We start from the raw sequence: 121,896 nt of genomic DNA, 5'->3' as shown, positions 1-121,896 counted from the left end.
AGGAGGAGCTAGATAATTGATCTCCTTCTGAGCTGTCTGCCACACTCTCCTCCTCCCTGTCACTCATGTCTTCTTGGTCAGAGGAACCTTCATCAGCAGATTCCACCGGGAGGCAAAACAGGCCTGCAGCATGTGGATGTCTCCCCCACATCCACAGTCCTTGGGGCAGGAGCTGGGCCAGAGCTAACCACAACACTTTGTTTCATAATTTTATTTTTTCTTTTTCTGCTTTCCTGCAAAGGGGAATTAGAAGAGGGGCAAATAATTCTTGCCAGAAATCTGAAATGATAGTCTGTAAAGAATTTTGGAATTAGGTTTTGAATGGGTTTACACATTATGTTGGGTTTTTACATAAGCCATGCCACCCAAGATTGGTATTTCTCCTCCCTTCCTCTTTCATGATCATTTGTGGCTTCCGTGAGATTGATAAACCAACCCAATTCATTATCACGCTACCTCTGCTCCAAAGGAAATACTGCAAGGATGGTTTTGTAGTGTGTTTCTGGAGCAGGAGGCAAATTCCGATTAGCTGGAACACCCATCTTGTTTAACCTTTTAATCTTAGGATTCCTTCCTGCACTTTTGCTACTACCCCACCAAATTTTGAGGCTTTACTAGAATACCAACTGATTGCTGTTTTAAAACTCCTTTTTATTCACCATGAAAAGAAACTTGGAAGCAACCCTGACTGGCTCAAGGAGTGAAAAGTAATCATAGCTGCCAGGTGCAGCTTAGCAGCATGAAATTATCGTTTTTAGTTGCAAGGGAGTGGGGAATAAAGGCAACAGCTATGTAGATGGGGCTTAGGTGTTATACAAAAATGGACATGTGGTTCAGGGTGGGTTCTAACTTACCTTGCTACGGTTCGCTTCCTCCCATGCCACATGGGTGCGCCTCATGGGCACGCATGTACTTTGCATGCATGCGCAGTCCCAAAAAATCTGAAAAATAATATTTTTTAAAAAACTGTATATAAGATGGCAGCAGCATACACAGTGCCAGAAACTCAGGTTCTGCACATGCTCAGAATAAAAAAAAAATCAATTAAAGAAAAAAAGATGGCAGCACCCACAGACTGGCACCAATGAACCTTGTCAGTGACGTCATTGTGACATCACCAGAGGGTCAGTAATGGCTTGGGCAAACTGATCCGAAACGAGAGGAACCCACTCCAATGTGATTCATTTAACAAACCATACCATGGCTAACCAAAATGTATTTATTTGTTTGTTTGTTTGTTTGTTTTGTCCAATACACAATAATACACAATGAGGGCTATAGAGGATATAATCAGGTAGAAGGTATTAAAGGGGGAATAGAGGAGAAAATAAAGGAATAAAATATAACTATGAGAGAATAGCAGGAAAAGATATAGGTATAGAAGAGAAGATATAGGAGATATAGGAGAGATAATAGAACAGGGGATGGTAGGCACTCTGGTGCACTTATGTACACCCCTTACTGACCTCTTAGGAACTTGGAGGGGTCAACCGTGGATAATCTAAGGGTAAAGTGTTGGGGGTTAGGGGATGATACTACAGAGTCCGGTAGTGAATTACACGCTTCGACAACTCGATTACTAAAGTCATATTTTTTACAGTCAAGTTTGGAGCGGTTAATATTAAGTTTGTATCTGTTTTGAGCTCTTGTGTTGTTGTGGTTGAAGCTGAAGTAGTCTTTGATAGGCAGGACATTGCAGCATATGATCTTGTGGGCAATGTTTAGATCATGTTTGAGGTGTCTTAGTTCTAAGCTTTCTAGACCCAAGGGCAGTAGAGAAGAAGCTGGTAACTACAGGCCAGTTAGCTTGACATCAATTGTAGTTAAAATGATGGAGACTTTACTCAAAAAGAGGATAAATCAGCACCTAAAAAACAATAACTTATTGGACCCAAATCAGCATGGCTTTACTGAAGGCAAATCATGTCAGACTAATCTCATTGATTTCTTTGACTATGTCACAAAGGTGTTGGATGAAGGTGGTGCCGTGGATATTGCCTACCTGGACTTCAGCAAAGCCTTTGATACGGTTCCACATAAAGAGCTGATAGATAAATTAGTGAAGATTGGACTTAATCCCTGGATAGTTCAATGGATTTGCAGCTGGCTTAAGCGTAGACAACAGAGAGTTATTGTTAATGGCGAGTATTCTGAACAGAGTCAGTTACAAGCGGTGTGCCACAAGGGTCTGTTCTGGATCCTATTCTTTTTAATATGTTTGTGAGTGACATAGGGGAAGGTTTGGTAGGGAAGGTTTGCCTATTTGCCGATGACTCTAAAGTGTGCAATAGGGTTGATATTCCTGGAGGGGTCTGTAATATGGTAAATGATTTAGCTTTACTAGATAAATGGTCAAAGCAATGGAAACTGCAGTTTAATGTTTCCAAATGTAAAATAATGCACTTGGGGAAAAAGAATCCTCAATCTGAGTATTGTATTGCCAGTTCTGTGTTAGCAAATACTTCAAAAGAAAAGGATTTAGGGGTAGTGATTTCTGACAGTCTCAAAATGGGTGAACAGTGCAGTCAGGCGGTAGGGAAAGCAAGTAGGATGCTTGGCTGCATAGCTAGAGGTATAACAAGCAGGAAGAGGGAGATTATGATCCCGCTATATAGAATGCTGGTGAGACCACATTTGGAATACTGTGTTCAGTTCTGGAGACCTCACCTACAAAAAGATATTGACAAAATTGAACGGGTCCAAAGACGGGCTACAAGAATGGTGGAAAGTCTTAAGCATAAAACGTATCAGGAAAGACTTAATGAACTCAATCTGTATAGTCTGGAGGACAGAAGGAAAAGGGGGGACATGATCGAAACATTTAAATATATTAAAGGGTTAAATAAGGTCCAGGAGGGAAGTGTTTTTAATAGGAAAGTGAACACAAGAACAAGGGGACACAATCTGAAGTTAGTTGGGGGTAAGATCAAAATCAACATGAGAAAATATTATTTTACTGAAAGAGTAGTAGATCCTTGGAACAAACTTCCAGCAGACGTGGTAGATAAATCCACAGTAACTGAATTTAAACATGCCTGGGATAAACATATATCCATCCTAAGATAAAATACAGAAAATAGTATAAGGGCAGACTAGATGGACCATGAGGTCTTTTTCTGCCGTCAGACTTTTAGGTTTCTATGTTTCTAGGATTGTAAGTCTAGTTTCGTAGGGTATTCTGTTACGGGTAGAGGAGTGAAGAGCTCTTCTGGTGAAGTATCTCTGGACATTTTCAAGGGTATTAATGTCAGAAATGTGGTATGGATTCCAAACAGATGAGCTATATTCTAGGATGGGTCTTGCGAAAGTTTTGTAAGCTCTGGTAAGTAGTGTGAGATTGCCAGAGCAGAAGCTACGTAGGATTAGGTTTACAACTCTTAAAGCCTTCTTGGCGATGTTGTTGAAGTGGGCTTTGGCACTTGAATCTTTTGTTATTAGTACTCCGAGGTCTTTGACCAAGTGGGGATTATCTGTGATAATTTGTTTATTCAGTTTGTATTTGGAGTTTTGATTCTTTTTGCCGATGTGAAGGACAGAAAATTTGCTGGTTGAGATTTGGAGTTGCCATGTGTATGGTCCCAACCAGGGATAGGTTCTAACTTACCTCACTGCCAGTTTGCTTCCTCCCATATTGTGTGGCTGCACGTGCATTGTGCATAAGCACACAAATGTGCGGTACTGAAAACCCAGCACAAAACCAAGCAAAAAATAGCAAAAAAATAAAACAAGATGGCAGCACATGCACAGTGCTGAAAACCCAGCAAAATACCACCACCAACCCAAAAGAAATTCCAAAAGAAAAGATGGCAGCATCCACAGACCGGTATGGACAGAACTGGCTCCGTGATATCACCACTGGTTTATTATTGGTTCTACAGAACCGGTGTGAACCAGGAGGAACCCACCTCTGGTCCCAACTGAATTCTTAAAAGATCTTTCTTTTTTTCAGGATGCAATTGGACAGCCATTTCTGAAATTGATTTTTTAGTGTAGAGGAAAGTTTTTCTGTTAAAGTTTTCCAACCTAATTAAGGTAAAATCCAACTCTAGCCCATGGGGCTCATCTCCATTTCTTAGCTGAGGAAGCCAGTGTTGCTTGAAGACATTTCCCTGGTCATGTAGTCAAAACTCCTGGAATGGTGTTATTTTCCCACCGAAGTGGTACTTATTTATGTACTCACATTTTCATGCTTTGGAGCAAGTAACAGGAGCTCATCTGGTCATGCAACACTCAGGCCTGTTAGTTTTCCAGCTGACCCACTCTGTGTCTTTAAACACCTCTTTTTTTCCCAACTGTTAATAATGTTGCTAATAATGATTTATTAAACTCACTAAACCATGCAGCTGGCAATTCTTGGAAATTTTAATGTAGCCTTGTATTTTGTGAAACTGATTTCTTCTATACTTGCATCAACTGTAGATAGAAGGTGTGGGATATTGCTTTGCAATAATAAAATTGTTTTGCTGCCTTTGAAATATAGATACTATACAGTAATTCTTCAAGGAAGTGGGTATACAGAAAAATATTTTGCATGCAAATCTTCTGTACATGTTAATTGAGGTGGTAATGACGTGTCAGCCAATAACATTTGGATAAAATGTCATGGTTGTCTACCAAAATCAATTAGATCCTTCTGAGTCTCTTAAAAACTCTTCAAGTATCTTAAATACCTAATCCCTCTTGAACATTTCTTTTTCAAATATATATTACATATTTCTAACCCTGGGAATTTAATTCTAAAGTTCTGTTTCAACATGTAGTAATCTGAGCCACAGATTGTGCAATCACATTGGCCACTTGTTTTCAAATATTTCACTTTGATGAGAGCTATTTTAACTGTGCATCCATACTTATTATTAAGTATGAACATTTTATGAGTCTCGATGGCACAGTGGTTAAAATGCAAGAATGCAGGCTACTTCTGCAGGCTGCTGGCTGCCTACAATTTGACAGTTCAAATCCCACCAGGCTCAAGGTTGACTCAGCCTTCCATTCTTCCAAGGTGAGTCCAATGGGGACCCAAATTGTTGCAAGCAATATGCTGATTCCATAAAACTGATTTTAGAGGTGGCTGTAAAGCACTGTAAAGTGGTATATAAATCTTACTGCTATTGCTATGAAAGTGAGAATTGGATAAGTCAGACAACATAAAAATGGGATTCTGTGGAAGTGGATTATGTAAGACGTATGTGTGTGATAAACTGAGAAGGAACATGAATTTGGTAAAAGATCACTTGTTATTGTAACTTTTTGCACAATTACTTGTAGAAACAGAAGATAACTATAGTCCCATGATGGCAAACCTAGGCTTCAGAGGATAATCAGAACTGCCAACCTGCCTTCCATTGAGGACCTGTATACTGCACGAGTCAAAAAGAGGGCAGGGAAAATATTTACTGACCCTTCGCATCCTGGACATAAACTGTTTCAACTCCTACCCTAAAAATGTCACTACAGAGCACTTCACACCAAGACAACTACACACAAGAACAGTTTCCCCCCCGAATGTCATCACTCTACTAAACAAATAATTCCCTCAACACTGTCAGACTTTTTACTAAATCTGCACTTCTATTCTACTAGTTTTTCTCATCATTCCTATCATCCTTTTCCTCCCACTTAGGACTGTATGACTGTAACTTCTTGCTTGTATCCTAAGATTTTTATTAATATTGATTCTTCATTGCTTATTTGACCTCTATGACAATCATTAAGTGTTTTACCACATGTTTCTTGACAAATGTATCTTATTCTTTTATGTACGCTGAGAGCATATGCACCAAGACAAATTCCTTGTGTGTCCAATCACACTTGGCCAATAAAATTCTATTCTACTCTATTCTATTCTACTCTATTCTATTCTATTCTATTCTATGGCACGCATGCCAAAGGTGGCACACAGAGCCCTCTCTGCTGAAACATATGCTGTCACCCCAAGTCAGATTCCTGTGGTGTTTCTTTTGGGAGCTTCTGTTTCCCTGAAAACAATGAAACAGAAGCTCATGAAGGAAAAGATGTTACCTCTTGCCATGCTCCCAGTGTTGGGATGCCCTGCCTCCCACCGGCCAGTTGGCCTTCAGGTCTCTGCTGCGCATACATGCATGGAGTAAAGGGCAGCCTACCGGAACGCTCTGGGAATGCGTGTGAGAATGCGCTTCACCGTTAATTCCCTGTGTGTGTGTGCATGCACACACGCACACCCCACCCTCTTTAATTTCCTGTGCATGCGCAGAATTGTGGACGGAAGCTGTCCCACTCGGGAACCACCAGTGGGAAGAAATCCACCCGGAAGGAGAGCAGCTAGTTGGGGAGACTATATTGCTCCCACTTCACCCGCCTCCCAGAGTCTCCCCAATGAGCTGCTCTCCTTCCTGGAGGATTTCTTCCCGCTTGTGGCTCCTGTGAGGGATAGACTGGGACGCCACTGATGGGGCCAACCGGCAGCTGCGGGGCTGGGTCCTGCAAGGCACAGCACTGGTGATGGCGGCAGCCATCAGTTCCAGCCCGGAGCCGCCAGCAAGAAAAAATGCTCCGGGGCAGGCCTGACGGGTAGGCGGCAGCCACTTCTCCAGGCTGCTGCTCTTGCTGGCTCAGCTAGGAAATGTGGCTGCTGCCCCACCACAGCCAGAGTGGGATCGGGGCGGCTCGAGCAGGCAGAGCACTGAGCATGTCTCCTGCTGAGCCAGAGTGAGAAGTAGCTTAGAGAGGTGGCCACCGCCCACCACGCACACCCGTCAGGCCCGCCCTGGAGCATTTTTCCTGCTGGTGGCCACCTCTCTGAGCTGCTTTTCGCGCTGGCTCAGTCAGGAGAGGACCCTGCTGCCCCACCATAGCCAAAGTGGAACCGGTGCGACTTGAGCAGGCAGAGCACCGGGCATGTCTCCTTTCTTGCAAGCTGTGAGAACTTGAGGATTCTCCAAAACCAACATCCACAGTCCTCGGATCAGGAGCTGGCTCAGAACCAACCCCAACAGAAACTAGGAGACTTTGAGTTCTAGTGCCACTTTACACCAAGGTTAACTTTGTACCAATCAGTCTCTCAATCCATGATATCAGGTTCAGAAATTAAGTAAAACGGTGGCAAGTTTCTCGGCGCGTTAAAGCCGCTGCCAAGGTGGTCCCCGCCGAGAAACTTGCCACCGTCTTACTTTCTCAACGGAGAAACGTTCCACACACACCCTGCGTGCACCCATCCTTCTTCTGACATCAAAAGGGAGGGGGGCAGTGGCAGGCAGAGGGGAATCCCCTGCCCCCACGCCCCCAGCCTCCCCACAACGGGATTCCAGGGGCAGGGCTTTGACATCACGGAGACATCACTTCCTGGCCAGCCGAGGTGACTGAACGCTGAACGCGACCCCGAACTTTGCCCGAAGTTTTTAAAAAAATTGTGTTCATGTTCGGCATGCCAAACAGTGCAAAGTCCACACAGACCCGAATTGTGCGAGTTCAGTTCACCCAACACCACTCCTAAGCCAACATCCAAATTCCCCGTTGCAGGAGCTGGCCCAGAGCCAACCACAACATTTCCCAGCAACCGATAAGGGCCTACAGGGTCAACCTTCTCCAGGTCCCCTCAGGTAAACAATGTTGGTTGGTGCACCCTCAGTGGAAGAGCCTTCTCTGTGGCTGTTCTGGCTCTTTGGAACCAGCTGCCTCCTGAGATCCAGATTGCCTCCACTCTACTGACCTTTCAAAAAGCCTTAAAGACCTGGCTTCTTCGGCAGGCCAGATGGCATACCATCAGGATCTGGTCACAAGAGACATGCACGGTTCTTTCTTAACTGTTTTAATTACTTGATTGTTGGTTTTAGATGTTATTTCCTTTTATGTACACTGAGAGCATATGCACCAAAGACAAATTCCTTGTGTGTCCAATCACACTTGGCCAATGATGAATTCCATTCCATTCCATTCTATTCTATTATCTTTTTTGGAGGTTTTATGTTATATTTTAATTGTATTTGGCTGTGAGCTGCCCAGAATCCTTCGGGAGTTGGATCGCATATAAGTCCAAATAAATAAGTAATAAATAACTAAGCATAGGAAATGGTCATCAGTCACTTTTTTCAGTGCCATTGTAACTTTGGTCACTAAATGAACTGCTGTAAATCAAGGACCACCTGCATGTTAAGGAGTGGAAAGAAAAGCAATGGCAAGCCCCACTTCCATATGCAGTTGTTTAGAAAACCTACCCAGGAATGTTTTACTTACTCCAAGCCAGAGAGGTTCATTCCACATTTCTGGGAGACATTTATAGCAGAAGGAAATTCTTGTAAAGACTCATTTATGCTGCCAAGCTTGGGGTCATTAGATTCTACCCCCTGGCCAATGAATGTATAATGGGCTTGTTTGAATGGACATGTGTGTGTGCTAGTAGACTTTTTTTAGTTTTTTAAATGTAATTCTTAATTTTAATTAATCGTATATCAATGTATACTGTTTTTATATGTTGTAAGCTGCCCCAAGTCTTCAAAGAGGGGCAGCATATAAATAATAATAATAATAATAATAATAATAATAATAATAATAATAATAATAGTAATAATAATACAGAGTTTAAGACATTAACTATAACAGAAAAGTGATCTCTGCCGAAGCTATAATTTCAAAAGAAAGGAGAATTAAACATTGGAATTGTGACAGTAAATGATTGCATTTCTAACTGAAAAAAATTAGACAGACAGACAGACAGACAGAAAGTTCTTGTGGGCGTGGCTGTGGAGTATCCAAACTTGGCAAGTCCCACCCACTTCCCAAAGTGCGGGTCCAAATTTAAAGCACCCCCACAGGTGCTAAAAATAACCAAAAACAACCCAGGGGCAAACGAACGGAACCAAAAGGAGCCTAAAACCTGAACTCCTTTAAAGGAGGCGCCTCTCAAGAACCCCAGGCAGGGCAGCGCTCCCTAGTGAAGACGGGGTGGGATTATTTGCCACTCCGTCGCCTCTTCCCCCCCTCCCAACCGTCGCCGCCGCCGCATTTCCTCCACCTCCTCCTCCCCCCCCCCCCCGAAAGTCGCCGAGCTGCTTTGCATGTCAACGAAGGACCGGGGCGGCAGAAAGCAGGAGCGGCGATGGTAGTAGCAACTCCCGCCTGACGCGCGGTGCCGCTGCTGCTGCTCCTCCTCAGGTTCCCTTTGGCGAGTGGCTCGGCTCCGTGCATGGGCACCCGAGCGCTCGGTGCCCGTCCGGATCCTTCCCCGAGCCCTTAAGACTCCGCCGACAAAGAGAAGAAGCGTCGCCGCGGCTCCTCCTGGCGCCAGCAGGTAAAGTGTCCGGGCGCCGCCCGTGTTTGTCCAGGAGATTTGCAAGCAAGGCGCAGGTCCGAGGCACGCGAGCCGTTCGGATAAAGGGACCCGCCGACGGGACGTCTGAAGGAAGGAAGGGGAGCCGGGAATGCCCGCAACAGCCAGCCAGAGGGAGAGGAGGGAGGGAAGGAGGAGGGTCGACGCTTATTCAGGGTGTGGGAAGCGAAGCGAGGGAAGGAAAGTCCGGACAGTTGGCCGAGCAAGTGTCGGGCGAGATGGGGGAGAGCTAAAGGAAGGGTCGTGTGGCGGGTACGCGGGGCAGCCGCTTCCGAGGGTGGCGGCCGGGAGAAAGACTGGAGAAGAAGGGAAAGAGTTGAGAGGCTGGAAAGAAACGCTGCAGGAACCCAAGAAGGCGGGAAAGGTTGGACTGATGGTTTCGCTTGGGGGCTCAGGTGGACGGGGGCAAGAGGGGGTCTAGAGAGGTCAAGGGCATGGTGGCAAAAGCAGGGTACCTCTGTGTGTGTGTGTGAGAGAGAGAGACAGACAGACAGACAGAGACAGACAGAGGGAGAGACAGAAAGAGAGAGGCAGAGGCAGACAGTGACAGAGACTGAGACAGAGAGAGAGGGAGAGAGAGATATATATACACAGAGAGAGAGACAGACAGACAGACAGAGATATAGAGACAGACACAGAGAGAGAGAGAGATACAGAGACATATATAAAGAGAGAGACAGAGGGAGAGAGAGATACAGAGAGACAGACAGTCAGAAATACAGAGACAGATACAGAGACAGACACACACACAGAGAGAGAGACATATACATAGAGAGAGAGAGAGACAGAGGGAGAGAGAGAGATACAGAGAGACAGAGAGTTGGAAATATAGAGACAGAGAGAGAGATACTGAGACAGAGGGGGGGGAGAAAGATACAGAGAGACAGAGAGAGTCAGAAATACAGAGACACACAGAGAGAGATACAGAGATAGGGGGAGAGAGAGATACAGAAAGACAGAGACAGACAGAGGCAGAGAGACAGAGAGAGAGATACAGAGACAGAGGGAGAGAGAGATACAGAAAGTCAGAGACAGACAGAGACAGAGACAAATAGAGAGATACAGAAACAGAGAGAGAGACAGAGGGAAAGACAGAGAGAGATACAGAGAGAGAGAGACAGAGAGAGATACAGAGACACAGAGAGGGACAGAGACAGACAAAGAGACAGAGACTGAAACAGACAGGTACAGAGACAGAGTGATAGAGAGACTCTGTGTGTGTGTGAGAGAGAGAGACAGACAGAGAGATCTTGCCTCCAAGCACTGAAGGAGGAGGCTGTCTTCATATGCAGCTGTTCCAACTCGGTAGCTAGCGGGAGACCAAAGCCTCTCCGCCCAGGCGCTTTTCCCGTATAGTTCTCTCGCCTCCTCTCTTCCCCCGAAAAGAGACAAAAGTGGGAAAGGGGACCCCGCTTGATGCAGAATTTGGGGAACTGAAGGAAAAGACAGCTGCGGGAGGACAACCTTGAAGGCAGGGAGTTCCTGCACGGAAACGTTTTCATCCAAGGAGCAACCCTGGGCATCCACAGACTGCTGGCAGAAAGGAAGGTGGGATAGTGGAGAAGGCTGGAAATTAGTGTGGAGAGGAGATGGCTTGTTTGTTGAGCCTTGGTCTACAAGCCTTGGTCTATTCAAGAGGGCAGAGACTTCCTTCCTGGTGTAGAATTAGAACTTGTAGGATCCGGTTATTTCACTTTTTCCCTTCACCCCTCTGAAATTAAAGCATCAGGTGTTTCCCTCTGGTTAAGCAAAGGGTTTTTCTAAATAGTAATAATTGATCTTATGTAATGGTGTGGAAGGGAAGGTTTAATAAAGTTAAAGTGGATGGTGAAGATGAAGGTGAGAACTGCCATTCTGCATTACATGCAGGGCAACAAGCTAAAATGTACTTAGTGTGTCAATCTTCTAATATGTATTAAATTACCCTGGGATACCATGCAGCTGAAACAAGTGAGGTAGAAGCCATTGTGGAAAAAAGAGGAAGAAAGGGGGATACCCGAAGTATATAAGTAATACATTGATCTAGCTTTTTTAAAAAAAGAAGAAGTTGTTCATATTAATATCGTTCAAATAATTGCATGTCTATACATTGCCATTGTTCATATTTCATCTACCGTGAATATAAGGGAATATTATATTGTCTTATATGACATCTGTCTTATATTTGTTTGAACCCTGAAATAAGCGCTTGGCCTTATTGCCATGCACTCAAAAGCCCAATTGTGATTATTAACAGGGGGTGTTTTATTTTTTGGGGGGAGGAGGGTATTGTATAGATGAATTACTATCATTAGCTTTCATTTCATATGCCCTAGCTCTAGAGCCCAGTCAGAAAATGTCCCCATTTCATAAAAGAGGATCAAAGGTCAAAGAAAATGATTTGTATACGAAATCCTTTCACACATTGCATAGTTGCAAACTACTAAATCTAGTAATGATTGTACACCCAAAAAACAATTGCCAGGCAGTTCTGATTAAAAATGAATAGATTTTTTTTGGGGGGGGGGGTTGGGGGGGAATTGCATACAGTATGTTTTAATGGCTGTATTCAGATGAACAAAACCTAATTTAGGAATACAAAAAAGTCCCAGTTCCTCATTTTCTTTCACCTTTGTACAAGCACAGAAAACCGCAGAAGCCACAGCTAATATAGCTTTACATTTGTATTGAGTTTATGTTTATGGATTTCCAGAACAAATAAAAAATGATATGAGCCCATGAGGAGCTGTTGACATAAAAAGCCACAAGTTAAGTATTATATTCGGTCTCAGATCCTAAATTGTTGCTTCTTTTACAAGTCAGACTCCATAACAAGTTATAAATTATTATTTCTAGAGAAGAGAGACAAACTAGAATTTTCAGCTTCCACTTTTATCAACAAATTTGCTTGCCAATAGTAACTTAGAAGTTTGCTGTGACATTCTATGCAAATGGTGTGTGTGTGTGTGTGTGTGTGTGTGTATGTTTTCGTAGATTTTCACGGGTACAGGTATGACGGTCTTGGTATACAGTATTCGGGTTTCTTCCCGTGTAGGATTTGGAAATTTCTGGCGACGTTTCGATGAGGTCCCACTCATCATCTTCAGGCTGGTGTTTCTGTCCTTGTTCTCAGGCGAACACAGCGAGACCTGAGCTGCCTTCCTTCTATAAATACTGGTGGCTGAGTGTGGTACCACACCCAGCCACCAGTATTTATAGAAGGAAGGCAGCTCAGGTCTCGCTGTGTTCGCCTGAGAACAAGGACAGAAACACCAGCCTGAAGATGATGAGTGGGACCTCATCGAAACGTCGCCAGAAATTTCCAAATCCTACACGGGAAGAAACCCGAATATACCAAGACCGTCATATATATATATATATATATATATATATATATATATATATATATATATATATATATATATATACACACACACACACACACACACACACACACACACACACATACACAATATATATATGTATCACATGTTTTTGCTGAATTTTATATATATATAATTTTTTCTGAATTTATATATATACACACACAAACATACACACAGACATACCTGCATGCATGCATACTTAAAAATATGAAATCTGATTTGACTGATCTTCATTTCATCTCTTCAGGATTTAGAGCTGCATTCTACCTACTGGAAGAGTTAGAATGGAAATTGGGAAACTAAAGGAGTTATGTACATTCTAGCTTCATCTGCTTGGAGGATTGCTTAGCACTGATATTGTAAATAGTGTATCCGCCTGTCCTTTAGCCTTGAAAAGTCAAAAAGAGTGGGCGGGCACATCTCTGTGTAACAATTGTTTGTAAAGTGTGCTTTTCTTCTGGATTTTATATTCGTAATATATGAAATAACAAAGATGCAAATTGTATTTGCCATATTCTTTAGGCTACAGAGCCAATAATAAGTAAAGGGAGTGTTACAAAAGCAAATATATATTGGCATTAACAATCCTTGGTAAAGAACAAATAATTCAGAATTTGTAGGATCTTTTAAATCGCAAGATTTAAAAAAGAGGACTTCTGAATATTTTTAAAAAGCTAGAGATTTGCAAAACCCATTTCTTCATTTTTCTTGTGTATTCTGCTTTGTCTTAGTTTACTCTCATGTAACATCCTGAGAAAGTCCATGTTGCCTTTCTGAATAGGACTCTTTTATCTGCCAGAGAGTTGAGGGAACTGCTGTCTGTTATTGAGTACCACTAGATTTGTGTTGACTAGTTTATGCACTTAAAAGTATATGACATGAAAAAACAACAGTATACACAGTAATTATGCACACAGATTATCAGAGTTGGAATGGAATTTGTAGGTCTAGTCCAACCCCCTGACCAAGCAGGAGATCCTACACCATCCCCAACAAATGGCAGTCCAATCTCTTTGTGAAAACCTCCAGTGATGAAGCTCCCACAACTTCCGAAGGCAAGCTGTTCCATTGGTTGATTGTTCTCACTGTCAGAAATTTTCTCCTTATTTCTAGGTTGAATCACTCCTTGATCAGTTTCCATCCATTATTCCTTGTCTGGCCTTCAGTGTCTTGGAAAATAGCTGATACTCTTTCTGCCAGCCCCTTAAATATTGGAACACTCTATGATGTCTCCTCTGGTCCTTCTCTTCGCTAGATTAGCCATGTTCAGTTCTGTAATCGTTCTTCATATGTTTTAGTCTCCAGTCCCCTAATCATCCTGGTTGCTCTTCTCTACACTTTTCCTAGAGTCTCAATGTGTTTTTATAGTGTGGTCACCAAAACTGGATGCAGTATTCTAAGTGTAGTCTTATTAGAGCTTTATAGAGTGGTATAGAGCACCACACACCAAGACAGCTAGATACAAGAACAGTTTTTTTCCCAAATGCCATCACTCTGCTAAACAAATAATTACCTAAACACTGTCAAACTACAAGTCTGCACTACTATTTTTTCTCATCATTCCTATCACCATCTCCTCCCACTTATGTCTGTATGACTGTAACTTGTTGCTTGCATTTTTAAGATTTTTATTAATATTGATTGTTTCCTAATTGCTTTATTTGACCCCTATGACAATCAATTAGTGCTGTACCTCATGATTCTGGACGAATGCATATTTTCTTTTATGTACACTGAGAGCATATGCACCAAAGACAAATTCCTTGTGTATCCAATCACACTTGGCCAACAAAGAATTCTATTCTATTCTATTACTACCTCACTTGATCTTGATTGTATCCCTCTGTTAATGCAATTTAGAATTCCATTGGGTTGTTTGGCTGCTGCACACTGCTTTACTTCTCCTTCGCTTCCACATGCATGTATATCAGATGGCACATCATTTTCCCACACTCAAATGATAGTTACATTGGAGATACCCTGGCATAATCAATGGTTTGAGCTAATGTTCCACACTAGAACATTGAGAGAACCTATTACCTATACCATACATAGGGGGGATTCTTTTTCCCTCTCTTCCTGTTTGCACAGATGCCACCTCAAGACAGCAACATTTTCTTTGCAATTAACTTGCTGGTGTGAAAAAGCCATGGTTGTGTTTTTTTACATTTTCCAATCAGGTTGACAATGTCACACCTACATTTACATTTATAGAAATAATTAATCCACTGTGCCCTAGAAAACTGACGACATACATATTGAATTTAAGGTGTAAATACTTTCCTGTGAAACCTTGGAGATTGATAGTCAGCAAAAGCATCATACGAATGTTCACAATGAGTATATTTTTGTATCTTCCTGTTAGGGGAACAAAAGTCAGCATTTCCCTTTGTGGTCACAAACTTAGGGTTGTGAGTTTAAAAAATAAGCCCCCCCTCCCTCTGCTGGCAGCTGGGATCTCTTTTTCTTGTTTCTTACACTGAAAGCAGCTGATTCGTTTTTCCTATAGCTGTAGGTGGTACCAGTGAGCCATGCTGCCTAAGTTATTTCTTTTTGTCCCACTGTTTTTAGATATTTGAAACAGCACACGAAAACTTCTTGTACTTTTTTTAAAAAAAAAGATAACTGAGCTTGAAATAATAAAGGTGTAATTTAAATAATAATGCCATGATTTACAGAAAATATCATACTCAGACCACATGTCTACCTTTAGTAGTTTTCCTGAACTTCAGATAAACCCTCCAAATGCAAACTCCTATCACTGAAACAGATTTGTGTATAACATATGTACTCTTTTCACTATTATCTTTCTTATCATTTTTTTATTACACTTGAGAGCTTAGAAGTCCTTACTGTAAGTCTTCATTCCTCGTGGTTCAGATGTATTCTTTTTAATTTATTTATTTATTTTTATTTATTCATTTGTCCAATACATAAATATATAGGAAGAAAATAGACATGTGATAATATAAAAGAGGGTGAAGATGAACTTAGAGGAGAGGATATATGAAAGGAAGAGAATATATAAGATAGGTGAAAGAAAGGAAAGACAATTGGACAGGGGACGAAAGGCACACCAGTGCACTTATGTACGCCCCTTACTGGCCTCTTAGGAACCTGGAGAGGTCAATCGTGGAGAGTCTAAGGGAGAAGTGTTGGGGGGTTAGGGGTTGACACAATTGAGTCCGGTAGTGAGTTCCAAGCTTCGATAACTCGAAGCCAGCATTAAAGGCAACTTATTGATAAATGAATGTTCCTATCCTAGAATGGGGGAGGAGAGAAAGGAGGCATGGGGATGTTTAAAATTAAAATTAATATTATAATTTAGAAAACTTCATTGGATTATAGGGTGGGAAGAAGTCTTCCAGTACAATCCTGTTTAGGGCATTTAGCAATAGCACTTAGATTTATATATCACTGTAGTGCTTTACAGCCTTCTCTAAGCAATTTACAGAGTCAGCATCTTTCCCCCAACAATCTGGGCCCTCATTTTACCCACATCAAAAGGAAGGCTGAGTCAAGCTGGAGCCTGGTGAGATTCGAACTGCCAAATTGCAGTCAGCTGGCAGTCAGCAGAAGTAGCCTGCAATACTGCATTCTAACCACTGCGCCACCATGACTCTTGGCACCCTCATAGCATCCCAGAAGTGCCTTAAGTAGGTTAAGCTGCCCAAGTGGAAGTCTAGATTTAGTTCTTCCAACTTCCTCCTTATACAGTATATATACAATGAGTAATTTAAAAATACATCCAATGTTTTATTTTTTAATATATAAACTTAGAAAGCTTTATCTACAGTAAATGAATTAGTCTATATCAGTGTTTCCCAACATCAGCAACTTGAAGATATCTGGACTTCAACTCCCAGAATCCCCCACCCACCGGATCCCGGAAGAGTAATGTGCACACCGGATCCCGGAAGAGCAATGGGTGACAGCTGGCATGCCCAGAGAGATGGCTCTGCATGCAGTGAAGGGCTATCCAAATTTTTACTACCACACTGTGGGCGTGGCTTATGTAGGACGCCCTGCATTTTCTTTCAACATCTTTCGGTGCAAATTGGGTGTTCTGGGGTGGAGCTCCATTTTTGCTACCCCACTGCATTCCCCCCCCTTCCGAGCAGCAGCCCACCCCTGTCGTGCCATAGGTTCACCATCACTGCACTATACCATGCTATTGCTTTTTTAAAAAAATATTTTTTATTAAAATATTCAGATTAAAAACAAAACAAAATAAACATTTAAAACAAACAATTTTACACAGACACACACAAAACAAAAACAAAAAAAGAGAGGGAAAAATCAATTCAATCAATCAATCAATCAATTTATACATATCCATTAAACACAACGCCTACTTGGTTATTTTTATGGCTATTACTTATAGCTATTAATATACCATGCTTTCATATCCATAATTTCAATGTAAGAACAATGCGGCAAGAAAACATTTTCAAATTGTTTGCACTTAGTAGGACTAAAATCACATGAATACAGCACACACACACACACCAACTTCCACGTATAAAAAGGTGCAGCTGCCTTAAGAATTATGGAGAAAGGTGAATAATTTAAAATATTTCTGAAGCCTGCACGGTCCTAGCACTCAGAATCAATCTCCCTCCATCCCTTGAAGAACAGTAATTACCTTGGATTCTGATACTTTGCATAATTTATTTTACCTTTTTACTATTTTGTATATTTCACAGCAAGGAGCTGTTCAGCACTGAGAAGTCATCTCTGATTATTAAAAAATCTTTTTTAACAAGCTGTTTAGCATCACCCAGGCATCATCCAAACACTTTTCAACCACAAGGGGTTAAAAAACATGTTTTGGATACAGGTAGTCCTCGATTTACAATAGTTCATTTAGTGACTGTTTGAAAAAAGTGACTTATGACAATTTTTCACACTTATGACCGTTTCTGCATCCCCATGGCCACTTGCTCAAAATTCCAATGCTTGGCAAATGACTTGTATTTATAACTCTTGCAGGGTCTTGAGGTCATGTGTTTGCCTTTTGTGACCTTCTGACAAGCAAAGTCAACAGGAAAGCCAAATCCGCTTAACAGCCGTGTGATTAACTTAACAACTGCAGTGATTCACTTATCAACTGGAGCAAGAAAGGTCGTAAAATGGGGCAAAATTCACTTAACGAATGTTTCACTTAACAACAGAAATTTGGGGCTCACTTGTGTTCGTAAGTCAAGGACTACCCTGTATATAGTACGTGTGCAATGGAAACTGGATTTTGTCTCCACTGAAAAGATTCTCTGTTTTTGTCAATGGACATTCTCAGTCTTCCAGGCAGAATTGTCTGGAAGTTGAGTTAAGAATCTCTTTGGATAAGTAGTGAAACATTTAAATGCAAGAAGAAAAGGCAGCCCAGTTGCCATGAATCGACTTCCAGACTTCCCTGTTTTTTGTTTTGCTATCACAAAATTATAACTTTATATTTGTAAACTGCTTAAAGTCACTTAGACAGTGAAATAAATGGTGTATAAATCTGATAAATAAATACATTACACCTTCATAGCTTTATTTATTTCAACCATTAACACCTGAGTGTTACAATTCAAACATTTTGGACCAGACCAAAGTATAGATCTTTTTGGAATCCTTTAGAATGATCAGGCTTGTTTTGTTTGTTTGTTTGTCAAAACGTGTATAAGACAATAGATAGGGTATAAACATAAACAAAAGCAAGTAGGTATAGATGAATTTGGACAATAGGACAGTAGGATAGGGATGGTAGGTACAATGGTGCGCTTATGCACGCCCCTTCAGACCTCTTAGGAATGGGATGAGGTCGACCGTAGACAGTCTAAAGTTAAAGTTTTTGGGATTTGGGGAAGAAACCAAAGAGTCATGTAGTGCATTTCATGCATTGATCACTCTGTTGCTGAAGTCGTATTTTCTGCAGTTGAGTTTCGAGCGGTTTAGACTGAGTTTGAATCTATTTTGTGCGTGTGTGTTGTTGCAGTTGAAGCTGAAGTGCTCATTGACTGGTAGAACATTGTGATAGATGATTTTATGAACTACACTACCTTAAATCAGCATTTTATCAATATAGAAAGAATACAATTTTAGGCTCAGCATTAAACAATCTTTATTATTTTTGTTAAAGATTAAAAAGTAGATGTATTTTGCAATTGGGAAGAAACATATGCTGACCTAATCACAGTGACCTAAACCCCTTCTGTAAGATCGGAATCTCATTACTGGAATATATATGCCTAATACTACTCATCACAAAATCTCCAGAACCGTAAAGCCTACAGACTTCTAGATGCTTCTAGATGCTCGCTAAGAAAGAATTTTTCAAAATGACCACCAGATCATTAGTATTTCTTATACGGTATTATGTTAACATGCTCTGATGCTAAGGAGTTAGATGTGCTACTCCTCCTCCCCACCTGAAAAGAACTCTGTGTCCAACTGCCAGCTGCTTTATATTAACATGCTCTGATATTACCCCTTCGCTAAACTGGGGGTGGGCATGGCCAGAGCATGACTCATCTGGCCTGTGGGTTGGGAGCTTAGATATTCCCCACCTGAAAAGAACTCTGTTCCAACTGCTAGTTAACACACTCTGGTGCTAAGGAGTTACATATTCTGTATAACTTTTCAAGCTTTAAGTATCAAGCCCAAATGTAACTACTCATTAATTTTTGAGCTTTAACTGCCAATTTATCAAGCCCAATCAAGCAGTTTCCTAGTGAAGCACAGGTATTTGTATTTGTATTTATTAGATTTGTATACCGCCCCTCTCTGAAGACTCGGGGCGGCTAACAACAATATAAAAAGACAATGTAAACAAATCTAATATTAAAACAGTCTAAAAAACCCAATTTAAAGAACCACTCGTACATACAAGCATACCATGTACAAATTCTATAAGCCTAGGCGGAAGGGAATATCTCAATTCCCCCATGCCTGACGACAGAGGTGGGTTTTAAGGAGCTTGCGAAAGGCAAGGAGGGTGGGGGCAACTCTGATATCTGGGGGGAGCTGGTTCCAGAGGGTTGGGGCCGCCACAGAGAAGGCTCTTCTCCTGGGTCCTGCCAAACGACAATGCTTAGTCGACGGGACCCAGAGAAGGCCAACTCTGTGGGACCTAACCGGTCACTGGGATTCGTGCGGCAGAAGGCGGTCCCGGAGATATTCTGAGTATCCAGCTACTAGTGCCTGAAGCCTCCTGAGAAGCTGCATTTGGTACCGGCCCGAGTCCTCCAAGAGAGGCAGCGTACAAATCCAATTAATAAAATAAATAAATAAAGTAAAATGCAATTACTAGGGCCTTGACTAGTGTTATCATTCTTACTCCAGCAAGATATTAATTTGATTTCTGTACAATTCAAAGTACAGATTATGATTTAAAACCTGAGATCATAATACCTATTGTACCACCTACTCAAATATGAATCTGCCTGACTCACAATAAGAGTTTCTGAGTGCCCCTCCCTCAGGACTCAAAGGGGAATCAGTTTTTTTTCTTAACCATTGATTTCCTGGCTGTTTCTAAACTCATTATTTTTAAGTGTAAAAATAATACAAAAAGCAACCTTCATAATTTTCATTCATTGGAATCTAATGGATCTGGGGTATTTTCATATATTGCAGTTAGCCAATTTACTTTAGCTGTCAAGAAGGTAGTGTGTGTGTGAGAAGAGGAAATAATTTGAGTACATCACACAAACAGTGATGCAGCCCAATGTGAATGAGTGCAATTTTGCATTTTTTTTCCTCTATAGTAGCAAAGTTGCTGTCTAAGAGATGTTAATGGTAAGATCATAAATACAAATTCAGTCTACTACACCAGGAGTTTCTTAGTTACAGATATTCTTTTGTATATTGTCTTTGACACTGAAGAATCTTTGCAAATGAAAATCCACATTAAGATTGTGCCGTAACTGTCTCTACTTTACAATTTATTTATTATACAACCTGTATATTATTATTTATTATTATTATTATTATTATTATTATTATTTATTATTATTATTATTTATTGGATTTGTATGCCGCCCCTCTCCGCAGACTCGGGGTGGCTAACAACAATGATAAAAAACAACATGTAACAATCCAATTTAATAAAACATCTAAAAACCCTTATTATAAAAACCAAACATACACACAAACATACCATACATAACTTGTAGGGGAAGGAATATCCTAACTCCCCCATGCCTGGCGACAAAGGTGGGTCTTGAGTAATTTGCGAAAGACAAGGAGGGTGGGGGCCGTTCTAATCTCTGGGGGGAGTTGATTCCAGAGGGCCGGGGCCGCCACAGAGAAGGCTCTTCCCCTGGGCCCCGCCAAACGACATTGTTTGGTCGACAGGACCTGGAGAAGGCCAACTCTGTGGGACCTTATCGGCCGCTAGGATTCGTGCGGTAGAAGGTGGTTCAGGATGTATTCTGGCCCAATGCCATGTAGGGGTTTAAGGGTCATTACCAACACTTTGAATTGTGACCGGAAACCGATCAGCAGCCCATAATCTGTCCAGTGCTTACCATATTTTTCAGAGCACAAGACACACTTTTCCCCCCGTAAAAGAAGCTGAAAATTTGATTGCATCTTATACTCCAACTGTGGCCTTTTCAAAGCTTTTTTTCCCCCAACCCTAACAAGGTGCTAACAATTTTCCTGGCTTGCAGGCTTGTTTTCATTGCTACTCCCTCCAAAGAAGGTTTTTTTCAGCCCTAACCAGGGATAAAATAGTGTGCTGAAGCTGATCAGACTAAGTATGCTAACCAGATGAATACCTAGTAGATGGATTTCCCCTCCCTATTTTCCTCCCCCAAAACAAAGGTGCATTTTATACTCCAGTGCGTCTTATACTCCAAAAATATGGTAGTTTATGTTTTTCCCTGCAGATTCGCTCTTAGGTTAAGAACCTTAGGAAATTGGCACAATGAGGTATAGAATGAGGGAAATAGAATTTAACCAGTACAACAATTTTGTATATGTATTGCTCATCAGACTTTCTCGCCTTTTGCTTCTTCCTGTTGAAAGGAAGCTTACCGTTCTAAAGTTAGCTTTGGATTGAGAATGCTGGGTCAAATCCTGCACTAGACAATTACAGATTTGCCTAAGGTCATGCAGGTGATTTTTCTGCAGCGTTTGTCCACCTTGGCAACTTGAAGATGAGTGGATTTCAACTACCAAAACTTCCCAGCCAGCTTTGCTGTTCTGAAGGCTATGAGTTTATTTATTTATAAACTTTATTTGCTGTCCATCTCATATAGAAATGACTCTGGGCAGACTACAGCATTAAAATATTGAAAAGCTAACAAATAGGTAAATTATCACCCTTTTTCCAAAAGAGACTTGCCATAGAAACCTAGGGGGATAAGTGGGACTTAGGTTTAAATAAAAGGCTATAGGACCCAATTTGTGTTAACTCCTTCTGACTTTTAAAGCTCTGCACACCTTAGGATCCATGGTGGCACAGTGGTTAGAATGCAGTATTGCAGGCTAATTCTGCTAAGTGCCGACTGCCAGAAGTTGGCAGTTTGATCCTGCGCTGCTTCAGATTGACCCACCTTTTCATTCTTCTGAGTTTGGTAAAATGAAGTTCCAGATTGTCTGGAGATATATTCAAAATATCTTCAGTCTTCTATATACAGTAACTTTACCATCATAGAAACATAGAAACATAGAAGACTGATGGCAGAAAAAGACCTCATGGTCCATCTAGTCTGCCCTTATACTATTTTCTGTATTTTATCTTAGGATGGATATATGTTTATCCCAGGCATGTTTAAATTCAGTTACTGTGGATTTACCAACCACGTCTGCTGGAAGTTTGTTCCAAGGATCTACTACTCTTTCAGTAAAATAATATTTTCTCAGCTATAGTCATCTTACTTACAAGTAGATTTTCAACCAATCCAGGTTACAAGTAGTTATTAAACCAATCCAGGTTTCTAGTAGATACTAAACCAATCCAGGTTTCTTCATATCACTATCACACTCTACTCAGTACCTAACTCACACTCAAACTGCTCCAGCCAACTAGCTAACAACCACTATCAACAGCAAACAACCACCAACGACCACACAGGAATGGTGAAGTTGATTTGCATCTTATAATGCTCTGGCCCAATCACATTGCAGTTCACACCCAATGACTCAGCATTAGTATGCTTACATTCTACCCTATACCTTATATCAGTGATTTTCAACCCTTTTTGAGCCGCGGCACATTTTTTACATTAACGAAACACTGGGGCACATTGAGCGGGGGGGGGGGCAGATAAAAAAAGTTTGGACAAAAAAAATATCTCTCTCTCTCTTCCTCCCCTTCACTCTATTTCTTTCTCCCTCCCTCTTTCTCTCCCTTCCTTCCTCTTTCTTTCTCTCTCCCTCCCTACCTCCCTCTATGTCTTTCTCTCTCTCCTTCCCTCCCTCTTTCTCTCTCTCTCTTGCTTTCTTTCTCTCTTGCTCTCTCTCTCTTGCTCTCTCTCTCTCTTTCTCTTGTTTTCTCTCTCTCTCTTGCTTTCTTTCTCTCTCTCTTGTTCTCTTTCTCTCTCTCTCGCTCTTTCTCTCTCTTTCTCTCTCTCTCTCTTGCTTTCTTTCTCTCTTGCTTTCTTTCTCTCTTGCTTTCTTTCTCTCTTGCTTTCTCTCTCTCTTGCTTTCTTTCTCTCTGAGCTTCGCGGCACACCTGACCATGTCTCGCGGCACACTAGTGTGCCACGGCACACTGGTTGAAAAACACTGCCTTATATGGTAATACATTCTACTTTTTGCCTTATAGGTGAAATATCATCTAGGATTGCTAAACCTGACACAGATTATTTGGGGCAATATGCTGACTTTGTAAACCATTTAGAGAGGGCTATGAAGCAATATATAAGTCTATTGCTATTAGGATCCACTTACCTCCAGGAGGCTTAACTGCAATTCAGTTTCTTTCATTTTAAAATCTCATGCTCACGGATATTGCATTCTTCAGCTATCTGAACCTCCATCGAGGATAAAGTGGCCTCTGTACAAAGAAGCTAAGATATTTTCAGTTTTTAAACACTGGCATATTGATTTTTTCCTATACAGATTTGACCTTGTTTCAAAACTTTAACTTTTTAGCAATTTAGATACAAGAATATTGTTGTGTTTCTTATCTAGGCAATTTGACTAAACCCTACCTTAGGATATGAAATAAGGGTCACATTTGATTTTTATCGTTTATTGGGCTGTTATCATGTTTTCCCTGTATTGTTTTACACTTTTACTTTTACCATGAATTCTGATGCTGACAATATGTAAATAGGAGGATTTTTTTAAAAAATAAATGTATACAGAATAAAGAATTTTTTAAAATATATCAAGATAAATCAACAGAAAAACCCTGTTTCTGTAATTTCAGTGGAAGATATGAGCCATTATCTCAAATGACATAAAAACTTTGTCCTGTTGCCTTAGCAACTAGTGAGGCTTCTTTGCATAGGGTTTTAGTTCTGTGTTATTCAGTAAACCTCATATTATTGGGGCTATATCTGTGCAGGCCTCTTAAGCAAACTGAGTTGAATGTGGTTTGCCAGATTTAAACATGGGTAATAACAAACATTTTAATCTGGATTAAATTTTAATATTTTAATTCATCAATATGGTAAAAATGTTGGCTTTATTGATACATCAAATCTCTTATAAATACTAATTTGACAGATTTGATAGATTAGAAAAGAACGATCAGTTCATGCTGTTAAGTATTTCTGGTTTTTATTATTTATTAAACTTATATGATGCCCATCTCACAACCAAGTGACTCTTGCAGCCAGTGTGAATGAATCATTAAATTTAGTTACATGTTTAGGTACATCATGTGTCTTTGTGGGAAGATTGCATTTCTTTATATACAGTGGTACCTCGACATACGAGTTTAATTCGTGCCAGAGCCAACCTCGTATGTCAATCAATTCGTATCTCGAACCAATGCATTTAGATTTGGCTTTTTGCGCCCAGATAACTGGAAAAAATGGAATTCTTCCGCCACCTAGTGGACGCTCGGCTCATATCCCGAATTTGAGCTCGGGTGTCAAACAGAAATTTTGCTCACGTCTCAGCCCGTAACTTGGAATACTCGCATGTGGAGTATATCTAGAGGTACTACTGTAGTAAGCTTTTGTAAACATAGTAGTAGGTTCGTCAATCAGAATAGAGCTGGAAGGAACCTTGGAGGTCTTTTATTCCCACTGTCTGCTCAAACAGGAGACCTTGTACCATTTCAGATAGGTGTTGTGGCCTGCCAGCTGCCAGCAGAGCTGGTGGCAGACTCGGACAATGAGGAGGTTGAGGAGAAACTTGGGCCAGTGCTGGAGTCCAGGAAAGGCTCTGACAGATGCTCTGTGTCAGATGTAGAAATAGTCAGGGCCATCTTACATTTACCAGCCACTGGAGAGGCAGCTGCCTTTGGAGGCTGATATAAATGAGGAGGAACAGCTGGGGCCTTTTCCAGATGCAGTTATATATAAGCAGTTAGAAGAGGTGAGCAACGGAGCACAAGGAGTTGACTCGGGAAGCAAAGCACATGTAGATGCTGAATGGCCCCTCCCTGGCTGAGGAATAAATAGAAGGAAAGGGGAGTGGCTGTCGTAGGAGACAACAGTTCGTATTTCTGAAGATTTTGCTCATTGTTTTTCATGACTCAAAAACTGCTTGCCAGATGTTAATTTGCAGCCTTTCTGCTGGGAGCTCACAGCCTTGCAATTATCACAAGGAACTGATAAGATCTGTTATTCAGTTAACTCCTTGAAGGACTATTGCCTGGACTTTTCAGTGGGTGATTAATTAATTCACAAGAGGTAAATAAAGATGGGGGTGGTGGTTTTGTGACAAGAAGTCTGTTTCTTGCTTCTGCTAAGGCTGGGTCAGAACAATAGGTGGCTGTTTAGCCCTTTCTTAAAAACCTGGAGTGAGGAAGCACCTGCTGAAAACAAGCTGTTCCACTGGTTAATTGTTCTCACTGTTAGGAAGTTTCTTAATTCCAGGTTGCTCCTTTCCTTAATTGGTTTCTATCTATTGTTTTTTTTCTTGCCTTCTGGTGCACTGGACAATAAGTTGACCCCTCTTCTTTGTGGTAGCCCCTCAAATACTGAACTACTGCTATCATGTCACTCAAGTTCTTCTTTTCTCTAGTCTGGCCATACCCAAATCCTGTAAGTGTTATTCATATGTTTTTGTCTCCAGGTCCTCAATCATCTTAGTTACTCTTAATTGCACTATTTTCCAAAGTCTCAACATCTTTTTTGTAATGTGGTGACCAAAACTGGATGTAGGGTTTTGGTTTTACTAAGGATTTATAAAGCAGCACTAATTTCCATTCTATGCTTCTATTTATACAACCAAGGATTGTATTAGCTTTTCTGGCAGCTGTTGCACACTGCTGGCTCGTGTTTAAGTGACTGTTCACCAGGACTCCAAAGTCCCTCTCACAATTACTGTTTTTGAGTCAGGTGTTGCCTGATCTGTACTTACTTATATCTTTGTTTCTTTCTGCCTAGATATAAAACTTTGCTTTTCTCCACATTAAATTTCATTTTGTTGGATACACCCATTATTCAAGTCTCTCAAGATCTTTTGGATCCTCAGCTTGTCTTCTGGGATATTGACTATTCTTGACAGCTTAATGTCATTTGCAAATTTGATAAGATCCCCTTCTATTCCTTCATGTGAGTCATTTATGAAGATAATGAAGAGTACTGGGCTTTAGACGTAGCCTTGTGGTATCCCACTACTTACTTCCCTCTATGCGATGTAGCACCATTAAGGACGCTGAGTATGGTTTGTCGCCAGTTACAAATCTATCTGGTGGTGATGCAGTCTAGCCCACATTTTTCTAGTTTATGAAGAAGTGAATTGTGGTCTTCTTTGTCAAATGCCTTGCTAAAATCTTACATTTACTAGGTTCATAGCATTTCATTGGACTACTAATATAATCACTGTCAAAGAATGAAATAAAATTGGTCTGGCATGATCTGTTTTTATCAAACCCATGCTGGCTACTAGTATTAACTTTACTTATTTCTAGATGTTCAAAAATCTGGCTTTTTATTATTTTTTCCAGTATCTTCCCAGGTATTAATATTAGGCTGATTGGTTTGTAGTTTCCTGGATTTTTTTTTTTTGGAAGATGGGAACCACATTAGTTCTTGTCTAATTCTCTAGTACCGTGATGGCGAACCTATGGCATCCGTGCCACAGGTGGCACACGGAGCCATATCGGAGGACACACGAGGTGTTACCCTGTGTCAGCTCCAGGATTTTCGGCCTTGGGGAAGCCCCGGAGGCAAAAAGAATTCACCCAATGGACAAAATGGAAGTTCGGAAAAACGCACTTCTGGTTTGCCGTTGTGTTGTTTTTTGCAGTCTGTAGGATTCAGGAAAACTTCCTGAAACCCCGAAGTGCAAAAAACAGCACAACGGGAAAATTGAAAGTACGTTTTTCTGAACTTCCGGTTTGTCCTTTGGGTGTTTTTTCCCCACTTCTGTCACTGGGGCTTCAGAAAGGCCTGTGTGCATGCATGAAGGGGCAGCGCGGTGATGGTGGGGATGGTGCACATGTGTGTGGGTGGGGAGGGAAGGGGTTTGGGCAGGTGAACAAATGCTAGCACACCCACACACTCCCTTTTGGCATGCAAACCACAAAAGGTTCGCCATCACTGCTCTTGTATTTGCCAGGAACGTAATCCATTAGTCCCCAATGATTTATATTCACCAAGGTCAGACTGATGTTCTCATACATTTTTTGCTTATTTTAATTTTTATTTCTAGTGTGGCTTTTACAGGTACTATTTCTAGTCTGTCTTTGGTAGGTTGGGCGTGCATAAGTGCACTTATGTGCCTAATGTCCCTGTCCTACTGTCTTATTATCCTTTCTATAGCGGCAGGTACAACACAACTTTAATGCTTACAATACTTAAGAACTGGTTAACAACAAAAGTGACAGGTTATTTATTATTTATTAGACTTTATACGTTATACTTTAACGACACCCAATGAGAACGTTATGTCTATGGAGAGGGGTGGCATATAAATCTAAATAATAATAATAATAATAATAATAATAATAATAATAATAATATAACAGCCGCTCCATGAGCCCCTGGAAAATTCCAGGGGCGGAACTTATTCCAAATTGCAGACGGGAGCAACGAAATGCCCCTCTGTGGGTGATAACTGTTTGTAAATCAGCTGTCTCCCCATCCATGGGCAACTGTTGGTAAGCCCTAGACAGGTCAATTTTAGCAAAAAAGACTTTCCCCCTCTAAAGAATGTGAAACCATGGGCACAGGGTAAGAATGGTATGCGAGTTCCTTGTTAACAGTGCATTTATAATCCCCACACAAACACACTGACCCACCAGGCTTTATGGCTGTAACTAAGGGAGTTTCCCACTTTGCCTGGTCCACCGGTTCCAATATACCAAAACTGATTAGCTGATCCAGTTCGGCATCAACCTTACTTTTAATGGCCAACGGCACACGCCACAGCTTCAAACGAACTGGTGGAACCTGAGGGTCAACATTTAGTGCAACTGGGGTACCAGAGTATTTTTCCCAGGGTGCCATCAAACAGCGATGGGAATTCCCGTGCCAACTGGCTAGACATGGTGACATTGCTCACAACATTAATGCCCATAATGGTGAACCCCAATGCAGAAAACCAGTCCAAACCTAACAAACTGGTAAATGGGCCATCCACAATGATAATAGGCAACCGCCCCCAAAAACTCTTATACTGCACTGGAAAATAACCCTTCCCCACAGTTGGGATTAATCGTCCCTGGTAGTCCTTCAGGAAGAGTGGACATGGTCCCAAACGGTTTTTTGATAGTCGAGGAAAAAGTTGTTTGATGGTGCTCCAGGACATGAGGGATACAGACGATCCGATATCTATTTCCATGGAGCACAATGAGCCTCCCACTCTAACGAACACTGCGATCTTGGAAGACAGCAACAGCGACCCCTGTGGTCAGATGCTGATGGCGGTGTGATGGATGACAGTGGGCGGGGCTACATATGAGCCGTAGATAGCGTTGCAGAAATCCCGGCGGCTGAACAACTCCCTTTGCCATCCTTTCGGTTGTGGAGTGGACGAATCCCTAATAGAAAGTTGCTGAAAACGGTGTTCCCCTGCAGAGCGAGGCTCTCCTTGCGGCGGTTGTCTCGGCTTTGCTGAGTTAGCCAGTCTATTTACTTCCTCTTCCTCATGTCTCAAACTCAGTTCAATATCAGCTGGCAAAATGGCTGAGACTGCTGTGCTGTGGGTGGAGGCAGAGATTGTTATATTCTTCCCGCCAAATGTCGCCCCCTGTTGTTGCTATGGACATTACAATTTCTAGTCTGTCTTTGGTAGGCTGGGTGTGCATAAGTGCACTTATGTGCCTAATGTCCCTGTCCTACTGTCTTATTATCCTTTCTATTACTACGTTCTACTTATGTTATGTTACGTTATGTTACGTTATGTTATATTAATATGTACTATAATACTATACTTGTTTGACAAGTAAATAAATAAAATAAATAAATAAATAGTTTCTTTTGGGGTGAAGACTGATTTAAAGAATGAGTTAACACAGTTCTGTTTTCCCTCTACTGCCTGTTACATCTTTGCTATTTTCTGTCTTTAGTGGACCCACTGTTTCCTTGGCTCTTTTCTTGTTATGTATATGTTGAAAGATTTTTTTTTTATTATCTTTGACTTTTGTTGCAGGTCTTTGTTCATTCTGAGCCTTTGCTTTCCTAATTTCATCTTTGCAGATTCGAGCTATCTGCTGGTATTCTTCCTCTTTCCATTGTTTGCACTTATTCTTTTTGTCTTTCAGTTCGTCAGAGAGAGAGAGCTGTGCAGCCATGCTGTTTTTTTCCCCTTAGATTTCTTGTTTTTCTTTTTCAGTGGTATTGTGTTGGACTGGGCTTTTATGATATTTGTCAGAGTTTCTCATGCTTCTTGAGTTGATTTCCCATTTAGGATTTTTAATCCATGGACTTTTTCTTAAGCTATCTCTGAGTTAGTTAAAATCAGCTCTTTTAAAGTTTAAGACACTGGTTGGATTATATTCTTTATATATATATATATATATATTTCTTTTTATTGTGTTCATAAATACATATATCACATGTTGTTTATTTAGTTTACAGATCTTGTCCAACTTCTTTACCTGTTACAATCGTTTTTAATTAAGTTAAGTCTTATATCTAATACTATCTTCATACTAGGCAATAATAAACAGAATGAAAACATTTGAACGGTATTTGTTATTTTTTGCAATTTGTACTGCTATTTTGTATCATACTATACAAATAATTTCTTTTGAATCCATCCATGCCAATTACACCATATACGTTTAGATTCATTAATTCTGTTTCCCTTAAGTAAGTTTGTCATCTCGTCCATTTCTACACATGTATATATCTTGTCTATTATTAGGTTTAGTTTGGGAGTCTGTTCTTTTTTCCATGTTTGCGCTATCGCAATTCTGGTAGCTGTGTTTATATGCGTCAATAAAAGAAGTGTTTGTTTAGAGTATGATCTTTTCCAAATTCCAAGGAGCGTGCCTTCCGGCGAATACTCTATTTCTTCCTTAGTAATTTCAGTGAGCCATTGGTGAATTGTTTACCAGATTTTTTGTATTTTAGAGCAGGACCACCACATGTGAAAAAAGGTGCCTTTTTCCTTTTTACATTTCCAGCATATGTTCTGTAGTGTTGGGTAAATCGTAGATTATATTCTATTCCTAGTGTTTGCATTATATTGAATTCCAATATGACGTGGTCACTCTCACTCAAGGTTCTGGCAAGTTCAACTCCCTATCACGTCTTCTCTATTAGTAAGAATTAGGTCCAGTATAGCTTTTTGTCTAGCCTGGGCAATTACACATAGTGTCATTGCAAAAAAACAACAACAACCCAACAACAATGAAAAATCAATAGAAATAAGAACTATTCTGATCATTATGTACAATGAAATGATACATAAATGAAGGCTTCATTATTTCCACTGATTGTCATTATGATATGATTTTTTTAAAGTGTGGGGGATGGCCCTAAGGAAGAAACAATTAAGCATCCTCTGTGATCTGTAGCCCTAATGGACATAAGCTGTTCTGTATTTCTTCTAAAGTAAAAATAAAAGACCACACATATAGTTATCAGTATTTTTCACCTTATTCCCGGATTTTTCCAGTATTTCCGATGCCAAATAAAAACCAGGATAAGTTTCAGTCTTATCATTAATACTGTGTGTCAAGCTGTAAATTCTTAATGGCAGTTTGTCCTCTCTGTCTTCGTTTCTTAAAATACAAATGTGTTTGCATATTTTCTTTCTGTAACAATTTCCTTCCCTTTCCCAGCTCTAAATGTGCTGCATTGCACTTCCTATGGTTTCAGGTTGAGGCAACTCTTAATTGGTGTAGAAATCCAGCTTACATTTCTCCTTGGTAGAGTTTTATACTTCTTCCTTTAAGACGCTAACTGTAACAGGTCACTTCCCTATACACTGTTCATGGTACTAATTCTGCAATCTGAAATACACATGCTTTGAAGTAAGCTACACAAATCAGAGAGTGAATATTAAATTTGTACCTATGGGTTGCATCCAGTAAGTCCCTCTGTTGATGAAAGGTGTCTTGATCCAGCAAGAGGTTTCCACCTGTTGAAATAGAAGGAAAGTGTATTTTGCTGATTCTCCACTCCTCTTCACATCTGCAATCTATTTATAGGAAGATAAGACAGGCTACTGCAAGAGGGAAGCAAAATGAATAAAAATAATATCCCTTCTATTGTGCTGGCAAAAGAAATCTCCTGGAACACAGTCTTTGGGGAATTTAAAGAGACCATTGGCTCTAATTTTGTGAACACAATTCACAACAAATTGCACTGTTTGAGAAATGTGCCATTCATTTCAGTGGATTGCACTGTAATCCATCTGTCTCCCTCACTACATTTTAATCCTGAATTAATGGTCCTCCTTCTATTCACTTTTCTTTTTTGTCAGTGCTAAAAGCATCACTCTGCTTTGGGCATTATTTGTCAAGTTATTCAAAATGGTTTTTTTCCCCGTATTGAATTACATTTCAAGCTACACATATACCATGATGTGAAGTAAAATAAAAATAAAAAGTGATAGCTTCTTGTGTCAGTATGGCATGATATGTACTGATTTGACCCAAATGCAGAATTACTTTTAGTAAGGAGGGCAGCCTAGTCAATGAACAGTCTTTTCAGATGGTTTTTTTTCCCCGGCCCCCAAAATTGACCTAGTTAGCCTAGTCAGGTTATGATCTTCAGAATATCAGAGGAGCTCTATTGGATCAGGTCCATCAGGCACCGCATTTTGCTACTCATGCTGCAAATGATGACATGAACATGGTGAATTTTTGCCTGCATTTCTCAACAACAGATAAAGAGAGGGCACCTACTTGTAGTGATGGGCTCCTACGGGTACAGTCAGGTATGCAGAACCGGTAGAAAATTTTTGACCCCCTCCCCTTCCCCCCCCCCTTTCTGGGCTCTGGGTATGTTTTTCCTATTGCAGTGAATGAGGTTGGATGTGTATAATTTTAGAAAAGCTATGCATGTGTGTGTGTGTATATATATACACATACAGTTTATACAATAGATAATGTATATTTTTGTGTGCCTGTGTGTAATATCTATGTACACATATGGCATATATACATAGAATTAAATAGTATATTTTGGATGTTCAGTAATAATATATAGATAGGGAAATTTTATATCTTTGAGACAAGGAGAAGCCAGGCACCCTAACCCTAACCCAAAACTTGAATTGAGTGATGCTAAGTTGGCCACCTTTAAGCCAGTCACATGATCTTTAAGCCACCCCTGGTTACATGATCATCAAACCACTCCCACCTGGTCACATGACCAGCAAGCCACACCCATAAAATAAGCCACACCCCACAGTGTGATAGTAAAAAGTTTTGCAGCCCTTCACTTCCTACTTGTGATACTGGAGGTAATCTGTAGTCAGTGCCATTATAGAAACTGAAAAGGAAGTGCAAACTCTTATATTCATGAACTGAACATGTTAGTTCAGACATTCCAAGGGAAGTTTGCCTGTTTCTGAAAATATCTGAAATATGGTATGGCATGAACAGCAGTAGACACATATGGAATACCTCAAACCACTTTCTTAAGTCTAATATCTGGAATGAGACAAAACACCCTTATATCTCAAGTATAGAAAATAGAGTTTTGAATACAAACATTCAAACTATTTATAAAGTGTATCGCATCCTTTATGGATGTTCCCAATCCCAATCAACATGGCATGAGACTTGGACCGCCTCCTCCTGGTTACATCTACCTATCCCATCATGTCAGGCAGAAGAGGCTTATTATGGGTCCCATTAATTAGGGAACACAACCAGGACTAGTAGACCCGCTGTCACTAAAAAAGGTGATTGCATGATGCTTTACTTAATGACCGCTTCACTTAGTGATGGAAATTTCAGCCATAATTAAGGTAGCTAAGTGAGAACTATCTGTATAGATTTTAATAGGTTTTAATTGGATTTTAACAATTTTGGTTTTGTTGGCTTATCTGTATTTGTATATTGGTTTTGTTGTTATTTTAATTGTGTGAGCCACCCAGCTATATAAATAGCTATATAAATTATTTAGATAAATACATATTTTAATACTTGCTTCTCTTGAATTACATATGTCTCTTTAATGCCTCTTTTCCCAGTTTAATGATCAAACTTATTAACTTTGCTGTTCTTTTTTGTCACAACAGACTTAATAATTCAGTATGTAAGAACATTAGGGCATCGTTGTGCTCACTTGTAGCTATGCTCCTTTGGGAGAGCAAACAGAATATAAATCTAACAATACTACAAGCAAACTTCCTCATCTCCTCCACTCTTATTTTGGGTGAAATATTTACAAGTTAAAGAGCACACCGTTGATTTAAAGAGTAGGGTAGTAGAGATTTACAGACTGGTAGTAGAGAATCAGGTTAATATAATGTTAAGGCACTAGATTAAAAGCCAGGAGACAATGGGTTCTAGTTCCACTTACATTGTTGTTGTTCGTCCATCATTTTTGAAGAGGACCTTGACATCTGACAGGTTGTGGGCTGTCCATGGTGTGTATGCAGGTAGCTGGTAAGACTTATATGGGCACAGAATGTTCTGCAACATGTTGGGCAGACAATGTGGGCATCATTGTGCAGCATTTGCAGCTGTGGCTTTGCAGAATGCTCACTTCTCTTGAGCTATGGTTGTTCTTCTGTCTTCAAATATCTGGCAGCCTTGGTGGATCAACGTGTGCCATGTCGATCAATCTTGTGCCAGGATTTCCAAGGAAGTGGTGTCGATATCCAGGGACTTGAGAGAGGCTTTCAGCATGTGTTTGTATCACTTATGTACCTTACATACAAAGTCACTAGAGTAACCTTGGAAGAAGACAATGGCAAACCACTTTTGAGATTATGCCATGAAAATTGCAAGACTTGTCCACACAGTCACTGGGAATCAATACTGTCTCAAAGGTCAAGGAGGAGGGGTGAGAGAATAATAATTTGCGTGTCCCAAATCATATATTTGAAATTTAATCCAAATCATTATACAGCTTTACTATTTATGTATCATACTCTCTGTTTCCTAGTTTTTATTACCAAAATGAAATATACTTTTTCTCTTATTCCACAAATGTTCTGTATTCCTAAGCATTTTCAAACAGTTACAGTGTTACTGGGCTTTGAAAGTCTCTGTAAAATTATTTCTAAAGGAAAGTGCATGTGCTTTTTTTAAAAAAAACCAAAACATGATTGGACAAAACTCAGCAGCATTTTTTTTGTGTGGCTGTTGATAAAAATAGGAACACCAACATGGTTGCCAACGTCCGATGACGGATATGGCACAAGAATAATAATAATAATACATGATTACAGAGGCAGGACTTAATTTGCAAAAGGCAACTTAATTATTCATCAGGAAAAAATTGAGAACATTTAGAAACATTTATCACCAGTTTATCTGGAACAAAAATAAAGCTAACTTACCTTTAATTTACTAAGCCTGTTTTAAGAAATTGCCATTGGCAATTTAAGTATAGATTATATTAACTCATCATTTTTGTTTAGTTTAGGAAAACATCATTGGAAATAAAATGCATCAGAAGCTTGCTACCATTTATTGGGAGATCCTGTGCTATAAGACTTTGGTTTGTAATCACAGATTCTATTATCTGAAATAAAGCTGCAATAGAAACAGCAAAGTTTACTTAATAACAGATATGTAAGATGGCCTTAGCAATCTATAGTAGCAATAGCACTTAGATTTATATACTGCTTTACAGTGCTTTACAGCCCTCTCTAAGTGATATACAAAGTCAGTATATACAAGAGCTGTGGTGGTGCACTGGTTAGAATGCAGAATTGCAGGCTAATTCTGCCAATTGCCAGCAGTTCAATCCCGACCAGCTCAAGGTTGACTCAGCCTTCCATCCTTTCAAGGTGGTAAAATGAGGACCCAAATTGTTGGGGGGGGGGGGGGGGAATTGTGGTTCTCTTACAGAAAATGTGCAAAGATGCATCTCCTTTACCAGCTCTTTTTATTGTTAGATGTTTTATGCCTATTTTAGTATTAATTTTATTCTTTAATTTTAACCTTTTAAAGGTTTTGTTTTTCAAGTTTTGTTAAGTGTCTTGAAAGGCACAGTATAAATCAGATAAATTAGTTGCACTGTAAATTATTTCTCTCACTGTACTATATGAAATTAATACTCTTTCTGGAAATTTTCCTAAGAGGGAGGGAGACAGACATGTTAGAATCTCTCACACATATTCTGTTCTCCATTCTTGATAATTGTCTGGTCTTGTTCATGTTCTGAAAGATTTGCCCACACATCCTTCTGTTAGGGGAAACCATGTACAGACATTTGGTCGTAGTTGCTCAATAAAGAACAGTTAGCATGCTTTCCTGCTTGGTGGATTGAGAACATTAAAAACTGAAGCTCTGTCTAAAAAAAGATAAGAAAATGGAGGTGCTAGGATTTGCCCTTTTATCATCTCCCATAGCACTTGATAAAAGCAGCACAAACCGAGTACAGTATAGAGAAAAAATTACGAAGAGACAAGCTAGCATAGACTTTATAATGACACTAAAGACAGTATTGCAGAATAATTCAAGACTAATTCCTCTGAAAATAAATAATATGTGGAAGAAAGATGTACAGTATAATGTTCATGGAAAACATCTAATCAGGCAGTTGGGTTCAATTATTTAGCTCTATCATGCCAAGGAAATTAGCCTCAAATTTCCGCTTTCCATAGAATGGAAAGGAATGGAATAGAATTTGTAACTGTGATTGGACACAGAAGGAATTTGTCTTGGTGCATATGCTCTAGTCCAGGGGGAGGCAAAGCTGGCTCTTCTATGACTTGTGGACTCCCAGAATTCCTGAGCCAATCATGCTAGTCTAGTCTCAGTGTACATTAAAGAAAAGATATGTTCACCAAGAATCATAAAGTACAACACTTAATGATAGTCTGGGCACAAATAAGCAATTCAATCATATTAGGAACCAGTCAATATAAATTGTAAGGAAACAAGCAACAAAGTTACAGTCATACAGTCATTGGTGGGAGGAGATGGGTGATTGGAACGATGAGAAGATTAATAATAGTACAGACTTAGTAAATAGATTGAGAGTGTTGAGGGAATTATTTGTTTAACAGAGTGATGGTGTTCAGGGGGAAATTGTCCTTGTGTCTAGTTGTTCTGGTGTGCAGTGCTCTGTAACATCGTTTTGAGGATAAGAGTTAAAACAGTTTGTGTCCAGGATGTGAGGTGTCTGTAAATATTTTCACAGCCCCCTTTTTTATTCATGCAGTATACAGGTCCTCAGTAGAAGGCAGGTTGGTAGCAATAGCTTTTTCTGTAGTTCTGATTATCTTCTGAAGTCTGTGTCTGTCTTGTTGGGTTGCAGAACCAAACCAGACAGTTATAGGGGTGCAGATGACAGACTCAATGATTCCTCTGTAGAACTGTATCAGCAACTCCTTGGGCAGTTTGAGCTTTCTGAGTTGGCGCAGAAAGAACATTCTTTGTTGTGCTTTTTTGATGTTAGGTGTCCATTTTAGATCTTGCGATATTTTCGAATCTAGAAGAGCCTTGTCGTTTTGCAGCTGACCATCCTATCATGCCCTGTTCCAAGACACTCAATTCCATTTCCCTCATGCCAACAGGTAGTAAGTTTTCTGAGCTCATCAGGTATTTTTGGTTTACATGGAGAATCTTTCCATCTTTTTGTTTCATCTTTATCCTTATTCCTTGGATATACGATATTGTACTATTTAAATTGCTGTACATAAGGACGGCATTCAATGACTGCATTCATACCACAAACACAATTAACACTAATACTGACATTGTTAGCACAACCCAGAAACGTAGCATAGCATGCTTAGTTTTCATAAAAATCTAATGCACTCTAAGCCATGCATAACATGTCCCAATTTAACCACTAAGTTGATAAAATGTAAGCATGGGCGGCACAACCAATGAATGCATTGCACTTAAAATACAGAAAATGCAATGCAACTTCATACAAATTATTTATTTTTATTTTATTTATTAGATTTGTATGCCGCCCCTCTCCGTAGACTCGGGGTGGCATACAAATTATGTCCCCCTTTCCCTTTCATATGAGAAGCTGCATTTAAACAAATCAGAATTTCAGAACATAGAAACATAGAACAAAATTCTGTTCTTGAGGCAACACAATTATGTAGGTTTATGATGGTTCAAGGAGTGTGCATATTAACCCAACCATGAGGAAGAGCCTAGAAAAGTCATGTCCAGTTATTATAACATGAGTACATTTAGCCAGGCAAACAGCAGGACAGAGGCTTATTCATTCCCAATTTGCTATGAATGCCAGTCCACTAAAAAAGATTGCAATCATAGAAACATAGAAACATAGAAGTCTGACGGCAGAAAAAGACCTCATGGTCCATCTAGTCTGCCCTTATACTATTTTCTGTATTTTATCTTAGGATGGATATATGTTTATCCCAGGCATGTTTAAATTCAGTTACTGTGGATTTATCTACCACATCTGCTGGAAGTTTGTTCCAAGGATCTACTACTCTTTCAGTAAAATAATATTTTCTCATGTTGCTTTTGATCTTTCCCCCAACCAACTTCAGACTGTGTCCCCTTGTTCTTGTGTTCACTTTCCTATTAAAAACACTTCCCTCCTGGACCTTATTTAACCCTTTAATATATTTAAATGTTTCGATCATGTCCCCCCTTTTCCTTCTGTCCTCCAGACTATACAGATTGAGTTCATTAAGTCTTTCCTGATACTTTTTATGCTTAAGACCTTCCACCATTCTTGTAGCCCGTCTTTGGACCCATTCAATTTTGTCAATATCTTTTAGTAGGTGAGGTCTCCAGAAGTGAACACAGTATTCCAAATGTGGTCTCACCAGCACTCTATATAGCGGGATCATAATCTCCCTCTTCCTGCTTGTTATACCTCTAGCTATGCAGCCAAGCATCCTACTTGCTTTCCCTACCGCCTGACTGCACTGTTCACCCATTTTGAAACTGTCAGAAATCAGTACCCCTAAATCCTTTTCTTTTGAAGTATTTGCCAACACTGAACTGCCAATACAATACTCAATCAATGCACTTCTTCTCAGTTCCTTTCACATTTTTATCCTCAACTAATATTAGACATCTTGCACCCAATTCAAATATAATATTTGTTTTGGAGGAATTCATATAACTGAGTACAGTACTTCTCAGCTTTGGGCCTTTGGCTGATTTTGGACTACAGATCCCATTAACATTAATCAACTTAACGAATGCCCTCTAGCTTGGGGCTACATGGGGCTACCATTGAAGAGTGTTTGGAGACTCCAAATGTTCCAGAACACAGCAGCGCGAGCTGTGATGGGTGTATCTCGGGTCATGGGTGTACCTATGCTCCGCGAGCTGCACTGACTTCCTGTTAGTCTCCGAGCACAATTCAAGGTGTTGATTATTACCTATAAAGCTCTATATGGCTCAGGGCCAGACTATTTATGGGACCGTCTCTTGCTGCATACCACCCAGAGACCTATAAGAGCCCACAGAGTTGACCTCCTCCAGGTCCTGTCAACTAAGCAATGCAGGTTGGAGGGACCGCAGGGGAGGGCCTTCTCTGTTGCTGCCCCGGCTCTATGGAATCAACCCCCCCCCATATCCTTATTGCTCCCACCCTACTGACCTTCCGAAAGGCCACAGAGACCTGAATTTTCCAGCAGGCCTGGCGGGGCCCTGAATTAACAACTATCATGGCCAAATTGTATGAATGATTAGTATGCATGTTGTGGTCATTGATTAATATATGAGCTTTTAATTAGGGTTTTATAGTCTTTTAGATCTTAAATTTGACTTCTTTTCATTGTTTTGTATCCACATTGTTGTTGTAAGCCATCCTGAGTCCTTTGGGATTGGGCCGCATAGAAGATAGATGGATGGATGGATGGATGGATGGATGGATGGATGGATGGATGGATGGATAGATAGATAGATAGATTAGATAGATAGATAGATGATAGATCAGTGGTTCTCAACCTTTCTAATGCCGCGACCCCTTAATACAGTTCCTCATGTTGTGGTGACCCCCAACCATAAGTCTAGCACCAATTCTCCCAACAGAGCTTTAAGCTGATTGGCAGGAGGGTCAGAGGGATGCTCCCACTGTCAACACCTGATTGGTCGGATAGTAAAGATTATCACAAGGCACTTTAGTTCCTAACACCAAGGGAAATTTGTCTCTTCCCATGGTCTTAGGCGACCCCCGTGAAACGGTCATTCAACCCCCAAAGGGTCCCGACCCACAGGTTGAGAACCACTGAGATAGATAGATAGATAGATAGATAGATAGATAGATAGATAGATAGATAGATAGACAGACAGACAGACAGACAGACAGACAGACAGACAGACAGACAGACAGACAGATAAATTTGCTCTAGTAATTTACTCTTTTAATCTAATAATTAATCCTTTTCCAAACTATAAGATTAGAAATCAGATGCTAGCTCAAATGAATCAATAATCCTGCAATTAAGCTATTATATACTCTTTATTTTGTTCTACTTTTATTTTAGATAACACATTCAATAGCTGTCATACCCATTATATCTTCATAAGGTCAGTAGTGGAGATGTGAAACTCCCTTCAAGTTTCCTTTATGTGAACCATATGTATATATAATGCTGATGGATGAGTCCTTCTTTTAGAGAGCTAGTTGTCTAATGGTTAGGCAGTGAAGGCAATACATTTATGGCTCGGGGGCCAAAAGGATGCACACGTGTGCGATAGTGTGCACCCACCTGCCCACACTTATTATTATTATTATTATTATTATTATTATTATTATTATTATTATTATTATTATTTAGATTTGTATGCCCCTCCTCTCTGCAGACTCGGGGCGGCTATGCTCTTCCCCCACCCATGTGCACAAGCCCCCATGCTTTCAGAGCCCTCTCTAAGCGATTTACAGAATCAGTATATTTTTAGAGCCCTCTCTAAGCGGTTTACAGAATCAGTATATTGTCCCCAACAATCTGGGTCCTCATTTTACCCATCTTGGAAGGATGGATGGCTTAGTCAACCTTGATCCGATGGTAAGATTTGAACTGCTGAACTACAGCTAGCAGTTAGCCTGCAGTGCTGCCCTCTAACCACTGCTAGCTATGTTCACGTCTTGAGTTATTTATAAAAAATAATAAATGTGGCACAATTTATTTACGTGTTCTGTAGATATCTCAATATCAAAAACAGGAGACCAGTGTGGTACCTTGCTCAATACTAGTAACTGTGAGAGGGATCTTGAAGTCCTAGTGGACCATTATTTAAATATGAGCCAGCAGCGTGCGGCAACTGCCCAAAAAGCCAACATAGTTCTAGGCCAGTGATGGCGAACCTATGGCACGGGTGCCACAGATGGCATGCAGAGTCCTATCTGCTGGCACACGAGCTGTTGCCCTAGCTCAGCTCTAACATGCATGTGTGTGCCAGCCAGCTGATTTTTGGCTCACACAGAGGCTCTGGGAAGGCATTTTTGGCTTCCAGAGAGCCTCCGGAGGGAAGAGAGAGGAACACAAGCCTACTGGGCACACCAGAAGTTGGGAAACAGTCCGTTTCTGGCCTCCAGAGGGCCTCCGGGAATAAAAAGATTCACCATCACTGTTCTAGGCTGTATTAACAGAGGGGTAGAATCAGGATCACCTGAAGTGTTAATATCATTTTATAATGCCTTAGTAAGGCCACACTTGGAAGACTGCATTCAGTTTTGGTCGCCACAATGTAAAAAGAATATTGAGACTCTAGAAACAGTACAGAGAAGAGCAACAAAAAGGATTAGGGGACTGGAGGCTAAAACATATGAAGAACAGTTGCAGGAAAAGAATATGTTTAGTTTAATGAAAAGAAGGACCAGAGGAGACATGATAGCAGTATTCCAATTTCTCAGGGGTTACCACAAAGAAGAATGAGTCAAGTAATTCTCCAAAGCACGTGAGGGTAGAACAAGAAGCAATGGGTGGAAACTGAACAAGGAGAAAAGCAACTTAGAACTAAGGAGAATTTTCCTGACAGTTAGAACAATTAATCAGTGGAACAGCTTGCCTCCAGAAGTTGTGAATGTTCCAACACTGTACATTTTTAAGAAGATGTTGGATAACCATTTATCTGAAGTGGTATAGGGTTTCCTGCCTAAGCAGGGGTTTGCACTAGAAGATCTCCAAGGTCCCTTCCAACTCTGTTGTTATTGTTGTTGTTGTTGTTGTTGTTGTTGTTATAGTGTGCAAAATGTGAACTGAAAATAATTTTTGCAGTATAATCATTCTATAAAATAGATAATAGTTTGTAAACTTTATTTATTTATTTATTCATTCATTCATTCATTTATTTATTTATTTATTGTTAGAGTTGAAAGGGACCATGAAGGCCATCGAGTTCAACCCCCTGCCAAAGCAAGAACCCTATAGTACACCAGTCTAAACAACTAAACTGAACAACTGAATGCTATTTTACTCTCTACATCAGAGATATCAAGAGAATTATAGACAAGTCGCTCTTATTTTAGTATTTGAAATGAGAATGATCTGAAAGAATCTTGAGAAAAATGCTGTGATTACTAAAATCTCACCATTAAGTTATCAAGAACAAGTTTCCCAATACTAATCTTATTTCATCTTTTTTTGTTTGAGTAATGTCCTTAGTAAATTGGAGGATATGCTATAAGCCTGATATATTTTAACTGCACAAAAGCATTTGTTAAAATCTCCTATGGCATTCTAATCAGCAAGTTAGTTAAGGAAGAACTAGATAAAATTTATTGGATATATCCACAAATGGTTCAAAAAAGAGTATTCATCAAATGTTCCTCATCAAATTGGAGAGAGGTGTCAAGTGAAGTTTTATAAGCTTTAATTCTGGATACAGTTCTTTTCAACATTTTTGCTTAGTCAAAAAATAGCTTGTCAAAACTACATATGACTTAAAACTAGATATGATAGTGAATATACCAAAAGAAGAAAATACTGATGATGATTTTGGGAAAAGTGGTTTCAAAAAAAGCAAAATTAAAAATTAGTAAAGACAAAAATAAATTTTCATCTTGGGAATCAGAAATTAAGTGTACATACAAATATAAAAAAGAAGATGTATGGCTTGGAAGTAGTACAAAAGAGTTATAGTTTCTTCCTTGCTGTTATAGTGGATTGCAGACTGAATACAAGTTGAATCTGATGTGGCTACTAAAAAGGTAAGTATGGAATTAGGCTGCATAGATAGAAGTCCAGTTTTCAAAACATGTGTAATAATACTTCCAGTAAATTATGTATTGATCAAGTACACTGTATTCTTTTGGCTGGATTGATTGATTGATTGATTGACTGATTGATTGACTGACATTTATTTATTTATTTAAGACTTCTATGCTGCGCAATCCCGAAGGATGTGATAATAAGTACAGTTCTTCTCTAATAGTGGGGCGCATCCCCTGGGGGGGCACAGAGTGATGCCAGGGAGGGTGTGTGTGACCCAAGGAACATGCTGCCGCACGAATCCCAGTGACCGATTAGGTCCCACAGAGTGGGCCTTCTCCGGGTCCCGTCAACTAAACAATGTCGGTTGGTGGGCCCCAGGGGAAGAGCCTTCTCTGTGGTGGCCCCGGCCCTCTGGAACCAACTCCCCCCAGAGATTAGAACTGCCGCTACTCTCCTTGCCTTTCGTAAGCTCCTTAAGACCCACCTGTGTTGTCAGGCATGGGGGAACTGAGACATCTCCCCCGGGCATATACAATTTATGAATGGTATGTGTGTATGTATGTATGTGTGTTTAGAAAATGGGGTTTTTTAAATGTTTTTAGTAGAAATTTAGATTTGTTGTAAACTGTTTTTTCACTTTGTTGTGAGCCGTCCCGAGTCTGCAGAGAGGGGCGGCATACAAATCTAAATAAACATAAACATAAACAAACATAAACATGCATGGTCCCTCTTGATCAATTCTCCCACATGTGTAGTTTTTCCCAGTTTCACGCTGCTTCGAGCCTAGAAGAGAAGGAGGCCAGGCGGGGCAGCTGTATGGGTTCATGTTGTTCTTGATGGGCGACGCAGTAGCTATGAACGGCGTGGTGAACCTGCTGCTGGACTAGGAGGAGCATCCTCTGCAGCTGAGCAAAAGCTTCGAAAGGCCCCCTAAAGCCTCCTTCCGCACCATTCACTGTGAGTGCCCAGCAGAGGCAGTGCTTATGGGCCAGGCCAGTGACCCCAAAACATCAGCTTGATTAAGCTGCCCTGGCCCCATGTCAAAAGAGAGCCATAACCATGGTAGCCTATGCCTGCTTAACTGAAAACAGGCTCCACTGAGTTCAGTGTGACTTAGTGTGGGTGGAGCAGCCTTCCCCAGCCAATAGTTGGCTTGAGGGGGGGACATGATCGAAACATTTAAATATGTCAAAGGGTTAAATAAGGTCCAGGAGGGAAGTGTTTTTAATAGAAAAGTGAACACAAGAAAAAGGAGACACAATCTGAAATTAGTTGGGGGAAAGATCAAAAGCAACATGAGAAAATATTATTTTACTGAAAGAGTAGTAGATGCTTGGAACAAACTTCCAGCAGACGTGGTTGGTAAATCCACAGTAACTGAATTTAAAAGCCTGGGATAAACATATATCCATCTTAAGACAAAATACAAGAAATAGTATAAGGGCAGACTAGATGGATCATGAGCTCTTTTTCTGCCGTCAGTCTTCTATGTTTCTATGTTCCTATTAAGTGAAATAATAAATATTAACACTAAAATTCCATTGGAGCCCAGATCGGAGAGTTGGGGGAACACGAAATGTTTATTTTCTTCCCGGGGGAGGTGGGGGTTGTTGTAACAAAAATAATTGAGACGCATTGCTCTAATATGATAAATGATGTAGAATAGAAGAAAGTTAAGGCAAGTTCTTTACCGTCCCAACATACACTGAATATTGATGTTCTAAATATAAAATCAGGTGTTTCTTATACGAGCCAGAAAATATATTCTTCAGCTTTCTCTGACCTCCTTCTGTCCAGATGTGTTGGACTCTCCAAACCTTTAGCTGCCATAGTCTGAAAATTATGAGAAAAGATTCCCAGAGGGTGTAGGATGGTACATAGGAAACAAGAAACGTCTAGAAAATGTTCTTCCTCTCTTCTGCTTATGGGTGGGTCAATTTGTGGATTTCCATTCCACTCAATTTTAATCCAGCCTGCTGAATCAGTTCTAACACTAATTATATTTCTTGTCTGTATATTTCTTGTCTTTTCTGTTGGTGATTGATCCTTTGATGGTACACAGCTTCTGTCTTTTAGAATCAATCATCAACAGAACATCTATTCCCAGTTTTAAGCCTGTTGTCATTAGCTCCAGGTTTTCCATTTTTCTGAGCACATTCCACAGCTTGGCGTAAATCAACACAAAAAGCATTTCTATGATGATGAAGCACACAGTGACTTTTTGGAATGTTTTGTTAATTGTCCCGCATGCATTAGCAACAATGTCTTCTGTCCCGTAGCCTTTTCTAAAGCTGGCTTGAATGTTTGGCATGTCTTTTTACACGTAGGGCTCTAATCTGTGTTGGATGATCCTAAACACTGTTTTGTTAACCGTGTGAAATTAAGGTTATTGTCCAATAGTTTCCACAAGTCTGTAGAGATTCTCAGTCATCCAGGTCATGCTGTTCCCAAAGGTCCTTTTTCAGGAGGCAATCCGGCTTTCTTGTTTTTTCTTTGAAGATGTTTGAAGACCTTAAAAGGATGCAAATATAAATCCTTCCATCCTCCACTATCCTGTCAGTGCTGAAGAAGCTTCTTAGATGAGAAGTGAAACATCTTCAAAGAAAAAACAAGAAAGTCCAGTTGCCTCCTGAAAAAGCACCTCTGGGACAACAGTTTGCACACTCTACACTTTCTCAATCAGAATCTTGCCTGCAGAAGCTGTAGGTGCTCCAACACTGGGTGTTTTTAAGAAGACATTAAACAACCATTTGTTGAAATGGTATACTATAGGGCAGTGATGGCGAACTTATGGCATGGATGCCACAGGTGGCACGTGGAGCCATATCTGCTGGTATGCAAGACGTTGCCTTAGCTCAGCTCCAATGTGCATATGTGTGCCAGTGAGCTGATTTTTGGCTCAGAGACTCTGGGAGGGCATTTTTGACCTCTAGAGATCCTCCAGGGGGATGGTGCGGATGTTTGTTTGTTTATTTATTTATTCATTCATTCATTCATTCATTCATTCATTTATTTATTTTATTGGATTTGTATGCCGCCCCTCTCTGGAAGCCTTTGAAACCTGGGGAGGGTGAAACACAAGCCTGCTGGCCCACCAGAAGTTGGGAAACAGACCATTTCCAGCCTCCAGAGGGCCTCCGGGAGGGAGGAGAAGCTGTTTTCATCCTCTCCAGGCATTGAATTATGGATGTGGGCACTCTTGATGTGTGCACACATGCTCTTTTGGCATCCAAGGAAGAAAAGGTTTGCCATCATAGGGTCTCCTGCTTGAGCATGGGGTTGGACTAGAAGACCTCCAAGGTCCCTTCCAATTCTGTTATTCTGTTAGACGGGAACATAAATTACAGTGGACTGCTCATCTGCAATAAGAATCAGCTCGATAAATTATTTTAGATGTATCTAAACTGAATTTCGGAACAGTATTCATCATGCTTTTTAATACTGAATTAATGTTGTAATAAATAAGGTTAATTTTAGAAAGTAAAAAAACAATAAAGACAATACAATTTTACATCATAGTTAAATAATATTTCTGTACTATTCTGTTTTAAAATACAATTAAATTGTTATAGTATTTAATTAGTATCCTGCAATTTGCTTATACTTATTTTTTTTTCATAATAAAATCTACAGCCAAATGGAATCTTGTTCTTTTTGTAATACTGTATATCATAAATTAATTTCATCATCCAGTAAAATATGTTCTGAGGTCCTCCTTCTTCAACTATTTCACAACAATATTGGATCTTTTCAACCAAATCAAAACCAAGCAAACCAGTGATTATGTTACAGCACCCATAATTCTATCTATTAAATATTATTGTACTTTAATCCTTCATTTGCTCTCCAACATACCTATGTTAAAGAATTTTAAACAATATTAACATAAAAATTTTAGACCTAAGAACCAGGGGTGCAATCCAGCACGTTCTGACAGGTTCTAGAAAACCAGTAGTAGAAATTTTGAGTAGTTCAGAGAACCTGTAAAGGGTACCTCTGGCAGGCCCCAGAGTAGGGCAGGAATGTGGATTTGCCGTATCCTTCCCCTGGAGTGAGGTGGGACTGGAGATTTTGCAGTATCCTTCCCCTGCCACACCCACCAAACCACGCCCAAAGAACTGATAGTAAACAAAATTAGATTTCACCACTGCTAAGAACATATTTTTATTTAAACAAATTCTAGAGCAGATCTTCAATCTGAAGACCTGTGCCACGGTCAGAGTTTGCAGAGTGAAAGACTGAAGAACGAATTGTTAAGTCTGCTGATTAATTCAGATTTAGATCAGAGTATATGACGTTCAACTACATACTTGGAATTTCCAAAACAATGCATTTTTATAATATAAGTTGATTTATTTTTCAAATGGAAAGTGCAACTTTGGAAAACAATACAGTAAAAAAATGCAGTTAAAATCATTTGACATATATAAGGCTTTTATTTTTGTGGAGCAACATGGAGAGAGAAATTAGGTACTGGTATGAAGTGTATAGTTGCTGGATTTGTATTTATGAAGTATAAAAAAAAGAAAGTCTCTCCTGTTTTTCCTCTGCAGCTGAAAATATGATACTGCCTGGAGGCATTTTCAGACTCCGGAAGAGTTGAAGATCAGTGCAGAAATTGTTTTATTAAAAAACCAAACCCTTTCCATACCTCCCCCCCGCCCAGCCCCTTCTTGAACCACCTTTCACACAGAGCATGTTTATATCTTCTGGACTCAGTTTATTTTGTTGCCTTTGAGAAGAAAAGAACCATATAACTAATCTGTACATCTGTGAAGAGGAAAGCAGCTCTAACTAACCCTGTGGAGCAGCCAAAGAGCTCAAGTAGAGCGTGGGTGGGAAGAGGGAACTGTGGCTCCTGGAAAGAAAGAACAGGACGGAATTGTCTGATTTGTAGTCTCTGACATATCTTGCTTTCTTCAGTTGCTTAGGAGAAGGGGAGGGTGGCGAGCAAGAGAGAAAGAAAAAAGAAAATACTTAAATCCGAAAAGCAGTAGGCGGTTTTCAGTAAGATCTGCATACATGAGCATTTCTCTTTGGTGGATCATGTAACGTGACAAAGCCACTAATGTTTTCCTTGATACCGTGGTGGATTTGAAAAGTACCATCGTTAAACATAAATTCGTTTTGTGCACTGCCCTTTTCTCTCTCTCCTATCTCCTTCTGTTTTTCCTTCTCTCTCCTTGGCCTCCTGCCCCACCTCTCTCTCCCTCCCTTTCCCTCTTCCTTTCCCTCTCTCTCCCTCCCTTTCCCTCTTCCTTTCCCTCTCTCTCCCTCCCATCAACTCTTCATGTCTTTCTGGCCTGGCTGTTAGGAAAAAGAGACAATGCTTTTGCCAAAAATGTAAAGAACTGAGAGTGCAACTCCACGGGACATTTTGAGTCAACAGTACATAAGAACTACCATACTACAGTATTAATGCAATTTCAGATTAATGGAGATTAAGGAGTATAAATCCTTTCATTGCTCACCATCCAGTCAAAGATGAAGAAGCTTCTTAGAAGAGAAGTGAAATGTCTTCAAAGAAAAACCAGAATCTCCAGTTGCATCTTGAAAAAACAGAAGGAAAAGGGGGGACATGACCAAAACATTTAAATATGTTAAAGGGTTAAATAAGGTTCAGGAGGGAAGTGTTTTTAATAGGAAAGTGAACACAAGAACAAGGGGACAGAATCTGAAGTTAGTTGGGGGAAAGATCAAAGGCAACATGAGAAAATATTATTTTATTGAAAGAGTAGTAGATCCGTGGAACAAACTTCCAGCAGACGTGGTTGGTAAATCCACAGTAACTGAATTTAAACATATATCCATTGTAAGATAAAATACAGGAAATAGTATAAGGGCAGACTAGATGGACCATGAGGTCTTTTTCTGCCGTCAGTCTTCTATGTTTCTAAGCATGCTTGAGACAATCATATCTTGGATGAATCTCCATAGGCATTTATTTATTTATTCAAATTTTATGCCGCCCTTCTCCTTAGACTCAGGGTGGCTTACAACATGTTAGCAGTAGCACTTCTTAACAGAGCCAGCATATTGCCCCCACAATCCGGGTCCTCATTTTACCCGCCTCGGAAGGATGGAAGGCTGAGTCAACCTTGAGTCGGTGATGAGATTTGAACTGCTGACCTACAGATCTACTGTCAGCTTCTGTGGCCTGCAGTACAGCACTCTACCTGCTGCGCCACCCAGGCTCTTACATTTCCTGAATGTAATGAAATGGAAGATAGAGAGACAGCCATCTGGGGGTTTTAATTTAATTTTAATTTTTTTAAAAAAAAAACCCTTTGGATTTCTACTCACCCCATGAGTTTGCAATTGATGGTTTAGATGCCTTCTTCCAACCATATTATTCCATGAAATCATATTCCACCATGAAGATGGCAAGGATGTCTTGAAATATTTTACCTGACCTAAAAATGTGATTATGGGGAGAAATTGTGGTTACATTGCTCTCTCTTGTCTTGAGTTCCTTGGCAGTAAGGTTGAACACTGCTGTTATAGATGACTATTGTCTACGTTCAGAAAGTCATAAAAATAGCAGATATGTGGCTTTTTTGCTTATAGAGTTCCCTTTCTTCCTCCCTTTGTAAATCAAAACAGCCAAATCAGAAAATCTTTGATAATCAAAATTTAGCCAACTTCAAGGTTTGGCTTTTTTATTAAGTTTGAATGAATTGAAAAATATTGATTAATTGAAGCCTATTGGTACAAAGTTTTTTAAAAAATATTTTAAAAGTTATTTAAAATTAACATTATAATTACTTAATGTTTATATATTACGTACACACGGGAAGAAACCCGAATATGCTGCTGGGAAGCCGCGCGGCTGTTTTAAAAGGTGACAGCCGGCCTGGGGGGCTTCCCAGCAACCTCCCGAACCCCGAACTTTTGCCGAACTTCCGGGTTCAGGGTTCGGGAGGTTGCTGGGAAGCCCCCCAGCCCGGCTGTCACCTTTTAAAACAGCCCCGCGGCTTCCCAGCAGTCGCCGAATGCCGAACGCGGAAGTTCGGGTTTGGCGTTCGGCTTCGGGAAGCTGCTGGGAAGCCGCCCAGGCCGGCTGTCACCTTTTAAAACAGCCGCGCGTCCCAGCAGTCGCCGAACGCCTTTTTTTTGTGGGGTTTTTTTTTGCTTGCACGGATTAATTGACTTTACATTGTTTCCTATGGGAAACAATGTTTCGTCTTACGAACCTTTCGTCTTACGAACCTCCCCCTGGAACCAATTAGGTTCGTAAGACGAGGTATAACTGTATATATATGATTTATATGCTGCCCCTCTCTGGAGACTAGGGGCAGCTTATAACATATAAAAAAGAAAATACAATACATTATGCAAAATCCAATTAAGTAAAATTAAATAAACTACTCTAAAATTGTTAGCTCTATTTAAAAAATCAATCAATACCAATGCCTTGTCCTTGAAAAAAATATTATATAAATTTTGTAGACCCTTCAGGGAAGCCTGAAGGTCACTCTGGTTCCTCAGTGTGGGTGTCTCATGAATCACCCAGTTTGCTCTCCATCAGGTAGATGCCTTTGCCATCAATGCCTAGGAACTTGACTTTGGGCACCCCTATTAGGCATTTCTAATACAGAGTTGGGATAAATAAATACCTGGGCAACGCCGAATTATCAGCTAGTATTTAATATTTATTAGTGCCATGTGCAAGTTTCAGTTATTGCTCCAAAATTACAACCTCTCAACATGATATGCTCACAAGTCAACTTCCCTTTCAGTAAAGCAATTGATAGGATATTATATCAAGCCATATACACATTATATAGAGAGGAATTTTTTTAGCTTGAGGCATTTAAGCTGTGAGTCAGAGTAGTGATGATTTGTCACAGATACTGAAGGATCAAATGTTCTTGGAATTGAGAACAGCACTTCAAGTGATATTATGAATGACTAACTTGTGGCAGGCAAGGTAATGCTGGAGGTAATTATATATTTTATCCTCCATTAAAAAGCCACTGTATACAGTTAACTGAATATACTCTTAAAGCTTTTTTGGAATAGATCTTCCTATCCTGATAACAGGAATAACTTCATAGTTGCAAAACATGGAATAAACAAATAAAATGCAAGGCCACATGATGTGATGATAGCTATCGTTTTAGGAATTAATTCATAGGGCTATAAAACTTAGCACCAGGGCACTAAAAGTTAACCATTGGGGAGAACAACAGAATGACAGTGCCTTTTTTGTTATGCTTGTGGTAGAATCTAGTTGACCTAAATGGATTACACTTGCATGCAGCATGATTTTCTACTGTTCATACAGCGAAAGAATTCATATACAAACAATATATTAATAGAGGACCTATAAAATACAGGAGTTGGAGAGTTGGTTATGGCTATAAGAATGTTATAGCTATAAGAATGTTATGGCTATAATGAGCCAGGGTGGCGCAGTAGGTAGAGTGCTGTACTGCAGACCACTGAAGCTGACTTGTAGATCTGAAGGTCAGTGGTTCAAATCTCATTACCGGCTCAGCCTTCCATCCTTCCGAGGTGGGTAAAATGAGGACCCGGATTGTGGGGGCAATAGGCTGGCTCTGTTAAAAAAGTGCTATTGCTAATATGTTGTAAGCCGCCCTGAGTCTAAGGAGAAGGGCAGCATAAAAATCAAATCAACTCAATCAATCAATCAATCAATAAATAAATAAATGTAAACTCCAGGACAGCTCCATATTTTTGCTTAGAATGTTGCATTGGTTCCATTGTACAAAGGTTATACAGTGATCCCCCGCTCGTTGCGAGGGTTCCGTTCCAGGACCCCCCGCAACGAGCGGATTTTCGCGAAGTAGCGCTGCAGAAGTAAAAACACCATCTGCGCATGTGCAGATGGTGTTTTTAACTTCCGCAGCGCTAGCGAGGAGCCGAAGATTGGGGGCGGCGCGGGTGTTTTAAAACGTCGCCGCCGACATGGGGGGCTCGCTAGCACCCCCCCCCCGAACCCCCAACCCGGGTTTGGGGGGGTGCTAGCAAGCCCCCCATGTCGGCGGGGATGTTTTAAAACACCCGCGCGGCTTTCCAATGAGTCCCGAAGACAAACGCGGAAGTTTGACGTTTGTCTTCGGGACTCATTGGAAAGCTCCGATCGTTTTAAAACAGTTGCGCCATTCTCCGCTGACTCCTGGTGAACTTCCCCGCTTTAGGAGTCAGCGGAGAACGGCGCGCCTGCTTGGCTTCCCTCGCCAGCGCAGCCAACGTGCGCTACGATCTTCCGGGCGAGCCAGGCTCAGTGACGGAAGACAGCCGTTTGGCCCGGGATGCTGGGCCGAGAGGAGCCGGGCTTGATCCGCTGAGCCTGGCTGGCCCGGAAGATCATAGCGCGCGTTGGCTGCAGCGGCGGCGACATTGCTGCCGGCTTGGCTTCCCTCGCCGCTGCAGCCAACGCGCGCTACGATCTTCCGGGCGAACCAGGCTCAGTGACGGAAGGCAGCCGCTTGGCCCGGGATGCTGGGCCGAGAGGAGCCGGGCTTGATCCGCTGAGCCTGGCTGGCCCGGAAGATCGTAGCGCGCGTTGGCTGCAGCGGCGGCGACATTGCTGCCGGCTTGGCTTCCCTCGCGGGTGCTGGGGAGGGCTTCTCGCCCTCCCGCCAGCAAGAGGGGGAGCGAACGGCGTGGGCGGGCGAAGGGCGGGCGAGCGGCAGCGAGGAGTTTGCGTGGGCGGTGGGGAAACTCCTTGCTGATGCCAGCAAGAGGGGGAAGACCCAGGGAAGCCGCCCAGCAGCTGATCTGCTGGGCGCCATCTACGCATGCGTGCCCATAGAAAAAAAGGGCACGCATGCATAGATGGTGTTTTGACTTCCGGGTTGAAAAATCGCAAATTACCCTGTTCGCAATGGTCGGGGACGCAATAACCGGGGGATCACTGTATTGGAAAAATATTGTATCTGGAAAATAGGTTTGGGTGATTACAGGAAGTTTTCAAAATGTTCTGGTTAATTTGGAATCCAAGCTGTTGTCTTGGGAATTCAGGAATTCAAATGCTGTTTTTCAGCCAGCCTGTTCACTCATCTGGACCAATGGTTCAGTTAGGGATAAAATGTTGCAAACAAGTTCTGTAATTCCAATTAGTACTCTCATTGGTAAATTAGAAGATCTCAGATTGGAACACACAAAACACAATAGAGAAAGAACAATCTAAATTTAGTTTGAAAAACTGAACATCCAAATTAAAAACAAAAACAGAATACCAATAATATGTTGGCAAGTGAACCATATCACTTATATGAACTATAACATTACACTATCTGGGTAAAATGATAAATTACACATTTGCTCTAGATAAGTAGACATCTATGGGAGACAAATCCCAAGCTGCAGTCTTAATTAATAGATCTAACTTTGATTAAGACAACTTCCTATACTTAAATCTGTTTTTTTAAATTTATTAATTAATTTATTTATTTATTTATTTATTTTGTCCAATACACAATACATATTGAAGAGAATAGACATGAAGTATTATATATAATGAAAAGGATAGAAGAAAAGATAAAAATAGAGGAGAAGATATATGAAAGGAAGAAAAGATGTATGATATATAAGATAAGGAGAGACAATTGGACAGGGGACGAAAGGCACACTAGTGCACTTATGTACACCCCTTACTGACCTCTTAGAAACCTGGAGAGGTCAATCGTGGATAGTCTAAGGGAGAAATGTTGGGGGTTAGGGGTTGACACTACTAAGTCCGGTAATGAGTTCCACGCTTCGACAACTCGATTGCTAAAGTCATATTTTTTACAGTCAAGTTTGGAGCGATTAATATTAAGTTTGAATCTGTTGCGTGCTCTTGTGTTGTTGCGGTTGAAGCTGAAGTAGTCATTGACAGGCAGGACGTTGCAGCATATGATCTTGTGGGCAATACTTAAATTGTGTTTTAGGCGTCGTAGTTCTAAGCTTTCTAGAGCCAGGATTTTTAGTCTATTTTTGTAGGGTATTCTGGTTCGAGAGGAGGAGTGGAGGGCTCTTCTGGTGAAGTATCTTTGGGCGTTTTCGAGGGTGTTGATGTCCAAGATGTGGTATGGGTTCCAGACAGATGAGTTGTATTCAAGGATGGGTCTGGAAAAGTTTTGTAGGCTCTGGTGAGTAGTGTGAGATTGCCGGAGCAGAAGCTACATAGGATCAGGTTAACAACTCTAGAAGCCTTTTTGGCGATATTGTTGCAATGGGCTTTAGCACTTAGGTCATTTGATATTAGTATTCCAAGGTCTTTTACTGAGTGGGGGTTGGCTGTGAGATTTTGTTTATTCAGTTTATATATGAGGTTTGGATTCTTTTTGCCGATGTGAAGGGTAAAGCATTTGTTGGTTGATATTTGAAGTTGCCAGGTGCTAGACCAATCTGAGACAAAGTCAAGGTCTTTTTGGAGAATAGATGTGTTGTCCGTGGTGTTGAAAAGTTTTACATCATCGGCAAAAAGAACACAGTTGCTTGTGATATGATCGCAGAGGTCGTTGATGTAGAGAATGAAGAGTAGGACTTAGTACGCTGCCCTGGGGAACGCCACTTTTAACAGGGATGGGGGTGGAAATGGCGCTTCCAATTTTGACAACTTGTTGCCTATTTGAAAGGAATGCAGTAATCCAGCTGTGGAGGAATCCTGAGATGCCATAGGATTTGAGTTTTAGGAGTAGTTTGTCATGGACCACTGAGTCAAAGGCTTTGCAAAAGTCAATATAAATTGCATCAATGGATTTTCCTTGATCTAGGTGGGTAATCCATATGTTTTTTCAGTGAAGTAGTTGTAGGTTGCAGGATAATTTCTTTCTGAATCCAAATTGTTTGTTAGAGAGTAGGTTATTAGATTCTAAATAAAGGGTGATTGATTGATTTATAATTGATTCCATGATTTTACATGAGACGCAGCATAGTGATATTGGTCTGTAGTTGTCAACGAGAGAAGGCTCTCCTTTTTTGAAGATGGGGATGACTACTGCTTTTGACCATAGCTTGGGGAGTGTGCTGTTCCTGAAGGATTTTTGGAAGATAATGCTTAGAGGTTCAGCTATAGCAGAAGAAAGCTTTTTTACGAAGTATGCACAAAGACCGTCTGGTACGACTGATAGGGAAGGTTTGAGGTCAATAATTGCTTTTTCAATGGGGTCTACAGTGATGTCGATTTGGGTTAGGTTGTTTATTTTAATGAAACCAGTATCATATTATTTGTTGTTATGGATCTGTATAAAACTTGGCTTTTAGGCTCATATAAGAAGAGAGGATGGAGAGGAAAAGGGAAGGGAGCGAGGGAGGATGGAAGGAAATCCATACATCAAATCCTATACAGTCTTGTCTGGGTAGATTATTCTATATTATAATAATTGTTTTTGCAATGGCTAAAATTTTGCTTCAAGAACAATGTAAGAGTAGCCTGGTTCAAGGAATTGTATTTCATTGCATTGCTTTTCATTGCATTGCTTTTCATAGTGTTGCATTGCATTGCATTACATTATATTATATTACATTACATTACATTACATTACATTATATTATATTATATTATATTGCACTACTAACCAGAGCACGCAAAACATTTCCTAGACCAATTTTGAAATACCGCTCATCTGACTGGAACCGCACTGCATATAGGACATTAATACAATTGAACGTGTCCAGAGATATCTGGTGAGAAGAGTCCTCCACTCCTCTGCTCGCAACAGAATACCTTATGCCACCAAACTTGAAATTCTGGGCTTAGACAATTTAGAACTACACTGCCTTGGGTCCGATCTAAGCATAGTTCATAAAATTATCTGCTACAAAGTCCTACCTGTCAACGACAACTTTAGCTTCAACCACAACAATACATGATCATGTTGCTTTTGATCTTTCCCCCAACTAACTTCAGATTGTGATCATACAATAGATACAAACTTAAAGTTAACCACTCCAAACTCGATTGCAGAAAATACAACTTCTGCAGCAGAGTGGTCAATGCTTGAATACACTACATGACTCTGTGGTTTTATCCCCAAGCCCCCAAAATTTTAACCTTTGACTGTCTACTATTGACTTCAACATATTCGTAAGAGGTCTGTAAGGGATGTGCATAAGCACATTAGTGTGCCTACCATCCCTGTTACACTGTACCCTTTTATTTTTATTCATATTCATTTCATATATTAAAATCATGCTGTACGTTCTATCTAATGCACATTTGACTAAATAAGTAAGTAAGTAAGTAAATAAATAAATAAATAAATTTAAATGGGTGTTAGTATCATGAACAGTGATAGAATAGAATAGAATAGAATAGAATAGCATAAAACGTATCAGGAAAGACTTAATGAACTCAATCTGTATAGTCTGGAGGACAGAAGGAAAAGGGGGGACATGATCGAAACATTTAAATATGTTAAAGGGTTAAATAAGGTCCAGGAGGGAAGTGTTTTTAATAGGAAAGTGAACACAAGAACAAGGGGACACAATCTGAAATTAGTTGGGGGAAAGATCAAAAGCAACATGAGAAAATATTATTTTACTGAAAGAGTAGTAGATCCTTGGAACAAACTTCCAGCAGACATGGTAGATAAATCCACAGTAACTGAATTTAAACATGCCTGGGATAAACATATATCCATCCTAAGATAAAATATAGAAAATAGTATAAGGGCAGACTAGATGGACCATGAGGTCTTTTTCTGCCGTCAGACTTCTATGTTTCTATGTTTCTAATAGAATAGAATAGAATAGAATAGAATAGAATTCTTTATTGGCCAAGTGTGATTGGACACACAAGAAAGTTGTCTTTGTGCATATGCTCAAAGTGTACATAAAAAGAATAATAAGGTACAACACTTATTGGTTGTCATAGGATATAATAAGCAATTAAATCATACTAGGAAACAATATCAATATAATGGTAAGAATATAAGCAACAAAGTTACAGCCATGCAGTCATAAGTGGGAGAAGATCGGTGATAGGAACGATGAAAAGAATAATATAATAGTAATGTGAATAGGTTGACAGTGTTGAGGGACTTATTTGTTTAGCAGAGTGATCACGTTCGGGGGGGGGACTGTTCTTGTTTCTAGTTGTCAGGGTGTGCAGTGCTCTAAAGCATCATTTTTAGGATAGGAGATGAAACAATTTATATCCAGAATGCGATTTAGAGAACAGAGATTTGCTATTCTTTTTAAACAATATATTTTATCATTTGTCATTTGGACATCATATGTCAGCCTATTTTTATCATAAATATAAGCAAATTGGATAGAGCAGGAAGAAGAAAGGGTAAAATTGCCTAGAGAGTTCAGATGAATCCTGGAACAGAATATAAGCCAAGTTTTATACAGATCCGTAACACAAATAATATGATACTGCTTATGATTCAATGTTCTATATTCTACGAAAACGGAGTTGGCTTGTAAATACAGAGGTAATTGTGAAGCATTAGAATCTCTTTAATTGTAATGACCCAGGATCTTTTCAAAAAATGAGTATTGAGAGATAAGAGACATTTTTTTCCCTAATTGTTATTTTTGAACGAAATCATTGCCTGATTAATTTACTATTCTACATTATGACTGAAATTATTCCTAACTAAAAAGGTTTGTTAAACCTCTGTGGCTATGATCCAAATTACTATAAGGCATACAGCTTGCACACTACTGCTATTCATTTCAGTGAAGACACCTTTTTACAACTCTAGGGAAATGGCTGTGGCTGGCATAAAATGTTTTTATTAGATTCCTTGAATTGGGAAGGATAGACTGGACCCTCTGTTGGAACTTGATGTTTGCTGTCTTTCATAACTTTTCAAGTCCTTTTAGCAGTACAAACATTCCAGTCTCTCTCTCTCTCTCTCTTCCTCTCTCTCTCTCTCTGTATATACAGTACATCTCTCTCTCTGTATACAGTGACTTATTTAATGGTCATTAATAAACAACATGATAGCCAGTATCAGGGTTCCAAGTAACACTCCCAGCAGAAGTAAAACTCCAAGGCAGACCTTTCTCCTCAAAGTTCTACGAGTACAAGTGCACTAGAGTGCCTTCCGTCCCCTTTCCTATTGCTCTCCTATATCTCCTATACCTTTCTTCTATTCCTATATCTCTTCTTCTATTCTTTCATTGATATGTTCTATTACTATATCTTCTTTTCTATTATTTCTTAGATATATTTTACTATGAGTATCTCCGCTATAACCTTCATCATGTATTTTACTATGTGTATATAGATATATACCCACTAAAACCCTCATTATGTATTGGACAAAATAAATAAATAAATAAAATAAATAAATTAGAGATGTCATATTGGTACATCTGGGAAAACCGAAATCTGAAAGGCCTCTGGGTTTTCCCCACCCAAAATCAAAATCAAAGTTCTTTCTTCTGAAGTGCACCCACATGTTCATTGCATGTTCCAATCATGTCCCCATCCCAAATGGAGTTCCTCCCAATCACGCCTCTCCAGGTGAAGGCTGAACGCCCTTGACTCCAGGGAAGGGAATGTTGCTATGCCTATACATCTCATCATGTCTCCACACACCCTCATTCCCTCCCATTTCCCACAGCATTTCCATCCATCAAGTGTGGCAGCTCTGAGGATCCAAAGTAAAAGATGGCTTCCAGGCCTGACAGCCAGAGGGTAGCGGTACTCTAATGGGCAGAGTGTTTAATCAAAATCTATTTGCCAGTCACTTTTCCCTTCAACATACTTCAAGTCCCCTATTATAAAAACCTCCACTGAAGTATGTAACCATGTTCCTCCCCCCCCCCCACCAAATGGTAGGCAGATAAGCCAGGAAGGAAGGAAGCATGCACCATGTTTGTTCTGCCGGGCTCTCTGGTATGAGCCTCCCGAAAATTCAAGGGTTCAAATTTCAGACACACACACGTTTGAAAATTCAAAACAATGTTCTTTATCACAAAATTCAAAAGAAACAAAGCACCCTTTTTGTATTGCAAAGAGCACTCGTCCCAAAACAACCTTGTAGGCTGTACAATTCCCTTAATCAGTCCTTAAGTACTTAGCTAGCAGTTGTGAAGAAACGTCACACCCCTCCTTCTTCCAACGAAGTGAGACACACACACTTTGCTCTGCTTTGGTTTCAAAGGTGTAAAAAATCAACAAACAAAGTCCAGAAGACAGCAAAGCACGGTCCTGAAGAACTGCGATCAGATAATCTTCCACAATGGCCAAACCAACACACTGCTATTTGTATTAGCAGCTCTAATTACTAGAGCCCCACCCAAACACAGGTGACCTCTCTCATCTCCTGTAATATGTCCTCAATTGGTCTATTCTACGCATAACTCTGCGCCTGCGTGGGTCCAAGACTTCCGCATCCAAATCGACCGAAGATAATGGAGATTGACTTCCTGGGCTGTGTGGCAAGCCCCCCTCTTCCAAGTCACTCCCACCTTCTTCTTCGTCCGAGGAAACTGCACTACCTGACTCTGTCGGCAATAAAACAGGCCTATGACATGTTGATGTTTCCCCTGCATCCACCTCCACATTCCTTGGGGCAGGAGCTGGGCCAGAGCCAACCACAACAATGTTAAGAATCTCCTGAGAATTTTGGGATCTCCATTACCATCTTTGATATATTTAGACATCAAATGCAGCCTAGCCTGTATTTCCCAGATTATTTAAAGTAAAGTTAAAGTAGATTGCCATTTAACTTGAGTCATCAATTGTTTAATAATTGCTAGTGTTGGCTTTTAGTTCTTCAGTATCATTTATGACCAAAAGGCAACTGTACATTTTTTAAAGTTTTTGTTACTAGTCTGCCTTCTTCCACAATTCTGTTTACCATAATTATGTTCTGGTTATCTTTTTTTTATTGTTTAATTTTTATTTTAAAAAACCCCATATAAATAAATGCTAAATATAAATAATGTAAAGAAAAGCAAAAGAAATAATATGCACTTTGTACAGTGGTACCTCGACATACGAGTTTAATTCATTCCAGACCCGAGCTCGTAAGTCGATCAACTCGCATCTCGAATGAATGCCTTTAGACTTCGTTTTTCGCACCGAGATAACCAGAAGCAAGGATTCTTGCGCCACCTAGCGGAAGCTCGGCTCATATCCCGAATTTGAGCTCGGGTGTCGAACAGAAATTTCGCTTGCGTCGCAGCTCGTAACTTGGAATATTCGCATGTGGAGCAGCTCGTATCTAGAAGTACACTGTATATGCCTTAAATAATTAAGGTGTATAGAAAAAGATACAAATAGAAAAAAGCAAAGATATATTAAGAAGCAATCTCCAATCTTCTTTTACAGCACTTACAAACTTATTCTCATTCCCCCATCATTAAAATTGCATTTTCTTCTTCTCATATTCAGACCTTTTTAATCATCAAATCTATAAATCATCAGTTCTTTTTTCCATTTTCACCAAAAAGTCCATAAGAGGTTTACAACTTTTTCTTGTACTTGCTGTCTTATCCCTGATCAAACAAGACAATTTTGCCACCTCCACCAATTCCATAATCTTTACAAACCACTCCAGGTTTCTTGTGTATATAATAATTTTGCTGCTGTTACCATATTCAACATCAGTCTTTCATAAGTCTCTTCTAACTGGCTGTCCATAAGTCCAAAATTATAAACAGTGAAGGTTTCATCTGTAAACAATATCTGAGTGTCATGTGATTCTCAGCTTCCCCCTTTCCCTTGTCTGTCATGAGGCTCATATAGAATAGAACAACAGAGTTGGAAGGGACCTTGCAGGTCATCTAGTCCAACCCCCTGCGCAAGCAGGAGATACTACATCTGCCTCTACCTAGGATCGAACTCACAAACTCCTGATTGTGAGGCAAGAGCTCCACCTCTAGGCCACAGGTTTAATCATAAAATATGGGAAGAAAATCTTAGAGATTTTCAAGGCTAGAGAAAACATTGAGAGAGAGTCCTTTATTGCCAAAATAAAATACAGCTTTTACTGTATTTCCATATCCAAGTTTGCAATGTGAAACTCTTCAACCATTTTAAAGAAAACCAGTGTAAGTAAAGAGATGATGTCTTTGATTTTTGTTTTAGGCTGGAAATTGGGCATAAAAGCAATGGGGGATTTGTGAATTTGTGCAGAAGGACAAACTCAAATTAGATTGGGCATGTTCTGTTTGGAGAAACTGAAGATGATATGAAAGAATTTAATTTCATAAACATAAAAACCACCAATATTTTGGGGGGAAAGAGCTTATATTTTATTAGAATACTGTCTGAAGAAAGGAGGGTTTTTTCTCTCAATCTCATTTGTGAATATGGATGGTGCAATAATTCAGTGGTTAAAATGCTGGGCTTTTTGAGACCCAACTGTCATGTGATGAGGTGAGCGCCCATCTTCACCAAGTTCCTGTCCACCTAGCAGCTCAAAAGCATTCAAATGCAAGTAGATAAATAGATACCACTTCACTTGGGCGGAAACAGTGCTCCTCAATATCATGCTGGCTACATTACCATGGAAATGTCTTTGGACAGTAATAGCTCAATGGCCTTAAAATGGAGATGAGCATCACCTCCTATAGTCAGCAATGACTGACCGGGTAAAATCCACAGGGACTCTTATTAATGAATATGGAAATATCTATACCGTCTTTTAAAGGTTTCAGATAACTTCTCTTAGGCTATCTAATTTTTTTCAGTAAACTTAATTTGGATAGTTATAATTTGAGGAGCAAGTCATAAGTTCTTTGAGAAAATGGGTAGCATTATATATCAGTAGTGTTCTGTTGGGCTCTCTGGTAGACTCCTCCCGAAAATTCACAGGTACAAATTTCAGATACACACACGTTTGAAAATTCAAAACAATGTTCTTTCTAATGAAAATTCACTTAAACTAAGCCCTCTTTTGGTATAGCAAAGAGCACTCGTCTCCAACCAAACTGTTAATTTGTACAAGTCCCTTATCAGTTCTGTGACACTTAGCTTGCAGCTGTGAGGCAATTCACAGTCCTTCTTCTTTCACAAAGTGAAACACACTTTGCTCTGGTTTAGTTTCAAAGCGGGGAAAAATCAGCATACAAAAGGTCAAAGTCATTAAAGCACGCACGAAACACAACGATCAGATAATCCTCCACAATGGCCAAACCCACAGGCTGCTATTTATAGCAGCCTCACTAATTACCACAGCCCCACCCCACCACAGGTGGCCTCATTTTCTTTGATAATAATCTCTCAGTTGTTGTTGCCTATGCATCGCTCTCCGCATGCGTGGCTGTATCATTAACTCTTGTTCTGAATCCAAGGAGGAGCTAGAAAATTGATCTCCTTCTGAGCTGTCTGCCACACTCTCCTCTTCCCTGTCACTCATGTCTTCTTGGTCAGAGGAGCCTTCATCAGATTCCACTGGGAGCAAAACAGGCCTGCAGCATGTGGATGTCTCCCCCAAATCCACAGTCCTTGGGGCAGGAGCTGGGCCAGAGCTAACCACAGCAGGTAGCATTTACCAATATACCTCACCCAGAAGGCAATCTGGTGCTATTAAAATCTCTACCACCTTCCTCACCCCACATAGGTACTAAATAGAAAATATTTGACAAAGCAATAGGTCTTTCTTTCAGGTAAATATAGTCAATCTTTGGGTCTCATATTATCCATAATTATTGATCCTGAGTTGAAATAACAGTAAAGGCTACATGGGTTCAAGCTTAAGTCAGGTTTGTTTTCCACAAAGTGGGTTGAATATTATATTTTGGGTAAGATTCCTCAGAGGAGAAACAGTGGCAGATTTCAAGGTCATAGAAGAAAGCCAAGCATCTTTGTTACCCCAGCAACTGCTTAGGTCTATCTACCATATATACAAAATTCTCCTGAATTTTCTTTTGGAATTTTGTAGAATTTTCAGCGTGGAACTGCCTGCTTCCTCTCGTTCCCTTTTTATCTCAGGTTCATTACGCCCATTCTTCTAGCTTTGTCACTTCCACTGCATCCTCTGATTCATTCCAATATTGTCTTTTTCAGATGCTCTATGTGATTGACGCAATTGCCACAACACTTCCTTCCCAGAGCGAACATTGGCAACAAGCATAGATTTTACAGGAGATAAATCTATTCATGTCCTTAGAAGGTAAATGTAATCTTCATTTATGCCATTTTCTTCCCCTTATTTACCCCAGCTCAGACGCTTAATTGTTAATGATGTACTCATCGCCAATTCCTGCTTTTAGTGAAGAGGATGAAAGATGCTTTCTTCTTAGGTTTAGATCTAGGTTTTTGACCTCTGTAGTCTGTACTACACGCTGAGTGTACTACAAACGTAGTTCGTAGGAAAGAAAGGAGCCTATTGACATACCACTTGTGCTAATCTTTGCTGCTATGCAAACAGTTACTGGTAGGTTCAGAAAAAAATGAAAGCATCTCAATCCATTCCTAAAGTGAGTTCTATATATTGCTGGCATTTGGGTAAAATGAGCCAATACATATTACTGAATGAAAGACACCTCAGCAGGTTAGATCCTTTGGGCAAGTCCTAGTAGTTCACTGTGGATTGACATATGGTGACTGAGGCTTTTGAATGGAAAAGATTTAAGAAATCTTTAAATCTTTAACTTAAGATTTTTACTAATATAGATTGTTTCTTCATTGCCTATTTGACCCCTATGTCAATCATTAAGTTTTGTACCTTATGATTCTTGACAAATGTATCTTTTATTTTATGTACACTGAGAGCATATGCACTAAGACAAATCCCTTGTGTGTCCAATCACACTTGGCCAATAAAGAATTCTATTCTATTCTATTCTATGCTATGCTATGCTATGCTATGCTATGCTATGCTATGCTATTCTAAAAAATACTAATATACATTCAAGGCAGTTTACATCATATGTTGCTTCCATGTTTTTGGAATGGAAACTTGATGCCTGTGTCTTTGTTTGTGCAAAAATGATTTGGCATGTCTTTTGCATGGCAAATTGTAGCTGAACCTTTCGTGAATAACTATAGATAAGGGGTATTAAATTCAAGGCCCAGGGGCTAGATCTGGCCCACGGGGTGCTTAGATCTGGCCCGCAGGACCAGCCTGAAAACAGTGAAGGAATAGCCTGTGCAGAACTGGGCTGCTATTGTTTGCACTGGTTCTTCTGAACCGGATGTTAATTTTCTGAGCAGTTGGGAGAACCAGTTGTTGGAAGATATCATTTTCCACTTTACAGGGCTAATCCTGCAAGGGAGGCAGGAAAGAAGCATTCTGGTATGCCTATATTTCTAGCCTAATCCTTACCTTAATTGTCCTGCCGCTTTAAGTGTTTTCAAAAACTTCCTTTGGGTTAAGCTCGTTACATTGTAAGCCTTAAACCCCTGGTGGCAAGAGCCTATGGCATGCGTGCCACAGGTAGCAAGGGGAGCCAGGTCGGAGGGCAAGCGACACTTTGCCAGGTTTCAGCTCCAGGGTGCATGCGTGCTGGCCAGCTGATTTTCAGCTTTGAAAAAGGCCTTTCGTCCTCCAGATCCTTCAGGGAATAATAATAATAATAATAATAATAATAATAATAATAATAATAATAATAACAACAACAACAACAACAACAACAACAACAACAATAATAATAATAATTATAATAATTATTGTTGTTGTTGTTGTTATTGTTGTTGTTATTGTTATTGTTATTGTTATTGTTGTTATTTATTAGATTTGTATGCCGCCCCTCTCCGAAGACTCGGGGAGGCATACTCTGAAGCTTTCCTAAAGTTCTGGGGGCAAAAAAAAATTGCCCAATGTACAAACCGGAAGTTCGGAAAAACGCACTTCCGGTTTGTCATTGTTATCATCCTTAGCAACCGGGATTGGCAGCAGGTGGGCCCCAGAGGTTTCAGCTGCCGCTCCCGATCCAGCTTTCCACTCCAAGATAGCCACTGCTGCAGCTTTCAGCAAGGCTTTCCTGAAGATCAACCCGGAGTTCTGTTATCAACTACAGAGGCCTTTCCTATACTCCTTTCCTGAAGGCCTCTCTAGCTGGTAACAGAGTTCTGGATCAATCTAGAGCTCTGCTATCAGCTGCAGAGGCCTTCAGGAAAGCCTTATTGGCTGCAGAAGAAATGGATGGAGGTGTACGAGACCTGGCTGCAACTATCCAAAGCCAAAGAAGTTCCTGAAGACCTCTGATAGCAAAAAGGAGGCTGGGGGTTACACAAGAGAACTTCTGGCTTACTCATTTTTCACCATCCCCAGGCTTCAGGAGGCTTTCCTGAGCTGGTGAGAGTGAAAATGACCAAAAAGAAGGCTGAAAATCAACAGGCCAATGCATTCTCCAGGTCCTATCGACTAAACGATGTCGTTTGTCGGGTCCCAGGGGAAGAGCCTCCTCTGTGGCGGCCCCGACCCTCTGGAACCAGCTCCCCCCAGAGATTAGAACTGCCCCCACCCTCCTTGCCTTTCGTAAACTCCTTAAAACCCACCTCTGCTGTCAGGCATGGGGGAATTCAGACATCTCTCCCGGGCCTATACAATTTATGTATGGTATGTTTGTTTGTGTGTATGTCTGCTTTAATAACAGGTTTTTTAAATGTTTTTAAATTATTAGATTTGTCTTGAATTGTTTTATTGTTGTTGTGAGCCGCCCTGAGTCTACGGAGAGGGGCGGCATACAAGTCTAATAAATGAATGAATGAATGAATGAATGAATGAATGAATGAATGAATGAATGAATGAATGAATGAATGCTAAAGCTGACATAGAGCAATGCCTCACATGCCTTCAGATATGAAAGCGCTCAGGCTACCACAGGTACCCCTGACACAAGTGATGTCGAGCTGGCCCCAGCCACCCTGGCCACACAAAGTCAAATACAACCTTGATGCGGCCTTCAATGAAAATGAGTTTGACACCCCTGCTATATTGATTGATTGATTGATTGATTGATTGATTGATTGATTGGATTTGTATGCCGCCCCTCTCCATGGACTCGGTAGCCAGTGGTTTCTGTAAAAGGCAAGTAAAAGGCAAGACTCCAAGCTGACAGCAATCTAGCTTCCATTATCCTTAAGACTGCATATAGTGCCTTAAATCTCCTGATATATCCCCTAATTAAGAGGCTATGGAATAGATATTTATGCCTGGCATCAATAAGCTGGGAACAGCTCTAATTTTTCAAATCACTTCTTCCAAAAAAAAAGGAAGAGAAGTAGTCATAGTCTGCAGTGTATCAAGGAAAGCTCACTCTGAAAATAAGGGCTACATTGTCTTCCTTCATCATCATGGCTTCATTGTTATGGTTGTGAGATCTTTTCCAAGCAGGAACATAACTCCGGAGCAACAATAGCAGAACAGCAAAAGTCATGATAGACATTTCTACGGATTGTCAAAACTGTGGATTGATGGCATGCCAGGTCTATGGCTCAGACTTTGGGAGATGGGCCAGTGATCCGAAGTCTCTTCAAACCAAGGCTCTTCTTGACGCAGAAACAATTTGATGCATGCCACCTTATAACATACTGAGTTTCTTATTTTCTCTTGTTGCTTCAAGAGCCCTCAAATTCTAATGGAATTGATATTGAAGAAGGACATCAGAATAGTTTCAATTCTCATTCTGTCTTGGTGACTGGCTGTTAACTGTAAAAAAAAAAAGTGGTAGCACGCTCTTAAAGCATTTACCATTGTTCAACTACATGGAATGGCATCTGTGCATTTTTATCGTTATTTTATTTCTCCACTATTTTTTGCAAAAGATCCTTAGATACTTAAGCTTCACTGCTTCTGCAAATGTCATCTGCTCTCGCTCTCTACTCTTCCCTTGAGAAAGCACTGCCGTGTGGAATCATTTCATCCATTTCAATTGATTCTTGCCACATGCTTTCTAGTTTTTAGTTCATGCAAATGTCCAATTTCTCCTGTCACCTGGTGCCACAAAATCCATTCCCCTTACAAGCAATTTACGGGGAGCGGGATAATGATCTAATTTCATCAGCCACAAACGTGAGACATTTCAATATACTGTTATGTCATTTTATACATTTTCTCCGGCAGAGTATGTTAACTTTCTAATTATAGTAGTTATTTTCTTTAGGGGCTAGTCTCCTTGCAAAGTCCCTGCAAAGTCTCTGCAAAGTCACCCCGAGTCTTTGGAGAAGGGCAGCATACAAATGTAATTAATACTAATAATGATGATGATGGTGATGGTGATGGTGATGATGGTGATGATGATTGAAGCAGGCAGCATCTCATTGTAGGCTATAATTTTGATTTGTTCTGGTTTGAAGTTTATGCTGGGAAGTTTTAAATGAAGATTTCAAGCAGTAGAACACAGAATATAGAGCAGTGATGGCGAACCTTTTTTGCTCAGGTACCAAAAGGGCGTGCATATGTGTGCCCACACCCAATTGTTCTACAGATCTATTCACGAAGAGACCTCCTCTTGCATAGCCACTCCTGCCTTCTGGCAGCCCTGCATGCCCTAGCATCAAGAAGAGCCTCCTCCTCTTCTCCTGAGTCTCTCATGTGCACCTCGGGAGGTGCAGAAGGCCCTGGTTGGCTTCCAGCCTCTGACACTACATCCTCTCTGACCTCCTCACTATCGGACTTGGGTGACAGGTACACGGGCCTAGGGTACTACGCCATGACTTTGCCCTGATCTTTATAGATCTTCCCTCACTCTGGACCAAAAGCCTCCCTGAAGGCTTTCCTCCAGTGGTGGGTTTCACTTACTTTTGCTACCGGGTAGGATTAGCGTCAGCATTTAGGGGTAGCGAAAATGGAGCTCCACCCCAGAGCACCCAATTTGCACTAAAAGATGTGGAAAGAAAATGCATAAGCCACGCCCACAGTGTGGTAGTAAAAATTTTGGTAGCCCTTCACTGCTCATACCCATAATGCAATGTCCATGCTCATGCATGTGCACACAACCCCCCATGCTGTCCCCCCTGCACATGTACACAGAGCTCACTGACGCCTCCTGAGCCTGTGGATTGCAAAAAATGGATTCCAGCTGATTTTCTGTCTGGAGGGTGAAGGGAGTTCATTTTCAACTTCCTCTGGATTCGGGAAAACCTTCAGAGCCTGTGGATGGAGAAAAACAGACTCAACGGCCCAACCGTAGTTCGGAAATGAACTTCCGGTTGGGATGCTGGACCGTTTTTACCATCTCCAGGCTTCAGGAGGCTTTACTGAAGCCTGGGGAAAGCAAAAAAACCAACCTCCCACTGCCCTCTGGGGGGCAGAAAATGAGCTGGCCAGCACACACATGTGTGCTGGAGCTAACATAGGGCAATGCCTCGCATGTCCTCAGATATGGCTCTGCATGCCACCTGTGGCAAGCGTGCATTGATTCATCATCACAGATATAGAACAGAGTATCAGAGGAATGGAAGGGACCTCAAAAGTCTTCTAGTCTAACCCCTGCTCAAGGCAGGAGAGCTTGTAGCATTCCAGCTAAATGGTTGTCCAGTCTATTTTTGAAAACTTCCAGTGATGGAGCACCTACAACTGCAGAGGGAAAGCCATTTCATCGAATAATTGTTCTCATTGCCACAAAATTTCTCCTTCCTTCTGTTCTGCCAACGTGTTTCAACCACCCGTAATCAGGGCCGCCGATAGACGGGTACTAATGGTAGTGCTGTACCGGGCCTGGGCAAATTGGGGCCTGCAGTCAGCGGCTCCTTGCACATGCCCAGTCTGTACCCTCCCTCTTTTGCCGGCTGCCTGCCTTTACCCCACTCACCGGCTTCCATCGCTCCCACTGAAATCCCTGCCACCGCCAGTGGCAACTTCGCCTAGCAGAACCGCTCTCTGAAGTTGACACATTTGGGGCAGGGCCCCCTAATTGGCTGGCGCTTCCGTCGCTCCGACTTGCCAAGCTCCGCCTTCCTCCGCCTTGATAGACAACCCCGCCCCCTCTTCTCGGCTTTCTCCCGCCCCGCCCCCTCCCACCCCCTCCACCGCCGCCGCTTGGAGTACACGTGGGCGCTATTGCTGCTGGGCGCCTTTTTTGGGGCCATGTGCACTACGCCCGGACGTTCGACCCACGGCCGGCCGGGAAGGGAGAACTTCTGGCAACAGGTGGGTTGAGGTAATGCCATCAATCAGAGCTTCCCTTCGGTAAAAGAAAAGGAGACTCCCTGGGAAGGAGCAGAAATTGCGCGGGAAAGCCGCCCGGGACTCAGCCGCCTTTCAAAACAAAACAAAACAAACGCCGACGAGGACTTCGCCGAAAAGGACCGCGGCGCTTCATGAGGCTCCTGAACTCTCCCACTGACTCTCCTACCACGGCGGCTCTTTCGCTTGAGAGCTCCGCGCTGCGTCCCAGCCTTTTTTATATCCCTCGCCGGCCCACTCAGGAGCATGCTCAGATGACACGCAATTGCCATTTAAAGGCAGTGAGATGGCTTTCCTTCTGCCTGAGGTCTCCACGACTCTTTCTCGCTTTAAAAAAAAAGGCAATAACAACAACAGAGTAACGGGAACAACCCCCGCGACTGCCCAGCGGGGAGCGCGTGCGCGCACACACATACACCCACCCACAGAGAGAAAGAGAGGGACAGAGAGAAAGAAAGAGAGGGACAGAGAGAAAGAAAGAGGGACAGAGAGAAAGAAAGAGAGGGACAGAGAGAAAGAAAGAGGGACAGAGAGAAAGAAAGAGGGACACAGAAAGAGAGGGACAGAGAGAAAGAAAGAGAGGGACAGAGAGAAAGAAAGAGGGACAGAGAGAAAGAAAGAGGGACACTGAGAAAGAGAGGGACAGAAAGAAATAAAGAGAGGGACAGAGAGAAAGAAAGAGAGGGACAGAGAGAAAGAAAAAGAGGGACAGAGAGAAAGAAAGAGGGACAGAGAGAAAGAAAGAGAGGGACTGAGAGAAAGAGAGGGACAGAAAGAAAGAAAGAGGGACAGAGAGAAAGAAAGAGGGACAGAGAAAGAAAGAGAGGGACAGAGAGAAATAGGGACAGAGAGAAAGAAAGAGAGGGACAGAGAGAAAGAAAGAGAAGAACAGAGAGAAAGAAAGAGAGGGACAGAGAAAGAGAGAGAGAGAAAGAGAAAGAAAGGTAGAGAGAAAGAGGGAGAGATAGAAAGAGAGTGAGTGAGAGAAAGAGAAGAGAGAGAGAAAGAGAGAGGGGGAGAGAAAGGGAAAGAGGGAGAGAGAAAGGAAGAAGAGAGATAGAAAGGGAGAGAGAGAAAGGAGGAGACAGAGAGAGGGAGAGAGAAAGAGGGAGAGATACAAAGAGAGTGAGTGAGAGAAAGAGAGAAGAGAGAAAGAAAGAAAGAGAGAAAGAAAGAGAAAGAGAGGACAGAGAAAGAGAGAGAGAATTAGAAAGACAGAAGGACAGAGAGAAAGGGAGAGAGAGAGAAAGAGGAAGAATCAATATTAAATATTGTATTTGTTCCCATTTTGTTTTTTACTTTAAATAAGGTATGTGCAGTGTGCATAGGGATTTGTTCACATGTTTTTTTAATAGTCCGGCCCTCCAACAGTCTGAAGGACAGTGAACTGGTCCCCTGTGTAAAAAGTTTGGGGACACCTGATCTACACTGTTCAAAAAAATAAAGGAAACACTTAAACAACACAATATAACTCCAAGTAAATCAAACTTCTGTGAAATCAAACTGTCCACTTAGGAAGCAACGCTGATTGACAACTTGGAGTTTATATTGTGTTGTTTAAGTGTTCCCTTCACTTTTTTTTGAGCAGTGTACTTTGAAATTAACTTGGATACCACTGGCTCGTTCAGACCTGCGTTCACCGATGGGCATAAAAACTAGATCGAAAAGGATATTGAGATGTGAAGCAATATGAAATTGTATTTGGTTTTTTTTTAACAGCTCCTATTTTAATACCACTGATAACTACACAACCCCCTGGATAATTAGAATAGAATAACAGTGGGAAGGTACCTTGGAGGTCTTCTAGTCCAACCCCCTGCTTAGACAGGAATCCTACACTACTTCAGACAGATGATTTTTTTTAAAAAAAGTAGTTATTATGTAAACATTAAAAAAATAAGATAGTACATAATCTATCATTTTACAATATACTTATTTGTTTGTTTAAATTTTGTATTTGCATTTTATAAGACAAGCAACAAAACAACACAACATAACAAACACCACCCCCGTCCCTTTTGAACTGTTATCCTCACAGTTCCTTCTTTATATAGTTATACGGCCTGTAACATCAGCGGTTATTATATGATTATTCTATAGTTCCAGTAAAACTAAGGTCAAGTTGTTGCTATCATAATCTTATGAATAAAGTTAATTCTGGGAACATCGGGTTTTATTTACAGCTATTTTCAGATGATTATCTAACATCTTCTTAAAAACTTTTAAAAAGTAGTTTTAAAATGGCGTGGGGGGGGCCAGACACTTAGGCTGTATGGGGCCCCAAAATTCCTGATGGCGGCCCTGCCTGTAATTATAGGGTAATTAGTCCAGGAAGACACACACCGCATGATAAAAGGAAAACCCAAAAGTTTTTATAAACAGAAAAACAGAAACAGTTCCCTTTTTAAATGTCAAAGGGATTTTCTGGTACACAAAAGGCACAGGTTAAATGCAATCCAATTGCTCACCCAATAACTGGAAAATTGAGTCCAATTCTAAAGTCCAGAGAGTCCACATACAATCTTGAACAGCACAAAAACCACGATCTTGACGAAACAATGAATCAGATAAACTGCCATGAGGCTAAAACACCAGGTTGCACTTTTATCTGTAGCACTAATTACAGCAGCCCCACCCAACCACAGGTGGCCTCATTTTCTCTTGTAATAATCCTTAAGTTGTTGTCTCCTATGCATCACTCTACGCATGCCTGGATGTGTCATTAATTCTTGTTCAGAATCCAAGGATGATTGATCTCCTCCTGGGCTGTCTGCCAAACTCCCCTCTTCCCTGTCACTCACGCTTCCTTGGTCAGAGGAGGCTTCATCAGCAGATTCCATCAGGAGCAAAACAGGCCTGCGGTATGTGGATGTTTCCCCCACATCCACCTGCACATTCCTTGGGGCAGGAGCTGGGCCAGAGCTAGCCACAACACCTTCTTAGTTGGATCTCTCTTTAACAAACTTCCACTATTTACTTCTTGTTCTGCCCTCTAGCAATGTACCCTCTAATTTTTTTTCGGTGTGGGCGGAAAAGTATAGTGTCTGAGCGACAGTCCCTTTGGGACTGGGCGGCATAGAAGAATAAATAAATAAATAAATAAATAAATAAATAAATAAATAAATAAATAAATAAATAAGAAAAAAATCCCTTCTTTTTTATTAAAAGAAATTAATAATTTAAAAAACCCAAAATCCATTACTATTAAAACTAAATCAACCAGCAAAACCAAAAACATAACTATTAATAAAAACAGGTGAGGGCTGGGGGTTTTTTCTGTTATTATTTAAGTGCTTTTACCATATGCTTTAAATCAAGAGTCACTTCTCTCTCTGTTTTTCTCTCTTTCCTGTCATTCTCTGCCTCAATCATTTTCTCATTTCTCTTTTCTCCCCTTTTTTCTATCATTTCGCTCTATCTCTTCCTTCCACTCTTCTCTCTCTCTCTTCCTTCCTCTCATCTCTCTCTTGCTTTCTCTCTCTCTCTTTCCCTCTCCCCCCTCTTTCTCTCTCTTTTTCTCACTTTCCCTCTCGTTTTCTTTCTCTCTCACTCACTCTTTCTCTCTTGTTTTCTTTCTCACACTCTTTCTCTCTCTTATTCTCTCTCTCTTGCTATCTCTTTCTCTCCCCCCTTTCTCTCTCTATTTCTCACTTTCTATCTTGCTGTCTGTTGCTCTCACTGTCTCTCGTTCTCTCTCCGTTCTTCTCAGCGGAGGCCGGCAAAGGTGATATTCAATGTCGGGGGCGCGCGAGCGGTTGTGCATGCTCCCTATCTCCCTGCTAGCCGGCTCGAAATATTCAAAATAAGAAAAGCCTTCGCCGGCCTCCGCTGAGAGAATGCCTGCTCCGCCTCTCCTGCAATCCCCTTGCCGAGAGCCCGGGATGAAAGTGCTCTCGGCAAAGGTGAGACGGGCAGGGTGTGTGTTCCGGGTGCGGGAGGAGCCGCGCCGAAAGGCAGGCGGCGGCGGAGGAGCAGAGGGGGTGGGCGGGGGGCAGCGCCGAAAGGCCGAGGGGCCGGAGGAACTGTGGGGAGGCAGGGGCGGCCGCGACTCCCTTCCTTTCTGCTGCCGGCGCCTCCCCGCCCCCCCCGCAGCTGGCATGGGGATGGGGAGCACACGGCCGTGAAAAAGGCTGCGCGGGGGTGTATTTTGGGGCGCGCAGGCGCGCGTGGGCACAGCTTTCGGGGAACGGTGCCCTCTAGTGCTTTGGAGAATAATACAATCCCCTCTTCAATGTGACAGACCCTCAAATACTGAAAGACGCTTATCATGTCCCCTCTAATCCTTCTGTTCAATAAGCTAGAACAGCCATTCAGTATTGGAGCTTGCATTTGCGGAAACTAGCCTGTTTGTGCCCAAGCAGCAAACCAGTCCAGCCAGCCCACCAACCCAACCAGCCAGCCAGCCACAGACCAGTAGAAATGGAGTTGAAGTCTTCAATAAAACACAGCAGCAGTAGATAGTTGTGGAAAATATATTTACTTCTTTATACTACTACTACTACTACTACTACTACTACTACTACTACTACTACTGTCTATATTATACATACAATAAGATAGTATCTTACTAGTACCCTGCTACAACTATCTTAGTTCAATAACTCACAGGAACCAACTTTTAAAGTGTTACAGCTTCTTCAAAGCATGCTTCCACGAACAGCAACAGCAGTGAACAGACAGAGAGAAAGAGCAGGGAGCTCTTGCCTAGTTAAATACTTTTCATATAATTGTTAAATTGCTGCATGCTCAACTGCCTCTGAATGACTCAGCATTCTTACCTGAGGCCTACTTTCTGCATTATGATATAACCTAGGGATTTTTAATTTCTGACATTCAGTTATTCATCATATTTCACTTCTGTATTAGTTGTGTCAACCTCATTTCTGCAACCTCAGAAAAAGAACAAAGTAGGTATTGAGTCATAGGGAATCACCATCTCATTTTCCTCAGCTGTCTTTGATGTCTCACTAATTTTTCTGACTTGATTTGAAGTGAGGAATAGAGAAGAATTGCTATTGGTATAGAAAGATTTATTCATGATATAGAAAGCTGCCCCGAGTCTTCGGAGAAGGGCGGCATACAAATCTAAATAATAATAATAATAATAATAATAATAATAATAATAATAATAATAATAATAATAATAATAATCTTGAAAGTTGGAGTGCAACTAGTTCTGATTTTTTCCTGTAAATTCATGAACACAATTAAAAGAATTAAACTAATATAAATTATGCTATTAATGGATGTACATGCATAGTAGCTTGACTTATTAATACATAAGCCATAGCGCGCTTTGTCTTGTGGATAAGAAAATTAAAATATGTTAGGAGACATTTCACCTGTCTTACGTCTTTCACATTTTAAATAGCCTGTTCTGATTTTTGCAGCATGACAGAGGTAATGAATACACGTGAACCTGTGATGGAGGAATTTACCTTGAGCCAACCTGAGGAAGAAGGAGGCACTTCCACTCAGGTAAGTGTATGTATGCAAATTGAATACAAAGCTACAGTCGGATGCAGCTTCTGCTCCGGCAATCTCACACTACTCACCAGAGCCTACAAAACTTTTGCCAGACCCATCCTTGAATACAGTTCATCTGTCTGGAACCCATACCACATCTTGGACATCAACACCCTAGAAAATGTCCAAAGATACTTCACCAGAAGAGCCCTTCACTCCTCCACTTGAAACAGAATGTCCTACAAAAGCAGACTATCAATCCTAGGTCTAGAAAGCTTAGAACTACGACGCCTAAAACATGATCTAAGTATTACCCACAAAATCATATGCTCCAACGTCCTGCCTATCAATGACTACTTCAGCTTCAACCGCAACAACACAAGAGCACGCAACAAATTCAAACTTAATATTAATCACTCCAAGCTTGACTGTAAAAAATATGACTTTAGCAATTGAGTTGTCGAAGCATGGAACTCATTACCGGATTCAGTAGTGTCAACCCCTAACCCCCAACATTTCTCCCTTAGACTATCCACGATTGTCCTCTCCAGGTTCCTAAGAGGTCAGTAAGGGGCGTACATAAGTGCACTAGCCTGCCTTTCGTCCCCTGTCCAATTGTCTCTCCTTATCTCATATCTCATATATCTTTTCTTCCTTCATATATCTACTCCTCTATTTTTATATCTTCTCTTTTTATATAATACTTCATGTCTATTCACTTCAATATGTATTGTGTATTGGACAAAATAAATAAATAAAAATAAAAGGTCACATCTTCAAAGTCTATCAGAACAATATAGCTTCTTAGAATAAGCTAGAGAGCACAAGGTCATAGTATTTAAAAATTGAAATCCACTGTATGTTTTAATCTGAAGGATTATGAGCTAGGTTTTGTTATGGCTATCGGTTTGGTGAAGCTTGGAACTAAATTCCTTTTAATATAATAGAAGGTGACAGTGTTTCACAAAACACAGTACTTTCCAAAATTGCTTACTGAAACCTTTTAGGTTTTACATCAGTGAATCAAGTGAGAGGCTTAAAAAAGTAGATTCAAAATCAAGGTGCTAGACAGACACCTGGAATGTATAGCTACAGTGATTTTGGAGAACCAGTAGAAAATGGTGATATATTCTAAAAGTTATCTTTTTGATAACTTATCTCTCTAAATAAAGAATGGGTAACCTTACAGTACAGTTTACTGCACTTCATCATTTTTTGGATGACTATAGATCAGTGGTGGCAACCTATGGCACGCAGAGCCATATCTGCTGGCATGAAAGCCGTTGCCCTAACTCTGCTCCAACGTGGATGTGATATACAGAGCTATGCAGCAGGACTTGAGAAGATACCAGAATTTATAGTGTAGCAATTTAAGAACCAGTGCAGAGAAATAACGAAGACACTTTTGTAGAAAACAGTAGTAAACAGTTTTACTCTTTAGTGCAATTAAAATATTTTCTGTCTTAATCTTCTATTTACAGGAACAAAATTTGCTTTAGCTATATGCAGTAAAGCTTACTTACATGATCTTCTTTGGGTACCTTTTGGAAGGTGAACGGCCGCTCCCTGCCATGACTACAGGGTATGGATGGCTCGGAGTCGAGTACCGGGGTGGGTGAGCCTCCCCACACACAAGGGCATGGCAGGGAACAAAGGGGGGAGGTCAAGTCCAAGTTCATGTTCAAGGGGACCTCCCCCTTTGGCTCAGCAGGAGGCTTCGCCCATAGTTGCTTAGAAATTGTTGATTGGACTTTCCGCCCTCTTTCGTTTTACCTCTGCAGGTCCTGGTTAATTATAATAAATGTGACCCATTTTATAACCCATTTTCTGTGTCCGTGTGCTTACTCCGCGTCCACCGCAACAGCCACAGCCAACAGCTAACATTCATTGTAAAGTTGCTTTCCATTTTATAATGCTCTAGCCCAATCAGGTTGCAGTTTACACCCTATGACTCAGCATTCATTATTGTTTAACATGCTTACATGTTACATCCCTTTTTTACCTTATATGGTAACCTAGGATTGAACTAATCTTTGACAATAATGACAGAAATGGTAGTCTGTAATGAACATAACATACAGTGTTATTTTTCCAACTTAGTTCAGAGGTTGCTGGGCTGACATCCTGCTTTTGTTCAGTCTAATGAAAAAAAGGCAATCCACTTTACCACTGTATTTTCCTAATTTGTTTACCTTTCAAAACCAACTTTTCAGAGTAGCTTACAATGCACTGAAATAAAAAAATAACATTGTGAACAACAATTAGAATTAGAATAAAAGTAAATGTAATTAAAATACACACCAGCACGCATTGTCTCAATTATGTATCAATTTGAGATTTCATATTTGTAATGATTTATAACTTAGCCCTTTGCCACAATTACTATATTTCAGAATAATGTTTTTGCAGTGAATTTTTGGAGAAATGGCTTTTCGTTATAAATATGTATCTTTAGGGATGGCCTTGGGCAGATTCAGTTGTTATGTAAGTCTAGCCTACTTCGGACTACAGTTTTAAAATACCCATTCAGGACATTTGAAATTGGATAGCTTATATAACAAATTTACCTGTTCCTCTTTGCAGAATTTTTATGATTTAATTGAAGAATCATGGGGAGATATTGAAAATTGACAAATAAAAAAGACATCTTGATTTCTCCCTGCATAATTACATAAATGTGTTAAATTGACTGTATAAGAAAAATACAACCTAGAAGTACCCATTATCTGAAAATCTCTCTAAGTTTTGTGAATGTTCTTTGCAAATTCTAGTGTATGTCTCAGATATTATCTAATCATTAGTCACCTGCAATGTATAAGATTAAATAAAGATGAAATTATCTGAGGATTTGATAAAAGGCAAATAATAAGTTGAAAGGAGGATAGTTTGGCCATTTTTATTAGAAGATAGGGAGCTCTGCCCTGGGCAACTACTATTGGTAAGAAATATTATTTAAAGTATATCATAGCATTGATAACAATTCCACATCTCCATAGATGTTACCTGATTTTTTAAAAAAAAAATTCTATATTTATATTTGTTAAAGTAAATGTGAGAAATAAGTATTGTTGACATTTACTGGTACAGTGGTACCTGTACCTAAGAACGCCTCTACTTATGAACTTTTCTAAATAAGAACTGGGTGTTCAAGATTTTTTTGCCTCTTCTCAAGAACCATTTTTCACTTACAAACCCAAGCCTCTGAAACTGTAACCGGAAAAGGCAGGGAGAAGCCTCCGTGGGACCTCTCTAGGAATATCCTGGGAGGAAACAGGACCAGAAAAGGAGGGGAGAAGCCTCTGTGGGGCCTCTCTAGGAATATCCTGGGAGGAAACAAGGCCTCCACCCTCCCTGTGGTTTCCCCATCCTAAATTATTTTCTACATTAGTTGGTAAATTTAGCTGGTGAATATCCATTTGTCTCTATAGTTATTTCTTTATACTGTACATGTCATTACAACAGATCATCATAATGGAACTAATTTTTTTTTCATTATACTTCATAGGCTTTTCCAGAGGCCCATGAAAAGTATCCAAAATTGTCAAAGAGATTACCATCCATTGTGGTAGAGCCATCTGAGACAGGGGATGTTGAAAGTGGGGAGCTTCGTTGGCCGCCAGAAGACCTGAAATCGATGGAAGATAAGAAGGCTCTTGCTGCTCAGAGATCCTGTGCTCAACAACACCAGATGGATCTTGAAAGTATGAACATTTTAATTAACTTTCACTGGGGAAACTGGGGAAACAAAAAAGAGTGTGACATCGCCTGTTTTCAGGGGTGGGCAGCAGGCAGAATGGGGTGGAACACAGTTCCACCGGCAGAAATAAATATGTGTGCATAGCTCCAGCTGATCGGTAGCTGTCACTTCCTGGATTACTGGTCTCAGCTCAGCTCTCCTTTGTTCCGCTGTTGCTGCGCTCCTTGCTTTTCTCCTCTTTCCTCCTTCCTGGCCTTGGACGAGCTTCCCTCTCTCCTGCCCGGCTCCCCTGCAGCCTCACACGGCCACCTCCTGCCTGAGGTGCAAACAGAAGGTGTGGGTGGAAGCGGCGCTGGCAGCATTTATTCTTCTGGCAGCACCTGTTTGCCTAGCTATCCAGCCTGAGGTGGAGGGGCGACCCAGGAAGGAGAGTGTGGGAAACGCAAAGCAAATTGTCACCCCAGCGAGCGACACTGGTAAGGTTGTAAGTCAAGGACTTAACAGTTCACTTGAACGATGATGATCATTCAAGTCACTCCCACCTGATCACATGGCAGGCAAGCCACTCCTACCCAGTCACATGACCATTAAGCCACACCCACAAAATAAGCCACACCCACAGTGTGGCAATAAAATCTTTGGCTGCCCATTACTGCCTGTACTAGCACACCATGTGTTCCACCAAGAAGTGAAATTCAAATTCAAAATTTTTCCCTACTGGTTCTGTGGGTGTGTTTTGGTAGGCATGGCAGCAGAGGCTGATTGCTATTATTGGATGCTACCGGTGCACTACGCACACACCTTTCGTTGTCTTGCGTGTGTACTGCATGCACACCCCTAGCGTATTTTTACTTCTGTGCATGCGGAAGAAGCAAAATTATGCCAAAATCTTGTGAGGGGACACACACAGGTGAAAGATATCAGCAATTTTTTTTGCTTCTGCACATATGCAGAAGCAAAAATTACAGAAAAAGTGAAGAAAAAAGATAGCATCGCCCATAGAACTCACATGGAAGTGGTCGCCTATCACACTGGTAGCAACCCATCCTTGCATGACAGAGGAAGGATATTGCAAAATCTCTATTCCCACTGAACTCTGGGACCAGCTAGAGGTGATATTTGCTATTTCTCTAAACTACTCAAAATTTTTGCTACCGGTTCTCCAGAGCCTATCAGAACCTGCTGAATATCACCCCTGGTTCCACCCATATTAATAAAAAATGTTAAGCTCTCACATTCTTATTCCTTTGTTGGGATGCTCTAATATATCATGCATAGACAGACCTTGTCTTCAAATCCCATTAGATCAACCAGTGAATGTTAAATGACGATAGATTACATAAATTTAAGCCAAATGTTTGACCACCAAGCCACTTGTTCTTTTGACAGAGCACCATGATAGGGACAATCCTAGTCTCTTTTAAGATTTGTGCACCCTTTCTTCCCCCAGCTTAACAGTTAAGACCAGGATTGTCCCTATCATGGTGCTCTGTCAAAAGAACAAGTAGCTTGGTGGTCAAACATTTGGCTTAAATTTATGTAATTTTAATGTTAATTAAGCCTTAACCCATCAGAAACTTCATCTTCTATTTACAATTATTCAAACACATTGTTCCTCCCAGTTCTTTAGAACTGATAGCGGTAATTTTCCCCTGCTTGCCCAACCAGGAGCGATGGCCAGCTGGCCATGCCCCCAAACCAGCTCTCTCAGCAGCACCATTGGCTCTGCCATATTGTTTTTCAACACTGTGCATATATGTGCGGCTGGGTGGCATACAATGTATGCAGGCCCAAGTGGCACGGGAGGAAGCAAACCAGTAGTGAGGTAATATTTTCATCAATGACCTGGACGTGGGAGTAGAAGGGGAACTAATCAAATTCGCAGACGACACCAAGCTGGCAGGGGTAGCCAACACCCTAGAGTACAGGCTCAAAATACAGAAAGATCTAGACAGATTAACACTATGGGCCCACACTAACAACATGATGTTCAACGTCAACAAGAGCAAAGTCCTTCACCTTGGTAAAAAAAAACTAGACACACATACAGCCTGGGAAAAACCCCACTTAGCAGCAGTAATTGCGAAAGAGATCTTGGAGTCTTGGTGGATACTCAACTAAACATGAGCCAGCAATGTGCAGCAGCGGCCAAAAAAGCCAACACCATCCTAAGCTGCATCAACAGAGGGATACACTCCAAGACCAGGGAAGTATTAATACCACTCTACTACGCCCTGGTCAGACCACATCTGTAGTACTGCATCCAGTTCTGGTCACCACAAAAGAGACATTAAAACTCTGGAGAAGGTGCAGAAAAGAGCAACCAAAATGATTAGGGGACTTGAAACCAAGACTTACGAAGAGAGATTGCGGGAACTGGGCATGGATAGCCTAGAGAAAAGGAGGGCCAGAGGGGACATGATAGCAGTATATAGGTATATGAGGGGTTGCCACAGAGAGGAGGGGGTCACTCTATTCTCCAGAGCACCAGAGGACCGGACGAGGAACAATGGCTGGAAGCTGACCAAGGAGAGATTCAACCTAGAAGTAAGGAAGAACTTCCTGACGGTCAGAGTGATCAACCATTGGAACAACCTGCCTGCGGAGGTTGTGAACTCCCCAACTCTGGACACTTTCAAGAGGAGACTAGACTGCCACTTGGCTGGGGTGCTTTAGGATTCCTGCTCAGGCAGGGGGTTGGACTTGATGACCTGCATGGTCCCTTTCAACTCTAACAATAAATAAATAAAAAGGTAGAACCCACCCTTGATAGTATCATTTATGTTTGAGATAGAGTAACTCCATATATATTATGCGTCTTTAACAAACTGTAGCTAGGTTAATCATAATTTCTCTAACACAGCAACAATGGTTTCTCTTCAGGTGCTTCACCACACCAAGACATAGGAGATAGTACAAAATCCTGTGAGAGCAGAACTGAGGATGACTAAGGAACTTCATTCAACAAACTGAAGCTGTGGTGGGACCCTAATGGAAAAGCTGGCACATTCCGAAGGCTTGTCAACATGCTCTATTTTAAAACCGTAGAAGGTTTTAATTTTAGTTCTATTACAGTATTAGGTTAGTACATGGCAAGAAATGTAGGGGCTTTAGAATTGCTTCTTTTCAGGCTGGGATTCATATCATTTCAATTTCCTTGGAGGAAAAACTGAGCACATTAGGTAGTTCTTCTTGGTTCTTTTTATTAATGCCACAAAGGAAAAATAGAAGCAAAACTATTCATATCAAACACCAAAAAATATTTTTTAAAAATCAATTTCAATTAGCACTTGTAAGTGAAATTGCCTCTTGAAGATAAAAGAGCTATTTGGTATTGATACCAAGACACAGGGTTTGTTTGCCATAGAATATAGTAAATCAATTAAACCTCTTTTGTTTTAGCCATTTAAAACTAGCACTGTGATATTATGGATAATTGATGTAATATAATGTCACCTTCTAACTTTGTACCTTTTTTTGTATAGAAATGCAAGTTTCACTTTTAAATCTGGATTAAATGGAGAATTTAGGACTGCCTTTTTGTGGTGCATAGCAGGGATCTATACTTATCCCTTCTCTCTTCTTCTGTGCAAATTCAAGTGAGCCAGCCTTTTATTAACATTGCATTTGAAGGGGGAAAAAACAAATGTAAGGTTTAAGGAATACTTTACCAGTGTACATTTTGAATGAAAATAGCTGTTCATTATTGTTTGTGAATCAGTTAGTTTTGTGCAACTTCAGCAGCCTTTTCTATTGTTTGCGCAAACAATTTGTAAGCCAAATGTTAACCTGGCTTAACTGGGCCTGTTTTGAAAGGGGAAAAGAGAACATTGCTTACGCCATTGCTGTTTTAGGATATTTCCAATTCATTTGTATATAGACTGCTGAAATTTTTATCTATAATTTTGGATCTAAGACTAGACAGAAATGGCCAGGACAGACTTAAGATGCATTTTTTAATGTAATTAATGATGCCTCCCACACAATCTGCTTTATTTGGATTATTTAATCTATTGTAGGCTTTTGCACAGGGAGACTCTTAAGCAGAACCCCACAGTAGCAGTGAATAGGGTAAAACTGATATAGCAGTTATTCCCAAGAGTGCTTTTCAATGCTTTAATTTTGAGGTGGTCCCCAAAATAGTCTGCAGAATTAGGTAGAAGTCATGACAAAGTGATATGATAAACCGAAGCGATATTTATATGGTGTTAATTCCAAGATTAACTCAACTTGACTTGATTCTTGCATTTTGATGTCTTAAAGTGAGTTTTCACTATTTTAGCACAAAGGAAGTTTTCTTCCTGTAAGTAATTACGTTGAAATAAAGCTCTCCAGGGAGATGAGACAGTAAAGTACATTTATGTGTATATGGTAGTAATCAAAACTCAACCTGTTAAAACAATATCGGGATGGGTGGGAATGATAAATTTTCACCCATGACGTATATAAATAATAATTACTATTATCAGCATCAGCCTTAATGTGTTTATACACCAGCTAAGAAAATTTGTAGAAGTATTCAATTTTTTAAATTTTGTTTTCTTAATATGAGGGTTCATGCTTTATTTTAAAAGTGTCTACCAATCTTAGATTAACAGATTGAAGTTTGTGTGGGCATACAAAGTTCTAATAATTTCCCAAATTCTTTTTGTACTACACTTTCAAACAAGATCTGATATTTATTGGAACTAGCAAAAGAGCAGCTCTTCATATGCCATGCTTAGGAAAAAGTTAAATCCTGAGCTGGAGAAAAATGTTCCCCATACAAAAATTACATGGCTACCTATAGGAAGGGAGCCAAAAAAATTCAAGATCGCATCCACAAACATGGAATTGAAGTGTTACCTGTGACACACTTGAAAAAGAAGCAGGCTTTGTTTGCAAGATTGTGACGTTTTAATTTATTTGAAACATTGGCCAAATTAATATGGTTGCCTATCTCAGAAGTGACTCTGACATATAACAGTCAAATAAAACAATGATGTAGAATTATAATAATAAAATTATAATAATTATTAAATTAAAATATGATTAAAAATTAAAATACGCAAGCCACAAAGCACAGACAGAATCCAAATATAAACCACAATAGGGGAACCATCTTAGAATGCCACTGGTTTTCTGGAACCATACACTTGGTGACACAACTTCTGGAATATCAACATGATGGAAGACATGCAAAGCAGATGCTCTACATTTTTTTTAGATATAGAATCCTTGTTGCTGAACCTTCTGTCAGAGCTCACTGTGATCTCTTCATAGAAATCCTCCCCTCACCTTTATGTTTCTGCAATCACTATATGTTTCTGCAATCACTATATGATTCCAAAGAGCTTCACTCATAAATACTAAGTAGTAGTGATTAAAGGAGTAGAGCATATATACCTGTATGGTGTATTTGTGTGGGTGTGAATCACATTATTAAAAGAAGGAGCTTTTTATACAAAATTAAGGATTGGTCTAGAAATAAGTGTGTGTAGGAAATTACAGAGATGACCTCTGAGAAGGAACATGAATTTATTCCCTGAAAGGAATAAAGCATTAGAAAGAAACTTAAACTAACTCTGCCTTAACTCTCTTTAGTATAAGAAAGGAAGGGAAAAACAACTTCCGGGGTTTTAGAATTGATAGGTCAGGTCAGGAAACAGATACCACAAGAAATACTCGAATACTACTTGACTAATATAGACTTGAAAGCTTCTTCCTTTTCTGGGCTTCATTCATGTTAACTAATTGAGGTGTTCCTTCTACAAGGTCATATCTGCTTCACTCTTCAGTGTAACAGGAAAGATTTTATAGTGTTCTGTTCTTTAGAGGGGTAGAGTAGTCTTCTGCTAAGTTAACACTTCTGAAATTTTACAAGAGGAGCTTTATGTTTAGGGAGTAAAACTGAAGCTTTATCTTCCGTTACTCTTCTCCATTTATTCACTCAACCTACTTGTTCTATCTGTCCCCATTCACAATGCTTGAAAAATAAAAATGAAAACAGATACATATTGTCCCTTATTCCACAAAACTATCCTAAATGTACATCTACTTTTTTTTTTAAGAAAAAGAGAATTTAAATTTGATTGTAAACTTCCACTGTTATGGTTGCTTTTCAAATCATATAGCAGTCTCACTTCTAACAATTACAAATTTTGTTATAATGATGAAATTGGTTGGGTTTGGTCCCAAAATGGGATTTGTGAAGAAAGAAAGATAGATCACACACACACACACACACACACACACACACACACACAAAATAGAATCCTTTTCACTGCCTGAGGATCATTACCAGTATAATGAAAAATATTTTAATGAGATTGTTCACTATATATTCTTAGTAACCAAATATTAATATATTTATTTTAAAAATGTTTGCAACAGTAGCAATAAGATGGAAGTATACAACTTTTTCTTAGACAAAGTGAGCATAATTCAGTTTATGTATAAAAGGCAATTAATTATTTTGGATAATAGGTGGCTGGTTCCATCATTGGGGAGGTTATATCATCAATCTAGAATAAGGGAGTCAACCTGGTTTTATGGTTAATGCATTAAAGTAGAAACCAAGAGTTCCACCAAAGCCATTTGAGTGACCTTCGGTCAGTCACTCTCTCTCAGCCTTACTACTTCCAAAAAACCTTGCCAAGAAAACTGCAGGAATGTTTCCAGCCAGTTGCCAAGAGCAACATTGACTGGAAGGCACAAAAATAAAATAAAAATAATTAAAATGGATAGAATGTGTCCTATTATGATGGACCTTTATTTATTTTTTATTTGAAGTCACAATCTTGTCACCAAGTAATTTTTTTGTTGACCAACTTAAATTTAGACCACTTCAGTTCGAGTGAACAAGAAAACCAAACTTATAAATCATAAATGCCATTCAGGTATCTGTTATGCTTCAGGCCTAAGAATCAGAACAAATGGAGAATCCATGCAAATACTGTATTTTTCGGAGTATAAGATGCACCAGAGTATAAGACGTACCTTAGTTTTTGGGGAGGAAAACAATCTGCTCACCAGGTATTCATCTGGCTAGCATCCTTAGTCTGGTCACCTTCAGCACTTTATCCCCTGGTTAGGGGCTTAAAAAAATCTTTATTCTGAGAGAGTAACAATGAAAGAGCTTGCAAGCCAGTAAGAGCTGGGAACATCATTAGCACCTGGAAAGAAACGGTCAGAACAAGTTAAAGAAATGAAAAAAAAAACCCTGGAAAGACTTAGGGCTTGGAAAACATTCTTCGCAGAGAGAAACAATGAAAGAGCCTGCAAGGTAAGAGGTGGGAAGATCATTAGCAGCTAGTTAGGGCTGGGGGGGAAAGCTACATTCAGAGTATAAGATGCACGTTAATTATCAACCTCTTTTAGAGAGGAAAAGGGTGCGTCCTATACTCCAAAAATATGGTATTTCAAAGCAAAACACTTTTATATTGAGAAAAGATTTACACAGGCAGAATCATGCTTTTTAGTCCACGTTGGCAACTCTCTCCCTGAAATTGGTTAAGAGATAATGGTGCTGGCTGCTGCCAAGAGTCCAGGCCAATTAACATTCCTGAGCTACCTGCAATACTGCATTCTAACCACTGCACCACCTGCTATTAATTCCAGTGGTTCTCAACAGAATTTAATATAATCTTAATAAAGAACTGAATATATATTTCAGAATACATTTTTTTTTACTTAAAATGAAGAGCTGGATGACAGCCCTCCAGCATTTTTCATCTGCCTCCTTTTATCTCCATAGCCACCAGCCAACCCACTTTCTTGCTATTGCGTATAAGCTCAGATTGCATTGTGCAGCTCTAAATGTCTTCAAGGTGACACAATTTATACAGATTGCTAGGATATAGGCTGATACAATGAAGCTGAATGGTGAGACATTTGGCATAGCAGAAGGAAGTATTTCTTTGCACAGTGCATAGTTAAGCTACAGACTGTATGACTCAAAGATCTGGAAATGATGTTTAATTTGGACAGATTTTAAAAAAGGAATTAGGCAAATTCATGGAGAAGAGGTTAATGAATGTAGACCAATTATGATGCCTATATACTGGTAATCATCAGAATCTGAGGCAGTACCAGGTGTTTAAGAACATAAATGAGAAGATAATTTTGTGTTCATCTCTTGGTTGTGGACTAATCATAAGCACCTCCATGATTACTGTAGGAACATGCTGCTGATCAAGACAGACTGGTGGTTTGTTCCAGCTTCGCTTTTCTGATTGAATGCTAAATGTAAATATTTTAATTACATTTTGTTAAGTAGCATTTAATTTTAAGAGGGGCAAATTTTATAAATTAATGAGAAAGGAAGGTGAGAAAACTGTTTCAGGAATACAAATGCATTCAATGGTGCATAGCCACATATATGACATTATTGTATCTGTACACAACAGTATTGTCCTGCCTATTAAACTTAATTGATTGTTTCTGTATTTCCTTTGCTTTGGATGAAATGCTTTGTAAGAAAGCAACCCAGAATGGTTGGTCATATTTTTGTAAACTATTAAAAGCAAGAGGTGTATAACGGTTTTATGGAATATAATATATTGTTGGATTCTGCACCTTTGAAACTTTGATTTTTTTTTGTAAATTGCCATCTATGTATAAACTTCAATAATGCTATGTCTTGCAGCTGTAATTAAATCAATTAAAAGCTACATGGACCTAATTGCGTAAGCTTGTATATCAAATATTTATTTTAAAATGTGTTTCCAATTTGAAAAGCAAAGCTTTCTGTACCCTCAAAAGCTATATTGGTGAAAATATAAGAAACCTATAGCATTCCTGTATTAAAGGTCATGGATGGCAAGCAAGTAGCTTAAATATCCAGACATGCTATTTTCATTCAGTTCTGCCTAACTGATCCTCTCCTAAAACATTTTTGATTTATGAGGCAAATATTTACAATCTGACATAGATTATTTCTAATAAAATAATACAGGCTTTTATCTTAGCTGTAATAGTGAAAAACAAATGTTCTTGCAGATTAGATCATGGGGAGATAAGAGAAAGCTATTACTTTTGTATTCAACATGGAATGGCTCTTGTTACATTCATTCATTCATTCATTCATTTATAATTTATATGTTGTCCATCCAAAACTACTTTGGTTAGACTAGATAAAATGAAAGACTAAATGAAATGTTGAGTTCTATATGCTTTTTTAAAAATTCCAGTAGGGTTTTAAATGAACTTTTTAGCAGACAGTTTAGAAAACCAGAGGAAGATTACAAGTAGAAAATTATATTATTTGCCCTTTCCCTAAATTATTCTTTCTGAATGAGGCAGGGCAATTTGAAACAAAAATCTGATCTGGGCTCCATCACATATGCTGAAGGCACACATAAATAATATGATTAATACAGAATGAGTGTTCCTGTACTTTTTATTTCCAGGGTTCAGGCAACATATGCTGCTGTGTAGCCATAAAAGGTGACATTATCTAGGCACAAGAAGGCAGTTCGGGGAAGGGAGGGAGGGAGGGAGGGAGGAAGGAAGGAAGGAAGGAAGGAAGGAAGGAAGGAAGGAAGGAAGGAAGTTTTAAAAATGGCACATTCCAAAACATCCTAATATGCTTTATGACCACAGATGGACTATATGAGGAGTGAAGAAGGAAGGGAAAACAATGAAGTTGACAGAACTTATTTCAAGATTGGAAGAATGGGAGGAGATTATCAGAATGATGAGGAATTCTGGGGATTTTGATTCAGCAGCAACTAGCTTCAGGATCTTTATTCTTATATTAGGGTATAAATCTTCTCACAATGATTCCAGTGATTGAGAAAGCTACCGTACTGTGAAATTAATTAAAGAAATAATAAATGCCAGTGATTAACCTAACACTGTCAATCCACTTCAAAAATATTTAAATCATTGGCAGTCCCACAAATAAAGTAAAGAGCCGAGGTGGCGCAGTGGGTAGAGTGCAGTACTGCAGGCCACTAAAGCTGACTGCTAGATATGCAGGTCAGCGGTTCAAATCTCATCACCGGCTCAAGGTTGACTCAGCCTTCCATCCTTCCTAGGTGGGTAAAATGAGGACCCGGATTGTGTGGGCAATATGCGGGCTCTATTTTTTAAAAATTGCTATTGCTAGCATGCTGTTCTGCCCTTTGTTAAAAGGGCATTATAAATAAATGTTTCTTGTTTCTTGTTGTTGTTGTTATTGTTATTGTTGTTATTATTATTATTATTATTATTATTATAATAAAAACAATGGGAAAAAATAAATGAAACAGGGTTAGGGTTACAGCAAAAGATGTGGCATGGCTCAGTTGCTTAACAGACGCCAGAGAAGATCTGTGCTCTGGTGGTTTGTGAGCTCCCATTATTTGCTTCAACCCCTGCAAACTTAGCAGTTGGAAAGCATGTAAAATGCAAGTAGATAAATAGATACCACCTTGGTGGGAAGATAACAGCATTCCATGTTTCGCTGTGTCATAGCGTGATGTCATGCTGACCACATGACTGCTGAAACATCTTCAGACAGAACTGGGTCAATGGCTTAAGGAGACAGAGTTGAGCACCACCTCCTAAAGTCAGCTACAAATAGCAGAGTAAAATTCACAGGGACTCCTTTATCTTTTAAAGGCCCACCCTGTGAAAAAGGCCCACCCTAATTTTAAAGGTCCCGTCAACTAAGCAATGCAGGTTGGCGGGGCTGTGGGGGAGTTGTTGCCGCCCCAGCTCTATGGAATCAATTTCCCTCCTGATGTCCATAATGCTCCCACCCTGCTGCCTTTCCATAGACCTGGCTATGCCAGCAGGCCTGGGGGCCCTAAATCAACAACTACCTTGGCCAAGCGCATGAATGATATGTATATATGCTGTTGAATTATTCTATTACGAGTTTTAATAAGGGTTTTAGAGCTTAGATGGGTTTTTTTTTTACTTCTTTTGACTGTTTTTTTGTAATTTATATTGTAAGCCACCCTGAGTCCTTCAGGACTGGACAGCATCAAAGTCAAATTAAATAAATAAATAAATAAGTAAATATGTAAGTGTTCTGTCTGGGTCACTCCGGAAGCTATGACCAACCCAAAAAGATAAGCCAGACACACCGGTGCAATGCAAATGCAGTTTATAAAGTTCAAGAGAAACAAAACTAACAGAAAATGTTCTTACAAAGCAGGAAAACACTGGAACTCCAAATATATCCACGAAGGCAATAGTTCATGCAGCAATATAGGATTCTTGCTGCCAAGACGAAGCTGTAGATAGCAGATATACACCTCCCACGGGTCTTACAAACTGCTGTGCCACAAGCCAGGAACAGAGACACCGAGAAACAAGACAGGGTACCACAACTCCAAACTGATAACACTCCACATGGCTTCAAGGGCTGGCCTGCCTTATATACCCTTTCCCTGCTAATGAGGACCACACCCAAGCCCAGCTGTTCCTAATTCACTGCTGATAGTATTTCTTCAATTGCTCCTTCCTTTGATCTGAACGTCTCTGTCACTTGTCAATGACAGCTTGAGCTTCGTCCCCTAGTGACTCCAAGCTACTGGCTAGGGAGAGCCCCTCCCCGGGGCTCTCATGCTGTTCTTCCTCGTCACCTTCCTGACTATACTCTCCCCCATCCGACTGCTCAGCCCCCTCCTCTTCGCTTTCATCCTCCTCCGGGCATGGTGCCAGCAAAGACGCAGCTGGACCCTGATCGACCCTGAACCATAACAGTAAGTAAGTAAGTAAGTAAGTAAGTAAGTAAGTAAGTAAGTAAGTAAGTAAGTAAGTAAGTAAATAAATAAATAAATAAATAAATGCGGCAGGAGTATCATAGGGGTGTCAAAAAAGTAAGGATTGCCATTGTGGTTGAACAAAGCTGGCCCCTTTTCAAAAATCATGTCAAGTACCCTCTCAACACACATGAAAAAAGGAAACATACATGAAAACCAGCACTATTTAAACCCTTTTGCCAGCCTCCTATTGCAGATGGCCTTGAAGTAAAAACAACCTGGAAGGAAAAATCTGGCCACAAAAAAGATTTCAACCATCTTCTCAATCAACTTAGTGCTGGTCCCTGAGACTTTTAAGAATGTTTGCTCTATACTTACATTTAAAAGTTAAAAATGTATATTTTCAAAAAAAAATTCAAAAGGCAAAAAAGCTTATCCTTTTGAATTATCTCAGATATATTGAAAGATTCCGTCTCTTTCCATTATAAAGGACAAGAATCTATTTTTAAAGTTTTCAGAATTAGCACAGTCATTTCTGAGTTTGTACCAATATATCATGAAATCTATTAATTTTGACAGCCTATGAAAGGAAGCCACATTTTAACCTTCTCTTTTAAAAAATGAATTTGCAACAGCCTCTACTTTTCCCCTTGGAATGAATGAACTGGTAGTTTAATTTATGAATCATGTAAAATATCAACCAGCTATTATGTATTGTTTGACATATGCAATACATAATGGGATGTTATTCATGAACACGTTAAACTTTTAATATCAACTGCTGACACGGAAGGGAAAAGATTGAACTCAATTAAAGGAAATACTGCACTTTTTGTAAATTCAAGCATTACTTTCCAGCCAACTTGGAAACATAGTGGAGTTCTAATTGATTGTGCTTGCTGTTCTCATTTAAACTTCTATAAAGCAGAATTAAAGAAGGGTAGGAAAATAGAAACAATATTGCTCTGTACAAATGGCCTCACTATAGTGACTAGTTACCCCTTAGGAATTTCAGGCAGAAATCTTTCTCAGCCTTTATTAACTGCCAAGGGTTGAAACTGGGATCTTCTGTGTGCAAATCATCTCTTCTGCGACTGACCTATTTTTAACCAGAGACTCTTCTTAAAGCAAAAAAGTGAAATAAAAATCAGAGACCCTCAACTTGAACTCAATTCCACGGGATTATACGGATAAGCCATTTAGCAATAGTACAGAGCTGGTTCCCTTTGCCCTTTTTATAACTTTTTGAGCAAGCCTATAGTTGTAAGATTTTCTACCATCCTAAAATGAACCAGGGTAGACACTGCTTAGCTTTTTTCATCATTGATAGTGGTTGGCTTGGTATTAAACTTATTATTTGAACTGGATGAACCATTTCTCAAGGGGATTACCTAAATCTGCATGCTAATTCCATACTAGCAATCTACTGATGACAACCCCCCTGAGTCTTCAGAGAAATCCAATTAATAAATAATAAAATAATAAATAAATACATTTAACACTCTGTATATGATTTAAACATTGAGCAATCTGGAAAAATATACACTCTCTCTCTCCCTCTCTCTCTCTCTCTCTCTAACACACACACACGTTTCCCTCTAGCAAAAAACCCAATTTTTATGATCTCCAGTTTTTAGCAGCTGCACACCCAACTGGGTTGCTGACTGGCCAATCTCTGGGACACCATAGAAATAAACTTTCCCAGAGAGGTTTTCCTACCTTCCAGGACCAATGTGGTGCTTAAATAAATGTTTGAGTGGATGCCCAGTCCTGTTGTGCTTTATTCCTGTTCAAAGCAGGCAGCCTACTGAGAAAGCAACCTTTTCAAAGAGCATTCAGTATATTCTCCAGTACTTTTAGAAGATAGATTACCAACAAGAGAGAAGCGATTGATTATGGAGCAAGGTGAATGAGGTAAGTTTTGCACTTCATCTCTTTTCCAAAAATGGAGGGCAACCCAATCCTATTTTCTTTTTAGTTATCTCCACCAGGGGCGCTGCTACATAAAATCAATGCATCCATTCAGAATCAGCCTTAATTGTGCCTTATATTGGAGAGTAGTAACTAGTTCTGCGAGAGAGTAGGCAATTCCTAGGTTTAGAAAGCTTAGAACTACGTCGCCTTAAACACAACTTAAGCATAGCCCATAAAATCATCTGCTACAACGTCCTTCCTATCAACAACGACTTCAGCTTCACCCACAACAACACACGAGCACACAACACATACAAACTTAAAGTAAACCGCTGCAAACTCGACTGCAGGAAATACGACTTTAGTAACTGAGTAGTTAATGCATGGAACTTACTACCTGATTTTGTAGTATCATCACCCAAACCCCAAAATTTTACCCTTAGATTATCCACTGTTGACCTCACCTGATTCCATGTTTATTTTTACGTGAAAGGACCGCCCTTTGCTTGCAGTACCGCTGCAGTGTCCTTTTTCGTAAAAATAACAATGTTTATTTTTACACGAAGACCTCCCTTTGAAGGAGCTGGGGAATCCCTCCCATGAAGAGATTCCAGGGGTGGAGCGTTGACGTCACCGGCAGGTTGCTAAGGACGCCAAGGTGATCACTTCCTGGATTCCATGGAATCCAGGAAGTGATCACCTTGGCGTCCTTAGCAACCTGCCAGTGACGTCAAAGCTCCGCCCCCGGAATCTCTTCATGGGAGGGATTCCCCATTCGGGTTCGAGTTCGGGTTCAGTTCAGGTTCAGCCGAATTTTGCATAAAATTCGGCTAAACTTGCCGAACCTGAACACCATTGGGTTTGCCCATCACTACTCACAACCTGTATTGGTTGCCATGCAATTCAATTTGGTTTAAGTTCAGGGTGCTGTTTTGAATTTTAAAGCCCTTCATAGCATGGATTTAATTTATTTGAGGGGTAACATTAACCCTAACCCAATCCCTGATTAAATCCACCCAGCCGATGTGGATGTGTTGCATCTGCTGGAATCTGCTATGGCAACCTGGGTATGAAAGATCATTTCTGCTGTGGCACCTGGCCTACAGAACATCATCTTCCCTGAAGTGAGACTGGCCCCACCCTTAATATCCTTCCATAAGTCTCTCATAATATAGTATTGATGGTCTTAGGGATCTCCATGAACTGACAACTTAGTGAAGTAGCTGCATTGTCTTCAACTGTGATGGCGAACCAATGGCACACGTGCCACAGATGGCATACAGAGCCATATCTACCGGCAGATGAGCCTTGCCCAAGCTCAGCTCCAGCATGCATGATGGCCAGCTGATTTTTGGCTGACACAGAGGCTCTGTGATGACGTTTTTCATCTGACCCGGCTCCAGGAAAGCCTCTGGAGCCTGGGGAGGGTGGATTACGACGCCTAAAACACGATCTAAGTATTGCCCACAAAATCATATGCTGCAACGTCCTGCCTGTCAATGACTACTTCAGCTTCAACCGCAACAACACAAGAGCACACAACAAATTCAAACTTAATATTAATCGCTCCAAGCTTGACTGTAAAAAATATGACTTTAGCAATCGAGTTGTCGAAGCGTGGAACTCATTACCGGACTCAGTAGTGTCAACCCCTAACCCCCAACATTTCTCCCTTAGACTATCCACGATTGACTTCTCCAGGTTCCTAAGAGGTCAGTAAGGGGTGTACATAAGTGCACTAGTGTGCCTTTCGTCCCCTGTCCATTTGTCTCTCCTTATCTCATATATCATATATCTTTTCTTCCTTTCATATATCTTCTCCTCTACTTTTATATCTTTTCTTTATATATAATACTTCATATCTATCCTCTTCAATATGTATTGTGTATTGGACAAAATAAATAAATAAATAAAAATAAATAAATAAATAAATAAAAATTGGGAAATGGTGAGGGGGTCATGCACGCATATGTGGGGGAGAGGGCAGCAGGAGAAGGAGTCACATATGCATGTACATGGAACATTAAATTATGGGTGTGGGCATGCGCACATATGCTTTCGGCACCCAAGGGGAAAATGGTTTCACCATCACTGGTCTATAACATCAAAGCCTCTCATCTTCTGTCAATAATGATATCAGAAGGTCAGCGATTTTCTCCTTCCAGTTACTTTCGCCAGACCCATCCTCGAATACAGCTCATCTGTTTGGAACCCATATCGCATCTCAGACATTAACACCCTTGAAAATGTTCCAAGATACTTCACCAGAAGAGCCCTTCATTCCTCCACTCGAAACAGAATACCCTATGAGACTAGACTTTCAATCCTGGGTCTTGAAAGCTTAGAACTACGACGCCTAAAACATAATCTAAGTATTGACCACAAGATCATACGTTGCAATGTCCTGCCTGTCAAAAACTACTTCAGCTTCAACCTCAACAACACAAGAGCACACAATAGATTCAAGCTTAATATTAACTGCTCCAAACTTGACTATAAAAAATATGACTTTAGTAATCGGGTTGTCAAAGCGTGGAACTCCTTACCGGACTCTATAGTATCATCCCCTAATCCCCAACATTTTACCCTTAGACTATCCATGGTTGACCTCTCCAGATTCCTAAGAGGTCAGTAAGGGGCGTACATAAGCGCACTAGAGTGTCTTCCATCCCCTGTCCTATAGTCTCACCAATGTCTCGTATTTCTTCTCTACTATATCCTCTATAACCTTCATTGTGTATTATTGCGTATTGGACAAAATAAATAAATAAATAAAATAAATATGCAGTTACACCAATAAGATCTGAACAAGAGGGTCTTGCTTGAACCTTTGCATTCAAAAATTCATTAGAATTGTAAAAACACATTTCCTGAATATTTAGATGAGCATTAACAGACATACAAGTCAGCAGGTAAGGTACAAAAATGTCAGTGATGTGTCAAATTACTGAAATCAGTGAATGAACTCTGCTAATTGTTTTCTCAAGTAAAAGCATTAACAAGTGGCACTTGAGGCAGAAAATTACTCCTCTTCTTGACTAAGAGATCAGCAAGAGGGCCCACTTTACTTGTGCACACACAAAAAAGGAGTCATTTTTTACTTCACCTTTCTGGCTCAGAATTTATTTGGGTGAAGACACACTGGGACCAACAAATTGCTGCTATGTCCAGCCAACAATAGTAACACCAATAGAGGCTTTTAATTGTAGAGTTTTTTTAATATTATTATTTTATAGTTTGTTTTTATTACAAGCTACTCAGAGTCACAGACTGCTATGGGCTTGATCAGATATTAAGACTAACTGAAATCCAAAGGTGCTTTTTCAAAAGATTAACTAGACTTTGTTTTATTTATCTATTTACCTATTTATTTATGTATTTATCTATTTATTTATTTATCTCTTTATCTATTATTTATCTATTTATCTATTTATCTATTCATCTATTCATCTATTCATCTATTCATCTATTCATCTATTTATTTTATTTCTTCAATTTCTATGCCGCCCAACTCCCTAGGGACTCTAGGCGGCTCACAGCAGAAATATAAAACATCAATAATAATACAATAACCTCTAAAACAGTTTAAAACAGTTTACAATTCACACAGTTAGACCCCTGCATACTGTTCATGGCCAGATCTTGCTGGCTACCACCATAAAATCAGCAGCACCAGACCTGTCAGAAAAGCCAGGTCTTTACAGCTTTCCGGAAGGCAAAAGGGGTGGTGGGGGTAGTCCGGATCTCAGGAAATAACTAGTTCCAGAGAGCTGGGGCAGCCACAAAGAAGGCCTTTCCTTGTGGACCCACCAGCTGTTTAGCTGATGGGACCCAGAGAAGACTAACTCTGTGGGGCCTTACCAGTCACTGGAAGCTACATAGTAAAAGGTGGTCTCAAAGATAGTCTGGCCCTAAGCCATGTAGGGCTTTAAAGGTAATGACCAACACCTTGATTTGCATCCGGAGACCAATTGGGAGCCAGTGCGATTTGCGGAGGATTTGTGTGATGTGGGTGTACCTAGGCGTAGCCATGACAACTCATGTGGCTCTGTGTAGAGCGCATTGCAATAATGTAACTGTGAAGTGACAAGGGCATGAGTGACGGTGAGAAGAGCCTCCTGATCCAAGTATGGTTGCAACTGGTGCAATAGGTGAACCTGTGCAAAGGTCCTCCTAGCTACAGCTGTCAAATGTTGGTCTAACAGATGGAGAAATATAACTTAACTCCAGTGGTTCTCGACAGGATTTAATGTAATCTTGATAAAGAGCTGAATATATATTTCAAAATACATGTTTTTACTTAAATGAAGACCTGGACGACAATCCTCCAGCATTTTTCATCTGCCTCCTTTTATCTCCAAAGCCACCAGACAACCCACGTTCATGCTATTGCGTATAAACTCAGATTGCATTGTGCAGCTCTAAATGTCTTCAAGGTGACACAATTTATACAGAATGCTAGGATATAGGCTGATACAATGAAACTGGATGGTGAGACATTTGGCATAGCAGAAGGAAGTATTTCTTTGTACAGTGCATAGTTAAGCTACAGACTGTATGACTCAAAGATCTGGAAATTATATTTAATTTGGACAGATTTAAAAAAGGAATTAGTTTGTTGACTTTGTTTTTCCTTGAAGTGGTTTCGCTGCTCATCCAAGCATCTTCATTACTCCAGTTGCCTTTTGGAAAAGCACCTTTGGGTTCCAATTAGACAACCATCACCTGGATGACTGCGAACCAGTCCACTAACTGGAACCAAACCTGGAAGAGGATGGAGAGCAAGCACAAAACAGATCTCAAGCCCTGAAACTGGTTTATAAAGTGAATGATATCAAAAGGCTGCATAGGCGAAATCTAATCTATCTGTCACTCTCATTCCAAATGGCAACCAGACCAGAGATGAGTTCTAACTTACCTTTCTACCTATTCACTTTCTCCTGTGCCGAGTTCTTTTTGCACAGTGCCAAAAAGTCCAGAAAAAAAGCCAAAAACAAGATGGCAACCACATGCGCAGTGCCATAAACTCGGCTTCTGCACATGCTCAGAAGAAAAGAATTAATTTAAAAAATAAAAAACTTTTTTAAAAATTAAAACTGTTTTTAAAAGGTGGCAGCATTTATGGACTGGCACTGACCAAACCGGTTCCATGACATCATTGTGATGTCACCAGTGGGTCGCTATCAGTTTGGGTGAACCAGTCCAAACTGGAAAGAACCCACCTCTAAACCAGACATTGACCAATTATAGGACTCTGTAGTTCATCTTCTCTTTCCTACAAAGATTTTAACAGTTGGTATCTTGCTCTGAAGACCAAGAAAGGTCAAGAAAAGCTCCTATCTCCATGGAATTTAAGAAGATATCTTAATTTGCTCAAGTGACATACAGTACTTCACCCCACCCTATTTCTATCTCAGCTAAAAAATGACAGAGCAGAAGTTTCTGTGCTTGGCATTTGAAAGGTGTAAAATTAATAGACTGCAGAGCAATCCTTGTAATGACTAGATAATGTAACAAGGAACCTATAATTTGTAAATTAGTCATTAAAGGCTATGTAAGAATAAGTTCATAATGGCAGTCTTATTACCTGTGATTCCAGTCTGGATAATAAAAACAGTGTTCACACTTTTCTTGGCCCCCTTCAACATTATGATTATCTGAAACAAATTAGATTCACAGAAATCCCTAAACTCTGTGCCATAGCCAATAAATTCTCAAAAAGCACCTGACCACTTGAGAATAGGACAAGAAGCAATGGGTGGGAACTAATCAAGGAGAGAAGCAACTTAGAACTATGGAGAAAGTTCATGACAGTTAGAACAATTAATCAGTAATACAGCTTGCCTGCAGAAGTTGTGAATGCTCCAACACTGGAAGTTTTAAAGAAGATGTTGGATAACCATTTGTCTGATGTAGTGTAGGGTCTCCTACCCAAGCAGGGGGTTGGCTAGAAGACCTCCAAGATCCCTTCCAACTCTGTTATTATTATTATTATAAAACTACAATGGTTTGGCTTCCCATGATGTGCTAAGCCAATATTTTTCAACCTTGGCAACTTTAGGATGTGTGAATTTTAGTTCCTAGAATGCGCGGCCAGTGACTCACCCCCGGCCCGGATTTGCTGCAGGGCCAGGGAGACACGGCCCTCGGCGCAGCCGCCATCTTGAATGCCGGGATCTCGCGAGACTTCGCGAGATCCCGGCCATCTGGTGTCATCGGCCCAGGCCATCTGGTGTCATCATTCCCCAGCCAGCACGCCCATGATAGTTGGACACAATATTGTGAGTTCTGATCAGTGCAGGTCTACCAAAAGTTTAACTACCACACTGTGGGCGTGGATTTTGCAGGAAACTTTGCATTTTCTTTTAACATCTTTCAGTGCAAATTGGGTGCTCTGGGGTGGAGCTCTATTTTTGCTACCCTCCTCCCCGTCCGGACAGTAGCCTACCCCTGGTTCTAATAGTTTTGTACCCTCCCCTCCAAAATGTCATTGGGGAGGGGCCTAACATTGGAAGACTCCATTTTGTGCATGCTATTCAAATTAGTGCTGTAGAGATATTCACATTTAAAAAGCAAATTCAGAGTATGTGTGGCATCAAATATAGCACTTAAAACAGCTGTATTTTTCCTGGGCTCATACAGCCATCCTCTACAGCTAGCATACATTCACGACATACAAATTGTCAAGGCGGTGCAGAAGTTGGTGATAAATTAACGGCTTGCCACATATCTATAGAAGACCAGATGTTTATGGGAACTTGGGATGGGTGATTTTCAGGAGGGAACAGATGCCTTGACATAAATTCCTTGTATGTCGCACAAATTCCAATCACATTTGGACAATAAATCTATTCTATTCTATTCTATTCTACTCTACTCTACTCGATTCTTTTTTATTCTATTTGAGTCTATAGAAAAGACTCATTTGCTGCACACATGGTATTCCAGTCTGCATTTTGCACCATCAAATCTGAATTTCTGCACAGCTCTAATAACAATCTCAGTTTCCAATGACCTAATACCTATGAAACCAAATACAATGTTCACACTTTTGGAATTATCACTCCCCAAGATACTTCACCAGAAGAGCCCTTCACTCCTCCACTCGAAATAGAATACCCTATGAGACTAGACTTTCAATCCTGGGCCTAGAAAGTTTAGAACTAAGACGCCTTAAACAAGATCTAATTATTGCCCACAAGATCATATGCTGCAACGTCCTGCCTGTTGGCGACTACTTCAGCTTCAACCACAACAACACAAGAGCACACAACAGATTTAAACTTAATATTAACCGCTCCAAACTTGACTGTAAAAAATATGACTTCAGTAACTGAGTTGTCGAAGCGTGGAACTCATTACCGGACTCTATAGTGCCATCCCCAAACCCCCAACACTTTACCCTTAGATTATCTACGGTTGACCTATCCAGATTCCTAAGAGGTCAGTAAGGGGCGAGTACAAGTGCACTAGAGTGCCTTCCGTCCCCTGTCCTATTGCTTTCCTATATCTCCTATACCTTTCTTCTATTCCTATACAGTATCTCTTCTTCTATTCTTTCATTGATATATTCTATTCCTATATCTTCTTTTCTATTATTTCTTAGATATATTTTACTATGAGTATCTCCTCTATAACCTTCATCATATATTTTACTATGTGTATATAAACTCACTAAAACCCTCATTGTGTATTGGACAAAATAAAATAAATAAATAAATAAATAAATAAATAAATAAGAATAAAAATGTCACAGGATTGCAAAACCTCATTAGAGAATGAGGACTGGGTGGTTTCTTGATAAGTCCATCTCTACTGTTTTTTTTAAGATACTAATATTTAACATCCTTTTTTACTATTTCACATGATAACAGCTCATAGCAAATAAACACAAAAGCTTTTTTAGAAAATTGTTATTGTACCTACTACTGATAATTACAAATACATTTTCTGCACAAAATAATGGTAGTTTTCATTGAATCCCTTATTTAGTGACCATTCAAACTTGTACTGGGGCTGAATGAGGGGTCTCTCTGACTACTCTTGAACTTCAGGCTGTCAAAGCAGCCCCTTGGGTGCTCAGCAAATGGCCCAGATTCCTTTATTTATTTGTTTGTTTGTTTTGTCAAGTACGTGTTGGTGGTTATAAGAAAAATCATAAGGCCCTGTGTCCTAATTGCATCAAACAACCCTGTTTTGATAAAGAACAAGAGCCCTAGTCCTATAAAAGGAGAAGATCAGGAGTGAAAAATTTATAAAAATGCTATATTCTGTACAGATTAGTTACCTTAGAAACACATGGACATTTTCTATGGTTTTATCTGGTCACAATATACATATTGTTTTTTCTTTTGACTTTATTTGAAATAAAGTTTTTGCTTTTGTTATTCCTGGTCTCCTGGGTTTTTCTTACAGTGGTATACAAGGATATAACAATATTTATATACATGATACTAGTAAGAGAGAAACATTAGGACAGGGGACGGAAGGCAACTGCAGCTTTATGAAATGGCAGGATGCCCTCAAGTCCAGCTGTGATCCCAAGCAACAGAGAGAAGGCTACAAAATGGCAGACAGGCAAATATGGGGTTGAGGGAAGAGAGAAAATGTTGGATGACAAAGTGGTGAATACCATGAAGGGGAAAGCAAGAGTTTGATACAGTATTTTCTAAACTTGGCAATTTTAAAATGTGGGGACTTCTGCTCTCAAAATTTCCATGCTGGCTCTGGAATTCTGGGACTTGCCATCCACACATCTTAAATTTGCCAAGTATGAAAAATACTGGTTTAATGGTTGGCATAATAACATTAAAACTGATAGAGATAAATTCCCTTTTATATCAAGTTGTTGTCATGAAAACCTAGCGGACCCCAGTCAATCTAGAAAAGATAAATCATATCTGATCTAGTTAGTACTCAGAAGACAGAACAATTAGAATGTCAAAAACCACCCAGGAAGAAGCTATGACAAATCATTCCTCTGCCAAATACATATGTGAATATGGTATTTAGTATTCATGGTATTTAGCTCTCAGATATAGAGGACGTGTTGAACTGATTCTGAGAGTTTTCAAAAGTGAACTTATCACACTATTTTTTTGGAACTACCAGTAACATTTTTATGGCTCCCTAACCTGTTTTCTCCTCTCTTTTTTTACACCCCTCTCCCTGTAGTTTTCAAAACCTATCAAGATGTAGCCAGTGAAGGGCTACCATAGTTTTTACTATCACACTGTGGGCATGGCTTATGCAGGACGCCCTGCATTTTCTTTCAATATCTTTCAGTGCAAATTGGGTTATTATTATTATTTTTATTATTATTATTTATTAGATTTGTATGCCGCCCCTCTCCGTAGACTCGGGGCGGCTTACAGCAATGATAAAAACAATATATAAAGACAAATCTAATAGTTAGAATCTAAAATAACAATAATACATTTAAAAAGTCTAAAAAACAAGAAACCCCAATATATAAAAAACATACATACAGTCACATCATACACAAAAAACTACATAGGCAGGGGGAGATGTTTCAGTTCCCCCACGCTTGACGACAGAGATGGGTTTTAAGGAGTTTACGAAAGGCAACGAGGGTGGGGGCAGTTCTAATCTCTGGAGGGAGCTCCATTTTTGCTACCCCACTGCTTTCCCCTCTGTCCAGGCAGCAGACCACCTCTGGGTGTAGCACATCAGTTTTTTCTCATGAATAATCAATGGGAAATTGTGTCACCATTGTTTAAGATCAGTTTCAAATGTTAGTGTGTGACCTTGAAGGCTCTGAAAACATGAGCCTACTGGGCCCACCAGAAGTTGGGAAACAGGCCGTTTCTGGCCTCCAGAGGGCTTCTGGGGGGAAAAGCTATTTTTGCCCTCCCCAGGCATTGAATTATGGGTGTGAGCACTCACGCATGCACGATAGTGTGAGCCCACTTTTGGCACTCAAGGAAAAAAAAAGGTTCACTATCACTGCCTTATATCCTTATTTATCCATTCATGTTTCTCAATCCCTATTTTCCATAAGAAAATGCCCCTTTTTAAAAAAAGTAAATCCAATTTTACTTATCTTCAAACAACAGATATCATTTCATATCAACTATTTTATCCCTTATATCTAACTATAACAATGCAGGGGGAAAGATTGTGGCTGTAAGTTGAGGACTAGCTGTATTATAAAGGAGGGAGGAAAGTGATGGACATTATTGTTCTCCATCAGGGGTGTCAAACTTGCAGCCATGGACCAGATGTGCCCCACGCTAGCCAGGCCCACCCCCAGTTTAGCGAAGGGGGAGGAAGTCACAATACATCATTTGATGATGATGTGATAGCGCGAGTTTGACACCCCTGTTCTAGATGCTAGAAACAGCTGCCTAATGAATCTGACTTCTTTCTATACTTTTGGCTATATCTAAACCATTTTTTTTAAAAAAAGACCCTGCTTTTTCATGTGGTGCTTATAAATATCATTTCACATTTTGTTGTGGGCATTTTCACAGGAGTTTTGGTATCAGTTTTTCCTCCTTTTTCACAGTTTGGATAATTATACCCTGTATTGAGCAAAGTCATCTGAAATGTGTTGATGGTACAGAAATAGCTGCTTGTTTCTAATGGGAAATTTTCATAGAGAAGGCAGGGGGTGGGGGGGGAGAGAAGAAAAAAGAAAAGAAATGCCAGTAATGGCTGTAGGCTGGCTGGACTTCAAGTGGCGCTGACCTTTCAGTCAGATTTAGTAGCAATCATTAACATAAATACACTTCTGTATAAGTGACACTTTCGACAATTTCTGGTACAGTAATGTCTGCATAACACCACGTCTACCCATAATATTTTGGCTCTTATCTTTTGCACGCAGAGTGCAGTATCTTTTCTAAATCTTAACAAGGCTTCCTGTTTGGCCAGGTTTTTTAAAAAAATCTCCAAATGGTCAAATTCTGATAAATATATTCTGAACATCTGGAAGGGCGGATTTATTTTATTTTTTATTTATTCATTCATTTGTCCAATACACAGATACATAGGAAGAAAAATAGACATGTAGTAATATATATAAGGGTAAAGTGAACTTAGAGGAGAGGATATATGAAAGAAAGAAAATATATATGATAAGTGAGAGAAAGGAAAGACAATTTAGGAGATTAGGAGAAATCATATTGAAATAATCAGATATCAGGTCAGTATTAGGCTGCCCCCGGCAGTATGCCTGGGATCGCCATTCTGGTGGCGGAAACGGTGATGCGTGCACATTTGTGCATCCCCTGGCACAAGATTTTGCTTCTGCGCACACACGGAAGCAAAGAAATTGGTGAAAACTGGCCAAACTTCACGCAAGGGTGCTCATACATGCAAGATTTTGCAATTTTCAGCCTTTCTTTGCGCGAAAGCAAAGAATTTGGTGAAAATCGCCAAAATCTCACACATACAAACGTTCACATGTGAGATTTCTACAATTTCATCATTTTCTTTGCTTCTGTGCATGCATGGAAGCAAAAGTTTGCACGGGGGAATGCGCCCGCCAGCCCCCCTGTGCATGCCCCCCCAGAACCCCAAATGCCAATCATATCTTTCTCCCACTCCTTGGCAGTCAACTTGAGGTCCCACAAATCAAGCTCCCCAGCCCCATCCAGGAACTCCCAGACAATCAAATGGAAGACTGCCTAAGCCTTTAATGCTATATTAAAACATAGGCTGAAATTTACAAAACATGTCTGCCATTACGGAATCGGTAAACTCTGACTAATTTAATCATAACTAAAGAAAGTTATCTCAGCCCTGGAGGCCATCTTTTTAAAAAAAAATCTTCAGGGCTGCCTCATTTAGTGCTGTGAGAAACTGGGAGCAGAGATTGCAGGGAGTTGCATGGGATATCTAGCCACAATAACATTTCTTTCTCTGAGAGCCAAGGACATTTGGCCTGCACCTGGAGTGGTGTGACTGGAGGGCACCTCCAGATGAGACAGGGCATTGATTGGACCATGTGATGGATGTATAGGTGCAGAGGAAGGATCTTGGACTTTCATTTGGGTGTGGAAAACCTGGAAGCTTTCAAATTCAGGTTTTCCCAGATGTGCCAATATGACATTTCTAATAAAATGGAACTTGAACTTCAAGCCTCAGACTCTTCTTTTGTTGGGGGTTTTACTGGAATTCCCTAAAGACAGGAAAACTTTCTGACACTACACAAAAACAACTGCCAGAGCCAGATTCCTTACCCAAAATTGTAACACCTCAAACCCACAAAGGTTTAAGAATTAACATGTGACACAAATGTTAAATATTACTATTTCCCTCTTTCAATTCATGGTCAATTCTTTGAGAGGTGTACTGTCCATCACACCATCAAATAAACCATCCTTCTACTCAAGCAAGGTACCTAGTGTGTTTATTTTCTTGGAGAACAGGTCAATTTTTTTTTTAACAAATAGATAAAGTTCTAAAGCAGCAAAAGGATAATTGACACATAATATGCATCACACTTTTGGCTATGTTCATACATATACAGGTTTTTTGCCAGATTTTCATAATACCTCTCAGGTCATATTTGTTTCTCCAAGTTTGACTTTTAGTTCCTTCCCTTTGTTGCTTAAACATGTTAGTTGATTGGTACACAAACTGGGGATGTTACTACTTACTAGTTTGGCCACCATCATATTTGAGGGATTTGTTTGTGTACATTTTGTTGCTTTATTCAGTTATTATTTATGCAGCCAAATCATTATCATTATCCTTCCCTTCACTCACTCAATACCAAGTTGTGTAAAGAAATTTAAAGGATACATTGGGAAGATATAAAAGAACTGTTAAAGAGCGATTAGGTGAAAAAATTACAATCTAGAAGTTGAACAAGTTTGAGAAATAACCCACATTGGTTTTGTTTAGGATAAGATAGAACTGAAAGAAACCTAGACAGCCTCTCCATTATCATAGAAACAGACTTTTCATTGCTTTCATATCTAGGGGATTCCGGGAACAGTAGGATTCAAGGACTTTCTACTAGGCTAAAGAAAAGTGATCAAAAATAAGGAGAGCAATAGAGAGAGTAAGTTTCTTGGATTGAAAATTTATTATTGTATACTAGTCTTCTCCAATCTGGTACCTTCCATCAGAGTTGGATTTCAATTCCCATAACTCCCAATCAATAAAATTTTCAAAGATTTCAAACTGGGTGGTGCCCTGAACATGATTTTGTTAAGGCAGAATATACCAGATGTTTTTACAGGTATCCTTTGTCACTTCAATTGAACATGGAAGCAGCTGATAATTGACTGAATTCATATATTGTGTAAGTCAAACTAAAAAATAAATTTATATGATGTATGAAGCCAGTCATTACTAGAGTACATTCATACAATTGAATAAATCATATTTTACCAACAGTTTGATTTACGTATAGAACAGGAATAAATTATAGTTTACTGCAATAATTGGATTTAAATACAGTAACATGGTATATCATGGGCTTTTTATAATATACTAGGCTAAAATGCAGATCAATGCCCTTAGGCAAATTCAGGCAATGTGGTTAGTTTATAATTCCATGTGCTGTGCTGTGCTGTGAATTATGGCTCAAATCATCCACATTCAGTGTTTGGACAATATCAATGTCTGTGTATCTGACAATGTGAGTGAATGTGTGAATGAGCAGGGGGAGGGGAACAAATGAGAACAAGTATTATTTGTCATAAACATACATTCTTTTATTTATTTGATTTTTTTTTATGCCGCCCTTCTCTTTAGATTCAGGGTGGCTTACAACATGTTAGCAATAGCACTTTTTAACAGAGCCAGCATATTGCCCCCACAATCCGGGTCCTCATTTTACCCACTTCAGAAGGATGGAAGGCTGAGTCAACCTGGATGAGATTTGAACCGCTGACCTGTAGATCTAACAGTCAGCTTTAGTGGCCTGCAGTACTGCACTCTACCCACTGTGCCACCTCAGCTCATGAAATATAATTAGCAGTTTCTTTTACAAATATAAACAATACAAACATACACAATTAAAACTCACAATAAAAAGCGGGCAAGTGTGCGACAAGTCTGTATAGTGATATTAACTATGTACATTCTCTATTGCCTATCTTAAATAGTAATTTATAATTACTAATTAACAAAAAATAAAGAGAAAAAGGTAATAATCTTAATTAATATAGATATCTTACTCTCCTTTATACATTCTACTTTGTCACCAGGTAATTTTCCTTTGTACTTTAGCAATTTAGAGTGTTATGACAGTTTGGCCTTTTTTCAAGCCAACGGTAGAATAAATCCCAGCAGTTATAAAATGAAGATTCTTCTTTATTTTTTAATTCTAACAGCAGTTTAACCATTTCTGCACAGTATGTGATTTTGTCCATAATCTGCCCTTTCCATCCTTCTGATGTTGGTAAAATGAGGACCCAGATTGTTGGGAGCAATATGCTGACTCTGTAAACTGCTTAGAAAGGGTTGTAAAGACCTGTGAAGCAGTACATACGTTTAAGTGTAATTGCTATTGCTATGTATTCTCTGAAATAATTTCAAGGATAATATAGGACTAGAGCATCAATGGCAATTTTAAGGAAGTCAGATTTAGGAAAAGATTATGGTCAATTCAGCTTCTCTATTGACAGCCTCCCATCCTCATTTTATCCTTTCTTCTTTTTTTGCAAGTCTTATCTTTTCTGTGAGGCTAGATAATTTTGGATAGAGATTGCAGAAGTTCAAAATTAAGCCTTTTGGAACACAGTCAAACTGCCGCTGAAATATGCTGATAGTTAAGTTGAAAGCACAAAGGAAAATTGCCAAGGTTATGTCACTGTGGCAACCACTTCTTATGATTAACCCGATTAAATGCTAAGGGTGCAATATGAAAATGTGTATCTAATCAAGACACATCTCTTCAATATCGTACTTCCCTCAATTATATCTCTACTTCTCAGAATTGTGGAAGGGTTTGAATGTCTGAGAACCCACAAAGATTTAAAATACAGGATAAGCATATTTGATCTGCAGAGAAAAAAACATCTTCTGCCATAATTCATTTTCAAACAGACTCATGGATTATCTCAAGGACACAACAGCTGCAAGTAGCTTTCTTTGTTGCATGGAGTGAGGATAAGAAATATGAATGACTCATGCTAATTTGTCAGCTAATCTAAACTGAAGATTTTGAGATCTCAATGGAAGCCAGTTGGACATAAAGTCCAAAGCTTTCAGAGTTTATTTTTGACAACGAACAGCAAGGAAATGAGAACCAAAATCCAGATCTAATAAATTCCAAGAGACAGAGGCAGGAATCACAGATGGACTGGTAAAACATGGCTTCTGTTGTCACTCAGTTGGACAAGATGACTTCTTTAGAAAGAAGGCAAGCATATACAGTGATCCCCCGGTTATTGCGTCCCCGACCATTGCGAACAGGGTAATTCGCGATTTTTCAACCCGGAAGTCAAAACACCATTCGCTTCAGGACTCAGCTCCAAAGCGAACCCCCAACCCCCAGGTTGGGGGTTCGGGGGTGTGCTAGCGAGTCCCCCATGTCGGCGGGGACGTTTTAAAACACCCACGCGACTTTCCAATGAGTCCCGAAGACAAACGTCAAACTTCCCCGTTTGTCTTCGGGACTCATTGGAAAGCGGCGCATGTGTTTTAAAACGTCCCCGCCGACATGGGGGGCTCGCTAGCACACCCCCAAACCCGGGTTGGGTGTTCGGGGGTGTGCTAGCGAGTCCCCCATGTCGGCGGGGACATTTTAAAACACACACGCCGCTTTCCAATGAGTCCCGAAGACAAACGTCAAACTTCCCCGTTTGTCTTCGGGACTCATTGGAAAGCGGCGCATGTGTTTTAAAACGTCCCCGCCGACATGGGGGGCTCGCTAGCACCCCCCCAAACCCGGGTTGGGGGTTCGGGGGGTGCTAGCGAGCCCCCCATGTCGGCGGGGACGTTTTAAAACACACGCGCCGCCCCCAATCTTCGGCTCCTCGCTAGCGCTGCGGAAGTAAAAACACCATCTGCACATGCGCAGATGGTGTTTTTACTTCCGCAGCGCTACTTCGCGAAATCCCGCTCATTGCGGGGGGTCCTGGAACGGAACCCTCGCAACGAGCGCGGGATCACTGTACTGTATTGTATATAACATTAGTATTTACATTAATAATTTCTCAGCCCACAAGAAAATGTTTGATATAATTATATAATCTATGAGTTATTGGTTAACTAGTCTAATTCCCTATCCAAGGGGTAGCCAGTCTCCAGTGAGACAGTAAACCAAAATTACAGATCTTTCAAAAGAAGGAAGATGTGCTTTGTACCAAGGAGTTTATCATAAGAACCTAAGAACATAAGAAGAGCTATGCTGAATCAGGCCAAAGCCCATCGAGTCCAGCATTCTGTGTCACACAGTGGCCCACCATGGGGATCTTGAGCAGAAAGAGAAGGCAAGACCCTCCCTTTCCCTTGACCCCCAGGGGAATCCTGCCTGCCTCTACTAACATAGAGGCGGCACATGGATATCCATTTCAATAATCACCAATACACTTGGCATCCATGAATCTGTCTAATCCTGCCTTAAAGCTATCCAGGCTGACAGCTGTCACAACCTCTTCTAGAAGTGAATTCCATAAGCCAACGACCCTCTGGGTGAAGAAATATTTCCCTTTATTTGTCCTCACTTTCTTACCTATGAGCATTAGGGAGTGCCCCCTCATCCTAGTATTGTGTGATAGAGAAAATAACTTTTCTCTATCCACCTTTTCTATCCCATGCATGATTTTATACACTTTGATCAAGTCACCCCTTAAACTCTGTCTTTCAAGGGTGAAGAGATCACGGCGTTGCAACCTGATTTCATAAGGAAGGTGCTCCCCATTTCCTTGATCATACTTGTTGCCCATTTTTGTACCTTTTCCAGTTCCATTATATCCTTCTTGAGGAGCGGTGACCAGAACTGTACACAGTACACCAAGTGTGGTCTCACCATCGATTTGTACAGAGACAATACAACACTTACTGACTTATTTTCAATTCCCTTCCTAATCATGCCAAGCATGGAATTTGCTATTTTTACTGCTGCTGCGTACTGGGTTGACATCTTCATTGAGCTGTCCACCAAAACCCCAAGATCCCTTTCTTGGGTTGTCTCAGAAAGCTTGGTCCCCATCAGTTGTTAGGTATAACTGGGGTTCTTTGCTCCGATATGCATAACTTTGCACTTGTTTAGGTTAAAATGTATTTGCCACTTTGTTGCCCACCCTTGTTGGAGACAAATTTTGCCTGCCAGATAATCTGAGACTCATTTTACTGATTTATTGATGTATTGATGTATTGATTTATTGATTTATTGATTTATTGATTTATTGATTTATTTGATTTGATTTGATTTGATTTGTATGCCACCCCTCTCCGTAGACTCGGGGCGGCTAACAACAATAATAAAACAGCTCAGAATATAGAATAGAATAGAATAGCTCAATCAGAAAATAGAATAGAATAGAATAGAACAGAACAGAGTGCTAATATCACTCTTTAATGTCCACATTAGACCACACCTAGAGTACTGCATTCAATTTTGGTCACCACACTGCAATAGAAACATTGATATTCTAGAAAAAGTGCAGAAGACTCCCTTTTCTTTATGGCAATCCCTGGAATGTTGTCATCATGTTATCCTTAGTTCTGTCCGCACAACATTCTTAACCTGATTACTAAATTAATTAATCAACAAATATACTAATCTCTAAAACTGAATGATGATTACAACTAAGCTTTGTCTATGATATAAATGCAGCCTCTGGGCAAGTGATGGCAAACCTTTTCAGCACTGAGTGCTCAAACTAGAATGTGAATACATGTGCATGCATGCGCACACAGGCAGTTTGGGGTCATTTTTCAGGACGTTTTGGGAAGTTTTCACACCATTTTCTGGTGCTCTGGCATCCATGAAGACCAGCTGCCAGTGCGCCAGAATCTAGAAGAGCAGCTGGTGATGGTCAATGCTCACCGAAAGGGCTCCTCATGCCACTTCTGGGACGCATGCCATAGGTTTGCCATCACGGCTCTAGGCTTTTAACTGATGTCATTAATGACAAAACACAGGTCAGTGCAAGTCCCAGCACAACACGGGTTGTGTAGACAGTAAACACAAGGTCAATCAAAATGGACTTAAATGTTTATACACCAATGAATGTAAAGTGTATGAGGAATAAACAGGGTGAATTGGAAATTCAAGTAAATGAGGGAAGATATGATATAGTTACGGAAACTTGGTGGGATAAAACTGACAAATGGAATATACAGCTAGAGGGATTTAAATTAAGAAGTAGACCAAATAAAAGAGGAGGTGGAGTTGCACTCTCTATATAAGAAATAACTACATCTCTACAGAAATAGAGCACAACAATAATGAAAATTATCTTGACTGAAACTGAACAAGGAGAGAAGCAACTTCGAACTAAGGAGAAAATTTCTGACATTTAGAACAATTGATCAGTGGAACGACTTGCCTCCAGAAGTTGTGAAAGTTCCAACACTGGACGTTTTAAAGAAGATATTGGATAGCCATTTGTCTGAAATAGTGCAGGATCTCCTGCCCAATCAGGGGGTTGGACTAGAAAACTCCAAGGTCTCTTCCAACTCTGTTGTTGTTGTTGTTGTTGTTGTTGTTGTTATCATTACTACTACTACTACTACTACTGTTATTATTATTATATCAATACAACACAGCAAACGAGATCACTATGGTGGATTTCGTATTTCATCACCAGTTGAGCGCTTCCCAAGCACCTAGGACTGCATGATGTAGCGGCGAATTATGTTTGCCGATCCCAGTAAAGCGGCCTTTTGCAATAGACAGATGGAGATTTTGTCAATTCCGATGGTTTTCAAATGTCCGCTGAGATCCTTTAGCACTGCGCCCAGCGTGCCAAGTACCACTGGGACCACTTTCACTGGCTTATGCCAGAGTCGTTGCAGCTCGATTTTTAGATCTTTGTATCTCACTAATTTCTCTAGCTGCTTCTCCTCAATTCTGCTGTCTCCTGGGATTGCGATGTCGATGATCCATACTTTTTTTTTTCTCTACAATCAGGATGTCTGGTGTGTTATGCTTCAGAATTCGGTCAGTCTGAAATCGGATTCTATTATTATTATTATTATTATTATTATTATTATTATTATTATTATTATTATAGAAACATAGAAGTCTGACGGCAGAAAAAGACCTCATGGTCAATCTAGTCTGCCCTTATACTATTTTCTGTATTTTATCTTAGGATGGATATATTTTTATCCCAGGCATGTTTAAATTCAGTTACTGTGGATTTATCTACCACGTCTGCTGGAAGTTTGTTCCAAGGATCTACTACTCTTTCAGTAAAATAATATTTTCTCATGTTGCTTTTGATCTTTCCCCCAACTAACTTCAGATTGTGTCCCCTTGTTCTTGTGTTCACTTTCCTATTAAAAACACTTCCCTCCTGGACCTTATTTAACCCTTTAACATATTTAAATGTTTTGATCATGTCCCCCCTTTTCCTTCTGTCCTCCAGACTATACAGATTGAGTTCATTAAGTCTTTCCTGATACGTTTTATGCTTAAGACCTTCCACCATTCTTGTAGCCCGTCTTTGGACCCGTTCAATTTTGTCAATATCTTTTTGTAGGTGAGGTCTCCAGAACTGAACACAGTATTCCAAATGTGGTCTCACCAGCATTCTATATAGTGGAATCATAATCTCCCTCTTCCTGCTTGTTATACCTCTAGCTATGCAGCCAAGCATCCTACTTGCTTTCCCTACCGCCTGACTGCGGTAGGGAGTTATTATTATTAAACACCAATAGTTTTTTCCCTGCCATTCCTTCTCCTCAAACTTTGCACTCTCTAAAATCCCCATTTATCTAAATTTTCAAATGAATATCTCAGAGGTATTCTAGAGGTATTCCATGAAAGAAAATCAATGGTGGAAGCTGAAGATTTGTTTTCTGTTGACTAAAATAAACTTTAAACATTTGAAACAGGCTGAATGAGCATATATACATAGTTGACCACAATTGAGCCCAAATTTTCTGTTGTTAAGTGGGACATTTATTAAATGAGTTTTGTGCCATTTTACAACTTTTCACAATTGTTAAGCGAATCACTGCAGTTGATTAGTTAGTAACACAATTGTTAAGTGAATCTGGCTTCCCCATTGACTTTGTCAAAAGGCTGCAAAAAGTGATCATGTGATCTTGGGCCACTGCAACTGTCATAAATGAGTCAGTTGCCAAGCACCTGAATTTTGATCACGTGATCATGGGGTTGCTACAAAGGTCATCACTTTTTTCAATGCTACGGTTGTTGTAAGTCAAGGTCTACTTTTATTGGGGAAAGGGATGACAAAGCATATGATATAATACAAACTACATGACTTTTGTGGAACCAAGTACAACTTTAGGAAATAAGAGATTATCGTCATGATGTACATCTTGTCATTTTTATCACAGCCCTTTGTTCCAAATGTTTTGGAGTGTCATGTTACCGAGTCCCAAAGTATCAGGAAAATAACAGAATTGAGTTGTTTCATTCAAACTCACAGAAATCTTTGACACCATCTGAAGTAAACCGAAAACAGCTTTTCATGTACTAGGTTCTTTGTGTGACCTCTTCTTTTAAGAAGCAGAGTAAAGAGCTCGATTGATGATTGCATAAATAGCTCGACACAAACAAAAAAAAGCATTGAGAATAAAATCCTAGCAACTGGACAGAACGATCCAACCACATCAGGGAAACAGAGAGCTTTTCTGAAACTCTGCCTTGGGAGAGATAAACTTTCCCTCAGCCAGGGGTGTCAAATTCAAGGCCTGGAGGCCGGATCCAGCCTGCAGGGTACTTAGATCTGGTCCATGGGGCCATCCTGGAAACCACAAAGGACCAGCCTGTGAAAACATGCTCCAGATCTCCATTTTTGGCTGCCATGGCCTCCTGCAATCCTCTGCCAGTGAAATCAGAGCTTGGGAGGGTCACATGCAGCTCTCCCACGCTCCGTTTTCACTGGCAGAGTGTTGCAGGAGGCTGTGGTAGCTGAAAACGGAGATCCAGAGTACATTTTCACTGGCAGAAGGCATCTCCAACACTCTGGCCTCTCCACCCTACTCCCCACCCTGAAGTCAAACACAACTTGATGCAACCTTCAATGAAATCAAGTTTGACACCCCTGCTGTAGACAGTACTGTAGACCAGTGTTTCCCAACCTTTTTTGAGCCGCGGCACATTATTCATATTTTCAAAATCCTGGGGAACACTGAACGGGGGGATGGGGGGGGGCTAAAGAAAAGTTTGGACAAAAAAAATATCTCTTCCTCCATTTCACTCTATTTCTCCCTCCCTCTTTCCTCCCTCCCTCTTTCCATTGTATCTCTCCCTCCCTCTTTCCTTTCTATCTCTCCCTCCCTCTTTCCTCCCTCCCTCTTTCCTTTCTATCTATTTTCTTTCTATCTCTCCCTCCCTCTTTCCATTGTATCTCTCCCTCCCTCTTTCCTCCCTCCCTCTTTTCTTTCTTTCTATCTCTCCCTCCCTCTTTCCTTTCTATCTCTCCCTCCCTCTTTCCATTGTATCTCTCCCTCCCTCTTTCCTCCCTCCCTCTTTCCTTTATATCTCTCCCTCCCTCTTTCCTCCCTCCCTCCCTCTTTCCTTTCTATCTATTTTCTTTCTATCTCTCCATCCCTCTTTCCATTGTATCTCTCCCTCCCTCTTTCCTCCCTCCCTCTTTCCTTTCTATCTATTTTCTTTCTATCTCTCCCTCACTCTTTCCATTGTATCTCTCCCTCCCTCTTCCCTCCCTTCCTCTTTCCTTTCTATCTCTCCCTCCCTCTTTCCTTTCTATCTCTCCCTCCCTCTTTCCTTTCTATCTATTTTCTTTCTATCTCTCCCTCCCCCTTTCCTCCCTCCCTCTTTCCTTTCTATCTCTCCCTCCCTCTTTCCTTTCTATCCTTCTCTCCGTCCCTCAGCGGCGGCAAAGAAGAAGGAAGGCAGGCTGCAGAGGGCACCGAGGACAAGAGTGCTCGCTCGCTCCCTCGCCCTCTGACTTCCCTCCCTCGCTGCTGAAGGGACGAGCGCGGGCACGAGCACGCGCGCGGGCCCGTTGCAAGAAGTTTTTGTTTGTTTGTTTTTTCCTTCCTCCGGCTCACGGGAGAGAGAGAGCGAGAAAGAAAGAGCGCAGCCAGGGAAAGCGGCCTCGAGCCGAGTGCGAACTGCAGGATGCGGCAAAGGACTCCTTGCCAACCAAAAAGGGGGTGGGGGTGGTGAAGGCAAAGCCTGGGAGGCGGGGAAGGGAAGAGCAGGAGACCCCCAGTCCCCAGACAGAATGGCTGAGGGGAAGGAAAGACGGAAGGAGGGAGGGATTGAGAAGCGAAGCCAGCGAGGGCTGAGAGAAAAGGGGAGTGGCGCGCGCGAGAGAGGGGGGGCGGGCATTCCAGAAACGGACGGAGAAAGCCCTCTCTCGCAGCGAAAGCGCTCCCAGCCAGGGGGCTGCGAGAGAGGGCATTCTCCGTCCGTTTCGGGAAAGCCCGCCCCGGCACCGCCCTGCCCAGCTGGAGCTTCCCTAGGAGCTCCGCGGCACACCTGGCTGTGTCTCGTGGCACACTAGTGTGCCGCGGCACACCGGTTGGGAAACGCTGCTGTAGACAGTAGACTGTACATGAAAAGAACAGCGCTTAGGCGCTCGGGATTTTCATAGTTTGTTTTCTGAGTGCAGGAATAACATTGTTTCCACCAGCCGTTATAAAATAATCAGCGCGAACAAAGGAAACAGCCCTGGGCTACTGGTCTTATACCCTTTTGCTTCCCGCCCAAAGTAACTGACAGTAATTTATATTTCCCGCTCAACAAGTAACCAATCAGCATCAAGTATTTAAATTCCAACTATTTACATATTAGTCATTGCATATTCAACAGTACACTTTTCATTTGATCTACTTTGCTCTTCAGAAGCACATAAGTGCTGAATAGTAAAAAAAAAAAAAAAAAGTATTCCTGGCTAGAGCCAGCAGTCTAGCAGCAAAAAAAGATCATACTGGATTATTATTAATTATTTGTAAAGGGCAAATATGAAGGTTTAAAAAAACCCTCCATGGTTAATATTGTAACATTTATTTATTTAGAAACATAGAAACATAGAAGACTGACGGCAGAAAAAGACCTCATGGTCCATCTAGTCTGCCCTTATACTATTTCCTGTATTTTATCTTACAATGGATATATATTTGTCCCAGGCATGTTTAAATTCAGTTACTGTGGATTTACCAACCACGTCTGCTGGAAGTTTGTTCCAAGCATCTACTACTCTTTCAGTGAAATAATATTTTCTCACGTTGCTTTTGATCTTTCCCCCAACTAACTTCAGATTGTGTCCCCTTGTTCTTGTGTTCACTTTCCTATTAAAAACACTTCCCTCCTGAACCTTATTTAACCCTTTAAGATATTTAAATGTTTCAATCATGTCCCCTCTTTTCCTTCTGTCCACCAGACTATACAGATTGAGTTCATTAAGTCTTTCCTGATACGTTTTATGCTTAAGACCTTATTTAGCATGTGTTAGCCAGGGATCACCGAGTTGGTTGTAACAAGTCATGTGAGAGGGAAGAGTGCGGAGGCAGGGCTGGGGTTTGGGAATGCATATAGTGCTTTTATGAGAGCCCCCTGGACCTGCAAGGAGAGTTTGTGTGTCTGTGTGTAGTAACAGCCACCAAATGCTAAAGGCTTCCCTTGGAAACATGCCAGTTTCCTCTTAATTAAAAACACGAGAAGGACAAACTTGGGAGGAAGGGCAGGAGAGCTTTCTTTTCCCCAACCTCCAAACCTAATAATAGCTCTCTGTTTCAGCAGATCTCCTTGTTCTTGTCATCAAAAGCCGTTACAAATCGCTACCGAAACAAGCTGTTTTAAACATTTTTTTTTCTTTCTGAGCATATTAGATAAAAGCTGATCCATTTTGGGATTCCCACCTTTTAATTGCTGAGTCTGAATGTGCTGCAATTTATACCGATATCATGCTGACAAATTACAGCAACATCACTGAAACAGAGCCAACTGTTGTCATTTACAAGGGTTGTTACTGTAGGACTGTGTTTTGCAAGCTCAGCAAATTTAAAAGGTATGGACTTTAATCCCAGAATTCCTGAACCATTATCTTCTCTTCCCCCCAAAAAATTAATATTCTCCCCCCCCCCAAGTTATGCTCTTTCAGTGTCATCTGTAGGGTTGCCCATGAAATGGACTCAATATCAATAGGTACAGGGGTGGGCTACTGCCCGGACCAGGGAGAGGGGACGCAGTGGAGCTCCACCCCAGAACACCCAATTTGCACTGAAAGATGTTGAAAGAAAATGCAGGGCATCCTGCATAAGCCACGCCCACAGTGTGGTAGTAAAAATTTTGGTAGCCCTTCACTGAGTGGGTGTCACCAGGGTCTGTGCCATTTTGTAGATTTTCTGGCCATAGTAGGTGAGGAACAGCACCCTCTTTCTGTTGTTGGGTAGATCCTAGAAATTGTTGGCTTTGTGTTAGATTTAGGCACGAAAGAAGGAACGAGACACAGGAACAGTTCAGAACCTTTTATTGTCCCGGTTGTTAACCATACAAACTGCTGGCCAGCTGCAGGAATATTGCTCTTATAGGCATCCCTGTAGCCTAGCCAGCTACTGACAGCAGTTTATTTCTCCCACCACTAGATTAGCCAATCAGGGGTGGCCATGAAAATTTGTGCTACATACAGCAGTACATAACACCGCTTGTACAGTATCTCTTTTAGTGGGCCTAGAAGTAGTTATCTATTAAGTTTCATGACTTAATATGAATGAAAACATGGAAGGATGTATGATTCCCTTTTCCAGATTTTATAGTTATACATAACTTTAACCCTTCGCTTCAGGTTGAACACTTTCCAAATTTCTATGTGGGAAACCGTGTGGGATTCTTTCCGTCTTAGCTTTTCTCGAACCTGATGATCCTATTTATAGAAATATAAAAGCATGGTTGTCAGAGTCTAATCCAGCACCCAGGTTACCATAAATAGACAATAACGTATTTGTGCAAAAGAGAAATCTTTGAAAAAAACCTGAAGGATTATGCAGATTTAGTGAATCTTAGAAATAAGGGGATGGAATATAATAAATATCACGTGAAACAACGTAAAGACCTAACTGGTTAGAAACCAATCGCAAGTACTTGATATTTAAAAGTCTCATTACAGTTCCAGTTTGTTGTACTATATGTATTTGTTTCAATAGAAATGTTGGGGTTGTTTTTAAAACCTAAGAAATATTTATTTATATAATATTTTACTTATCCATACTAGAGGTGTGTTTCTTAACATCTTAGAAGATAGGGACGCTATATTTATTTTCATGCTCCACGTGAAATGGCTGAGTGCAGGAGCAGATTCAGAGATGGGGAAGCTGTGCACAGACGAGAAGTAAACAACACACTACTGTACTGAACCAATCAGACTCTGGGATACAAAGCAGCACTCTCTGGTTGATCACTTCTCCATCAATCAACCAATCGTGTGTTGTTTACAATCTCAAGAGGGCAAGTAGCGTCTCAGATCAAGTTCGACAGAAAACCCACGAAATAGCGAAAATCCATGATATATGTATTTTATAAAAACCCGCGATGCGCTGAGTCCGTGAAAGGTGAACTGCAAAGCGGTGAGGGATCACTGTATTTCCAGTGACTAGTTCAGCAACTCACCAAGAAAGCTTGGATTATGGGAAATCCCTCAGTATATCTTAGAGTATAACTGAAATGTGCCACAGTGCCTCTCGTCAAGCAAGTTAAATACCGCTTCCTATGCAGTTTAAGATATCTTACGGATTTAGCAATACAAAAGGCACAAAAGCTTTTTAGGCACCAAAATGGTAAGAAGTTTTCTGCAGGCTCCTGTGGCGATATATTCTGTATGATCTCGGGCTAAGTATCCATTTGCATCACTTCCCTAAATGTCACCCTCATCAGTGCCCTATTAAACTAGCTCCGCAGAGAATGCCATTATTTTTTAATGCGTCCAATTATCCTGGTCCTGATCCTGGCACAACGTATCCAGGCCAGTGGCCTTTCATTAAATTCAAAAGGTCTTTCTGATAAGTCATTCTATTCTCTTCACATGAATACTGGGACCAAAGTATATTATTTTCATTTTCCTTCCGTCTGCTCAGAGAAACAATTCTTTTCACAGCTGCCATTCAACAAACATTTGCTCTGTGGTAGGTAGCTTAGCTTGCAACTATTTTTAGCATTACAGTGATTTCAGTTGATACCCTTAAGACTCACTAGAAAGTGTGGTTGTGTCTGATGGGAAGCTGCAGTTTGCACAGACCTCCTTCCTATATAAATGATAATGCACATTTGATGAAAAGAAGGACTATGGGCGACATGATAGCAGTGTTCCAATATCTAAGAGGCTGCCCTAAAGAAGAGGGGGTCAACCTCTTCTCCAAAACACCTGAAAGGCAGAATAAGAAGCAATAAATAGAAACTAATCAAGGAGAGAAGCAGCTTAGAACTAAGGAGAAACTTCCTGACAGTTAGCTGGTGGATCAACTTGCCTCCAGAGATTGTGGGTGCTCCAACACCTAAGATTTTCAAGAAAAGATTGGACAATCATTTGTCTGAAATGTATAAGGTTTTCTGCCTGAGCAGGGGATTGAACTACAACAGGGGTCTCCAACCTTGGTCACTTTGGGTGTGGTGGACTTCAACAACCAGAATTCCCTAGCCAGCAAAGTGGCCAATGTTGGGGACCTCTGAACTAGAAGATCTCCAAGGTCACTTCCAATTCTGCTATTCTGTATGTTCTAATCAACGTTGATCATTGAATTTTTGAGATTTGACCATGGCATGAACCATTTTCTATTTTATATAGATTAATTTTCATTTCACTGAGAGGGGGATTCTTGGGGGACCAACAGGTGGATTGAGTCCTGCATGCACCATATACCGGTATATATGTATATGTTTTAGTAGATTTGTGTGTGTGTGTGTGTGTGTGTGTTATTTGTTTGCTTGTTTGTTTGTTCAATCAATCGATCGATCGATTGATTGATTGATTGATTGATTGATTGATTTCTATGTCTTGAGACTCAGGGCAGTTCACAACATGTAGAAATCTAAATAAATTTACAGATTAAAATCCCCATAATTAAAAGTTAACAATAGATTCATACATCTTCCATCACACATTCATTCATTGGGTGGGGCAAGGTGTTAAAATTTCAATGGCCCCAGGCCTGCCGGCAGAGGTGGGTCTTTAAAAGTTTATATTGCTGATTCCTCTTTAAACGTTTTAGCACCAGCTTTTGGAAGGGAGCCCCATTTGGTAGTTTTCTTCAGGCATCAAAAGACTGGCCTTCAAAACAGGATCTGCTGATTCTTAAGGGTCTTAAGTCTCTCCCCCCCTCCCCCGATGGATTAAATCCCAATTTTTATTAACAAATGTAAACCAAATGAGGAATGGGACAATTTTATATAATGCTTGAAGTTATTTTTAACTCTCTCTGCAGATATACTTATTTTTCCTTCATGGCAATTTGATCTGATTTTTCCATGATCGTGACCGAGCTTCATCCCAAATTATGGTTTATGTAGTCTTTTCTGCAGTGCAAAATGCAGACAATCAAAAATGATAGCAAAGAGGATCAGCATAATGGTTCCTTTGACAGCTTTTTCCTGTCATGGTAGCAAGGACTGGGTTTCCTTAAGGATCATAGACTCATCAAATCATCTAAAAGCTCCAGTCCAATCTCTTTCTCAATGCAGAAGTTCATATTATAGCAACTCAGACAGATGGCTATTTGAATATAAAGAAGGGGAACTTACTACTTCCTTTGGACTAGGTCCTTTAGTTACTTCAAAAGTCTGTCCTATTCCCCATTGTCTTCTTGTAAGATTAAACAAGACGTAGTATTTTATTCACCTTACTTATTTTCCCTCTATCTGTGCTGTCTTAGCTACTTGTAATAATCCTATATTTTTGTAGTGTTGCATCTCAGGGAGAAGTCTCTGACATTTTGGAGATAGTATTTTTAAAGCCCACCAAAAATACTGTACATTATACGGGGCGTGCATACCGTCCCTGGCCTACTATAATATTGTCTTATTTTATCATTACTTACTACTTATGTTATGCTTAGACAAACTACAATCCTATATTTGTTCGAGAAAATAAATTAAATAAATAAATAAATGATTAGCACTTTGGCATAACTGATGCAAATGAAATAATTTCTGCAAAGATGTACATATTGTCTGTACAATTGGTTTGTACTGGATGTATATGAGCAGATGGAAGTAAAAAGAAAAAAATAAATTTAAAAAATTCATCTTTAAAAAATTCCAAAATATTAATAAATAAAAGATGGAGGTGCTCACGGATTGGCACCAACAGAACCAGTTCCATGATGTCATTATGATGTCATCAGCGGGTTACTACTAGTTTGGGTGAACCGGTCTGAATCAGGAGCAACTCACCTCCATACCTGATGCAACTGCCTGTTCTGACCCAGCTCCACAAACATGACAAACCCTCTGAAGTTAACTCAAAGATTCCTTAATTAGGAGCATCAGCAGCCATGGCAAAAAGTTTTTCTCTCTCAATGTAGGCTAATAAGTCCATCAAGCATAAGATGAATAGTTCCCTGCCACATCTATTTATCGTCACCTCCTGTCTTTTATCCCCAGAGCTAGGGTGGAGCTTCACTAATGGCAGCGGCTCTTACTTCCCAAGGATTAGTCCATGGATTTCCACTGCTCTCCTCTTCTCTGTTTTCTGTGCACCTACATGTCAGGCACTGAACCCAGCTGTTCCTTCTCTTCGTCATCAGCTACCTCCAGACTTGGGGGTTGTTGATTCTCCATCTGAGGGCTGACAGACAGCCCAGACTCCGCCTCTCTCTCTCTCTCTCTCTCTCTCTCTGCCAACTCCATTCCTTCTTCCTGCTTGGAGCTCTCAGGTTGCCTTGATGCTGACCCTGACTCCTACACCTCCTCTTCCTCCTCTGATTTAACTGCTTGAGGCACCAGCGGCCAACAGGCCATTACATTTTCTCTTTGTCTGTGTCCTGTCATTCAGAAGTGTCTGTGTATGTACAGATAGTCCTCATTTAGCAATTGCCTCATTTAGTGACAATTGCAACAGCGGTGAAAAAGTAACTTTGCAGCAGATCCTCATGTTTGTGACATTTGCATGTCTGTGAAGCAAAGGATATCTGAAGTAAGACTATATCTCCTATACCTTTCTTCTATTCCTATATCTCTTCTTCTATTCTTTCATTGATATGTTTTATTCCTATATCTTCTCTTCTATTCTTTCTTAGATATAATTTACTATGAGTATAACTATAACCTTCATTATGTATTTTACTAGGTATATACCCACTAAAGCCCTCATTGTGTATTGGACAAAATTAATAAATAATTAATAAATAATAATAAATAAATATAAGCACTGCTGCAATTTGTCATAGTAGACCACTTTGCTTAACACCTCAATTCTTGGTCCCAAATGTTATTAAATGAAGAATGCCTCTGTATTTGTGTATGTGTGCATGCTGAGTGCTGTGTGTATGTGTGGAAAATATCAAGTTAGCAATTGCAACCATGCAATCAAATCCCTGACATGTTTTGTTTTTTTAAAGATTTTTCCATGTAGACCTTTCTACAGTGTAGGTCAGTGTTTTTCAACCAGTGTGCCGCGAGACATGGTCAGGTGTGTCGCGAAGCTCAGAGAGAGAGAAAGAAAGAGAGAGAGAAAGAAAGAGAGAAAGAAAGAAAGAGAGAGAGAGAGAAAGAAAGCAAGAGAGAAAGAAAGCAAGAGAGAGAGAGAAAGAAAGCAAGAGAGAGAAAAAAACAAGAGAGAGAAAAAAACAAGAGAGAGAGAAAGAAAGCAAGAGAGAGAGAGAGAACAAGAGAAAGAAAGAGAGAGAAAGAGAGAGAGCAAGAGAGAGAAAGAAAGCAAGAGAGAGAGAGAGAAAGAGGGAGGGAAGGAGAGAGAGAGAAAGACATAGAGGGAGGTAGGGAGGGAGAGAGAAAGAGAGCAAAAAAGAGAGGAAGGAAGGAAATGAAAGAAAGAGGGATGGAGAGAGAGAGAAAGAAAGAGGAAGGGAGAGAAAGAGGGAGGGAGAAAGAAATAGAGTGAAGGGGAGGAAGAGAGAGAGAGAGAATTTTTTTGTCCAAACTTTTTTTAGCCGCCCCCCACCCCCGCTCAATGTGCCCCAGGGTTTCGTAAATGTAAAAAAATGTGCCGCGGCTCAAAAAAGGTTGAAAATCACTGGTGTAGGTGATTTGTTTTAGTCTTCTGTCACTGCATTCTATTAGGTATTTAAGGTTTTAGTTGACTTTAGGTAGAGTCTACAGTGGGCTCTCTATATTCAACATGGATGCTAGGACTTTGACCATTTAAAAGTTAAGTGAAACAAGTTAGGAAGAAAGGGCGGAGAGAAAAATGTAAAACTTCTTTTTTACATGCAGAGCTAGAATAATGTTTCAAAATAAATATAGGCAGCAGTTTAAAATCCTCTTTCACATCTGGAGCCTGCATTTCTTCTTTTCCAAAGTTTATTTTGGCAACATTACACTAGTAGAACAAAAATGGGCTCTGAAGTGTTATTTTAAGTTGCCAACTCTCTTTCTCTTTATTCTCAACTGAGCAGCACTGTG

At 40.3% G+C, this 121,896-nt stretch overlaps 1 protein-coding gene across 2 annotated transcripts; it reads left to right on the top strand.

Annotated features, from left to right (window-relative positions):
• The first annotated feature begins 9,049 nt into the window (after positions 1-9,049).
• LBHD2 (LBH domain containing 2) lies at positions 9,050-86,302 on the top strand. 2 transcript variants are annotated; one of them, XM_070751747.1, is made up of 5 exons: positions 9,050-9,265; positions 62,411-62,516; positions 73,868-73,955; positions 77,449-77,644; positions 80,524-86,302. In XM_070751747.1, exons 3-5 carry the CDS (start codon positions 73,869-73,871, stop codon positions 80,589-80,591), a joined length of 351 nt encoding a protein of 116 aa, XP_070607848.1. In that variant the 5' UTR covers positions 9,050-9,265; positions 62,411-62,516; position 73,868; the 3' UTR covers positions 80,592-86,302. The 2 variants fall into 2 exon arrangements, with proteins under 2 accessions (XP_070607848.1, XP_070607856.1); XM_070751755.1 differs by lacking the exon at positions 9,050-9,265 and adding an exon at positions 10,781-10,852.
• The last annotated feature ends 35,594 nt before the right edge of the window (positions 86,303-121,896 follow it).

The sequence above is a fragment of the Erythrolamprus reginae genome, chromosome 1 (assembly GCF_031021105.1).
Source record: "Erythrolamprus reginae isolate rEryReg1 chromosome 1, rEryReg1.hap1, whole genome shotgun sequence".
NCBI classification, from domain to species: Eukaryota; Metazoa; Chordata; class Lepidosauria; order Squamata; family Dipsadidae; genus Erythrolamprus; species Erythrolamprus reginae.
This window is presented reverse-complemented; position numbering and strand designations above follow the sequence as displayed.

What these genes read in the sequence shown, in the direction of transcription:
- LBHD2 (XM_070751747.1), top strand. Translation starts at nt 73,869, where the DNA reads ATGACAGAGGTAATGAATACACGTGAACCTGTGATGGAGGAATTTACC. An exon ending in AAGGAGGCACTTCCACTCAG is followed by an intron (nt 73,956 to 77,448) that starts GTAAGTGTATGT and finishes TATACTTCATAG; the next exon opens with GCTTTTCCAGAGGCCCATGA. An exon ending in ACACCAGATGGATCTTGAAA is followed by an intron (nt 77,645 to 80,523) that starts GTATGAACATTT and finishes GTTTCTCTTCAG; the next exon opens with GTGCTTCACCACACCAAGAC.